Raw genomic sequence first — 142,906 nt, forward strand, 5'->3', positions numbered from 1 at the left:
ACACTATCCCAATTCCAAGTTCCCTATATATGTTCCAACAAGTACAATACATAAAGGGGCTTCGCAGAAAGTTACTGAAAGCATGTACAAGTCCCAAATTACAGAATTGTGTGATAAGAACACCTGCAGAGTGGGACGAATTCTTCCTCAATTTCACGAGTCCAAACAGACCACTCCATTTGTATAGCTGTAATGGGATGAACTGTATGTGCCCTCCTAATTGTTTCCGGACTAGCTTCAGATAATCCAATGTATTTTATCTTCCCCTCTTCCACCAACTTCTTTAGTTCCCCAATCTGACGTTGACAAATTAAAAGTATTGTCATAGTTAAATTTAAAATTGAATTTGTAAGGCAAATTAATAAGGGAGTCTTTCCAATAAGGCTATATTGTGCATGGGACTCGCGTGTGATTAGCCCACGACCGGTCTCGTCCTGTTCTTTGAACTCGAGACGAGATCGGGACGAGTCATGTGTTTTTTAAATTTTTAGGACGAGACGGACACGATCTTGTCATCCTTTTGAATAAAAACATATAATTTTCAGTCTTTCATCGCCAAATCAAAAATAATGAATTTTTAACCAAAAAAATGCTTATGATGTTCAAAAGTATTACAAATCACCGTCATTACACAAATGGTTTAAACTCCGAAGTTTTAAATTTGGATGAAGGCTTGAAGGTGGCCGCATTAACATTTTCATAAAAAAAGTTAGATAAAATTTACTGGGATAATCTACTCACATATATCAAAAAATTAAATTGTCGATATCTGAATATGATGTCCAAAACTGGGTGAAAAACCAAAAATCCTTAATCTATCTCATTAGAAAGACTTCTTCACAAAATAATAATAATGAAACACATCAAAATTGCAGTTAAAAAGTCCTTACAGTGTCTTCTATTGGGATTGATGTGTCCACACGATGCTGATAGTAAAGATCAATATAGTCAACATCAAGGCGCTTCAAGCTAGCCTCACAACAGGCCCGAACATACTCGGGAGTTCCATTAATTATCCTAGTATGATCAGGCTCAATTCTTACGATGCCGAACTTTGTAGCCAACTGGATTTTATCTCTAGGCAACTGCTTCAATGCCTGAAATTCAAGATTCAAAGTTTAAGACAACATCAAACACTATATCTTTTTATGAAATGAATGATATGTAATGAGGCTACCTTTCCAACTAAAATTTCATTGGTATGAGGTCCATAGAGATCTGCTGTATCAAAGAATGTTATTCCATTATCAAATGCGTGCTTGATGATTGAGTTTGCAAACTCCTCACTGACTAGAGATTCGTTATATGTCCCAGTAAGACGTCTACACCCGAATCCTAGCTTGGAGACCTGCATGCAATAGGTTATTGACATATGAAATCATTATGCTAATGTAAACTTTTTACTCACCGTCTCACCTAATAAATTACTATGAAAAACACCAAATTTCTTATAATTCATTCACTATGGACAATCAAAATCAAGAATTGCAAATAAATTTCACCTCAAATCCCTGGCTTCCCAGTTGTACTTTCGGAATTTGGACTCCCTCATACTCAGCCATTACTTTTTCTTCTGATTCTTTCCTGTCTCTCTATGCCAATTGTAATGGGTGAAAATCACATATTGACATTACTAGTATTTATAGAACAAAGATAAACACCTAGATAGCTAGTAAATAACAAATCATTGAGTTATCAGTTAGCATGTATAATATTGTTGGGAAGTAAATCATGAGAATCGCTTAACATTAATAACGGTATCTATAGATATCTATATCCTTTAAATTAATTATGTGTAATTAGGAAGACAATTGCCTAGTACTGTCTAGTTGGTTTAATTAGGAAGTAAATAAATCAAGAAAAAATCGCGTACAATTTATCTTTTCAAGAATTCATAATTTCTATAGATAAGTTACCTAGTTTAGTATTCTATACTAGATAACTATAAATTTTTCAGTGGAAAGAAAATGAAGAAAAACATTGTCTTAATTCCTTACTTCAGTTTTTTTTTTTAACAGAAAAGGAAAATTACAACAAACCGCCACGAGGACGGCCAACATGGGAACTGTCTAGAAGAAAGGCCAACGCAGCCTGCTGAGGGATGCCATTCCAGAAGCAGGGCTCATCAAGAGTGAGCCCATAGTCAGCAATTGAGTCAGCAAGAAAATTTGATTTCCTGAAAATGTGGTCAATGGAGCAATGATCAAAGGAGGAGAGGAGATTCCTGATGTCTCGGACTAGAGAAGAGATGAGCCATGGAGAAGAGCAGACTCCTTTTACTGCATTTATCAAAGAGGTAGAGTCTCCTTCCACCAGGAGACGGGATATTGATAAATTATTGGCTGAATAAGACCGTCACGAAGAGCCATGGCTTCAGAGAGCAAAGGGGAGTCAGTTTGTATTCGTTTAGCACTAGAGAAGATTGGCTGGTCACTTGAGTTTTGAATAACAAAGCCAATTGCAGCTGGATGGGAGGCAACAACCCCGTCAAATTTTAACTTTAACCAATCTGGGGCAGGAGGGATCCACTTGATAAGCCCCTGATGGATGCAAGCAGATCGGGGAGGCTTCTTAGTAGCATTTCTGTAAGAAAAGCTAATGGAGGCGGCAGCAATAGCAATAGATTGAGGGGAAGTTGGAGAATCTCAGAAGATAGTGTTGTTTCGGGTCTTCCAGAGCTGCCAACAAGCCATAAATCCACCGTCAGCAACCACAGGAGGACAATTCTTCAAATTTTCTAAAAACCAGTCATGAAGATTATTAAAGTTACAAAGTCTAGGGACATGAGGGATAAGGTCCCAAATAGCATTAGTAAACTGAAAATTAGCAAAGAGGGCATGAAGAATTTATAGAGGTCATAAATCGAGATAAATAATGTCTAGTTGTCAATCTCTCCCTAATGAAAAGCCAAGCAAAAACTTTGGCGTTAGGGGGCATATTAAGCTTCCACATTTTCTTTAAAAGATCATCTCTAGAATGATTTGGCAAATTGTATTGTAACATAGTGGCAGAATTCACAGAAAAGGAGCCATTCGGAGAAGGGCCCCAAACAAATTCATCATTATAGTTATTAAGAGGGATATTAATAGATAAAATTTCGTCAATAATATCTTTGTCTAACACTTGAGACAGCTTATCAATATTCCACGACCCTTTAGAAATGAAATCAGCTACAGTAATATTTAAATCGATGGAGTTTCTAGCAGAAGAGAGAATAACATCTATCAAAGGGTAGTCAAAAACCCAATGGTAGGTCCAAAAATTGATATTACGACTTCCAACAATCCATCTGATGCCATTAGTGAGGATATTCCTTGAGTCAAGAATACCTCTCCAAGCAAGAGATTGAGAGGGATTTTCTTTATCTCAAATAACCTAGTTCTTCTAAGATATTTCCTACTAACTATTTCCACCCACTAGTTAGAGTGGTTGGTAAGAACTTTCCAGCCTAATTTAGCAAGGGCTGCATTATTAAAGAATTCAACAGGTCTAATTCCTAACTCTCTAGCATTAATGGGGAGACAAACCTGGTCCCAAGCTACTGGAGGGGACTTAGCACTCTTTCCCCAAAGAAACATCCGCATACTCTTTTCAAGTGCATTCACTGTTTTCTTAGGGCATTTTAAATAAGACAAAATATGATTTGGAATGGCAAAAGCATTAGATCTAAGTAAAGTAATTTTGCCATCTCTCGAAAGGGAGGCACTCTTCCAACTTCTCAATCTCTTGTTCACCTTTATGATCAGTTCTTTAGTGTTCATAGGATCATGCCAGAAAATAACATTATCAATTCCAAGATATTTACCAATAGAGGATCTATGTTGAATTCCCAAAATATTAGAAATAGAAACTTTATGACTAGCATTAGTTCTATTTGAAAAATAAATTGAAGACTTATCTTTATTCAGTTGTTGGCCAGATGCAACAGCAAAACCTTCCAAAATTCTATTAATATCTCAAGCTGCATTAGTAGCCCTAGCAAAGATTAAGCAGTCATCTGCAAAAACTAAGTTAGAAACTCTAAAACCCTTAGGGGAAGACATAATTCCAATATGATTTTTTGGTGTAGCAGCAGCCTTATTAAGAGATCTAATCAGAGATTTCATACACAAGATAAAAATATAAGGAGAGATAGGGTCACCTTATCTAAGACCCCTTGAGAGTTTAAAAATATCCTTCTGGTTTCTCATTAATCAGAATAGAGAAAGAGACTGTGTTAATACAATTCATTATTAGCTCTACCCAACTCGAGTCGAAACCAAATTGCAACAAGGTAGTTCTAATATAGGTCCAATTTAAAAAATTATAGGCCTTTTCAAGGTCTAATTTGATACCCATAGAACCAATATTGGCCTTAGATCTGTTAAAGTTATTAAAAAGTTCATAGGTAATAAGAATATTGTCTGCAATGGATCTCCCTGGAGAAAAAGCTCGTTGATTCATAGAGATGCATTTCTGAAGAAGAGGTTTTAATTTGAAAACTAGAATTTTTGAAATTATTTTTATAAACATCATTGCAAAGAGAGATAGGTCTATAATGGCTTATATAGACAGGGTTATCTATTTTAGGAACTAAGACGATGTTAATTTTATTTATAAGATCAAGATTTTGGACCTTATGAGCAAAGAAATCAAATATGATGGGATAAATACTTTCTTTTATCTTATCCCAGTTCTTCTGGAAGAATAAGGCATTAAAACCGTCCGGAACGTGAGCTTTCAAGCTACCAATAGAATGGATAGCATCATCTATTTCCTTAGTGGAAACTGGGGTTATAAGAGCATCATTGTCTTCTCTAGAGATGCACATGTCAATAATATTACAAAACATTAGAGAGGAATTAGAGGGAAGCGAGGAAGAGGCAATGAATATTTTCTTAAAGTTGTTCAAAAACACATTCACAAGTTCTTAATGATCATTAGTCCACTAGTTAAGGTCATTTCTTATTCCAATAATTCTATTACGTTCTTTTCTTATTGTTGCTTGGATATGGAAAAAATTTGTATTCTTATCTCCTAAACTTAACCAATTTTCTTTTGCTATTTGTGCCCAGAATAACTCATCCTCCTGAAAGAAACGGTTAAGGGCAGAAGAGCACTCATTTGTTTTCTCTTTGAGGAACAAAGAATCAGGATGATCCATCCACTGTTGTTGGTAAAACTCCATATCACCTTTTAACTTATTTCCTATTAAAAGAAAGTTTCCATAAGTTTTTTACTCCAATCAGAGAACAAAAGCAAAGGCATTACTGATAGCAACATAATTTTTAATAGGGTTTGCATCTAATACTTTAGACCAATTATTTTCTGCCAAAGTGGGAAAATCGGAGTGATTCATCCAAATTGCTTCCATTCTAAAGATTTTCCTTTTCATACTCAAAGAAGGAAGAGTAGTGAGAACAATAAGGCCATGGTCTGATCCTGTAATAGGCAAATTTTCAAGAGTAACATTAGGAAACAGATTAAACCAAGAAGCATTGGCCACAACTCTATCCAATCTCTCAAAAATAAGACTATTGTCTTTATGTTTATTAGACCAAGTAAAAGGTATACCATGATCTTGAAAGGTTTGAACATTGATGCTATTCAAAAAAGAAATGAAATTCTGCATATAAATTGAAGTCGGGTTATTACCACCAGTCTTTTCAATAGCACAAGTAACATTATTAAAATCTCCCATTAGAATCTACTAGTCACTAGAGGGTTTCAAATCAGTGAGTTCTTTCCAAAGGTCAGATTAAAGTCTTTTTTTAGGGTAAGCACAAACAAAAGTGCAAAAGAACCAATAATCAGTTTTTGTGAGATCTTTGATCTTGCAGTGAATAAATCTATCATGCTTATGAATAATATTAATGTCAGAAGTAGGAGAATTCCAGCAAAGAAGCAAACCACCCGATTGACCACAAGAGTTAACATACTCAAATTTATTGAAAAATAAAGACAATTTGGACACAATATTATTTGATTCCAGATTTAAGTTTGGAATTCTAGTGTCCATAGTACAAAACACATCTAACCTAAGTGACACACTAAGATGATGCACTTGGGTTAGAAAACCAAGCCAGGAACTACCCTGGCTATTCCAGCTAGTGATTCTCATCAGAGTTCATGTTGGATGCATTATCATCAACCATGTTCATTTTGTTATCCTCAGAGACATCCATTTGCTTCATAATAGAGCGAGGCATTTTCTTGGGAGCAATCAAGTGAGCTGGGATATCAAAGCCAGAAGTTGGGTTAATAACTCTAAAGCCCGCATCAGATCCCAGTATTTCCACCATATCAGACACAGAGGTATCAGCAGCATCTAAGAATTGGTCAACATCCTGAGAGCTCTCAGACTCTTCCATAATATCTTTGCCACACCCATTCATAGCATGTGTCTTCACATTCTTACCATGAGCAGCATTGCCCTGATTAGTAGCTGCATCCATAAAAGATTTCCCAGGAATAACACGAGCATTATTTGGGAAGTAACCATGCTTAGCAATAAAATTTCCTTTGCCCTTCCCATTTCGAGCTGGGGAGGACCACTCTCTATTAACATTGTTCTGGTTGCCTCCTCCATTTGATCCCACATGCCTAGGGGTATAGAGAGGTTGTGGAAATATTAAAGCAAACTGGTCCTGAAATAAGGCCTTGACACAATCGAACTTAGCCATAGAAGGAGGGAAGAGATGTTGCTCATTATCAAACCTCTCCACAACAAAATAGTTATTATTTAGAACTCTTAAAGGGTATATATGTTTCTCAATTCTAGTAATATGTTGGCCACAGCTAAAACACACTTCATAAAACACTTTATAGTAAACTAGAAAAGGCATAGGGTTACCATTCAAAGAGTTGATGAGGATGGTTCTTTTCAGGGGAAACTTAAGATCAAGCTCCAGAAGCATTCGAGCAAACAAAGTCATTTTTCTTTTTAGAGTAATTTCATCAGCTCTAATAAACACACCAACTGAGTTACCTAGTTTCATCAAAGCCTCCTCTTACCAATGGTGCATAGGCAAATTAGGGATCCTAATCCAACCTATGATTTTCTCAACACGAGCTGTGGCAGGGTCAAAGTTAGGAACTCGGAAAAGCGTACTATTAATGAACCACGGTCTCTTATACAACACTAATGACAGATCATCTTCCAATTCAAAAAAAGGATCCAGTGATTGATAAGTCAACTCACTTGGTAAGAACCGTTAAGATCATCCAACATTTCACTACATCTGCTAATCACCACATCATCTGGAACAAACTTGACGAAATTTTTTCCAACATGACAATGTTTTTCAAAATGAGCATAAAACTCAGGGCGAGGAGGAGAAAGCTCCACAGAAACTGGAGCATTATCAAAGTGTAAAGTGTCCTCCCCAAAGTTAATTAGGAAAGAGCCTCCCCAATAGTGTATCGGGGAAACAAAGTATAAGGAACAAAAGGGAACCTCCTAGAAGAGGAGGCTTGAACTTGAGCCTGGGGATTAGGACTAAAAGCCATGAGATCGAAGAAGGGCTTAGTATGAGTATAACTGAATAGGGAAGAGCTCAGGAAGAACAAAGTGACAACTCTAGTATAAATAGTAGAGCTGACCCTCAAAGAGCACTCCCAATTAATTGGATAATTACTCCACCATAGAGACGTGGGCAAGAGGTCGAGGCTATAATCAGGCGCATACATCCAAGATGACCAATTGAAGGCCATTAGATGCAGAATACGCAACGATTGAATGGTTTCTATGTAAAATAAAAATTAAAATCTCAATTCCAGTAACCCCTCCCAATCGAAGGATTGGTTAGAATTGTAATCGGTACTAGGTAGCAATCAATGCAACACACTATCTGAATTAAATAGTACTGGAGAAGATAAGAACTTATCTATAGAACTCCACGTCTGTAACGACCCCAAAATTTCGAGCATAAAACTCAAAATTTCAAAGTCGTTAAACACCAAACAATCTCAACGAATCGAAATCATTTAAAATCCCACAGCGGATCATCTCTGAGTTCAAAATATAACTCAGTCAAACCGATTATTACAAACCAAATTATAATTCAACATTATAACAAATGGAAATGTATAATCCTCACAACAACCTCACAAGATAGTCACACAAAATCCTCGCTCCAGCTGGAAATAAATAACTTCAAGTTCTCTGAGCAGTCCGTCAATTCCCGCTAATCCACACATGCGGAGTTATCCACTACACCATCGAATTGGTGCACCTGGATTGTAAACACAAACCCGGTAAGCTTTACAGCTCGTATGAGTAAAATAAAAACATAACTTGCATATCAAGATATACGGAAATCCACAACTCAACAAATATAAATGCACCCATGAGTAAATGGATGGCCCATCTGGTTGTCCCGAAAATATGAAAATGAAAGTACTCATGAGCAATTGGGTAACCCCTCTGTTTACCCAAATGCATTTATAATACGGGTACTAATGAGCGCTGGTACACCTCTGTTACCCCTCACGTAGTACACCGCCGGCATTGGGCAACCTCCTCGCTACCCAACGCCCGACATTGGATAACCTCCTCGCTACCCAACGTTCGACTTCAGGCAACCTCCTTGCTACCCTAAGTCCGACTTCAGGCAACTTCCTCGCTACCCGAAGTCCGACATCGGGCAACCTCCTCGCTACCCGATGTCCGGCAGACAGACTAGAGCTCTAACTGTATCGTAACTTTCGCCCGGCCAAAGGCTAGGTTCCGACATGCCACACACGTCCGAAGACTGGTCCGAAGACATAAACACGTACAATAATCTACTCATTATTGTACAAATTTCATCACACACTCAATATATAATTCTCATCACCACTGTCATCATAATTCACAACCGAAATCCTAACAGTATATAATATAGCAAACTACATATATATATATATATATGTACATATTTACCATTTATACAATATATATATATATAATCCACTTTATTATATACATGTCATATTTCATAAACACGTCCAAAGACAAAACGTTTTAACAATTCTCCACGTCAAAACCACGTACAATAATCTACTCATTATTGTACCAATCGCATCAATATGCTCAACATATAATCCTCATCACCACCGTGATCATTTTCACAAATGAAATCCTAACAGTATATAATATAGCAAACTATATATATATATATATGTACGTATTTACCATTTATACAATACATATATAATCCATTATATCATATACATGTCATATTTCATAAACACGTCCGAAGAAAAAACGTTTTAACAATTCTCAACGTCAAAACCACGTACAATAATCTACTCATTATTGTACCAATCGCATCAATATGCTCAATTCGTAAATAAGTGAGATTTTACTCACCTTCTTTCCTGCGTGCAACTTCCACGACCCTGAAAGTAATTTCTTCACTCCTTTCGTCAGTCACCTAATAGCACGATAAATGCTTAGAAAATGATACTTAAAATATCAGGTGACGATTTCAGCACAGCTAAATGTTGTTCATAAAACATTGTTCACGGAATACTGTTCATGTTTACTAATCACTGTTTTACTAAACCACTGTTCACAGTTACTATTTTTGCCAAAACACTGTTCACAGTTACTATTTTTACCATGCCACTGTCCACATTTACAGTTACAGATCACTATTCACAGTTACTATTACAGATCACTATTCACAGTTACTATTTATGCGGCGTTACTGTTCACCGACCGCCACCAATCATCACCAAATTTCACCACCGCAACCTAAACAACATTTCCAACAACTTCCTAGTTGACACCACGGTCTAAATCCGAGCCTAAACAGTCCAAACAACGAAGAACATAAATTCGGCACTATTCACAAACCCTAGAAATTGAAATTTTGATTCGGGTACTTACACTTCGTTTTGGCTCGATTCCTTTTGTGGGAATGTGGCTGGGACTGAGACAAGCAAAACCCCCCAAGAATCTCGAGCTATGGTGGTCGGAGGAGGTGGCGCCGCCACAGCAGTAACTTCCGGCGGTTGCTGCACCGTGTGTGGTTGTCGCCAGAGTGCATGGCGTAGCCCAAAAGATGGAGATCGTCGAGCCCGTCAGTTTGATAGGTGACACGACAAGAGGCGACGTCGGATGGTGGAGAAATCGGCCGGAGAAGATTTTTGGGTCGGGTGAACAGTACCCGAGCTGATTTTTGGAAAAAAACTGATTTTCTGATTTTTAATCTCCTCTCCTTCCTTTTATACTATTTTCAAAATCGGAAACGAACTTCAAACGTTAATAACTTTCGCGTCCGATGTCCGATTCGAACGCGTGACGTGTCCACGAACTCGTATCGATGAGCTCTACGACTTTCGTGAAGGAAGTTTTCACAACCGAGCGACGGAATAAAAGTCGATCTATACGTTGCGGTAACGTTACGTTTTCTAATTAAACGATCCGAGAACGTTTCCGTTTTCATTTCGAAATGTCGCAAACCTCCAATTGTCGTCTTGAATTAATTTCACAAGTTTAACACTTTAAAAATACTCGACATTTAGTTTCTAAAAATTCGGGTTATTACATTCTACCCCCCTTAAAGGAATTTCGTCCCGAAATTCATACACCATACTCAACAACAACTAAGGGTACCCAGCCCTCAACATGGTGACTCCACAATTCCTTCCCCAATAATTTTCCTCTCTATGATGCCTCCACGAGGCGATCACAGCTCACTTTTCTTCTATTATGGTGTTATATAGCTTCACTGTATCTGTAAAGAATTCTAACAATGAGCATGATAGCACCCATCCAGGAAAAACCACGACTCGAACATCCCTAATCAAATGCAAAAACAAGATGTTCTGCAACACAAGACCTTTAAGGCATAAGGCGAATTTAGAACGAACTTCACTATCCAACCAAATTCCAATAGGTCATAACTGCATTTACATATATAACACACATTGAGTGCATATGTACAACCTTAGCGTAGGCACATAGCATACCATATGTACCTGAACCTGCTAGATGACCTTGCTCCCGCAGAGTCCAGCGTACCCTCGATGTCAACTTCTCTTCTTGTCCATTCTCACCACCCCACTATAGGTGCGCCCTTCAACTAGATGGTCACACGGCGCCATCTAATAGTCTTCTCTTAAGGGCAGAATAAGTTCAAATGTACATATTGCACGGTAGGACATTAGGAGACATGCTAGACATCGTCGTCTTGAATGTCACCAACTTGTTCAACGAATCTTACAAGTGACTTCTCTTCTCTGACAGATCTCACTACGCTATTAAGAATGAGATTTCGACGTTGAGTGGTCTACCACATCGACACTATATAATCTCTCTTTACATTGTGTCGCTTTCAAGTCTTAGAAACCAACATTTCCAAGTCTCTCTGACCATTAGAGTTTTCAAACACCACATACCTCAACTTCTTCCAAAAGACAATCTGTCACATGTTCTAACATTAATAGCCAGATGTAAGCCACCCAAGTGAGCATGCTTGTAATGGAACCCGACCATCGATAGTGGAACCCAACATCTAACATAAGTCAAATCAATGATTAACACATGCCTACTACTTACATCACACATAGTGGTTTTCAAATAAACGTGCTTTATCACGACAATACCCTCATTACTTCACCACAAATCATCGTTAGAATAACGAACCTTCCATTCCTTCCAATCAACAAAATAATCCCCTTTCATGATCATCTTATTATAACCATAAAAAGTTGTAGTGCATGATACCCACTCAAGTACCATATTTGTATCGGCAACACGATAAAGGAATCTTAACTCATTGAGTTCACAACCACCACAGAACACCACCTTGGATTAAGAATTACTCTCAAACAATTCACCAGAGAATCGACTAATATACGCACAAGGCAGTAGAGAACCTCTACCGCCACCACAAGAGTGACGCATCACGCATCCCATCATACTCACCAAAACTTACCGTCGAAAATTAATTACAGTTTCCTGCTTCCATGAATGGTATGCCACAATTTGGGGTTCAGACAAAGAAGGTATTTATCTCCCAACGGTGGAACATGAAAATTAGATGAACTTTACAGCGCAAAATCCAACACGACCACAATTGAGATATACTTTACCCCCTAGTTCATACATGCCTCAAATGCATGACATACGGTCCCACACAAATGCCCCAGTGCATCATCTAAAATATTGGTTCCTCCCACCGTTGTAGTACTAATAAGTTTAGTAATTACTTCAACATAACCCGATATTAGGTCCACCATCTCCTCAAAACTAACCCAAAATGATCGCTATACCACCACTCTAAACAATTGTTTCTTTACTTTCATTAAGAACCCTCATGGCTAACGCATTCGGCCAAAATAACTTCTCTACAAGTAGTAATATAATTGATTACTCTTTATCGTAAGATTTATCCCTTGTTGAACACTTCAGTCAACTTCGCCTTATCCAACAATAAACAATCTGATGCATAGAGGGAAAAGAACCTCTAAGTCTCCAACACTAACGCCACTTGCACTTGAAAAGAAAATTTAGTCCTCAACTATTTCTTTACCAGTTAGAAGGTACTTGTCACGACCAATTCGTTAAAACACCACTAAGCTAAGGTCATCTCATACCTTACCTTCAATAGAGTTACTTCATCGCCATTGCGTCTCATTTGGACCTGTGGCATTGTGAAGTTCCCATCCCCAACACCAAAATAATTAAATCCTGAAAGACCAGCGTTCTCATTTAAATGCTCATCTAGCAAATAATTAATTCATATCGCCACATTGAGATTTCTCCATCACCTTATATTTCTTGCTCAGCCAAGAACAATGCGTAACATCAATTGTCTATAGCCGAACCAAAACAAGTTTTGAATGTCACGTCGACAAAAACTGAATCTCAATTCAATAATTGTATTACCACTTTATGGACGTATCATACGCCCTACCACTCTGTTACCAATAGCGTTAGAGATGCTAGTCACGAAAATTTTCGTTAACCACCTCCAACCTATGGTCTACACATCTCTTACCTGAACATAATATCTCAACCTTGTTAGGCTTCAACTTAGATTAGTTGCATAACTAAAATCTAGTCCTTAACATTTAAACACTGAACATCCCTCAATATAGGGTCAACGCTCTCGATCAAGACTCCTTGATGGTTCTCTGCCCTGATAGGAAACTATATACTCAAACTTGTTAGCATTCCAGTATCTGGATCGCATGTCAAACTCAGAGAGTATTGTAGCCTCTCTAAGCTGATCGCACCAGTCATTAAGTCTTTGAATTTATTTGTCCCATCCATACGGCGTCTTCGTTATAGGGGCTATAACACAGTATCTCCTGAAACGTCTCACTTTACTCTGATATCACACCGATGTCTATGATAGCTACTTCAGATCCACATAGTCAACATATGCCATGGCTCAAGCTCTCATGGCATTATCCGCCTCGAGTCAAAGATACGAAACTCTGGTTTCTTGGGTCTACGAATGAACCCACCATGTCAAAACAATCAATCACCGTGTACTACGTACTCAACCAATCAATTCCTATGATCACATCATAGGTGTGATCCGGAATCATGATCAAATAAGCAGAGAACTCTCCACTTCCAATCACAATAGGACAAACCTTTCATTGTCTCTAATTCGAGGAACACTCCAAAAGCGAAGTGACACATAAAGAGTTTCTCATAGATGTAGGAGTCAATCCTACCATCTCTTCTACCGAACTATCACTAATAAGTGTCGATATCATCTTCTTCTCTTTCTCAGGGTACTCAATCATCTCAAAGTAGATTATGATGCCCTCGATCCAGTGGTCAACTACCATATGATCCAGGCCTCTATGAAATAAGACGTTGACAGACGATTAAAGTCCTTGATCAACTTAACACACCACTATCGTCGTCTCTAACGACAGCAGCAAGGTCAACCTGTTCTGCCCGTGGAGCAGCCTCCTCGTAAAGGTTCTCCACATTGCGGACTCGGCCTGCAATCCTACCTTAGCCGCGACCTCTCGTCCGTCCTCGGCCCTGTTCACGGCCCTTTTTCCAAATTCATCACCATTCAACAATTAACACTCAGTCATACACGTGAAGTCTCGAATTCGACAAAATAGATCCAACAAATATCAATCATGAAATTTCAGAAGAAGGTGAATCATCGGAGTATCATCACAATACTCTCTACAGGACCAAACCACAAGGTATGGCTCCTAACACTCTCGCGTACCGACGACATATCAATACCGAGGAGCATGTGATGGGTGCCCGCCTGCAGTCGGATCATCGCTCCCGGATGATATTGATAATCGCCAAATACACACTTAGGCTCGGATACCAACTGTAACGACCCCAAAATTTCGAGCATAAAACTCAAAATTTCAAAGTCGTTAAACACCAAACAATCTCAACGAATCGAAATCATTTAAAATGCCACAGCGGATCATCTCTGAGTTCAAAATATAACTCAGTCAAACTGATTATTACAAACCAAATTATAATTCAACATTATAACAAATGGAAATGTATAATCCTCACAACAACCTCACAAGATAGTCACACAAAATCCTCGCTCCAGCTGGAAATAAATAACTTCAAGTTCTCTGAGCAGTCCGTCAATTCCCGCTAATCCACACCTGCGGAGTTATCCACTACACCATCGAATTGGTGCACCGGAATTGTAAACACAAACCCGGTAAGCTTTACAGCTCGTATGAGTAAAATAAAAACATAACTCGCATATCAAGATATACGGAAATCCACAACTCAACAAATATAAATGCACCCATGAGTAAATGGACGGCCCATCTGGTTGTCCCGAAAATATGAAAATGAAAGTACTCATGAGCAATTGGGTAACCCCTCTGTTTACCCAAATGCATTTATAATACGGATACTAATGAGCGCTGGTACACCTCTGTTACCCCTCACGTAGTACACCGCCGGCATTGGGCAACCTCCTCGCTACCCAACGCCCGACATTGGATAACCTCCTCGCTAGGCATTGAGCTCTAACTGTATCGTAACTTTCGTCCGGCCAAAGGCTAGGTTCCGACATGCCACACACGTCCGAAGACTGGTCCGAAGACATAAACACGTACAATAATCTACTCATTATTGTACAAATTTCATCACACACTCAATATATAATTCTCATCACCACTGTCATCATAATTCACAACCGAAATCCTAACAGTATATTATATAGCAAACTACATATATATATGTACATATTTACCATTTATACAATATATATATATATAATCCACTTTATTATATACATGTCATATTTCATAAACACGTTCGAAGACAAAACGTTTTAACAATTCTCCACGTCAAAACCACGTACAATAATCTACTCATTATTGTACCAATCGCATCAATATGCTCAACATATAATCCTCATCACCACCGTGATCATTTTCACAAATGAAATCCTAACAGTATATAATATAGCAAACTATATATATATATATATATGTACTTATTTACCATTTATACAATACATATATAATCCATTATATCATATACATGTCATATTTCATAAACACGTCCGAAGACAAAACATTTTAACAATTCTCAACGTCAAAACCACGTACAATAATCTACTCATTATTGTACCAATCGCATCAATATGCTCAATTCGTAAATAAGTGAGATTTTACTCACCTTCTTTCCTGCGTGCAACTTCCACGACCCTGAAAGTAATTTCTTCACTCCTTTCGTCAGTCACCTAATAGCACGATAAATGCTTAGAAAATGATACTTAAAATATCAGGTGACGATTTCAGCACAGCTAAATGTTGTTCATAAAACATTATTCACGGAACACTGTTCATGTTTACTAATCACTGTTTTACTAAACCATTGTTCACAGTTACTGTTTTGCCAAAACACTGTTCACGGTTACTGTTTTACCATGCACTGTTCATATTTACTGTTACAGATCACCATTCACAGTTACTATTACGGATCACTATTCACCGTTACTATTCATGCGGCGTTACTGTTCACCGACCGCCACCAATCATCACCAAATTTCACCACCACAACCTAAACAACATTTCCAACAACTTCCTAGTTGACACCAAGGTCTAAATCTGAGCCTAAACAGTCCAAACAACGAAGAACATAAATTCGGTACTATTCACAAACCCTAGAAATTGAAATTTTGATTCGGGTACTTACACTTCGTTTTGGCTCGATTCCTTTTGTGGGAATGTGGCTGGGACTGAGACAAGCAAAACCCCCCAAGAATCTCGAGCTATGGTGGCCGGAGGAGGCGGCGCCGCCACAGCAGTAACTTCTGGCGGTTGCTGCACCGTGTGTGGTTGTCGCCAAAGTGCAAGGCGTAGCCCAAAAGATGGAGATCGTCGAGCCCGTCAGTTTGATAGGTGGCACGACACGAGGCGACGTCGGATGGTGGAGAAATCGGCCGGAGAAGATTTTTGGGTCGGGTGAACAGTACCCGAGCTGATTTTTGGAAAAAAACTGATTTTCTGATTTTTAATCTCCTCTCCTTCTTTTTATACTATTTTCAAAATCGGAAACGAACTTCAAACGTTAATAACTTTCACGTCCGATTCGAACGCGTGACGTGTCCACGAACTCGTATCGATGAGCTCTACGACTTTTGTGAAGGAAGTTTTCGCAACCGAGCGACAGAATAAAAGTCGATCTATACGTTGCGGTAACGTTACGTTTTCTAATTAAACGATCCGAGAACGTTTCCGTTTTCATTTCGAAATGTCGCAAACCTCCAATTGTCGTCTTGAATTAATTTCACAAGTTTAACACTTTGAAAATACTCGACATTTAGTTTCTAAAAATTCGGATTATTACAACGTCTATTGCAAAATCCCAGAGCAGAAGCAGCGAGGCGCCTTTGCAGAAGAACAATCATCTCCATCCAACGATACCACAATCGGTAATGGTTGGATTTTTTCTTGAAAAACTGAACAAAAATACCATAGCTAATAGGATTTTCATGATGTGAGCCGCTAACAGCTCAAATTTTCCAGATTTCCCAATATTGGGACTCACACAAAAAAGACAGTAGGTTTTCCTCTACTCTCCTTAGGTGTTCACTTTTCGCTAACCCAGGCCATGTAGTCCTCCACAAGAGAACCCAAGCAACTCAAAGGACAATTTTGGAGCTAGAGAAGGGATCAATTAGGATGGTAGCAAGAAAACTCGGCACAAACCCTAGCACCCCTCGAAGAGAGGCGCGTGGAGCGCGTTTTTCAAACCCCATCTACTCTTAGGAAAAGCTAATCTAAGACTCCAACGTGCCATGCAGTTGGCACTGTTCGCTCGGTGGAACTCCTGACTTCAGTTCTTCTTAAAATATGTGTTAATTTTGTGCATAAGTCTCTTCTTACCCTTTATTACTTTCCAAATCAAATTATTATATTTTTTAATATTTCATTATTTTATTAAGGGAGTTTCTATTTATACCTCTTAAAATGACACTTAGACCTCTATACTCAACTTACCTCCAATTCACTTTTACAAATAGCTAAAATGCTATTTACACCTCAATTTTCCATAAATTCAATATTTTGTTTTTTTAAGACTTTCATACCTCAAAATTCAACCGTTAAATCTTTTTAATTTTTGAATTTCAGGATTATAAAACCAAATCAACGAAACAACTATAACAATACACATATAAATTTATAGAGAAAATGAATTATAGCATTTTTATCAAACTTTAAAGATAGTGGGAATTGAGTTAGATTATGCAAGTATGATTATTGATTTTAGAGCAAAATGATCAGTTGGTCGTTGCTCATAGTTTGTCAGAGTAATTTTAATGGTTGGTTAGCATTAATTAGATGATATTTGAAAGAGCATATGTCTATGGATTTAATGAGTTTATGGCTAGAATGACGAATATAACTCAGAAAATATGATGAAAATTAATAGAGATATCAAAATGGCTTACAAATGAGAATTTCAGGTACTAAATTGTATGTTTTCACATCAGATACCGAATTGTCCAAGTAGTCATACATCAGGTACCGTTGGAGGAATTTACTCATATTTCTTCTCTTCTGGTTTGAGGAAGAGGCTACGTCGTGGTAACGAATTTGGACTGGTGGCAAATTGGGTCTTCGTCATATCGCATTAGCATCTAGGAATCTAATCAGCGATGGTGCTGTGATGCGAGATTCTTCTACAGAGGAACGGTGTGCTGGATTGGATCCTACCATTTTGTTGTTCCTTATAGTCGTTTAGGAGTGACTGTTAATATTTTTAATTAGCTATAACAAAGACAACGTGTTGATGTTAGAGGCTCGACGACTGCTATGGGACAACAGCAGCCGGGGTGGTGCGATGATTGGATTGCTAGCTTGTGTATTGGGCCGACAAGTTTTGGTATTATCTTCTACTGGTTTGTTGGTCTGCACATAGATTGTTAGGATACAACCTATTTTACTGCTTTACCACAAGGTTCAAAATATTGGTATCGGTAGATATATCATTTTTTTTAAATGGAGATATTAGATATATCGGGGATATTTGAAAAAATATATATCGTTCATGTTTCAAATTTATTTATTATTGAATCACATACAAACATATACAATTATTAACTTTATCTAGTACCAAAAAGACTCTAGGTGCTTGAAAAGACACACGTTGGTCAATAAAACTACAATACTCTGCCCAAGACATACGAGCCATATAGTACGAATTGTAATGGTTAACATAATAGTCATATATCTCTTTTGAGTTGTCGACAGTTGTTTCGAGAAAAAGGATAGTAAGGATGAATCTAACTCAATGATTGACAATATACTTCTCTAAACTGACCATACTGCTCTAAAATATAATAACCAGATTGATAGTTGACTTCTTGTGATTCGTTTCACATCCCACTGTGCTCTATGCCCAAACTGATAGAATCAAAACTTAAGTTAATTGAAGTAACATTAGATGGAATACTTTGATCATCAATGACTCATTTTGTCCTCCTCCCGCACCTATTATGTTGTTGTGCACCATGACCACTTGCTTTAGATCCATGATCCTCATCTTAGGTAGCATGATCAAAATTACTTTCACAAGTAAACTGCTCAAATCCTCCACCTACATAAGATTGTCCATATTCAAACCTTATATCTCCACCACCTTGTCGACTTCCACCACCACCACCACCATCATCTGAACTATCTGGAGTTGCTATGTCGCCCCACACACTAGCATTATCAGAATCATCACTCGGGGCTCCAACTTCATCAAATACTACATGTTTTACATCAATTCTAAAATCAGTTGCCTTTTCTACGACATGTGGAGGAGGGTTCCATTTTCATCATCGAGGTCAATGAGAGCATTTGTCATTGATATGGGTTGACTCTTAAGAGTTAAGACTTGAACCTTCACTCCTAATCCAGATATCGTTTATGAAAAAATTATAAAGTAGCCAATTGAGGGACTACTTTTCTACTCTTATTTTCGATATCCCTCGAGGCTTGATGTGATTAATTAATCAAAAACTTTTCTCCGAGAGTCCGAGATATCCTCAAGTTGAAATAATTTTTTTTACTGAAATTTTCAGATATTTCTCCAAAATATCAAAGATATATATGATATATCGTAAATATCTGAGATATTTTATGTTATCGGAGAAATATTTCAGATATGGGAAAAAATAAAATATTTACCCCTAAGATATATCTTTTTTTGAAAAAGGGAAATATCAGAAGATATATCGAAAATATTGGAGGATATATCGGAAATATCGGGGAGATTTTGAACCTTGTTTTATCATGATCATATATATTGGTCCCTCAAGATATTTCCTAGTCATAGTGGTGTCGGTAGACACACTTGTGAGGACCAGCTGATAGCTCTATATGATCTGTATCCATTTCCATTTTGAAGTATCAATGAACTTCAGTATTTTCATTTTCTCTACATTTCTACCTATTTTTATTTCTCTGCACTGTTTACTTTCAAGCTTCAATTCTTGAATTTTCATTTTGATCCAAACATAGATAGTGGGTCTTTTCATGCCTTGTCAAGGGATTTGGGCACAATTCTTGGGCTCTACCTTAGTTGTTGTTTTAATTAAGTTTTATGTTTATCTATGTTGTTTAATTTTGTTTTGCTTTATGCGAATAATAAATCACTATCTTAGTTGTGCATGACTAGTTGCGTTTTGTGCCTGTATGTGCACTATTAGTGTCTTGTCTGCTTTAGGTAAGCAACAAGTTCTTTGTTTTGTCAAATGGTTGTTGTCGTCTAGTAACAGGGTGAACCTAAGTGTCATTCGGTGTTACATTCCGGGACCATTTGTTTTGTTAAATGGTTGTTTTATGTCCGCTTTTGGCACTCTCTTCTCTGGCCCTCACGGTTTTGTTTTTGGGAGCTAACGAGCAACTTCCCAATAGGTCACCCATCTTGAGATTGCTCTAGGCTCAACTTGCTTAACTTCAGATTTCTCATCCCCTCTGAAACCAGTGAGTCCCCAAAAAACCTCGTATTGGGCATGTACATATAAGACACATCACCCCATCTCCATTGGCCGATGTGGGATATTACAATCCACCCCATATGAGTTCGACGTCCTCGTCTGCACACTCGTACCATACGACAGAGTGGCTCTCATACCAAATTGTCACATTCCGGGACCTACTCCGCCGTAACATGATATTGTCTGCTCCTCTCTGGCCCTCACAGTTTTGTTTCTCAGAGCTCACGAGCAACTTCCCAGTTAGTCACCCATCATGAGATTGCTATAGGCTAAACTTGCTTAACTTCGGAGTTCACATCCCCTCCGAAGTCAGTGAGCCCCCAAAAGGCCTCGTGTTAGATGGAGGTTGACATGTACATATAAGCATATCACCCACTCTCTGTTGGCCAATGTGGGATATATTACATTGGATTTACGTTCAAAAGCAACATAGTGAGAAATTTGTGTTATTGGCAATGAGACTTCTCATATTTATAAAGAGAGACTCATGTGACCAAATGATAATCATATTATCGTTTCTATGTTCCGGGAGAATTACTATTCTACCCTTGTGTGTCTTAGCCTAATACGTTTCCTGTTAGGAGATAGATTAGCATCTCCGTAATAGATTAGGACTCCGAATCCTACGGGATTGTGGTTTTGTAATGCCTATATATAGGCCCCCATATCATTCAATAATACACAATTATTTCATCCTGAAATAGGTTATCACGCACTTTGCCCTAAAACCCTGAACTTTTAGAGCCCTAGAATTTTTTTTTCTCTTCTCCTCCGCCGGCCGCCGTCGTCTCCGGCCTCCAGCATCTCCTCGCCGGCGCACCTCCTACTCGCCGCCACTGCAACCCCCCTGCACGCGACCCCTGCAGCCCCCGCATCCTGCCCTGTAGCCACTGCGACCCCCCTCTTGCCCTGCAGCCTCTGCACGCACGCAGCCCTGCCCACAGCCCTGCACGCAGCCCCTGCTCGCAGCCCCCCCCCTGCAGCCCCGCACGCAGCCCTGCCCGCAGCCCTCCCCACAGCTCCTGCCGCCAGCCCCTGCACGCAGGAATGCAACCCCGCAGCTCTGCAGGGTCTCCTCCGCATTCGCTCTACAAAAACATATTTTTGCCCCGCAAGTCCCCGCATCAAAGCATTCAAAATTGCTCATCGCGCATATTCACGCAAGAAACGCGAAATTCACAAGCAAGGACTTCGCTCAAGAGAAGCTACTCCCGTATACTACAAACCTTCAAAGGTAAATTTTCATAAATGTTCCCGTTTTTGAACGTATAGATATATTATATCGGGCGCTATTAGCCTTCTTCTTTTCTTAATTCCGGCCTTTCTTCTAACGCCGATGAGACTATAGAGGGATGGGTTTCCCCTCTTGGTCGATGTTTTCTGTGACGGTCTTAGGGGAGTCACGCTATTATTTAAAGGAAAGAAATCGATTTCGTGTGGTTGTCTGAATACACCGCTGTTTTGGGTGCGATCATGAGTATCGCCGATATGCATCGATTATTTTGTGACCATATACATCACAACCCTTCTAATTCCGGTTACATACTTGAATAGTTTTGATTATTCGAAACTTATACAACCCTCGTTTCTTATGGATGCGTTGCCATCGCGACTGTTATTTGAATGTTTGAGTTTTCTTAAACTTATGTCTATAAACGATAATCCCAAGGTCTACGTACTCATTTATTTGAGTTGAAATTCATTACTTTGAAGCAATACTATTTGCTGACAAAAGATCCCAAAAAAAATAATGAATTCTATGGGACACAGTTCAAGTGATTTAATGAACGTCTATGACGTTGTATTATCAGAATTGACCTTGATGCATACTCCACATCCAAGAAACGCATGCCATTTTTGGCACCTGTATTTATTTTTTGAGAGAATTTTGGAGATGGAAACGTAACATTCTTCCATTCTCAAGTAAGCAAACATTTTTTAGCCTCAGGCTAAGGCTCCGCCCGATTTGATATGCAAGATTTTGTTGCTACAGACTTTTGATTAGTCAATCTATTTTAACTATGTCTTCTACTTACTATTTTTCAAGTATGACGTTGGCATTACCATGTTTCTTGCTCGACTTTAGTTTAAGTCGTCTATTGGAATTGGAAGTTTGGTTGTGTTGTATTAAATATTGGCATATTCTATAAAATTTCTCGTATTTCTTGTTTACAAGATGGACTCGTGAGAATTTTATTTGCCTTGGCTTAGCATGCATGGTCAACGTTTGCAATTCACGTGGTTTTTAAATTGGCCGCTTTTGGGTTACATGGGACCCCAATAGCAATACATTGTGATTTTGGACCTTAAAATTTGGAAAACGGAACTCGGAACGTCAAAATTGACGTCTTTTTGCCCAGTTACTGTTCCGGCATTTCTTGATTCTTGATTGCAAGAACTCATACCCATATGTGTTCATATGAAAGCTAATTCTTGATTCTCTATTCCGTCTAAGTAAAGATGATGAAGAGATTCAATGAGCTATAGATTCATATATGTAAGTGTTGTTGGGACACTATTGCTTTCATTATGACGTGATTAACTCTGCGCCTATGTATTGTCGTTGGACTTGCATTGCTCCCTTGACATGGGTTTAGTTCTACACTTAGTGAACCAACACAAATCATATCCACACCAACGCCGCCAGCAGCTCCAACAATATCAACGTACGCCTTGGTGTAGCAGTCGACACTGGTAGCGTAGAGGATGCGTACGGTTCAGTCTCAGACCAAAATCAGTCCTTCATTGGTCAATTCCCCCATTCTTTTTGCGAAAGACACATTGAATGTGACAAATCAGAATCTGTCCAGTTTCGTAGGTCAACTTCAACGAGACCTACAAGACAGCTCGCTTGATGAAATATGGTGAACTTGGTACCGTTGGAAAGGTCTATGTGTCTACTTTCCAGGGACAACCAACAATTTATTCATAGCTATCATAGTGAGTGAGTTATGGCCGTTTTAGCAAAGTAGGACGGTTCTGTCCGGAAATTTGTAAGTCAGTCAACTTCGATAGAGTACTGTGAACTGCTCCGATCAGATTAGATTGTGAACTTTATGTCATTGGAAAGCCACAGGTTTCTACTTTCCAGAACATTTTACGGTTCGCTGATACCTATTTTGACGAAGAAGTTATGACCGTTTAAGTGAGTGAAGGTCATTCTATCTGAGAATCTGATTTTCATTGCAAACTCTTGTTTTGAGTTATTATGCAATCTTGTTTCCTAAGATCTAAGTTTGGCTAAGTATAGTATGTATGATATAAGGATGTGTGGCTAGATTAATGATTAATCTTTGGCCCAAGAGTACGTTTGAGAAGCATGTAATGAACGTTGTATACGTTGTTCTTTGTACTCCATGATTGTGGCACTAATCAGAGGGAGTTGTTTTGTAGACTTCAGGGGGAGTCTACCTCACATGATGCTATCAAATGTAGATGGTGCGTTGTGCTCTTTTTCCCTTCGATGAAGCTTTTGTTATTAACCAAGAGGTTTTTATTTTGCTTGACAAGGTTTTTACCATGGCAATGATGTGTGCACCATGCAACCTAGGCATGCGACACAAGGGGGAGTGTTCCGGGAGAATTACTATTCTACTTTGTGTGTGTCTTAGCCTAATAGGTTTCCTGTTAGGAGATAAATTAGCATCTCCGTAATAGATTAGGACTCCGAATCCTCCATATCATTTAATAAGAAACATTCTAATATTTTTTAAAAAAAATATTCGTATAGACCAAGGGGTTGGTTTAGTTTTGGGCATGCTTCGTTTGCTTTGCTCTTCTTCTTCGGACACATTCATGCTATTTTTTGGGACCTAAATCAGAAATGTGACCGATAGTTGAGGAAGCTACAAAAATCAAAATCGATAAAAGAATAGAATACAGAAAACAATGAGCAGAGTGTTCCTCTGTAAATCGCTCCTCCTAACCCCCTCTCTCTTCTCCTCTCCCCTCACATCCTTCAAGCCCACCTTCCCCTCTCCTCCTCCTCCTTCTTCTTCTAGGCCCCACCGCATGGCCACCGAAGCTTCGTCTTCGCCGTCGTCCAACACTACCGGTGACCCAACCTCTTCCTCTCCTCCTTCCGCCTCCTCCGCCATTGATTTCCTCTCCCTCTGTCACCGCCTCAAGGTAATCAATTCCACACTTCGTCCTTGAAGCTTTTGAATCTCAATGGGTTTCTGATTGTGGTTGTGATTGTGGTTTGAAGACGACGAAGAGAGCTGGATGGGTTAAGAGAGATGTGAAGGATCCAGAGTCTATAGCTGACCATATGTACCGCATGGGCTTGATGGCGCTCATTGCTTCAGATATTCCTGGTCTCAATCGTGACAAGTTGAGTTTTGTCGTTCACTTCGATTTTTGTGCTGATGCTGCTCCTAGTGTGTTCTAAGTTTTCGGTTTTACAATGTTTCAGGTGCATAAAGATAGCCATTGTTCATGACATTGCTGAAGGTGAAACAAAATTAAATTATCAACATTGTTGTTTTCTGAGTTCAAATGAGGAAGTGAACATACATTGTATATGAAAATGAGCTTTCGTTTTGTACTATGGGCGTGTTATACAAAGTGGGCATTAGAACTCTAAGATTTTAGTTTTTGATGGATGAAATCCTAGTTGTCCACTTACTTGTGCTTATTGGGTAATAGGAAATTATATTCAAATATTAAGTGGTTGTCTTTTTCTTGAAAATTAAGTGAATTTAATTTGTTGATTGTTGAGTTATAAGTTGTGGTTATGTGTGATGTCTTGGGTAGCCATTGTTGGGGATATAACACCATCAGATGGGGTGCCGAAGGAAGAGAAGAATCGACGGGAGCAAGAGGCAATTGACCACATGTGCAAATTACTTGGTGGAGGCTCGATAGGTATTAAACTAGTACCTCCGAGATTATAACAGCTGCAACTATTATACCTGAAAGTGTGAACTGTTTCTCATATTTTAGTTCTTTATGTTTCAAATTTCAGCTAAGGAACTAGGTGAACTGTGGTTGGAATATGAGAGGAACTCCTCCCCTGAAGCTAAAATTGTCAAGGACTTTGACAAGGTATGTTGTCTGTACATATCTCTTGCTATATGGTGAAAATTATGTATAGGCAGCCGACTGATGAACTTTGTATACGTCATGTTGGAAGACACATATGTTGAATAAGCTACATACTTCTAAATTTCAACTGTGTTCATCGACCAGTTTGGGATTGCCTCCGTTCTTTTTTATAATATGATAGAAATACACGAGAGAACTTTCATACTTAAGTTCAATATTAAAATTAAGTAAGAGTCGTCATTTATGAGTCGTATAGACAAATTCTGTAAGGTAGCACATAACTTGACTAAGAAGAGACTTTAGTTTAATAGAAGCTGACTAAGAAGTTGCAAGAACGTAACTTCATGGCAGTAGTAACTCGGTTGACTTAGTACTCAATTGTTTGTACACTAGCTTATTTTTGTACCTGTTTCTTTCATGCAGGTGGAAATGATACTTCAAGCCTTGGAATATGAGAATGGTGAGGCTATTCTCTGTTGGGTTATCATTTTTGTATTACAGTTATATCACGCTGTTACATTATCAAAATCAATATTAAGTATTTACTATTATTACATATATTTTGTTGGCCATCAACTATAATTACAAATTCAAAGAATATAAGGTTGCACCTATCGTGTGTAAGAGTGGCTAAATGATCTTTCTATTCATTAATTTCAGATCAAGGAAAGGACTTGGAAGAGTTTTTCGAGTCAACTGCTGGTATATACCATTTTCGTTTTTTATATTTTATCTGCATCCATATCCCCAGTATTCTTTTACTCTTTTAATCTTTTGAATACTGATATAGATTTGCCTCTATAATTACTCCATTAGCTGGCAGATTCATTTGTACGTTCATTGATAATTCATGCCCCCAGTCCCCAAATGAGAATGAAGTCTTGGGAGCGGCAGTCTTTTCTTGTTGTCGCATTTACCCATGTGTATTGCTGTGAGTTACACTACAAGACACTCATATACGTTTTCCAAATTTAATCTCTTTTTTGCAGGGAAGTTCCAGACTGATGTAGGCAAAGCTTGGGCAGCAGAGATAGCATCCAGAAGGAAAAAACAAGACTAAATTCTACGTAAGTTTTACTTAGGGTTTAACATTTTAACCCCACTAAAGCCTTAACAATGTCAAGGTGAAATAGCACACAGGGCTACAACACCAATTCTGAGCAAGAACATCATCATTCATTGATAGCTTGTAGTTCAACATTATCTCAAATACAAAATGTCTTATTTTAATTGATCTTAATCATTTTATTGTGCCAGTTTGTTATTGATTTTGGTTGACGTTGTATGTAGCAGTCGAGAGAAGGAAGATAGATTTTAGGAAGCTTAAGCCTGCTTCTTACTGGTAACATTCTCCATTAGTATACGGTGTGCCCAAGGATCTCAAGGTGCTGTATAAGCATAGCAAATATATAAAAGGTGCTAGAATTTGTTTTAATTTCTCCATATCTTGCTGTATTTAAAAAGAAACGAAGAGATCTCCATGGAAACTTTAATCTCCAATGGTAGTTAGAATAGACTTATACGACAATAGTAAGCAACCGGAAACAAGAAGAAAGAGTTCCAATGAGAACAACCTGAATTGGCATAAAAACGGCCTGCAAATGCACAATGGTCAAATCAGAAACCGAGAGATGGTCAAATCAGCATTACTGTTGTAGATCCACTTCAGTGTATTCAACATATAGAAGATAGATGATCAATGCATTTAAGTCCAAAATAAGCATGTAACAAATCATAGCTTGCACAGAACCATAAAAGATACAGGATTTAGTGGAACTTCGTAATCATCAGAAACTATAGAACTTGATCTTCAGAACGGATTCTATATGCATTTCCGGATGTTTTTTACTTTTTATTTTTGAAAGAAAAGGTGAAATATTTCCTGATGTTTGGAGGCTTACAACAAATTTAAAATAAAGAAAAGTAATGAATATGTGCGCAGCAGAATGTTCAAGACTCCAAATTGATGGTCTCATTAAACCTGCGGCGGTCATGTGACGTTTTCAAATCCTCCAATCATTGGTTTCAAAATCATCCCAGTATATTGGTCATATTCATCTTTTCACTAAGGATATCAAAGAGAATGGATCATATTCATTTCCTAACAAACAAACAAAAGAACTTGTATCAGTAAGACTGATCAGAATAAGATGTAAAGCCCTTACAACTCGTATCAGTCTATTCTAACTACCATTTGAGATAAAAGTTTCCTCAAGCACACAGATCTTCCAGTAGTGTCTCCATCACATTTGGGGGATGCAGGTTTTCTTTGCCAACACATCATGCCAACTGAAATAATGTCATAAGCATATCAGGTAATTTAGTAGATAAACGAGCAAAAGCAGGTCAAGATTCAAATTGTGCTCGATGAAAACTTCCAAGTCTTGATTTTTACCAAGTTACAACCAGGAAAAGGAACAAATGGTAGTTATGCATATTGCAAGAATTTGCAGTCAAAAGCACCCGGCCATGCGATAGGATGAGATGCACCAACAAGACTACAAGATGGGAAAAGAACAGAAAAAATGCATAAACCTAAAGAAGACCAGAACAGAAACAGAGATAATCAGGAAACCTAATAGGGTAGAGATACGGGATTAAAAAATGTTGTGACATGCTTAAAACAAGGATATTTTGTTAAGTTACAAAACTTCATCAAGCAATCAACCCCTTTCCTAAGAAGATGGAATAAAAAACTACTTTTCACCGCTTTACAAATTGCTGTCAGGATCAGCAAATGCATAAGGATAGTAGATATCTTTTTATTAGAAAACAGGTGGTAGATAGCGTAATACGGTTTCTGCAAACAATGGCAAATATAGCCGAAAATGGTAACTTAAAAGTCATACATCACATAATCTAGAACTGGAATTCTCTTCTATATCTTTCTTATTCTTTTCTCTCTTAAACCACAGATCTTAAAATTTCATAAAACAAGATGCATGTTCATTGTTTTATTTCCCTCAAAGACTGTTGGAGAGCAACAATATACTGTTTAGGAAAACAGATTTTACAGGTACTTTTTTGTTCTTAAGAAGAAGAGCTTCAGGATTCCTTTAAGAGAGGAAAACACAGTTTGTCCTATGCATATCACCTCATAAAACCAACACAAGATAGGGTATCTATAACATAGTCAATCACAAAATTATTAAGCAGGCAAATATATTTCCACGCTGAATATCTAGAACATAAAGCAAACCTATCAGAATGTTGTTGCAGAAGTCAAGACGACTTTCTCTACACACAAGTCTTCTTGTCTGGTGAAGATCTTCCCCTGCTTCTGGAGCGATTAGATCCTTCTCTAGAGTTCTCACCAAAATTATGCCTAACATCAGCTTGTGTTCTCCTAGAAGTTGCAGATGGGACTCTGTTTCCTCTCCTACCAGGGTATTCTCCACCTGACCTCCCTCTCTCAGCATTATCGGATCCCCAATCTCTTCTTTGACTCGAACCTCCTCTTCCAGCACTTAAGGAAGGTCTTGTAACATCAAAATTAGACTTGCTAGCTCTTCTTCCTCTAGTATTAGCATCGTTCATTACAATGCTTGTCATCCTATCTTCTTCTTCCTCATCATCGTCTTCATCCTCCTCCTCATCCTCTCCACCATCAACCTCATCATGCTCGACTTCACCCTCAGACGAATCACGCAACTCCCCTCCCAGCTCTTCCACATTTTCATCGTCATCGTCCTCATCTACATCCTCCCCTTTAACATCCTCATCTCCCTTCGTCCTCTTCCTCTTCTTCTCCTTCGAACTAACCCCTTTATCATCTTCTTTCACAGCATTCATCAGATGAATGTACTCGCTTCTTATATCCATCAGCGGATGATTCTCGATAATGGCACCCCTCTTATACCCCTCTCTCAACACAACAGTATGAGTCCTGTTCTTGCTCGAAACATACAATATCCCCGGATGGTTAAGCAACGCCCTCTTAAACCTTGATCGTATCCCCAAATACTCCCCAAGAGCCAATACATTCTCCTTATCAGTCTTCTTCGGCACCAAAATATGCAGCAGCTCATGCAGAACCGCAACTGCCCACTTATCCGATTCGTCACTCTGCGACGAAAGATGAGCTGCATTCTCATAAGGAGACACATACGGCAGCTTCTGCCACTCATCAATCCACTTCTTCATCTTCTTATCCATCTCAAACCCTCTCGAAAACTGCACCGGAAACGCAGCCGGCACTGCCCCTTTGGCTTTGGCTTTCTTCTCCATGACAGAAGTGGCCAGCTCATCACTCCAGCACACCATCTCCAGCTCCGGCTTCCCGGTCACAACTTTAAAATAATCCGGAAACTCCGGCACGATTGACTCCACATAATTCTCGGGTAGGCCCAGATCCCATTTGAAAAGGTCGACGACGTTGAGAGGGAGTCTGTTGCTCCTGACCAGCATTAACAGCTTGAAGAGGCGGTCGGCGGCTTGGTGGGAGTAGGAGTGGGTCTGGTACATGAGCTGTTCTCTGGCGTCGATGTCGAGGAGCTGCGGAGTGAGGCGGAGGTGGGGGTGGACGGAGGAGAGGCCGGCGGGGAGGAACTCTTGGAAGATGGAGGGGAATTGGCGAACGAAGTCGACGGGGCGGGTGGGGATTTGGAGGGAGTGGCGGGATTTGGTGAGGAGGGAAATGGGGAGGGATTTGGAGGGCTCTGATTTGATCAGGTTCTTGATGTTCATGATTGGCCGGAGGTTTTTCTCCCGCTCCACTACGTGGTCGAGGCCGCGGTCGCGGACCCGGTTTGTGGTGGTGGTGGTGTCGGTGAAGAAGGTTCGGTGGGTGATGTGGCGGCGGTGGGCGGAGCGGAGGGTCAAGTGGAAAGGAGGCATTGGTTCTGTGCGCTCTTTGTTTTTGGCAGAGGTCTGTTGAGGGTTTTTAGTAGGGTTTTAGCCTCCTGAGCCATGACTACTGACTTGACTTGGTTTATTTATTGGTCCTTTTTTCACTTTTTTTTTTCTCATTTTCTTTTTGGGCAGTAAGTTCAGGACATCAAGAATTTGGCCGCTTCTTTTTACGACATTGAGTTCACACGTGTTTTGACAAAGTAAATTTTATCCTACAAACAAAAAAAGTTGTTACGGGTGAATTATTATTTTATTATTCTGTGTGTCTTAGTTTTAATAGGTTTTCTGTTAGAGGCAACCACTAGAAAAAATAAATCATAACCCTGAAATCTCAGTCTCCGAAAGCCTTTTCTTTTTAGAATTGCCAGAAAAATTCAAAGCAATTCCCGACAATTTGTTGTCGGCAACAACAGCAAAATAGGGACGAAGCTGCTATGGGCACCCAGATCTCTTTTTTAGGCACCCATCCTCTTCCTCCGACCTGCAATGGTCACCCCAGACGGCACCGCCCCTTCTCCAAAGCTGCACTACTGCCCTCGCACGCCGGCGTCGTGCCTTGCCCACGTAGCGGCAAAGTTGACGAAGGACAACAACGGCGGCCCAAGCCTCAAAGCCATGATTACTCCACGTCGGCGAACCTGCAAGATCTGCTTCGATTGGTTATTGGCGGCATCGCCGACCATGAAAGGTGCGTCAGGACCTCTCGATGACGGCGCCATGATTCCCAGATAACGACGACCCTTGTCGAGCGCAGCACGTCGGCTGCAGTTTTGGGCCACAATCTCCCGACCCGTTTTCCATGGGTCCAACCCGGCTTGATTTAGGATTTTACTTCTCGGTAAATAGGTAAAAAGGGGTATGGTAATTTTTGCTCTCGGTAAAAAAAAGTTTTCTTTTACCTCACTGTTATTTCAATAATTCTTATGATTTTACTGTGTATTTATGTGATGAATTTAAACTAACCATATGTTTTCATTTTGGTGAAATTTATCACATGACGATACAACATCGAATTACGAGACTTACTTCGCGATGTATATTCGTGCATTCCAGTATGATCGTGGAATTAAAATACGTTGTTTATTTGGCAAACAATCAAGACAATACTGCTTCTAGTCACAAAATGTGACTGATTGGACAAAGATTGAAGCCAATTCTACATTCGAGAAGATATCGAAAGGACATCAGCTAGCAACTTTTCTAGCATAACGATAAATTTGGTCTTTTTAGGAAACCAACAAGTATGTTTTTCTTAAATTTGCTGTTTTTGTATATATATATATATATATATATATATATATTATCGGGCGCTTTTAGCTTTTTTCATATCTCTTTTCCGTCATTTCTTATAACGCCGATGAGACCAAAGAGGGATATGATTCCCCCTCTTTGTCGACGTTTTTTCGTGTGACGGTCTTAGGGGAGTCACGTTATTATTTAAAGGGAAGAAATCGATTTCGTGTGGTCGCTTGAGTGCACCGCTGTTTTGGGTGCGATCATGAGAATCGCCGATCTGCATCGATTATTTTGTCACCATATACATCACAATCTTTCTAATTTTTGTTGCATACTTGAATAGTTCAAGTATTCGAAACCTATACAACCCTCGTTTCTTATGGATGCGTCGTCATCGCGACTGTTATTTGAATGTTTGAGTTTTCTTAAACTCATGTCTACAAACGATAATCCCAAGGTCTACATACTCATTTATTTGAGTTAAAATCCAATACTCTGAAGCAGTAATATTTACTGACAAAGATCCTAAAAATAACAAATTTTATGGGACACACTTAAAGTGACTCAATAAAACGTTTATGACGTTGTATTACCAGAGTTGATCTTGATGCATGCTCCACATACAAGAAACACATGCAATTTTTGGCACCCGTATCTATTTATTGAGGAAACTTTAGAGATGGAAACGTAACATTCTTTCATTCTCAACTTAGCAAATTTTTTAGCCTTAGGCTAAGGCTCCGCCCGATCCGATGTGCAAGATTTTGTTGCTACGCACTTTTGATAAGTCAATCTATTTTGACTATATTTTCTGCCTACTATTTTTTCAAGTATGACGTTGGCATTGCCATATTTCTTACTTGACTTTAGCTTAAGTCGTCTATTAGAATTGGAAGTTTGGTTGTGTTGTATTAAATATTGGCATATTCAATAAAATTTCTCGTATTCCTTATTTACAAGATGATCTCGTGAGAATTTTAATTGTCTTAAACCTCGCATGAATGGTCAACGTTTGCAACTCACGTGGTTTTTAAATTGGCCGCTTTTGGGTTACATGAGACCCCAATAGTACTACATTGTGAATTTAGACCTTAAATTTTGAAAAAAGGACATCGGAATGTCAAAATTGACGTCGTTTTTCCCGGTTACTATTTTGGCGTATCCGGAACGTTTTCCGGCATTTTGGCCGCATTCCGGCCACTTGCCGGCGTTTCCAGCGCCACCACCTGGTTCATGCTGGCATCCCCTGTTAGACCTGCAGCTCCGGCCTCCTGACCGGCCAACCTCCGGCCGCCGCCGGCCTGTTTTCCAGCAATCAGCATCGCGGTTTCCGGCGAGTTTTCTGACGATTTTTTCGTCGTTTCTCGTTATTTTTTCCGCATATTTCCGCAGTTTTTGTTGCCATGTTTTCCTAGAATAAATTTCATCCAGTTTTGAGTTATTTTAACATGGTTTTCCGGTTAATTTTCCGGTTTTTCTCCAAATCATTTCATAGCTCAAACGATTTTTTATTATTATTGGTGACTAGGGCTCGTCAACGGGCCGGGCTCGGCCCGGCCCGGCCCATGAGTGACGGGCCCGGGCCGGGCCGGCCCGGGCCTTAATAAATTTAAATAAGTGGCGGGCCGGGCCGGGCCGGGTATTTTCAAAAATACGAAGATCCAAGCCCGCCCACCTAAGGCGGGCCTTGCGGGCTTTTGCGGGCCGGGTCGGGTCGGGCCTTGCGGGCTTTTACGGGCCGGGCCTTACGGGCTTGTATTAGAAAAATAATATAATACTCTAATTTAAGGGTTTGAAACAATAAAAGAATTGTTAGAAAACATTCTAAAACAAAAGTCACAAATAAATTCTGGTTTTGAAATATTGTCGATCGACACCAATAGATGTGATTGATATATATATTTAGGGACCGTGTAAAAATTTCATCCAATTCGGACCTCGTTTAACCGTCGGAATTTTCGGTCAACAAAAAAAAGTGGCGTTTTCACATAATAAAATCTCATTGACCGGGGCTTTGTCAAATAGATTTCTTCAGTTCGACCACGCACGATAGGTAACAAAAATTAGGTGATTTCAAATATGTAAACAAATTTCCACATTCACATCTTGGTAATTGGTCCTCCCTTAGGGCATATTAGTGTTGTTTTTGGTTTACCGGAAATTCCGACGGTTAAACGAGGTCCGAATTGCATGAAATTTTAAAATGGTCATTAAATATATATATTGATCACATCGGATGGTGTCGATCTATTCCGAGAAGTTTCCTTCATATAGTCGCTTCATAATGTGATAGTTTTATTATAAACCTAATATAAGGTTATAATACATTAGTGGACACTTCGGCGATCGACAACTCAAATTCAAAATATGGTCGATCGACACCAATAGATGTGACTGGTATATATATTTAGGGACCGTGTAAAAATTTCATCCAATTCGGACCTCGTTTAACCGTCGGAATTTTCGGTCAACAAAAAAAAGTGGCGTTTTCACATAATAAAATCTCATTGACCGGGGCTTTGTCAAATAGATTTCTTCAGTTCGACCACGCACGATAGGTAACAAAAATTAGGTGATTTCAAATATGTAAACAAATTTCCACATTCACATCTTGGTAATTGGTCCTCCCTTAGGGCATATTAGTGTTGTTTTTGGTTTACCGGAAATTCCGACGGTTAAACGAGGTCCGAATTGCATGAAATTTTAAAATGATCATTAAATATATATATTGATCACATCGGATGGTGTCGATCGATTCCGAGAAGTTTCCTTCATATAGTCGCTTCATAATGTGATAGTTTTATTATAAACCTAATATAAGGTTATAATACATTAGTGGACACTTCGGCGATCGACAACTCAAATTCAAAATATGGTCGATCGACACCAATAGATGTGACTGGTATATATATTTAGGGACCGTGTAAAAATTTCATCCAATTCGGACCTCGTTTAACCGTCGGAATTTTCGGTCAACAAAAAAAAGTGGCGTTTTCACATAATAAAATCTCATTGACCGGGGCTTTGTCAAATAGATTTCTTCAGTTCGACCACGCACGATAGGTAACAAAAATTAGGTGATTTCAAATATGTAAACAAATTTCCACATTCACATCTTGGTAATTGGTCCTCCCTTAGGGCATGTTAGTGTTGTTTTTGGTTTACCGGAAATTCCGACGGTTAAACGAGGTCCGAATTGCATGAAATTTTAAAATGATCATTAAATATATATATTGATCACATCGGATGGTGTCGATCGATTCCGAGAAGTTTCCTTCATATAGTCGCTTCATAATGTGATAATTTTATTATAAACCTAATATAAGGTTATAATACATTAGTGGACACTTCGGCGATCGACAACTCAAATTCAAAATATGGTCGATCGACACCAGTAGATGTGATCGGTATATATATTTAGGGACCCCGTAAAAATTTCATCCGTTTTGGACATGGTTTGACCGTTCGTATCAACGGTCAACTAAAAAAGAGGCGTTTTGACATATTTAAACCTCATTGACTGAGGCTTTGCCAAATAGATTTCTCCAGTTCGACCGCGCACGATAGGTAACAAAAATTAGGTGATTTCATATATGCAAACGGCTTTCAGCATTCACATATTTGTAATAAGTCCTCCCTTAGGGCATAATAGTGGTGTTTTCGATTTACCAAAAATTCCGACGGTCAAACGAAGTCCGAATTGGATGAAATTTTTACAGGGTCACTAAATATATATACCAATCACATCGGCTGGTGTTGATCGATCCCGACAAGTTTCTTTCATAGAGTTGCTTCATAATGCGTTAGTTTTAATATAAACCTAATATAAAGGGTATGATACATTAGTTGACGCTTCGACGATCAATAACTCTAGTTCGAAATAAGGTCGATTGACACCAGTAGATGTGATCGGTATATATATTTAGGGAACCCGTAAAAATTTCGTCCGTTTTGGATATTGTTTGACCGTCCGTACCTACGGTTAACAAAGAAAAAGGCGTTTTGACATATTAAAATCTTCTTTGACCGGGGCTTTGCCAAATTGGTTTCCTTGGTGCGACCACACATAATCGGTGACAAAAATTAGGTGATTTCAGATATGCAAACGACTTTTTGTGTTCGTATTTTGGTAATGGGTCTTCCCTTATGACATATTAGTGTTGTTTTCGGTTTACCGGAAATTCCGACGGTCAAACAAGTTCCGAATTGGATGAAATTTTTACAGGGTCACTAAATATATATACTGATCATATCTACTGGTGTCGATCGATCCCAAGAAGTTTCTTTAATATAGTTGCTTCATAATGCAATAGTTTTATTTTAAACCTAATAAAATATGTATGTATAATATTTTATTATTTGGCGGGCTTTTACGGGCCGGGCCTTGCGGGCTTTTGGCGGGCCGGGTCTCACGGGCCTTGCGGGCTTTTGGCGGGCCGGGCCGGGTTTCACACCTCTAATTTAAGCCCGGCCCTCTACCCACGGAAGCGGGTTTTGGCGGGCTTTCTCGCGGGCCGGGCCGGGTAAAAGCCCGTCGGGCTTGCGGGCCTCCGCGGGCTTTTCGGGTCCGCGGGCTAAATGATGAGGCCTATTGGTGACCACCCGCACCAATTGGATGGTTTTTACCACCCTAATTGTTTGGAATTCAACTGCTCCAATACCATGTTTTTCTAACTTTTAAGTTGAAGAATGTAGTTCTATTGCCATGTGATACAGTTGATGGGATTGCACTTTATTTCAATCTCACCTCTTACAATATTCTACGGTGTATTGTCTAAAGAAGTTCACCACGTCGTTGAATCTCTTAATTTTATTTTGAGCATATCCTGCCATGAAATCGAATGTCTTGCTAATTGCATAACCACCCAAAATGTTCTACGGTGCATGTAGTTATTTTACGGATCTCGCGGAGATTGTGTTCTATATCTTCGGGCGTTGCTAAGTTTTAAAAAGCCATACATGTCAATGATACATTTTCATCTTGATATTTGTGTAGAGAATATAGAGAAATAAATCTGTCTGATTAGTGTACGACTTTAGTGTAAGAGTAAAATTAAACAAACAAAGTTATCAATCATTTGATCTTATAGGCAAGGAACAAAATCTCCCCGATATTTCCGATATATCCTCCGATATCTCATTTAAAAAAAAAACGATATATCTTAGGGTTAAATATCTTATTTTTTCCCGTATCTGCGATATTTCTCCGATAACATAAAATATCTGCGATATTTCTCCGATATTTACGATATATTTGATATATCTTCAATATTTTAGAGAAATATTTAAAAATTTTCACTTAAAAAAATTTAACTGAATTTGAGGATGTCTCGGGCTCTCCTTGACCTGAAGTTTTTGATTAATTAATCACCTCGAGCCTCGAGGGATATAAAAAATAAAACTAGAAGAGTAGTCCTTCAATCGGCTAATTTTTAATTTTTCGTAAAAGATATCGAGATGAGCAGAGAAAGTTCAAGTCTTAACTCTTAAAAGTCAAGACATATCAGTGACTAGTGCTCTCCTTGACCGTGAGAGAATCCAAATCAAAGGGTCACAACGTAGTCTGACACTCATGAATGTCATAAGAGAATATCTAGAATTTTAGTAACAAGTGTTCTCCTCGAGGAATATAGAAAGAGTAGTAATCTTTATCTCCTTGATGTCCTCTCAAATGATATCTATATAAGGAGTGTTCTCCTCGAGCACTGTTGGGAAAAGTAAAGAAAACATGAGCCACATTTTAGTCTTTGTCTCCTAGAAGTTCCCTCATACCTTCATAGAGTGCTAGCAACCCGTGAACCCATCATGAAATGATGATAATACTGAAATTTGACAAACGGCTTCCTTTTCTGCTTGTGAAAGAAAGTGGAGTACTTTTGCTCTTATTCATACAAAGCAAAGGAACCGTCTTGCATATCAGAAGTTGGAAAAACTCGTATACTACTACTATAACATGAAGTTACGACTGCGTGATAAACGAGCAAAAGATAATGTGATCAATGAAAACAACGATATCGATTTACTTCATGTTGTTAGTGAACCACTTCATAATGACATTGATCTTTTTCATGATTGGATTATGCATGCACACCTCGATGATGAAAATGACAACCCTCCTCCACATGTCGTAGAAAAGGCAACTGATTTTGGAATTGATGTAAAAAAGGTATTATCTGATGAAGTTGGAGATCCGAGAGATGATTCTGATAATGCTAGTGTGTGGGGCGGTGTAGCAACTCCAGATAGTTCAGATAATGATGATGATGGTAGTGGTGGTGGTGGTGGTAATGGTGATGGTAGTGGTGGAAGTCGACAAGGTGGTGGAGATTAAGGTTTGAATATGGATAATTTTGTGTAGGTGGAGAATTTGAGCAGTTTACTTGTGAAAGTAATTTTGATTTTTCTACCCAAGATGAGAATCATGGATCTAGAACAGGCGGTCATGGTGCGCAACAACAAAATAGGTGCAGGAGGAGGATAAGAGGAGTCATTGATGATTAAAATATTTCATCTGATGTTAGTTGAGTTGCCTTAAGTTTTGATTATATCAATTTAGGCACATAACACAGTGGGATGTCAAACGAATCACATGAAGTCAACTATCAACCTGTTCATCCTATTTACAATTATGGTCAGTTTGGAGACGTTTATGATCAATTATCGAGTTGGGTTCATCTTTATTATCCATTTCTCAGAGAAACTATTAGTAGCTCAAAAGAGATATATGACTATCATGTTAATCATTACAATTCGTACTCTATGGCTCGTATGTCTTGGGCAAAGTATTGTAGTTTTGTTGACCAACGTGCATCTTTTCAAACACCTAGAGTCTCTTTTGAGTAATAGATAAAATTAATAATTGTATTTATTTGTATGTAATTCAATAATAAATAAATAATTTTGGAAGAGGAACAATATTTTTTTTCTAATATCCCCGATATATCTGATATCTCCCTTTTAAAAAAATGATATATTCTCCGATACCGATATTTTGATCATTGCTTACCGATACATTAGTTCGATTCAATTACTTTGCAACCAAATCACTTCACTCTTTCGGGGTAAACAGTAATGAATATGAAAAAGTTAGCGGAAAGTGTGACCAAAAGGTCCAAAATGAAAAGTTTGGACAAATTTATAGCATAGTGGATTTTAGTTCCCAACAAGTTGAGGTGTGAATGTTCAAATGGTGGTGCTTCATTGGAAGAATTTTCTCTTCATTTTCTCATAGACGCTAACTAATCTGCTTACCCTACTCTTATTACTACTACTCCGCTGCCCAATTCCAATCCCAAGCTGAAACCCCCTTCCCTTCTCTCATGGCCTCCTTTCGTAGGCTTCTTCCCCTCTGCTCCTCCATTAACGTACCTCTCTCTCTCTCTCTCTCTCTCTCTCTCTGTGTTTCTATATATACATCTCTATGTGAAAGCTCCTTCTAATCCTCTATTTTCTTTGTTGCAGAGTACGAGCTTTTCATCATCTGGACTTCTTCAAGGTTCACTCCTCCTCTTTCTCTCATTGCTAAAATCTATACACACACTCACACATGTATATAAACAAGGAATGATATATCAAGAAAATGAGTTAGTTGTGTTACTGTTAATGCGCGTATGATTTTGACCTGTCTACTGTAAATGTGGTTCTGTGTTGATCATTACGAATGAATCGAGCTGTTGTTTTGTACTTCAATTTTAGGTTTTCGGAGTTATGGAGCAATTGCCACACCAGATAAAACGTTGTTGAAATTGGAAGATGAACACACCAGAGGTGATGCTCATTCTGCGTTTCCTGATGATGAGATTGCAAAGATTCGGCGGGAGTTCGATGCTGCAAAGCAGAGTTTCCTCAATATTCCGCAGGCACTTAAAGAAATGCCCAAGATGAATCCCGAAGGTTTGCCAGTCCATCATTTTCTGTTTCACATTTTGAGCTTGATTAGTCGTGTTGATTGTGTTGTTGATTAGTGTCGTGGCGGTGACATTAGGGATATATGTCAATAAGAACCTGAGATTGGACAGTATTCAAGTTTATGGATTTGACTATGACTACACGCTGGCACATTACTCGTCAGAGTTACAGAACTTGATATATGATCTTGCTATGGAGCATATGGTCAACGAGGTTAGATTAAAATGCATTGAAGTAATACTGATAGACTTTGAGGCGCTGATGTGTTAGTCCTATTTAACTAGATATGTTTGTTTGTCGTTGTCTTAGTTCCACTATCCCGAGGTTTGCATGGAATTCAAGTACGATCCAACTTTTCCCATTAGAGGACTAAGCTATGACAAGTCTAGAGGGTGTCTCTTAAAGCTGGACTTCTTTGGGTCACTTGAACCAGATGGATGCTACTATGGTCGGCGAAAGGTACTTCACAATTAATTATTCTTCGTGATTACTGCACGCTTTCCAGAACTGGTAGTTTCTATAGAGATATTTTCACTATTATTTTACCAGGCTTCTAGGATAACTTTAAGCTAGGTATTTGATGGGATAACAGGAAAGGAAGATAGAAAATTTTGAGGAAAGTAACAAGTGTTTTGCAGTTAATCAGAAAATTAAGGCTCAATGGATCCACATCATTGTAATGATTATTCTGTCTCATGGAAAGAGGGATACAACTGAGAAATGATTAATTCTTTCATTATGCAACTGAAAAAATATCTTTGCCCCCTCTGTTGGTGCTGCCATAGATGTTTTGATATGTTTGGTGGTGGTTGCTCTAGAGTAGCTTCCTTATAGTTGTTTTAGTCTTTTAGTGTAGAAAAAAAAAACTGAAAAATTAGAAGGTCTAGTCATGAGTTTGTAACTTGTCCATGTAAAAGATAAATGTCTATTTGTTCATAAAGACTGCTTAAGAAAGTAAGATGGCTGTGGCTGCAGAATATGTATTATACATATTCTGCTCTGCCAAAAGAACCAAAAAAAAAAAAAAACTTGCAGCCGCGCAGCCACATCAATAGGAGTGCAGGTACAGCACAACTTTGGACCACATGCTTTAACAACTTTTCAATTTGAAAAATGTAAATTTGTACAGGCTCGGTTTTGTGGTGACTGAAAGTTGACAATTTTTGTTGCATTTCTTTGTCAATCAAACTTTTTTAGTAAGATTCTGATGCACTATATTGGTTCTTACCATCTTTCCTCTTTTTCCTTTTTGAAACCACATGCAGCTTAGTAGGACGGAGATAGATGAGATGTATGGCACAAGGCGCATTGGTCGTGATCAAGCAGCTAGTCTTGTTGGGTTAATGGATTTCTTCTGCTTTAGCGAGGTTAGCATTTCTATTCAATTTCCACATTTATCCAACAAGGACCCACCGGGTAGGGGACGGGGAAGTAGAGAGGGTGGAGGGGTTGGGGATGATGTGATGTCTATAAGGAGATGGTGATTTCAGCATTTCTGCATTAGAACATACACGTTAGATGGCAACTTTTAGCAAGGATCTTTTTGCAATCTTTTTGTGGGCAGGTTTAGTTTTATATTCTATTTCATTATAGATTTGTAAATGTGAAACACAGATTAGACCAGAAAGCTTGTACTGCAATCATAGTAGAGTAGCTGTTCTGGGAGTAGATACAGAATCCTAAACCTTTCCAAAAATCTGAAAAGTGATCCCGAATGCAGATTAAAGTGTCTAAGAATAAAATATTATGGTATTTTTCTCTATGCAATCTAAGAATAAAAATATTATGGTATTTCTCTATCTTACCAGAAACTGCGTTCTAATGTACCAAATGCTCCCTCCCACCAGTTAATCTTCATAATTCGTTTTGTACCATCCACACAATGCCCCTCATATTAAGTCAATAACAGCCTGCTTCTCCATCAAACCCCTCCAAGTACAAAATATCTTTTCCTGTAAGAAAAATTGGATTAGTTACATAGGAAGATCATGCGAAAATGGTAAAAGATGGGTGAAAGAAGAAGGGGTCTGGACTTCCATTTTCCTTGAACAAAAGCTGCACACATAACTCAGTGCCACATGTAATATCAATAGTCTCCTATGTTATAGGAATGAGTTTGCTTTGTTTTAACTCAATTTTTTTTTGTCTCGATTGTACTTCATAGGCATGCCTCATTGCAGACATCGTACAATATTTTGTGGATGCCAGGCTGGAATTTGATGCTTGCTACATCTATCAAGATGTAAATCGTGCCATTCAGCATGTTCACCGTACTGGCCTTGTTCATAGAGGAATTCTTTCTGATCCCCATAAATATCTTGTTAAAAATGTAAGTCATATAGCAAGATGATATGTTTCAATCATGCTGATGGTAAAGCATATTTTATTAAGGGAACCTTAGCATCTAATTTAATTGTCTACTTTGAGCTTATTATTTTTCTTGGTGGTAATATCATCTCGTCATCTCGGTCAATATAGGGTCAGGTGTTACACTTCCTGAAGATGCTCAGAGAAAAAGGGAAAAAACTATTCCTGATGACTAACTCTCCATATTACTTTGTGGATGGAGGGATGCGGTTTTTGTTGGAGGTAAAATCAATAACTGGATACTCTACCCTTACCATTATAGTGCTATTATGTTGTGATGAATCATTATGTTCTGACTTCTGAATATGCAGTCTTTCTATGATAGATGAGTTGTATAGTTTTGATAGTGTATACAGGTGGAAATCGATGCTATTGATTGTGTTTGAGTAATCTCATTCTGTCTAATATAAAGTACTTCATCCTGCTTGTTCATTAATCTACTCCTTTGAGTTGACTAATCCAAGCTGTTTATAATCTTCGTTGCTTAGGGATGATTTGCTTTTATTGGATTGCATTATCTTCTAATTTAGGAGTTTACCTGACTGCATGTGTTTTTGTTTGTATTTGGGGGAGGGGACGGAGTTGTAATTTAGAATTGTTCAGTTAAAGGTTTGGATTCTTGGGGTTTGGGCTATTGGGTATCATGTTTTACCAATACACTGTGGGATCAACATGCACCTGTAGAATGCCAAGTTTTACAGAACGTAACAGGTCTCTATACAAGTTTCCAAGCCAATATTTGATCGCAACTCATGCAAGCTAATCGTCAAATCCATCTGATGTCACTGTCTATAAAACTATAGTTATCCATCTTTTTGACTCAAAACTGAAAACTGACATAGCTGCAGTACCCAGTGGTATATGGTTGGTTAAAAAATTGCTATCCGTCAGGTTGGAATATGAACTAGATCTTATTGTTGGCTTGGTAACACTGGAACTCATTTAAAGTTTAGAAGGTGTAGAAAACTTGTTAATTTTAATATATTGTGCTAGAACTGAATTTGAGGTTCGGTTTGTCTGTTATACACGTGAGTATTATTGTGTCTCTGCGTAACATAATTTCCTATATATTCGTTTGGCATTAATTGTGGATTAATTGATAAAGTATGGTGAGTTTTTGTCAGGATTCATTGGGGTGTAATGGCTCTTGGAGGGAACTTTTTGATGTTGTGATAGCCAAAGCCAATAAGCCAGATTTTTACACATCTGAGCATCCATTTCGGTGTGTATCTTGAACTTTATTTTCGGTTTCTTAAATAGTCACATGTGATATAGACATCAGATTAGGTGCTCTGCTTTTTATTTTTAATTTTCTTCTTTTTCTTTTTCTTTTGGAAAGGGAAGTTTTATTTACTTATAAAATAAAAAATTGTGGTTGTGCTCTAGCTTTCTTCCTAGGTTTTTTAACAATAAACATTGTAGTTGCATTGGGCTTCACATGAACACTGATGGGATACTGAATCCACATACACACTATTTCTTAAAAAAAATAAGAATTGAGGTTATGTTTTCAACTTTTGGAGTGAGGGTTTGACCAGTATTTTAAACACCTAACCCATAGAGGTGGAAGAGAATTGCCTCATGGGCTCAGTCTGTTTTGCAAACAGCACGTTAGGCTTCTCCAGCGAAGCATACTGAGAACTTCCTCATGGGCTCAGTCTGTTTTGCAAAAGGCATGATACTATTCTCCAGGGAAGCATACTCTTCTCATTGGGGTGGTGCAAAGCTGACCCAACTGTATGCATAGAGGACATTGAGATCTGGCCCTTCTTTTTCCTTTTTATTATATATATGTGTGTGTGTGCGCGCGCGTATATATATGTTAAAACAATGAAGCGACAGAGTTAAGTATGTTTTCGAAAGAGTTATATCATATGTTGGTTTTCTTCCGCAGCTGAAAAATGCTGAAGTCTTTCACTTTAACAAATAACGCCAAACTCATAGTCACTCCCATTTGCACTCTGACCCAAGCGAGCTTACACATCAAGACTTCATGGCTATGAGGCACATGGTGAGACAAAAGTGCCTTGATATCAAAAACTTTTGTTTTTGACTCTTTCTTCCTTGTATAGAAGTTGAGTGTCAGACAGTGAATTAATGTACCAATTATCTTATTTAACTAAAAAAAGGTAAATACTTACCAGTAGTTTCCTCACGTCTCTTGTTTTGTATACTTGGGTATCCTCATTTGCTTCAGTAATTTTTTTCTTTTCTGTAGTAACAGCTAAGATTGTAGCTTTATGGTGTTTTAATGCCAGGGTCAGGTGTTACACTTCATAGGCATGCCTCATTGCAGACATCGTACAATATTTTGTGGATGCCAGGCTGGAATTTGATGCTTGCTACATCTATCAAGATGTAAATCGTGCCATTCAGCATGTTCACCGTACTGGCCTTGTTCATAGAGGAATTCTTTCTGATCCCCATAAATATCTTGTTAAAAATGTAAGTCATATAGCAAGATGATATGTTTCAATCATGCTGATGGTAAAGCATATTTTATTAAGGGAACCTTAGCATCTAATTTAATTGTCTACTTTGAGCTTATTATTTTTCTTGGTGGTAATATCATCTCGTCATCTCGGTCAATATAGGGTCAGGTGTTACACTTCCTGAAGATGCTCAGAGAAAAAGGGAAAAAACTATTCCTGATGACTAACTCTCCATATTACTTTGTGGATGGAGGGATGCGGTTTTTGTTGGAGGTAAAATCAATAACTGGATACTCTACCCTTACCATTATAGTGCTATTATGTTGTGATGAATCATTATGTTCTGACTTCTGAATATGCAGTCTTTCTATGATAGATGAGTTGTATAGTTTTGATAGTGTATACAGGTGGAAATCGATGCTATTGATTGTGTTTGAGTAATCTCATTCTGTCTAATATAAAGTACTTCATCCTGCTTGTTCATTAATCTACTCCTTTGAGTTGACTAATCCAAGCTGTTTATAATCTTCGTTGCTTAGGGATGATTTGCTTTTATTGGATTGCATTATCTTCTAATTTAGGAGTTTACCTGACTGCATGTGTTTTTGTTTGTATTTGGGGGAGGGGACGGAGTTGTAATTTAGAATTGTTCAGTTAAAGGTTTGGATTCTTGGGGTTTGGGCTATTGGGTATCATGTTTTACCAATACACTGTGGGATCAACATGCACCTGTAGAATGCCAAGTTTTACAGAACGTAACAGGTCTCTATACAAGTTTCCAAGCCAATATTTGATCGCAACTCATGCAAGCTAATCGTCAAATCCATCTGATGTCACTGTCTATAAAACTATAGTTATCCATCTTTTTGACTCAAAACTGAAAACTGACATAGCTGCAGTACCCAGTGGTATATGGTTGGTTAAAAAATTGCTATCCGTCAGGTTGGAATATGAACTAGATCTTATTGTTGGCTTGGTAACACTGGAACTCATTTAAAGTTTAGAAGGTGTAGAAAACTTGTTAATTTTAATATATTGTGCTAGAACTGAATTTGAGGTTCGGTTTGTCTGTTATACACGTGAGTATTATTGTGTCTCTGCGTAACATAATTTCCTATATATTCGTTTGGCATTAATTGTGGATTAATTGATAAAGTATGGTGAGTTTTTGTCAGGATTCATTGGGGTGTAATGGCTCTTGGAGGGAACTTTTTGATGTTGTGATAGCCAAAGCCAATAAGCCAGATTTTTACACATCTGAGCATCCATTTCGGTGTGTATCTTGAACTTTATTTTCGGTTTCTTAAATAGTCACATGTGATATAGACATCAGATTAGGTGCTCTGCTTTTTATTTTTAATTTTCTTCTTTTTCTTTTTCTTTTGGAAAGGGAAGTTTTATTTACTTATAAAATAAAAAATTGTGGTTGTGCTCTAGCTTTCTTCCTAGGTTTTTTAACAATAAACATTGTAGTTGCATTGGGCTTCACATGAACACTGATGGGATACTGAATCCACATACACACTATTTCTTAAAAAAAATAAGAATTGAGGTTATGTTTTCAACTTTTGGAGTGAGGGTTTGACCAGTATTTTAAACACCTAACCCATAGAGGTGGAAGAGAATTGCCTCATGGGCTCAGTCTGTTTTGCAAACAGCACGTTAGGCTTCTCCAGCGAAGCATACTGAGAACTTCCTCATGGGCTCAGTCTGTTTTGCAAAAGGCATGATACTATTCTCCAGGGAAGCATACTCTTCTCATTGGGGTGGTGCAAAGCTGACCCAACTGTATGCATAGAGGACATTGAGATCTGGCCCTTCTTTTTCCTTTTTATTATATATATGTGTGTGTGTGCGCGCGCGTATATATATGTTAAAACAATGAAGCGACAGAGTTAAGTATGTTTTCGAAAGAGTTATATCATATGTTGGTTTTCTTCCGCAGCTGAAAAATGCTGAAGTCTTTCACTTTAACAAATAACGCCAAACTCATAGTCACTCCCATTTGCACTCTGACCCAAGCGAGCTTACACATCAAGACTTCATGGCTATGAGGCACATGGTGAGACAAAAGTGCCTTGATATCAAAAACTTTTGTTTTTGACTCTTTCTTCCTTGTATAGAAGTTGAGTGTCAGACAGTGAATTAATGTACCAATTATCTTATTTAACTAAAAAAAGGTAAATACTTACCAGTAGTTTCCTCACGTCTCTTGTTTTGTATACTTGGGTATCCTCATTTGCTTCAGTAATTTTTTTCTTTTCTGTAGTAACAGCTAAGATTGTAGCATAATGGCCAAATTAATAGCATGGGAGAATTTCTCTTGTCCGATATAGTTAAACATATTAACTTTTTTATGTTTGCCTCTAAAACTTCATTCTTTACAGGCGAAATTTCATATATTCCAAGAATTGCTTGGTAGGTTGCATTCAACGGTGACTAATAGTCAGAGAAGTGAGGCCAAGTTACTGTTAGAGGAACTAAATGAGTGCAGACGTAAGGCAAGCTACATGATGAAGGGAATGTTCAATACATCTTTCGGAGCCACCTTCCTAACAGATAAAGGTCAAGAATCTGCTTTTGCGTATCATATTCATCAATATGCAGATGTGTATACCAGTAAGCCAGAGAATTTTTTGCTCTATCCACCTGAAGCTTGGCTTCATGCACCCTTTGATGTTAAGATTATGCCACATCATGTGAAGGTATGTCTGACTTATATCTTTTGTTATTATCTTAATACGGCTTTAATTTCTCTTATTGAAAAACACTCTTCTCTGAGATTCCTTTGGTAAAATTAAGTAGAGCTACTTATAGAAAAAAAGAAGAAGCTGTTGTTGCTCTTTTGACTTGTACTTATAGTTATGCAACTAAATAGAAAAGATAATATCTCAGGACCCTGTAGTTCTGTATTATTCTGAAGTCATAATGATGTAACAAAATAAGAAGTTACTAAGCAAGTCTAGATATCTGCTTTTATGTAAACTGTAGCAAGTCTGTACATTTTCTTTATCATGCAATGTATAAGTGTAATTTTTGTCCCTTGTTGGGAGATTCTGATGGATTTGTAGCTATGGAAAGTTTGGCTATTTTGTTTTGGAGATTGATAGGTTTTATAGGATCTTTTCACTTCTTTGTAGACCTTTTGCATACATTCACAGTATTCCAGTGATAACATTCTCTTTGCATAATAAATCTTACTGGACTTCTGTGAAACTCATCTCTTTTTCTTCTTTCACAATTACTCATCTTTTTCTTTTCATGATTATACATGTATCAACTTTTTATTTTCACCATAATGTTGTGCATTTGCTCATGTTTCTGTTATTCATATAATATTTCTTTATTTCCCTTTTCATTTCTAAACTTCCTTTTGAAATTTCTATCTTGTTTTGTTCCTGCACTGAAAGTGCATTTAAAAGCTCCAGCTTTGAAGCAGGAAAGAGCATCATCTTGATTACTCTGCTGTAAAACCTTTTTCGTTACCTTACACTTGGCTGATTATTCAAGCTTTTAACTTTCGGGAGGAGAGATTACCGAAAGTGGGCTGGTAGTCTAATTTCAAGATAAAGCTTACTCAAATAACTATAATCGTAGCTTATTTATTTATCTTTAAAACCAAGTCATAGAAGATCTGTCCTTGAATTTCCATATTCACCTATATGCTTATTAAATATATATTAACCTGATTTCATACCAGTTCTTTAAGATTCATGCTCTATTGATATTGGTTTTTGTTGTGTAAAACTCTCACTAGCTGCAGACTTAAGCCATTATTCAGCTGAGCTATTAGAATTCATATAATTTACAGATCCGTCCTTTCTGACAGTTCCGTGACTTCTCTTTTTTCAGGTTTCATCCAGCTTGTTCAAGACTTGATATATACATCGTCTGATGACATGGTCATGAATGGCGTATAATGCAGATGTGTTATGATCATCGTGGCATGATGGGTATACTCTAGTACCATAGTCTGTACACAAGTGCTATATCATTCTTTGGAAGAATATGAACAAGAACTTAATAGGTCACAAGTTCTTCATATTGAAGCCAATATATAAATTCCAGTCCTCTGATCACATAGACTTGAATAAATAGGTCACTGAAAATAAACTAAAAGAAATGAAAAAGAAAATGGAAATGAAAGATATTAGACTGATGGAATATAATTCTGGCGATCAAGGTATGATAATGCCAGATGCCAGATTGATGTACAATGCACTATAAACTTTTTAGTGATTTTAGCAGAATTCCATTGCAGGTGCAAAAATGAACCGACGGAGTGGAAATTTCCGGTAGAGCGCCCGCCCAGCAGGGCTGAACCTATTTTGGCTCAAACGGCAGATTTCTGGTAGAAAGTTCCATAGTTTACCCAATTGGCTTCCAGAAGTCCACATGCGATTTGTTTGGATCATATTTTTGGTTGACCGTGATCTTGTCTACATAACTTGAAGTCTTGAATGACTTTGTTTTCAGATACTGGGTTAAATAAAGGCGTAACTCATTTTGTCATGTATGCTCTGAAAACCCATTCATGTCAATTCAGAAACCATTCGTTAGATCCATCTATTCCATTTAGTCATCCACACGCCGTTGAAAATTACTAAGCAAATTGGAATTGGCTATGCATGCATAAGACGAACTTGGGAAGCAAACCTACCCTTCCTATACTGTTTTGTCAAAGTTTAAATTCCTTGCATTAGAAGCGACAATCTATAATTTTAATTTTATACAGTTGATTAGTGCTAGTCCTTTAATTTGTGCAAGTTCAATGGAAAAACGGATTTTCTTTGGCACAAAAGAAATTACAGAAATTTGGAGCTAATGCATTTCTTGGATGAAAGTCACACTTTGGTTATAAAAATTAAAACAAGAAAGTAATAGAGAAAGAGGCAGAATAGTTCTAGCTACAACATATTATGGTGAGCAGATGGGAACGTGTAACAAACTAGTTCACCAAATTCTTTCACCAAATTATATCCCACCTTCATTATTTATAGGCATATATATACATCATGAAAGAAATAACTTGAAAAGGAAACTCGAAATGAAGTACGAAAAACCCACAGTTTGTGTTCTTGATGCTTCAACCTACGTTGGCTTCTGGATTCTCAAAGGATTACTTGCTCGAGGCTTCATAGTTCACGCTGCTACCCAGAAAAATGGTAAGCATTTGAACTATTCTCAAATGTCCAGTATGACTGAATTTGATCGATACTTATGTTATATATACAAGTTAGTTTGGGATTTCTCAATCTAAACTTTCGGCTTCCGCCATTTGATCCATGCAGGTGAAATAGAGATTCAGAAGAGAATTAAGGAAATGGAGAAAGAAGAAGAGAGATTGGCAGTTTTCTCTGTTGATGTTTTGGATTATCATAGCATTCTTTTGGCTTTGAAAGGTTGCTCTGCTGTGTTCTGTTGTCTAGACAGTCCCGAAGGATATGGTGTACGTATTCTTCATTTTTTGTTTACATATTTCCTCCAACTTTCTGTCCTATGTGTACGTTCACGGTGATCATAATTCTCAAATTTTCTGACCCTGGTAGGAAACAATGGTGAACTTGGAGGTGAGAGGAGCAATCAATATAATTGAAGGATGTGCGCAGACAGAGAGCGTGGAGAAGATTGTGTTCACTTCTTCACTGGCTGCAGCAGTATGGAGAGAGGACATTTCTTCTGAGAAGGCTGTGGATGAAAAGTCATGGAGTAATCCTGAATTTTGCAGGAAATTGAAGGTTTCATATTCTATGCTTTATCTTACGAATTTTGACCCCTTTTTTTTCTTTCCCGAAGTTGTTTTTAAATGGGAAGAGCTAGGTACTTTTGTTAAGTCGAGTTAGCTTACAAACCTATTACAAAAGAAAAACGAGTGATCATGAAGGTGTATGAGGGATAAGTGCATCTCAATCATATCAAACACGGAACTCTGTACTTAATTTTTAGCTGTCAGATTCACTTGTCTGTCTCATTGTTCTGAAAATCTGTCCCCTAATCAACCTTCATTAGCTTAGCTAATATTGTATTTTCTTATTTGTAGTTATGGTATGCGCTAGCAAAGACGCTATCGGAACAAGCTGCTTGGGCTCTGTCAATGGACCGGACTCTTAACATGGTGTCTATAAATTCAGGACTAGTCCTTGGGCCCGATGTCGCACAACAAAATCCTCGGCCGACTATGTCATACCTTAACGGTTAGTACTGTATACTATGGAAATAATATTGTTGCATAATAATCTGTATGTTATTCTATCAGCAATCAACCATAGATAACCATAAGATCCTTGAACGTCATTTATTATCTTCAAGTTGCAAATTTTCATTGTTGCTTGCAGGAGCAGCTCAAATGTATGAAAATGGTCTACTAGCATTTGTTGACGTGGACTTTCTTGCAAATATTCATATTCGAGCTTTGGAGGACCAGTCTTCTTGCGGGAGATATTTCTGTTACAGTCATGTAGTGAAAACTGAGGATGAAGCTGTTAAGCTTGCACAAAGCTTAAGTCCTTTGCTATCTCTACCACCAAGGTTTGCATAAGAACTCTAGACTTTTTTTATTAGATATGATGAATCCTGGCCTACTCGATCAATAACAGTCATTAATTTAATCTGATCGAAGAACCCACACTAGACATTTTCAATCTCAAAATTATTAGATAATTAAATTGTTCAAGAAATTGATACTAGCTGAAACACCAATTTATCAAAGTTCAGTTAAAGTTGAGTTACAGTTGAGCCAACTGTTGTAACAATAAAGGCAATACTGAGACGTAGTCCTTTGTCATATACAGGTATCATTACGATGGTAGTGAAGCATATATAGAGCGATTGAGGACCAAGAAATTGAGGAAGCTGGTTGAGGGAGCTGCTTATTAAGACGAGATGTTAACTCTTGAATCTTGATCATAATTGTAATTTTGAGATGTATTTCCCTTAGTTTACCTGTTTCCGAGAAGAGAGAGAGGGTTAACTTTCTATGATATTTGAATATCACATCCAAAATAAAATAGCAAAATATAAAACCCTTATAAATACAATGACAATGTCCCATTTCTCAATGTAGGATTCATATCCCAATAAGAAATTTGCGCACAAAATCCTACACTTTATATAATTGTAATTATGTGAATGTAAAGAGATATAATGGTCATTTTGCTAGATAGAACTATATAAAACCGCAATGAGAGAAGTATAAAGTAATATTTTCTCAAAGGGTGGTGTTATTAACACACCCCTTTTACTATTAACACACCATAACTCACATGACTTTTGTAAAAGATGATGTCATGTTGTATCATTCAATGTTAAAGAGGTGTGTTAATAACAAAAAAAGGTATGTTAATAACATCATCTTTTCTCAAATCCTAAATCGCCTGCACATTCTTGATCTAGTTTATCTTACTCTAGATTACGCTATGTCTTTCTCTTGATTTCATTCTTTCTCCAAAGTGATTTCTTTTTATCTAAATCTAGATCTTGCTTGCTTTTTATAGATCTTGCTCATTTTTTTTATAGATTTTGCTCGCACTCCAGATTTGCGTTAGTCTCTCTCTCTCTCTCTAAATCCTGGTAGCTTCTCTCTCATATTGTCTTTAGCCGTAGTCAGAGACAATAATAACCATTCTCTTTGTGACGACATCAAAATGGAAATGAACAAAGTTAGACTTTACGATCACTAATTTTTTATATTGAATATTAAATAACAAAATTGCGCTTCAGAATCAAATTAAGTTCATTCTAATTATTTCGTTTATCTTTTGTTTGGGTCAAATTAATACTTTTTGTCTTTCAAATTAAAGATGGACAAGGCTCATGGCATCTTAAAAAAATGTATTGACCGTTATTATAATTTTTGTTTTAATCAATGTCTCATGCAGCCCCATCCATCCCGATTAGGCTTTTCACTAACGACTTGTACCCTCCATATTACTTGCAAGCTTCATTGACACCTAATGAATGCACATAGGCCTCATCATTTAGCCCGCGGAGGCTCGCAAGCCTAATGGGGTTTTACCTGGCCCGGTCCGTGAGAAAACCCGTCAAATCCCGCTTCCATGGGTCTCTAGCCAGGCTTAGTTTAGAGGTGTGAAACCCGGCCCGGCCCGTAAAAGCCCGTCAAAAAATAAAATATTGTACATGCATATAATATATTATATATATCAATTATATGTATTTTTTGGTAATAATTATACATATATTTTGTTAATAATACTAGATTTAAAATTTTATATTATATTATAACTTTATACTAGATTTAAAATAAAATTGTAGCATTATCAAACAACTATATGAAGTAAACTTCTCGGGATTAATCGACCCTATTAAAACTTCATCTAATTCGGACCTCGTCTAACCGTCAGAATTTCCGGTAAACCGAAAACAACACTAAAATGCCCTAAGGAATGACTCATTACCAGGATGTGAAAGTCAAAACCCGTTTGTATATATGAAATCATCTAATTTTTGTCACCGATCGTGCATGGTCGCATCGAGGAAACTCATTTGGCAAAACCCAGGTCAATGGGGTTTTAATGTGTCAAAATGTTTTTTTGTTAACCGTAGGTACGGACGGTCAAACTATATCCAAAACAAATGAAATTTTTACGGGGTCCCTAAATATATATACCCATCACATCTGCTGGTGTCGATCGACTGTATTTAGAACCAAAGTTGTCGATCTCCGAAGTGTCCACTAATGTACTATAACCTTTATATTAGGTTTATAATATAACTATCGCATTATGAAGAGACTATATGAAGGAAACTTCTCGAGATCAATTGACATCAGCCGATGTGATCGGTATACATATTTAGTGACCTTGTAAAATTTCATCTAATTCAGACCTCATTTGATGGTCAGAATTTTCGGTAAACCAAAAACATCACTAATATGCGATAAGGGAAGACCTATTACCAAGATGCGAACATCGAAAGCCGTTTTCAAATCTGAAATCACCTATTTTTTGTCACAGATCGGGCGCGATCGGACCGAGGAAACCAATTTGGCAAAGCCCCGGTCAATGAGAGTTTTAATATGTCAAAATGCTTTTTTTTACCGTAGATACAGACGGTCAACCATGTCCAAAACTAACGAAATTTTTATGGGTTCCCCAAATATATATACCGATAACATCTGCTGGTGTCGATCGACCATATTTAGAACTGGAGTTGTCGATCGCCGAAATGTCTACTAATGTATCATAACCTTTATATCACGTTTATAATAAAACCATCGCATTATGAAGCGACTATATGAAGAAAACTTATTGGAATCGATCGACACCATCTAATGTGATCAATATATATATTTAGTGACCATTGTAAAATTTCATCAAATTCGGACCTCATTTGACTGTCGGAATTTACAGTAAACCAAAAACACCACTAATATGCCTTAAGGGATGACTCATTACCAAGATGTGAATGCCGAAAGTTGTTTACATATTTGAAATCACCTAATTTTTTTCACCAATTGTGCGTGGTTGCATCAAGGAAACCCATTTCGTAAAGTCCCAGTCAATGAGGTTTTCTTATGTCAAAACGTTTATTTTTTGGTTCACCGTAGATAAGGACGGTCAAATAATGTTTAAAATGGACGAAATTTTTAGAGGGTCACTAAATATATATATCGATCATATATATCGGTGTCGATCGACAATATTTCGAAACTAGAATTTACTTGTGACTTTTTTTAGAATGTTTTCTAATGATTAATTTATTGTTTCAAACTCTTAAATAAGAGTATTATATTTTTTGGCTTATTATAAAAAAGTCCATTTAAACACCTTAATTTATAAAAAAATTCAAGCAAGTTTTTAAAATTATAAAAAAGTCAGATGGTAAAAAAGCTTAAAGCATTGCCCATATATTTCTATAAATTACAACTTGTGCCATTTTATTTGACCTGACCGGATCAGATCGCTATTCGATCTGGGCCTTCACTATATCTTTCTCGTCGACGACTCGACGCTTCGAGGATTCACCAGCACGCCTCGCTGAGGCGGTTGTCGGAGGAGAAGGCAAGGTTGGAAACACAGTGGTTGTGGCCCTGAAAGGTCTCGCAAGGCCCTCTTGCTGCTTCTGCTAACTAGGTCTCCTCCGCCATGGCTTCTCTGTTATAAATCCGATTCAAGGTTTGAACTTTATACTGGAGTTTGGTTGCTTGTGAGAATTGATTTCAGGGTTTGGAGATTGGGGATTGGAAGAGAGGAGGATAGAGTATGAAATACCATACCTTCAAAGTTTGATCCAGATGAGCAACCCATAATTTGTTTCATGAAAATCCTCTCTGTCATTCCCTCCTCTCTTCCAATCAACAACCCAACCGGGAAAATAAAAGCAAGAGAACTGAGAAGAGTGAGGGAAAAGAAACCGAAAACAATGGCATAATCAACAACAACGGTGCTCACTCTCTCTCTGCACAAAACTAACAGATGGCATCGGCAAAACAGAACCTACACAAAATACCTGCAAAGCCTAGTTTACACCAAAATTCCACCCAACCCGACTCGTTTAACACATAAATTTCTCACACCCGACCCAGTGACATTTTTGAAATTACACATAATTATCTTAGCTACAGTACCTTTCTCCCATCCTTAATGGTTAGTAAATAATTATAGAGTAATGTGCAATTTGCTAAATTCAATTACATGTAAAAATGACTGAAGCAATTTTCTTGTTAGATTTGGTTAAAAAGGTCGGGGCTAATAGAGGAAAAAGATTGCATGCCATATTTTATTCATTAATGTCTTACTTGCACAATAGTTTTTAATTGAAATCTTTCATTTGTATGGACACTTTGTTTGTTCTTTTCAAAGTGAGCATTAGGATTATTTGGTTATTGTAAATGATGCGAAAAAAATTGAACGATCGAGTATCAAATATATTAAAATGTAAGAGGTTAACATGAACATGGAACACCCAACTGGTAGGCACGAAGTTAGAACCATGCGAAACAACAAAGCCTAGCGAACTAAACCCTAACTGTCACAATACTGACAACCATGGTATGAATTCACAAAAGTAACCAAATGCCCTGAATGCAAGACTACAGTCACTTATTAGGAAAAAACCGGAATCACCCTACGCAAATGAGGTCTCCCCAGGTTTAAACGAAAAACCAACCTAAAAAAATCTAAATCTTGAAACCAACAATCCCAAGACCCAAACACTTCAAACCCTGGCCCAAGAATAGAAACCCTAGATCCGCACCTAGAGAATTGGGCACCAACTTATCAGAGCCGCCGATGACTTACTCCACCAACAGAAGTCAACCTTTACTACCGTCGTCGGGTGCTGATAGTGCCCCACTACCATCAGGGCAACCAACCTTGACACCCAAATCCGCTCTCTGATGAAGGTCACGAGCACCACCGGATTGGAGAGCCCGACCCCCTATAACGACACATAATATCTTGAAAGGAGATAGGAAAATTAGAGATGCCAAAAGATCGCCGAAGCATACTTCACCTAAACCGCCACCGCCAAGAGCCCTGAACCCACCGCCAAGAGCCATGAACCCACCGCCACCAAAGAGACAGAGGAGGGTGAGAAGGAAGGAGATGTAGTGTTGAGCCAAACCAACCCAAGGAGGAAAAAAGGTTGGCCATGACCCATCCGATGCCTGAATGCAACCACCGTTGCTTCACAAAATTCACCACCACCATCCCAAAACCCGCCACCAGCAACACCAAGGTTGAAGGCTAGGGTAGAGACAACAGAGAGGAGGAGAGCCATATTATATTATTTTAGAGTATAAATAAAGTTATTGTATAAATTTGTATCACAATATCGATGCGAAACAAATGTTACTGAATTGATTATGTACTTTTAATTAGAATAACTAGTTTTACCCACATGCTCTGCATGTGTAAACAAATTCTAAAAAAAAAATAGAAATATAGAAAAACATAGGAGTTGGTTATTGCATATTCCATTGATTTGATTTGTGAATAAAGTTTTTTAATCATTCATGGACTTTCTCGTCAAAAAATTCAGTTTTGGGTAGCATGTCTTGTTTGGGTTATACAAGTATAGATATACAAAATAAATATTAAAAATATACGTTTTATTTCTTTTCTTCGATTGTTTAGAAACGATACTATCAATGACAATACCTTAATTGTATATGAAATGCACTTTGCCCTCAATTGTATATGAAATGCACTTTGCCCAATCAGCCTTGAGAAGCAGAGTTTGCAAGGTATGCATCACAAGTTTCCTCTACTATCCTGCAAAGCATAATCAGAGTGATTGGTACGGCGTGATACCACCTTGGCACTACCATCGGGCCCGGGGTGTGACACTGATTGTGTTATTAATGACCACATCAGTGATAATAAAGTTTGAGCAAATTGGTATACAGTTGTATATATGGTAGACAATTACTTATCTACTCCAAGGTAATAATAAAGTGAAACTCCAATACTAACATAAAATTCTAATATATATATTCTATGCATAAGTATCTTTTGGCTTAAGGAAAAGATTACCTCAAGAACCAATGTTGTCACCATAACAATACAAACATTGCCATCAACATTGACTCTATGTCGCCTAACTTTCTCAGTGTGAATACTGAAATTGGATGTTATGAATCCACATATGCCTACAATAATACTAACTACATTTGGAAACAAAATTATGATTAAGAAACTTAGAAGCCTAATAAAGTTCATTGGTAGAAGCATTAATCTAACAACAAACTAGGAAAAAGAGAAGATTAATACGTTTGCTACATCTTGAATCGAACATGGATTTTATCTAAATATCTTCTCGAAGCATTTAGGCCATGGTTGGAGTTTAACAAAGAAAACTATTGCGCACTAAGGAAGCCAGACTCTAACTCAGAAGATGTGTTCTCCTAGACCACATATTATGATTGTCAATTGCTATAGTCAAACTAAAATAGAAATTCATCAAACCTTACATCCAATAGTCTATTATTTCTCTAATTAACATTATAAAGACAATAGCGAAGCCCAAGCTATGATTAACATCAGTGCTAAGCAATTCAGACTTAAAACAAAACCATGAAAGAATTGATGATAGTACAACCCATAAAGGAATGAAGCTAGATGAATATACTCCAGACAATCTAGGCAATTGTTTAAGTTTAGGGAGTAAATTAAGACAATCCCTTGGTAAATTAACTTATACCATGTTTTCTCATTAATCCAACCCAATACATACATAAATTAACCACAATGGTGATTGATTCTCTTTCCAAGCAAAGGAGGCAAGGAGTAATCCCACTCGTTGATGTTGAAGACACAGATTTAGAAGACTGAGAGCGAGTATGCGTTGGATTGATACCAATGAACAGAGGACTGAGAGCGAGTGAGTCGGATACTCGAGGCGAAGTAAGCGAGAGAGGACAAAGAGGGAATGAGAGCCACGAGTAGAGATTGCAACTTGAGAGAGCTGAGAGAGAGATAGAGTTGACTTTATCCTCTTGTTATATATATATATATGGGCATGTTGAGAGCGAATGTCCGCATATGGTTAAACTACGGATGGACACGTGTCACATATATAGTTCCATGTAGGTCCCACCGTATAGTTTAAAGAGGAAGGAGAGAGAGGTAGACGATGGGACCCACATGAAATAGAGTTTAATTGTAGGCTTGACACATAATCATCCTCACTTTAGTCATATTGCGGACGTTCACTCTCGATCGGTCTCATGCGTGTGTGTGTACAAATCAACATCGCATTATTTATTTTCGGTTTGGTTCAAACCTCAAACTGAAGATCGAATTGAACCAATTCAGTTTTCTCGATTTTTTTTTCCATTTGATATTTTTTTCAGTTCAGTTTTTTTTTAGTTTCGGCTCTGTTATTTTGGCTCAGTTCTCGGTCTTTTTGGTTCAGAAGTGCCACCCCTTATATAAAAGATCCAAATACTAGCTAGTATTCTATTTTATTTCAACGTTGAGCTAGGTGCTGAAATTGTTGATAATATTTTCACCCTCTATATATGTTGTTACATTATTCTATGGGAATATCAAATTCATAGATTATATTATGTGTTTTTGATGGTCTTTTTCTCCTTCTTCTTTTTTTAAATTTTGTTCTTGGGTTTGCATTGTAAACCCTTTGAGCTAGAATGTTTTTCTTTCTCGTTGTAGTTTTAATTCAATTTCATTCATTTTGTTTAGGATTAAATACTTGTAACACCCTATACTTTTTGTGTAAAAACAGTTTTGTCCTTCTACTTTCAAATTTAATCTGTATATCTTTTAATTCTTATTTTTAACAGTTTTGTCCTTCTACTTTCAAATTAAATCTGTATATCCTTTAACTCTTATTTTTAACAGTTTTGTCCTTCTTTTTTTAACAGTTTAGTCAATTCCGTTAGTTGACCATCAAAAATTTCGTTAAGCCGTTAAAATGCCTGGAATACCCCAAATTCAAATCATATTTTTTATTTCTTTTCTTATGTCTTTTTTATTTTCTCTTTTGGTTTTTCTTGTTTTTAAATTTAATTCATCATATGTGCTATCCAATATATATAATTATAATCAACACAAATTATCAAATTAATTGTAAACAAGACGATAATTAATGACAATTGCTTAACATCAAGTTGGAAATAAATAATTTGAAACTATTTTTACATCAAAGTATGGATATGTAGTAGAAGTCTTTTTTGTCTTAGCATTGTAGAAAATAATCAATATATGTTTGTAGAGCATCATAATATAAAAGAACTTTCTAACTGGATTTGAGTACTGGCACTCACATGTCATTTTAGACATTATCCAATTGATTATAAGATGTTTATAATTAATTTGATAATTTTTGTTGATTACAATTATATATATTTGATAGGACATATGATTAATGAAATTTAAAAACAAGAAAAACAAAAAGAAAGACCAAAATAGAAAATAAAAAATGCATAAGAAAAAAATATATGATTTGAATTGGGGGTATTCTAGACATTTTAACGACTTAACGGAATTTTTTAACGGTGAACTAACGGAATGGACAAAACTGTTAAAAAATAAGAGTTAAAGGATATACATATTAAATTTGAAAGTAGAAGGAAAAAACTGTTTTTACACCTAAAGTATAGGGTGTCACAAGTATTTAATCCTTTTGTTTATGATTAAGTCTTGAAATAATTATGTGGGATAATGGTTGTGCAAGGAAAGGCTATACGACTCAAGTCAATTTCTTCTAAGGATCCTAATTCCAAGAATAGTATTCGAACCTACAGAAAAAATTATAGTAGGAGTGAGCATCGTCCTCGCTTGCCTAGTAGGGACCAGCCTGCCCATGAAGTTTGAAAATTAGGTTGGATTGTAAAATAATTTTATAAAACGTTGAGGGTAACTTATTGTGATCACTTGGAAATCCATTTCTGAAAACAATGCAAGTTTAGGAAACAAAACATACTAAAACATTGGAGCTTCAAGTTTGGATAGAATATTCGTTGAGATCTATGACCGAGTATAGCGACTAGAAAGGGATAGAGCCACTTCTTAAGTCGAGACCAACTACGCTTATTATTAATATAATAATAAAAGAGCGAGAGTGTCAATTTAAGACAATACCCTAAAGTGATAAAAGCCACTCTAACAATTTCCGCAATGCAGGAGAACAGTGGGGCATTGCCCCTTCAGAGGTTTACGGTTATCGACACCGAGGATATTCTGGTAACCCAGGTTCCCATTCACTCTCAGGTCTAGACATCACTATCATTTTCACAACGACTTCTAAATCTTCCTAATTCAGCACTCGATGCTACTCTAGGCTTCTCAACATCTCCACAATACAACAACAACTTCAAATTTTACAATCACGGAAAGGAAGGAACGTGTTTACTACCTCAGAGAATCCAAGAGTGAAGTCCATGACCACAATATTCCTTATCGTTGATTATGGGCTGCTGCAACTTCAAAAATTCCGATAACTAGGTTTAAGTGATGATCGATGGTTATGTTTCTAAACACGATAGTGGTAATGCATGCTTAAATCTCACTGAAATAGTGACATGAGGTAGAGAAAGAGATCATGCGGCGCTGGTTTTGATGTTGTTCGGTGGTGAAAGAGATGAAGTGTCGAAATGAAGAGAAGAGGAAGATGAGCTGGCAAGTTTTTAAGTTAAAGGCCTTAGTGTCATGTCCCGTTTTCGAGAGTGTCTATCATGGGAGTCGCTGGTTATATGAGCTTCATGAATATGTGGGATTGCTCCAAGATCAGAAGTGTGGGAGATATATGGTTGCCCCTTTAGGGGTTCAGGCAGGCCGACCCGGTTAAGTTTGGGGAGATTGTCGCTAGTCGGAGACTTAACGTCAAATAAGGGAGTAGGCTTCCCTACACACTGGTCGGGGTCTAGAACCGATCCCCTGATGAGCCCAAGGTAGGGCGAAACTAGTGTATTGCCCCGTTGGATAAGGCTGGCTCCATGGGGATGGAGCGCCGCATGGACAAGTGTGGCAGCCGAATGGCTAGGGTCCAAGACAAATGGTATCAAAGCCGTCCCGGCATCGCTGTCGTTGTGTCACCAAGCGCTCACATGTGTCGTCGTGTCCCCATGATGCAGGGTGCTCCGCAGGGGAGTCGAGTAGGCAGGGTGCCTCCAGGGGGAGGACCGGACGAGGGTCCATGGCAAAGTCCAAGATGAGAGATCCGGCACGAAGCTTTGTTGGGTGATCTTTGGGAACTCCTTTCGTATCTCAGGCCTCGTGGGCGTACAAGGGTTACACGTACCACAGTGAGGATGTCGTGTACGAGGACGTACACATTGTTGGTGGAGGAGGATGTCACGTCCCGTTTTCGAGAGTGTTTATCGTAGGCCTGGAAGTTGGGTTTGGTAGCTAGTTAGAGAGCCGGGTTTAGGCTTTTTTAAGCCTTGACAAACAACCTAAGTCTAATATTATAATTCAATCGAATTGCCAAAATTCGACAATGATAAAGCGATGACCAAGTAACTTCACGTAAAAAAATTTAATACAAAATTTTTAAAACAAGAAAAATATTTCGTAAAGTCACAAAAAATAAAATTAAGTGTCGGGAAAACTTGTGGCGACGTGTAGTTTAATAACAACGTATTAAAGTACGTACTTTGATATTTTAAATAAGATATCACTTAATCAGTCTTAATGTGTCGGTAATCGGGATTATAAATCTCGGGTATTACATACAACATATCTCAAAAGCATGTAGAAATGCTTCTTATTAAGTTATCCTCGCCTTATATTGGCAATCTCATTATCAAAATATGTAAATCTTTTGGATATTGATTTATGGGGTTTATTATGATGAGATTTGAATTGGTTGCACATATCATTTTATAGTCAGTCCACAAATTTACCCATAAAAGAGCAGGCAAGATATATGGAAAAAATGAATTTACAATTAGAAAAATATCTCTGTTATATGAATTTATTCAAGGTGGCACTGCGATATTTATATATATTCCTTGAGAAGTTATAGAGGAAGGGTATACACCTCTGTTGTTGGTAGGCAGCTAGGACAAACATCAAATTTATGTCGACTTGGGTGTTCATTTTGGAAGATATATGAGATTGGGAGGGTTGATATTCTCTCTTTCATATCATAACTTCAGAAGAGACTAATTCGATGATTAACTAGCAGCACCAGCAAAATAGAAAAATTGCATGCAACTTTACATTTAATTCTTTAGTGCATGGCTCGAAAAGTAGTGGGTGGTTCCACTGCAATGTCTAGAAGTGAACACCATTCCTGTCACGATCTTCTAAATGAGGCCATTGTCTGAATTTTGAGGTGGAGTACTGATCTGGTCAGAAAAAGGATTCCCAGAAGAGGTTAATGAGTTTGGCTGATTTTCCAAAGGACTAGGTGGATTTTGAAGAGGACTTGGTGGATTTTGGAGAGGACTCGGTAAATTTTGGAAAAGACTTGATGGATTGTATCCAGGACTTGGAAGATTTTGGTGCAAACTTGGTGGATTTTGGCCAGGACTTGGTGGACTTTGGAAAGGATTTGGTAAATTATGGAATGGACTAGGTGGATTATGGGAAGGACTTGGCAGATTCTGGTACAAGGTTAGTTTATTCTGGCCATGACTTGGTATATTTGGGACAGTGCTGGATAAATGTAGTTGTTGCATTTTTTGTTGTTGTATCAGCATAAAATATTGTTGCTGTTGCGCCATAAGTCCCATTTGTAAGTTTGTTGGAGTTGTTGCGTTGCTGGAAGCATGATAAGAGTCTTGGAATTGGTATGAAGAAGAAGCAACATCCTCAAAAGGATTAGAGGGTGCCATTGCGGCTGGGGAGCAAAACATATTGTTCTGATTTGGTGTACTTGCCATATCATACAGACTATCCAGTGTCGATCTATCAAGCTTACCAGCTTGTATCTGTTTAAGAATCATAGAGTTAATAATTAACTAAAAAGAGAGTGATATGTTTTCCTCAATCCTACACCATTATTGCTTGAAATATATAAATTTCTCAGTGTTTCGGATAGGTAATCAGGTATTACCGCATTAAGAATGTTGGTAAAAAAAAATCAAAAGTGTTGTTAGATGAGGAGGATGACTCACCAACTTAGTTTGTGTAGTAGAAGTTGAAGGTGTTTGTTGAGCTGATGCTCCATTAGAAGTTGGTGGGTTGAAAAGTTCAATCTCCCAACTAGAGTTTGAGGTTGTTGAATCAAGACCATCTGTTCTCGGATCTGGTGGATTTTCTATGAGACAATGTAAAAGGAATTAATAATGTATCCAACATATATGCAACAAAAACTTACATACATAATGCAAATATAGGTATATTAAATTAAAATTACCTGACGGAACGATCGCTAATGCCATGGAATTGTTTTCATCAGATTCTGATATTACTGGAATAACTTCATCAAAGCTCTGGTAGAATTAATCACACAAGAGCAGCTAAGTAAAAAATAAAAAAGATGGTCCATGTATAACCAAACATGGTAGCTCAATAACGTTTACCAGCAGGTCAACGATTTGTCTTGCTGCAGCAGCCTCACTCTGGTCATCCCTTGGATGTTCAGATGCTGATTTGTCTTCTACATTATCATCAGGGTCAACTAACAAGTCACCTTCTATCACAACAGTCTCCTTAGGAGCATCAGTTTGATCCTCAGGCTATTCACAAGTCAACCTTTCTTAGTTACAAGACCAGCAATGCATTGAAATTTTAATTCACGGAGGAAATCAAAAGCACACTTTTAGTAAAGCTGGAATTGTTCAGGATTCTTATAAGCATTCTTGAAATCAAATTCTTTCAAGACAAGTATGATTAAGATTTCTAATTTTTCTTACAACAAAAAATGATCACGAAATAAGGAGTTGAAGGCATCTTACTAGAGGAAGTTGAAGCATTACGATACCGGAAGTCTCCTTCACATAATCTTCCATAGTGGTCAAGAAAGATTGAGGGGGCTGCAGTTGTAAATGATAATTCGAGACTATAAGTTGAAGGGGATTTGCATTTAATATAAACAAAGTTCTGAATTCAGAGTAAACATTCCAACCTGTTGAATTTTAAATATTTTCATTCCCCGTCCAAAATTAAGGCTCCTGCAGGTCTCAAAGAACTCAGATAACCTCTCTGCCTAGAGCATCATACAAATTCGATATAAGATTTCTGTAGCTACCAATTTTAAAACTTAAATACCACTGTGGAGAACACAAGGTATACCTGATTTCCTGACTTCTTATATAATTCAAGTGCTCTAACTGCATCATCGCGTTGCATCTCAAAGAACTACCAGAAAAAGAAAGTGAGTCCTATAATGATGTTTCAAGGAAAGACTAGGAAGATAAATTCTCCCAAAACTTTACAAAAATAACTAAGACCTACCTTGTCAACTAAATTGACAATACCGTCAGTAATTGCCGCATACAACTTAGCACTTTCACCTGCAACCTGATGGAGGAACACCATAATAAATATCGAATGGATAGACACCAGATTAGACCTGCTTATAATTGATGTTGTGAGTTTGTACCATAGAAATAGCATACTGAATCAGGCCATTACATATAGTCCCCACATCTGGCTGCAAATTAAGATACCTTGTTTCAGTAATAGCCTTTATATACATACAAAATTCCACACGAGTACCATATACATGTGTCATGTGTGTGTGCGCGCATGTTATATATATTTCCATTGAGGGATCCTTAATTTGAGTATCTTATAGGGATAGGTCATTTGATCAGTTTTTCAATTACATTCTCCACTGTTCAATTTGTATGGTCTAATGTGTAGACCACTTATGTGAAATTTTAGTCAAAATGATGATGGTTAAGGTATCAAACTTGATAAAAGCAATAAACTCACCAAATCTAAATTTTGCAGAAATAATTTACACATTAGACCTTAAAAATTAAATTGTAGAGATGTCGAAATATAATTGAAAAGTTGATTAATGACTTATCCCTACAAATACCAAAAAAATGATCCTTTAATGACATATAGGCCGGTTATAGAGCGGACGTCCACAGTGTACTAAAAGTGTGAACGTCAGTGATTCCGGCGACTGGTGACGCATAACGAAGACGCCAATAGTGTCGGCCATGCTTCCCCCCCCCCCCGCCCGGCACCCCTGTCTGTGTCGGCTGGAGCTCCAGCACCGGCCAACAGCGAGCGGAATATGTAAATTTCTGGAAATTTCAAATTTGTGGAAAATTTCTAGAAATTTGCATATTCCTACCACTATAGGATGGCGTTGGAGCTCTGATTGGCACAGACAGAAGCGCTAGGAAGGAGGGAGCACAGCTAGCACTATCAGCGCCATCGTTACGTGTCGCCTATCGCCGGAACGGGTGAATCCGCACCGTGCGGACGTCCGCTCCTAATCCTTTATATATATCATTAAAATTTGTGCAATAACCCCTTCCTTTAATGGAGGATAGACTGAAAAGAAAGGAAGAACGGAAACCTTTTAAAAGTTAACAAAGAAATGAAGACTGGACTAGTCACCTGGCAATCAAGAAGGCGAGAAAGAAGTTGTTGCAAGGCAGGTAATTGCCTTAGTAAGTCTGGGGTTTCAAGTCCCTTTGTTCTCTGTAGAGGTTGTATTGAACATGTCAGATCCTTGATTCTAAAAGCCATCTTATAATACTGGTATCACAATATTAAACTGTGAAAAACAGCTCTAGAGAACTGTACATACTAATAAAATGGTATACTTTTTTTCCTTGAAGCTCAGGAAAAGCAAATCAACTGGTCAGTGGAGTAGTTTGCTCCTTGAATGATATCAAACCAACTGTATATACAATTATACATGCAAAGAGCTTGCACATAAATTCCAATTTAAACTACATACCGAGTGATCTTTTTGAACATCATACTTCAGGACACGAAAACACTCCAGGCGTTCTTCGAGATATGATGCATATAAACGAACCCAGGTAGAATAACCCCATGCTTCAGGCAAAAGTATCTTCAGTCATTTATTACATCAACTTGAAACCAAATGAGAAAAAATAACAGAACGAATAGTACCACTTGGACTTGTTTCATCCCACGAATGAGATATGTTCAGAATATGACCTTTGCTCCAGCTATACTTAATTAGCGCGTCACAGAATGTATCATCAACTTCCCTCAGAGCACGGTGTATGACAATTACAGTTTTCAGTGCTACCTAGGCATACACTGGAAGGTCAAACTTCGTGTGTATGTACTAAAGGAATAAGGGTAAAGACACTTATAAACAAGAATCATATGGAGTTTGAAGTAGAAATATAAGAACAAAGTATATATTAGATTATAGTTCTTTCAATTCCCTATCAGATTGAACAACTTTTGAAACGTACAACAATATAGAAGTTCATAGGTAGATGAACAAATGCTTAGTGCACATGATTAGTTAAAAGGCTGGAGCAAAGTGACCAGTAGGAGCATATACCTTCCAACTATGAGCCTTAGAAAGGCGCTTGGCAAGAGCATGTATGCAATAAGCAACTTCAGCACGAGGTCTTGAGGCTGGAATTGCATGTAGTATAGCTGGAAAAACATGGCAACGTAGTAATGCATCACAAAAAGGGGACAACATTGTTATTATTTTGGAACTTTTCAAGTATATACTGTATCAGAACAATTGAACACTCTTCCCTATCAGGTAGAATTTCAATGCTTCAATATGCAATCATATGCCATCAGATGAAAATCATAGATAAGAACAGTCTATCTATGAAAAAGCTATAGAAGTCTTTCACTCACTAATAACATGTTTCTCTTTTGGTAAACCATCACCATGCTTTGTGGCCTTGGCAATGGCAATATCTAATACCTGCAAATTATAGGACCTAAGTTAAGATATATGAACATAAATCGATATGATAAACTGTGATGCTGAAACACTCCGAAACTACCTTAAAATCACCATTGGCTTTTGCCAGTCCAACTGTTTTCAACGCTTTTCTCAAGCTTTGCTGACTGCCTGCACCTGCTGCCATTCTATAATCACAAAGAAACTATACCGAGACAACCGACGAAAAGCACACCCTAAATGACAATTCAACATCAATTCAATCAATTGCATAATTGACCGTATATTAAGCAATTCTATAGAACAATATCAAGCTAAAAGATGGTAAACAATGTTATTGGGAAAAATCATTGCATACAACGGCTGTATATATACATATATAGACCAGCACATAAACAATTACAGGTCAAGTTTTTTGGGTGGCAATACCAGAGCATGCATGTAATAATTTCTAAACCAATCTTCATCTAAAATACAATAGCAATGATCATTCTGGAACACTACGCATATGGAACCCTAAACAATTTGGGTAATGTGATGAGAAAATATACCAGAGGGCTTGATCGCCTGTTGGAGACAGGCAATGATGATGGAGAGCGCAGGAGAACTGAACGAGGGGACGCGTTACCTTCCACCCTTCCGGCTTTGCGGGCATGAAACGGATACTTGTGTCATATATACACTAAAAACACATTTTGAGGTTGGCTTTTTTTTTTTCTTTTCTTTCTTTTGCATTCACCTCACGGTTAAAATATATTTCAATTTGAAGATGGAGACGAACATTTTACCTCAATTTGAGTGGTTGGTTCGGATTTATTTCTGTAATAGACTAAATTGAGCAGTGCCCTGTCTCTAATATTACTCGAGGTGGCTACGATGTGTTATGCATTGTTGGCATAGATTGGTATAACTATAACTGTGGCCATATGGTCCGTTCTTATGATATCGTCATATCGGATAACTGATCCGAGGTCACAAGAATTGAATTCTAATATAGTATACTGTTTCAAACTTTATTTAGGATTTAATTAAAAAATCATATTTAAGTAATTTTATCAAATACTATTTTGAGTTTCTTTCTAAAACCCTACATCCTACACTCTAATACCCTAAACACTAAAACCATATACCTTAAACCCTAAATTCTAAACTCTAAACCCAAAATTCTAGTTCAAAATTATCAATACCCATGAAGGTCATTTCACAACTAATAAAAATATGTAAAATTATAATTTTGGTATAATAAATTCATGTGTCAAAATATAACAGGTGAGGAAGACCACGAGACATTGTCACGTGGTTCTCCGGGAGCACTGAAATTTTTTTTCTGAACTGTGTCCATTTCAAATCTAAAGAATGTGATGAAAAGTACCACCAACAAATTTAGTTTGGTCGATTTGTGAACACAACCTCAACAAATCAGTGTGCCAAGAGGACGGTCGGCATTTCAAACAAGAACTACATGAGGTACTATTTTAGGTCACATTGCACTACTTGAGATACCATTTAAAGTAGAAAAAAAAATTGTAGATACCATAAAATATCTTTAGCAATAGCTCAGGAACCATTAGCATTTTGAAGTGCCCCAAGGAAGTTCAATGCTGCCAATTTCATGTTCAGTCAAGTGCCCATTATTGAGGAGACTGAACTCCAGCCAACTGAGGACGGTATTTTTTTTCATTTAGCTACGTTCCCCTACAATTTTTTTTTCTTAAGTCGACAAATTTTCCTTAGAAGTTACTCTTATACCAAAGTCTAATACCTAAAATCATATTGTTCAAGGGCCTGCCTGATGTATGGGAAATCATATGACAATTTAATTAAATAGGAAGTTGTGGAACTCAGCTTCTAGAACAATGTGTTGCAATGGCGCATTTACCTATGAAAGATTGGGTTTATTGAACAAAAAGGTAACAGCTGAAGTGAATCAAATTAGGAAAGCCTCACTAAAAATGGCAAAAAGCTTACAATGATCAATGATTTTCTTTTCTTATTGATATAAGCACAGTTACTACAACAATGGTTAACTGTACTAGGAAGAATTCTTATCTTTATATCTGCATTATGCTTGCAAGGTTTTATCCAGATTCACATCTTCATGGGAGTTGTTCTCTTCCAGTGCTGCAGCATGATGCTCCAAGTACTCTTTGCTATTCATCTCTGTTAATCTGCATTCATAGGCCAATTATGTGTCTGACAACAAGAATATTCAATGGAAAGAAAAGAAGACGATGACAGAATAGCATAGCTCGAGACACTTATTACCCCATTAGCTTTGAAAAAGTTATGTACATGTAAATGCCAATACTAGTCTTTAACTGCTTCAAGTGTCCGTTCTTTTATTTCCATTTGTCTTGTAGTTTTATTTTTAGTTATTATACACAATTCAATTCATAGATGTCATGGAAACCATTCAAGATGCTGAAAACATTCAGCATCCTTAAATAAATGAGAATGAAGATTGACTGCATAGAACAAATAAGAAAGTACTCCGGTGAGCATTGCAATCACCAACTATTTAGCTTGGATTATGAATGAAAGCATGCTGCACATCGTGTGATTGATTAGGGTTGTGAACGGTTTTGCAAAAGATGACAAATGCCGACTAACAGATGTGATAAATATGGCAAACCTATACATCTTTATCATGTCACTCAGTAAAATTTTGGTGACCAAAGATTCCGGCAATTCCATGCCAGATTATCTTCCAGATTGTTCAACCCTAATCCAGAGAACTGTGTTTAATACTTGTAATGAGAATATAGCGCAATTGAAGAGACTAATTAACCATCAAATTATAAGAGTGCCATTTACTTAAAAGGACATGTTAATTTCTCACGACAGGCTAATTGACACAGCTCTGAACTCATTGTCAGCACAGAAACGTACCTACTAATGGTGCGGTCTTTAGCAAATCCCAGTTCATTATCTACACACAGCTCCGAATCATCATTTTTCCTTGATCTTGAAGAGGTTCTAGGAGCCACTTGTTGGATTGTCACTATTCTTTCAAAAAGTTCAAACGGAGTCCCCTCAGCTGTGCACATCAGTCTGCCCTTGTTTTCGTACATCACCTGTGACCATAACAGTTGTCAGTATTGTTTTCACTTAGGTGAATAACTGAATAAATCATAATATGCATCGACTGTCATAAAATATGCATCTATTGCATTGAAATATGCATGTATTGAAGTGAAGAGGGAGAAGAAAGGGAACGCATTCCAAATGCCAAATAAAAAACAAGAGCCACAGACCAATGCTTAGACTTTTTTGCTGCTAAATTTCACATCAAGTAACAATCAGACGCATAGGGGGAAGTGAATGGTAGAAAGGACCAAATCAGGGGAAATCAATTTGATACTCAAATAAGGGAATAAGTGATTTGTCTGCCTTTACAATCTGACAATTACATAATGTTACCAATCAATTTTAATTTTCTCCTTCCCCAACTAAAATTAGAATGTACTGGTTATTTTTATTTGAAACATAATAAACAAGTGAATATGACAACTTATGTTAGAAACTTAGAAGAGTATCTTGCAGAGGGCGGGACCAAAGATAGAATGAGCCTTTTATCTATATACTTTGATTCCAGAATTACAAGGACGAAAACTAAACGGTAACAAAAATAATAAAACAAGCTATGATTGAAGTGGACATACATCAACTAAAGTAACAAACCGATATGCTGCTGTCCTATTGTGGGGTCCGAAGATAGGAACTCCGTCCAAGGCCAGGGTATGGTACTTTTCTGTGAAAAGAAATTAAGAACCTTCATGACATGATGTACCAAAACTGATTTGCTAGGGTGTCGGCATCAGACCCAAGATAAAACTCAGTAGTGAGCAGCTGCTATCAAGTTGGAGTTTTCAAACGCACAATATAGAAATGTCTTCAACTACGCTAGATTTTACTTACTGCACAATCCAAAATAATCTGCAGCTCCCATAGGTCTGTCACAAAGGTCCTCAAAAGGAAAATATGCGATTCCCTTAGCACCTAGTGGGACCTGAAAATGTTGAAACATATAAGGTCAGTCGAAAAAAGAATGTGACTATAACAAGTTTTAAACATGCGACGCCAAAAGTAAAAGAATGTGACTATAACAAAAGAATAACATACATGTAGTTTTCTTCCCATCACTACTTCTGCCTCCTCAGGATGAGCTTCATGATCCCCAATCAAGTTTTGAAACTTTTCCTTAAGAAAGCCTGATAAATCTTTACCAACAAAGTAAAATCCTTGCTCAGCCTGTAGTTCAGGTTCACACATAAAAATACAGATTTATAAAAATCCCATCACCAGGTCACTGAGATATGATTTTGTAGAGGCCACAAAGCTCACTGCAGTTAAATCTTACCGACGTCAACTTTCGGTAGTCTACTGCTGAACCAATTTCATGAACTACACATCTTTCCTACAACCAAGAAAAAACATTACTGGTTATGCATTAAAACCCAATTAGCAGACAAGCAGGGGACAGATAAATTAGTTTATATACATGAGTACTGGAGCCGGATAGTCCTCAGGTTGTGAAAATTAGACACGGAACCTCTTTGAAAATGGATCGCACCTAAATTGACCAAGAGTATTTACCTTACTTTAAGCCAAATATAGCCAAAATACTATATTGATGGTAATGTAGTAACCAATAGAGATTACATCTACATTCAGACCTTTAACGAAGCAATGAAGGGTAGAAACAAATCCCTCTGCAATCCACGTTCATACAGGTTATCCGGAGCACGATTGGAGGTGGCAACAAGAATCTATACTTTCCCAAAACCCACAATAACAAATTAGTATGGTTTTCAGTCAGATGCACAAAATTATCTTTTGAATATATGTCTGAATAAACAATTTAGCAAATGAAGATAAAGTACTTACAACGCCATTAATGAACAGGTGTTTAAACAAACGATTTAGAATTAACGCATCAGCAACATCATTCACCTGCCAATCCAAAAGGAAATCAATACACAAATATTTAAGTAGCTAGAAACTATTATGAGCAGAGATGAAAACAGTAGTCCTCTAACCATGAATTCATCAAGACATAACAAGATTGCCTCATCAGATATCTCTCCTGCAACAACTTCAAGAGGGTCTTCTACACCCTGGTGCTTCTGAGAAGTCAAAGTAAACTCACGTTAACCTTACTCTGGCGTTCGTAGAGCAAACACTTCCACAAACAAGAATGTAGAATGAGTTCTATCCCAATATGAGCATAAACTGATTGCCGACCCCAACCATCAGAGCAATAGGGTCGGGACCATCCATCCAGGATATGACACACAGAATGTTAATTCAGCATTGACAATGGAATAAGAAAGCAGGATATGCATACTTTTTTATATATTTGTTCTGGTTAAGAAATTCAACTTTTACCAAACACACGGTTTAAGTTTCGGATTGAAAATATTTCTCTCTGCAATTAATAAAAATGAAATAATGGAAGTAAACTTATAGACAGTTGCTTTCTTACTCGTAAGCAGCTGTGGACATTCAACATAAAATCATGAAAATGTATCCTCTTTTTCCTCCAACTGCATTTTCTGAGAAGTAAAAACCAGAGTTTTAGAACAAAACAAATAACGGAAACATTAAAATTTAGATATACAGCAAATATTCTTTGTATCTATAGTATATCAAATTTGAAATAACCAAATAACTGTTCTCAAGAATCACGAATTACAGCATGGTCCAGAAGTGAAAAGAAAATTCTAAAAAACAAAAAGTACAAAAGCAAACATGCATTGGTGACTAACAGTTGATCGAAAAACAAGTCCATCAACATGGTTTTTCCAGTTCCCACTCCTCCATAAAGATAAAGACCTTTGACAGGGGAGGCGTTTGAAGACTGTGGGATGAGACGAGACCACAACCATCGACTCCTGCATACAGAAAAAAGGATAATCTATAGTTAACTACTCCTAGTTGGAATGACCTAGAACTATAAGAAGTAAGAAAGAAAGCCAGCAAGCAAATGAACAGCTGCATCACTATTAGATTTGAAAATTGAAAATTGATCAAAAGTGAAGCTAAAACTTCAAAGGTTACCTGGCAGATTTCCTTGAAGTGGCATATCTGTCCAACTGGCAGACATCAGCCGACACAACAAGTTGATCATATAGCCTTTGCAGTTCTCTTAAGGTACCTACCTGCAAAAACTAGTCAGGATAATTGACAAAAAAAAATGGTGTAATTCATTCAGCAGGTCCATTCTCTAGACTCCATATTTAACACATGATTAGATTGGCAAAATTTTATCATAGAAAAATTAAAAAATAAGTGCAGTGTCAGTCAAGTAACAAACAGTAAATGACACAAACAGGGCAGTTAATCACAACATGTTCCTCAACTTTTTCTTGAAGTAAATCAACAAGAATGCACCCAATCCATCGATTTTCTATACCTGGCAGGCATCACCATCAACAAGTTCACCTGCAGCAATCCGTCGCTCGTACTCAACAAGCGGCCCTCTGTGTGCATCTGCCATTCAACCAAAACCAACAACATCAACAAAAGTATTTTTGGTGCGTACTCCAGAAAACATAAGACGGCCAAGAAACAGAAAAATACCTCCATTAGCAACCTGAACAGCATCGGAAGACAGAGCTCTTGACCCGAAAACTGAGGGATGCAGAAATCTATCGAATTTGGCATTGTTAAGGAGCTCATGCGCCAACCCTGAATGGCTGTTTATCAAAAGCTTTCGCCTTCTCACAAAACCAGAGGAGTAACTACATGTCTGCCGCCGCAAAACTGATCGAAGTTGATGAACAGAACGAGCAATTGCTCTCATCTTCAATCCAGAACTCCAATGCAAATCTCAAATCAGCTCAACAACTACAACTACAAGACATAGAGTAGAGACAACTCTGATTCATTCAAAGGTATATTCTTGATTACAAAACAACGAAAGATTGGTGCTTCATAATATTGTCAAACCCATCAAACATGACAATAACTATAAACATCAAAGTCTCAAAGATTAAAACGAACTTACACTAACATAAGTTCACCCAGATCAGATTAAAAGCAAAACATTATCTGAATGTATAAAACAACGAAATCCCAGAACTTTTAAATTGATGAGCTCCTCAAAGATAGAGCTCCCTGAAAACGGGAGATGCAAATATGGAAACTCTCTGCTTTGGAAAATATAAATAATTAAATGGATTAGAGAAGACCACCCACCAGGGTGTATATAGTTATCAAAAACCTTTATCTCGCTAACACAAAATCAGAGAGGGGGAGTTTGGAGTCTAAACCTTAGAAAACACAGCTCTGGTTGCGATGGTGTGTTTGCTTTGGCATCTGTGCAGTTTGTTTGACTTGTTGTGAAAGCCTATTTTGGGTATAAATCTGAGTCATCAAGACGTCATTATCACTATCTTTTGGGTTCAAGCTCCAAGATCATGTTGCCAAAGACACTATTCTCAGTTGGGTTTTTGTAGAAAGATGACGATAGGATAGGGCATGTTGACCCACCAAAAAAAGACCCATGACGTCGGAATGGGGCGATATTCCCTCAAAATATAAAATAGCCGGAGGTTATTATTGTCATTCTATGGTTTATTCTTTGTTTGGTGTCGACCGACCAATCGGAAGTTTACAATGGTAAACTAAATCAAGAATCACGCTGAATAAGAATTACTCTCCATACTTACTCAAATCATGGTTTATCTCGTTCTAATTAGTTATGTTAGTCTACCAATTATAAATACATGCTATGCATGTGTAAGAATATTTTGTTAAAAAAATATTTTAAAAAAATGAAAATGAGCGGTAATTTATTAGCTAATGGCAGTCTAGTAGAGTGGTAATAGGTGATTATTTTCATAGAAAGTGAATGAAACTTAAATTTTTTTTATTATTATTTATACTTTTACTCTTGAATTATTAAAAGAAATTTTATATTAACTTATAGTGTGAGTGTGTTAATATACTTTCACGGACATTTTAGTTAAAAAAGTATGTTTAAATTATTAATAGTAAGGATATATAATATATACCAAATTACCAATAACTACAATTTTAAGTTCAAATTTCCCACTAGCAGGCCGGGTATCTCTCTTTCCCTTGCGCAAGGTCCGTTAAATTTTTCTGTTAGTAGGCTTGATCCTATTAAATATAATTTTAATAAAATACACTTTGAACTCACGCACAAAGAATAAAATATCCCCGATATTTCTGATATATCCTCCGATATCTCCTTTTTTTTTAAACGATATATCTTAGGGGTAAATATCTTATTTTTTCCCGTATCTGCGATATTTCTCCGATAACATAAAATATCTCCAATATTTCTCCGATATTTACGATATATCTTCGATATTTTAGAGAAATATTTGAAAATTTTCACTTAAAAAATTTAACTCAATTTGAGGATGTCTCAGACTCTCCTTGACTTGGATTTTTTGATTAATTAATCACCTCGAGCCTCGATGGATATAAAAAATAAGACTAGAAGAGTAGTCCTTCAATCGGCTAATTTTCAATTTTTCGTAAAAGATATCGAGAAGATGAGTGAAAGTTTAAGTCTTAACTCTTAAAAGTCAAGCCATATCAGTGACCAGTACTCTCATTAACCTTGAGAGAATCCAAAATAAAGGGTCACAACATAGTCACACACTCTCATGACGATCATAAGAGAATATCCAAAATTTTAGTAACAAATGTTCTCCTTGAGAAATATAGAAAGAGTAGTAATATTTATCTCCTTGACGTCCTCTCAAATGATATCTAGATAAGAAGTGTTCGCCTTGAGCACTATTGAGAAAAGTAAGAAATCATGAGTCACATTGTAGTCTTTGTCTCCTAGAAGTTCTCTCATACCTTCATAGATTGCTAGCAACCTGTGAACCCATCATGGAATGATGATAATACTGAAATTTGACATGCGTATTTTAGCACAAACGACTTCCTCTTCTGCTTGTGAAAGAAAATGGAGTGCTTTTTCTCTTATTCATACAAAAAAAGGAACCGTCGTGCATATCAGAAGTTGGAAAAACTCGTATACTACTACTATAACACGAAGTTACGACCACTTAATAAACGAGCAAAGGATAATGTGATCAATGAAAACAACTATATCGATCTACTTCATGTTGCTATGAACCACTTCAGAATGACATTGATCCTCTTCATGATTGGATTATGCATGCACACCTCGATGATGAAAATGGCAACCCTTCTCCACATGTCGTAGAAAAGACAACTGATTTTGGAATTGATGTAAACAAGGTACTATCTGATGAAGTTGGAGACCCGGGAGATGATTCTGATAATGCTAGTGTGTGGGGCGGTGTAGCAACTCCAGATAGTTCATATAGTGATGATGATGGTGGTGGTAATGGTGATGGTAGTGGTGGTAATGGTGATGGTAGTGGTGGAAGTCGACAAGGTGGTGGAGATACAAGGTTTGAATATGGACAATTTTATGTAGGTGGATAATTTGAGTAGTTTACTTGTGAAAGTAATTTTGATCATGCTACCCAAGATGAGAATCATGGATCTAGAGCAAGCGGTCATGGTGCGCAACAGAAAAATAGGTGCAGGAGGAGGACAAGAGGAGCCATTGATGATCAAAATATTTCATCTGATGTTAGTTCAGTTGCCTTAAGTTTTGATTCTATCAGTTAGCACAGTGGGATGTCAAACGAATCACATGAAGTCAACTATCAATCTGGTCATCCTATTTACAATTATGGTCAGTTTAGAGACGTTTATGATCAATTATCGAGTTGAGTTCATCCTTACTATCACATTCTCGGAGAAACTATTAGTAGCTCAAAAGAGATATATGATTATCATGTTAACCATTACAATTCGTACTATATGGCTCGTATGTCTTGGGCAAAGTATTGTAGTTTTGTTGACTAGCGTGCATCTTTTTAAGCACTTAGAGCTTCTTTCTAGTACTAGATAAAATTAATATTTGTATTTGTTTGTATGTAATTCAATAATAAATAAATAAATAATTTCGGAAGAGGAACGATATTTTTTTTTCCAATATCCCCGATATATCTCTGATATATCCGATATCTCCTTTTTTTTTAAAAAACGATATATCCCCCGATACTGATATTTTGAACGTTGCTCACGCAAACTAAACCTAGCTTGAATTGTTGCATTTTGTGCTTTTGAATTTGAGGGAGCTATGGTTTGATTTCATTGGAGTATTCTCAATGTCATCCTTTGACTTCCTCACACTCATATGTAGAATTATAATATGCAAGTGCACTAGTTGAATGTTATTGCACTTAAATAACATTACGAGAGATGCTTCTGGTTTCAAATTTGTTGGTACTATAAAATCCTAGTGGATTCCATCAAAAATTTGTTGGTGTTCCGGGATGATTATTATTCTACATTTGTGTGTGTTTTAGCCTTATTTGGTTTCCTATTAGAGATAGATTTGCATCTCTGTAATAGATTAGGACTCTAAATTCTACGGGATTGTGGTTATGTAATGTCTATATATAGGCCTTATTATCAATCAATAAAGTGTTATGTTTTGTTCCATTAAGTTGTCATTATTCTCGTTTCGTTCATCCTCGAACACGTTATCATGCACTTTGTTCTACAGTGTCTGAGCGTTGAGGCCACCACCACTAGAAATTTAGAATCCTAGTCCTAAAAACCCTATGCTCCAGCAACCTCATTCTTCTTGTCATTGCCGGAATTTTGAGCGTTTCCGAAAACTAGTTGTTGAAAATAAAAATACAGCAATCAAAACTACTATGGGCACCCATAATATTTTTTTCTGGGCACCCCATCTTCTCCATCGACTTGCATCGGTCATCCCACGCCGGCGACCTGTTGCCATGCCGCTCCAACCTATGCATCGCTGCTCAGAGCGCAACCAACAGCGACGAAGCCTAAAGGAACCCAGAGCGTTGTCGGCGCCTCCATCATCAGACATCTCACTCGGACGACACCCAGTCTCGACGGGACATCTCTACAAACTTGTGTCTGACCAGCATCGCCTACGTTCGTTCGGCATCTTCCCGACCCCTGTGTCGCCCCCGCCTGGCACCGCTGCTCTTGCCCAGTCTGTCCACCCCACCGATGTCCCCAATTCGGTTGACCTGGTTATGCAGATTCAGAACTCGACCCGGTTATCTTAAGCCCGGTTACATACTTGAATAGTTTCGATCATTCGAAACCGATACATCACTCGTTTCTTATGAATGCGTTGCCATTAACTGTTATTCGAATGTTTGAGTTTTCTAAAAGTCATGTCTATAAACGAAAATCTCAAGATCTACGTACTCATTTATTTGAGTTGAAATTCATTACTCTGACGCAACACTATTTGTTGACAAAAGATCCCAAAAATAGCAAATTTTATGGAACACACTTAAAGTGATTCAATAACCGTCTATGACGTTGTATTACCAAAGTTGACCTTGATGCATGCTCCACATCCAAGAAACACATGTCATTTTTGGCACTTGTATCTATTTATTGAGGGAACTTTGGAAATGGAAACGTAACATTCTTCCATTCTCGAGTAAGCAAATTTTTTAGCCTTAGGCTAAGGCTCCGCCCGATCCAATATGCAAGATTTTTGTTTCTACAGAGTTTTGATTAGTCAATCTCTTTTTATTATGTTTTCTGTTTACTATTTTTCAATTATGACATTGGCATTGCCATGTTTCTTACTCGACTTTAGCTTAAGTCGTCTATTGAAATTGGAAGCTTGTTTGTGTTGTATTAAATATTGGCATATTTAATAAATTTTCTCGTATTCCTTGTTTACAAGATGATCTCGTGAGAATTTTATTTACCTTGACTTAGTATGAAGGGTCAACGTTTGCAACTCATGTGGTTTTTAAATTGGCCGTTTTTGGGTTACATAGGACCCTAATAACACTACATTGTGAATTTGGATCTTAAAATTAGGAAAACAGACCTCGGAACATTAAAAATTGACGTTATTTTAGCCTCTTGGCCGTACCCGATTACTGTTATGGCGTTTTGACCCCCTTCCGGCATTTCTGGCGCCACCACCAGATTCATGCCGGCGTCCCCTGTCGGACCTGCAGCTCCGGCCTCCATACGGGCCAGCTCCAGCCATCACCGGCTAGTTTTCCGGCAATGGTGCTGCTGGTTTCCGGCGATTTTTTCGTCGTTTCTCGTCATTTTTCTGGCATATTTCTCGTTGTTTTTGCTGCCACGTTTTCCAAGTCCAAATTTCATCCGGTTTTGAGTTCTTTTGACATGGTTTTTCGGTTAATTTTCCGGTTTTCTCCAAGTTGTTTCATAGCTCAAATGATTTTATTATTATTGGTGACCACCAACACCAATTGAATGGTTTTTACCACCCCAATTTTTTGGTATTCAACTGCTACAATACCTTGTTTTTCCGACTCTTAACTTGAAGAATGTAGTTCTATTGCCATGTGATACATTCGATAGGATTGTAATTTTTGTTTTCAATCCTCTATTGCTTGGAATTATTCTCCATGTCGCTGACTCTCTTAATTTATTTTGATGATATCCCGCGGCGAAGCCGAGTGTCTTGCTGATTGCGTAACCACCCACACTGTTCTACGGAATAGGTAGTTGTTTTACGGATCCCGTGCGGAGATTGTGTTTTATATTTTCGTGTCTTACTAAGTTTTAAAGGTCATACATGCCTATTAGTTTCATCTAAATACTTATGTTGAGAATGAAGAGGAATATCTTTGTCAGAAATTCTACAAATTGGTTGTACGATGATCGGTTCGATTGCTTGAGATCAATATTAACCCTGTAAGCATCGTTAGTAGTATAAAGCAAGAGGGTATCGTTCACAAACCGGGGATCCAACCAGGGTAAAGAAACACAAACATTTAACAACGAATTCATAAGAGTTTAAAAGATTTGTGATATATTTCGGATCAAACATAAAATAAACCTAAACTAATATATACATGTGATCAACCAACCAACATATAAGCAATTACCAAACAAATAACATAAGAACAAAGGTAACGAAATCTACTCTCAATCATGTTCATGCCGTAAGTATCATAGTTCATCTTAAATTCGATCATGCATCAAGTTTCTACTTGGTTCCTAATACATGGATATTATCGAGCTCAACTACTTGTCTTGCTACGAAATCTAACATGTCAATTCATCATGCAATTACGTATCACAAAGAGAAATCAACATGTTTAAAACACCTATCCAATGTCGAACATAAGATCATAATCGGTGGAGGAACAAAGGGGACAAACAATTAATCAACTACTTGCAATCATCATCAAAGTGAAAGGGAACGTCCTTTTTAAGCAATGAACTCATTGGTCTCGCAATCTTGGAAAAGTCCTTGATAAACCTACGATAGAAACCTGCATGTCCAAGAAACGATCGAACATCCCTCACACTTGTGGGGAGGGGTAAGTGACGCACAAGATCTATTTTAGACTTATCAACCTCAATTCCTCTAGATGAAACAATATGGCCTAAGACAATGCCTTGCGTGACCATAAAATGACATTTTTCCCAATTCAAAACCAAGTTAGTTTCTTCACAACATTTGAGCACAAGTTCAACATTTTCTAAACAAGTTTCGAAATCTTCACCATAGACAGAAAAATCATCCATGAAAACTTCAATTTTAGAACTAATATACTCAGAGAAAATGTGATACATGCAACGTTGAAACGTACCTGGGGCGTTGCATAAACCAAAAGGCATGCGACGATAAGCAAACGTACCAAAAGGGCATGTGAACGTAGTCTTCTCTTGATCTTCTTCCGCAACACTTATTTGGTTGTATCCACTATATCCATCAAGGAAACAATAGAAAAAATGACCAGCTAACCTCTCAAGCATTTGATCAATGAATGGCAATGGCATATGGTCCTTCCTTGTTGTCGCATTGAGCTTCCTATAGTCAATACACACTCTATAACCGGTCACTGTCCTTTGAGGCACCAACTCGTTCTCTTTGTTCTTCACCACCGTGATACCTGACTTCTTTGGCACAACTTGAATGGGAGAGATCCACCTACTATCCGAGATGGGGTAGATCACGCCACAATCGTGCAACTTAGTGATTTCATCCTTTACAACTTGCATCATTGGTGGGTGAAGGCGTCTCTGACCTTCCTTGGTTGGTTTGGCACCATCTTCTAGCAATATTCGATGCACATACATGGTAGGGTTGATTCCTTTGATGTCGGCTAGGGTCCATCCTATTGCCGTCTTGTGTCTCTTCAACACTTCAATCAATCTCGCCTCTTGTTCCTCATTGAGTGCAGATGAAATGATCACTGGCAATGTATCCTCATCTCCCAAAAATGCATACTTCAAGTGGTCCGGAAGAACCTTAAGATCAAGCTTCGGAGCTTGCACCACAGAAGGAAGATTCTTGTTAGTAGTTAAGAGAATTGGACTAGGAGAGACAAAGCTTACCTCACGTGCAACCTCAAGAGAGGTCACGTTCTCATGAATGAAGGATGGCACGGCATTGTTAGCTTCTAACTCCGAAATATTAGAACCATCACTTGTAAATCCGGCCCCTTGGGCAATGGTGAGTGCCAACTCGTCATTTGTCAATGTATCTAGATAGTTATCTGTAAGGGAATCAAGAATGTCAACTGAAAAACAATCACTTAACTCCGAAAAGAGGATACCTCATAGCTTCAAAGATGTTGAAGCTAATCACTTCACTATCGAACTCAAAGGTGAGTGATCCACTAAAGACATCAATTTTTGTTCTTGCAGTCCTCATGAAGGAACGGCCCAACAAGATGGGGACCTCCTTGTCATCTACCTCCGTTGGTTCCATGTCTTTGACATAGAAGTCGGCAGGAAAGATCAAGCTCGAAACCTGCACAAGAACATCTTCAACATAGCCCAAAGGGACTTTGTTGAAACAATCAGCCAATCGAATCACAATATTGTCATGTTTCAAATCACCTAGACCTAGGTCCTCATAGATATAATACGGCATTACATTAATAGATGCACCTAAGTCTAGCATTATCTTCTCAAATGTCATGTTTCCGATTGTACAAAGGATAGAAAAACTCCCTGGATCCTTAAGCTTTGGTGGTAGCTTCCTTTGTAGCACAGCAGAAACCGTCTCACTCATTGTAACAACCTCCTTCTCTCGAGTCATCCTCTTATTGGTGCACAATTCTTTCAAAAACTTAACATACCTAGGATTCTGTTGTATGCACTCAATAAGAGGCATGTTCACTTCCACCTTCTTGAAGATGTCGAGCATGGCTTGATCAGAGTCATCCTTCTTTTGTTTTGCAAATCTACTAGGGAAGGGAACACGAGGAAGATCATTAGTTGAAACCAAACCACTAGAGTTAGGATCCTTACCTTTGTCATGCACGGCATGATCTCCTTGTGGTAGAGGCACGGTATCATTTGCCTTAGAGGAGGCAGGGTCCTTCTCTAAGTCTTTAACATTGAAATTCCCGGCCTCTAGTCCTTTAGAAGGCACAGCCTTCTTGTGTTGCTGCAATGGAGCATCCAAGATCCTCCCACTTCTTGTCAGCATGGCCTTCACGTTAGGATTAGGCTCAGTTTGGCTCGGCAACTTTCCTCCTTCATGGATCTTGCCCATGAAATCGATCACTTGTCCCATCTTCTTCTTAAGCTCGGTTATGTCCTTAGAGTGAGCTTGTTGACCTGTAACTAAAGCTTGAGTAGCAGAGTTTAGATTTTGTTACCCTTGAGCAAGAGACTTCAAAAGTTCATCATAATTAGGTGAAGATGCATTATTCGAACCATGAACATTAGAGTTAAAGGGAGCAGAACCTTGAGGTACCTGAGGCCTCACAAACAAACCTGAAGGACGAGGTCCTTGACCTTGAGCATTGGATGGTTGAGCATTGTTGCTCCAACGAAAATTTGGATGATCTCTAAGTCCAGGATTGTATGTGTTCGAGTATGGATCGTACCTAGGCTTTTGTTGCCCCATAAAGTTCAACTCTTCTTCAGTCATTGCACCATTTGGACAATTGTCAGTCGTGTGATCTTTGAAAGAACAAATACCACATGCTTGATTGTTGATGCTCGAACCATTGAATGCCTTGACTAGAACGTCAAGCTTCCTTTCTAAAGTAGACATCGGATTTCTTGCATCAACATCATACACCCCACGGCTCTTTCTTCCTCTCTTCTCCTTGGAACTAAATTGGCGATTGTTGTCAGCCAAGTCATCAATCAAGGTGTAGGCTTCTTGACCGGTCTTGTTCATGAATGTGCAACCACATGCCGAGTCCACCATGCTCTTATTGGTGGTGTCGAGTCCTTCATAGAAGAATTGCACCAAGTCATCCAACGAAATGCCATGGTGAGGGCACTTCCTTTGTAGGCTAATATTAACAAAAGGGACTTTACCTATTCCGTTCGATTTACAACCTACAACAATCATTCACTCAAGCACCAAAACTACAACCTAAGATACATTACTATATGTACAACGAAACAAGATAAGAATATACAAATGTACAATATAAACAATGAATTCGCATTAAAAGTTAGGGATCCATCTCTTATGGATCCCCGGCAACGGCGCCATTTGATGAATGCTCGATTACTCGACATCAATATTTAACCCTGAACACATCATTAGTAGTATAAAGCAAGAGGGTATCGTTCACAAACCGGGGATCCAGCCAGGGCTTAGGATCACAACACTTAACACGAATTCATAAAGATGTAAATGATTTGAGATATAAGTTTCGGATTGAGACATAAAAACAGTAGATAAAACCTAAGCTAATATATACATGTGATCAACCAACCAACACATAAACAATCACCAAAACAATTCATATAGAGAATCGAAACAAGCTCTATGACTTCTTTTTAGAATCATGCCGAGACCATATATTGAATAACTAAGGATGGATCATGCAATTAGGGTTCTAAGCAGTAACCTAAACACATAGACACTTAACACATTCGATCAATACCAAGCAGCCATAATCAAAATCTAACATGTTCATCTTCATCATGTAATTCTAAAGCCATGCACATTGAATTCATCAAGTATGTCACCTACTTAACCAACAACCATGCAATTCGAAAATCACATATAAAAGAATAAACATGTTCTTAGCATAAGTCTTTAATCCAACAACCTAAATATCATGCTATAAGCATAGTCATAACACTTAGAAATCGAAATTGATCATGAATAAAACTCGGCAGAAACCAAACAGAAACTTCATAAAACCAAAATATAATTTTGAATCATTTATATAAATTGAATCAAGTAGCTATTTCATAGACAAAATTGAAACAAGATTACACTACACAAATCGCAAGCTCATCCAAGAACAAGAATAAAACCAAAACCGAATTGAAATAAAGAGTGAATCATGGTTACACTTTATAAATCAAGCAATCCACAAGTGTATAGCCATGAATTCTATGGGATGAAACCTTCTTCACAAGCGTGCTTGAAGGCTATTGATTGGTGGGGAATGATGGAATCGGTTTTAGGATTTCTTGGAAGGGTGAGGGATGAATTCGGCAGAGCTATGGCTTGTGTTTATGTGTAAGGTTGATGATGAAAATATGGGGAGGCCGAGCCTCTATATATAGGAGTCTAGGAAGCCTCTTGCCATCCCATTTAGGAGATAGAAGCCAATTGGGAAACTGAAATCCTCTTTGTTATGGATTTTGATTCATGTACTCTATATCCAACTTGATGTAGGAAACCAAGTCCAATAGGGAGATCACTTCAGGGCTGCACGGCAACATTCTTGGTCCAACTAGGAGTAGCAAGGCCGGCCTCCTCTTCTCCTTCTTCAACTCGAATATGATTTCCTTGTTCAACTAGGAATGCATATCGACATCTCTTCTTCCTTTTCAAATATGATTTGTCTTTCCTGAAAAGAAATCGTCGATTAAGGAATAGGAAAGGATGAAAATAGGAAAGTAGAATCCTAGTCGAGTAAGGAATCCTAGCTCAATAAGGAGTTCTAACACTTAGCACAATTTCATCATCAGTTCATTCAAAATTCGAAATAGCTCTCCTTAGAACATACAAATGACAATTATGAACCTAAAACAACTAAATAAGAAGTAACAAAGCATAAGAATAGGGTATATAAACATTAAGAATGTCACACTTTGTGCTCCTATCATAACTCCATCGGAGCTATCCAGGGGAGCCCGTCGAAGTTGGACTACGAATCTTGACAGAATTTTGATTCTTGCATGGATTGGGCTTTTAAGTGTATCTTCTTCTCTTTTTTCCTTGTGGAACTAGGATTGCTTTCCTTCTCCAACATGCATTTGTATTTCCTAATAATAATAAGTACGTTAGAAACAAAGAAATACGAAAAGGATGAATCCTACTCGAACAAGGAATCATATTTCAACAAGGATTCTTAACACTTGGCACGATTTTATCATCAATTTACTCATAATTGATATAAGCTCTACCTAGACAATTATTCATGAAAAAGAAACTAAAACATACTAAATAAGAGGTAAGAAAGAGTAAGAATAGGGCATAAACGCATTAAGAACGTCACACTTTGTGCTCCTATCATACGCAACCCTGTTGCCTGCCCCGCAGCCCTTGCATTGCCCAACAGCCCCTCCAGCTGCCCCTCAGGCCCGCTTGCACGGTCTCCTGACAAAACATACTTAATTGATGACTCTTATTGTAAACCTTCTCATGAGAAGGCTTCAGTTGAGCATATTCTATTCTTACAAAGTATTTAAGGTGACATTAATGGACCCTATCCAACCGAATGCAGACATTTTTTGGTATTGTTTATGCTATAGGTTAAGAGCATCGACGCTTTGGTCACACGTCACTTTGCTTTCCACAAGGAACGCATTTTCTAAGTTTTTAGCTATGAGCATCATAGTAAGGGTTCACCACCCTTCACATCCTCCCAACTCTATTTGATTGGATACTGTTGGAGAGTTCACCTCCACTACATTTGATGATTTTGTTTTGCATATATACTGGGATCATCGTTGAACATATAATTCCTCATGTTCATTTACAGAACGATCTAACAGAGGCTTGGACTTGGTTATGGGTACTAACCTACCGGTCTTTGCATGGGGATATGTAATGATATTGCATGCAACGACACCTATTCGTTTCAGACCCACAACTTACCAAGCGTTTAGTGTGTACCAGATGGTTACTGGATACGGTCCCAACATTCTTTTCACTAAACGCCTATTTGGTGACGTTGTTTATGTGCCTCCATTTTCGTATCTCAAATGGGTATACATGTGACAATTAATTATTTTGGTTGGTTATGAACCCTGACACTTGTCTGCTATTTCCAATCTATAACCGTGAATCTCTATCTTACGATATTAGTAGACGGTTACTTTGATGAGACATACTTCTCGTCGTTAGGGGGAGATATGGAATGCTCTCATTCCGGTTTTAACGCCAGGAATTGACGTAGTGTAGCACTATGTCTCATTAAGATCTCATACTACTCAAAGTGAGCAAAAGTGTAACACATTATTGACCTCCAGAAAATCAAAGATTCGATGCTCAATGACTTTACTGATATTGCGAAAGTGACAAGATCGCACATAAATGCTGTGATGTGCGAGTAGGGTTGGAACTCCCGCAATATGGGAGAATTTCATATGACCTGGTCCTAGCACCGTTGGCACCATCCCTGACATTGGGAAGGAAGTCGGCGATAGTACCATTATTCTCTGGAATCAAAACCAGAAAGAAGCGAGGTGCGTAAGCACAAGTATTTCACTCACTCATCAAGAGATATTCTCTAAACATGTATATCAACTTAAGTTGTTGTGAGACGTTACAGACTCATTTTGTTGATGTTAAAGAAGAATAGAAATATCTCAAATTGATCATATAAGTGCACGCACATGTTAATGGATTGATCTCCCATGATTGATGATGTATTCGCTTATGCTCTTATTCCGTTGTAAATTATCAACGGTGAGCAACTTGACTGAAGTGGAAAGAATCAATACAGGTTGAACTAGACTTGTTATGCTAGTTATTGTTCTTAAATGTAATGAGAAAGATGAAGTCATGCGATATTTGCAGGACTTATGGCGCAAAGATTGTCTCATTATTCTAGTATTGACTACGATGAGTTATATTCTCTCGTTATGGACATAATTGCTTTCACCTACTTGATCAGTAGTAGTGTCCATGGAAACTGATTTGCAGCATATGATAGTGGTCATAGAATATTTGTAAAGGGATCTTGACACAAATATGAAAATGTCCGAAGGACATTTATTGCTTGATTAAATGCCTCCAGACCACGGAGAGCTTATGTAATCAAATTGTGATGTTCGAGAGAACGTAGTACAATCGGTTACAAAAACTTATACCCATATGTGTTCATATGAAAGCCAATTTTGGACTCTCTATTCCGTCTAAGTAAAGATGATGAAGAGATTCAATAAGTTATGGATTCATATATGTTAGTGTTGTTGGGACACTATTGTTTTCATTATGATGTGATTAACTATGCGCATATGCATCGTCATTGGACTTGCATTGTTCCATTGACATGTGTCTAGTTCTACATTTAGTGAATCAATGCATTCTTCTCACACCAACGCCGCCAGCAGCTCATACACACTAGCGTACGCGTTAGTGTTGATGTTGACACTAGTAGCGTAGAGAATACGTATGATTTAGTCTCGGACCAAAATCAGTCCTTCCTTGGTCCATTCCCCTATTCCTTTGTGAAAAGACACATTGAATGTGACAAATCAAAATCTGTCCAGTTTCGTAAGTCAATTTTAACGAGACATTCAGGACAACTCCCTCAATGAAATATTGTGAATTTGGTACCATTAGAAACCTCTATGTGTCTACTTTCCCAGGACACCAACCATTTGTTCATAGCTCTCGTATTGAGTGAGTTATGGTCGTTTTAGCAAAGTATAATAGTTCTGTCCAGATATTTACATGTCAGTCAACTTTGATAGAGCACTGTGAACTACTCCGATCGAATTAGATTGTGAACTTTATGTCACTAGAAAGCCACGGGTGTCTACGTTCTAGAACAAGTTACGGTTTACTGATACTTATTGCCATGAAGAAGTTATGGCCATTTCAGTGAGTGAAGATCATTCTACCCGAGAATCTGATTTCATTGCAAACTCTTGTTTTGAGTTGTTATGCAATCTTGTTTCCTAAGATCTAAGTTTGGCTAAGTATAACACGTGTGATCTAAGGATGTATGGCTAGATTAATGATTAATCATTAGCTCAAGACTACTTTTGAGAAGCATGTAATGAACATTGTATACGTTGTTGTTTGTACTCCATGATTATGGAACTAATCAGGAGGAGTTGTTTTGTAGACTTCAGAGGGAGTTTGCCGCACATTAGGGCTGGCAATAGGTCGTGTCGGGTTGGGTTCGTGTCGGGTCAAAGTGTCTCGCGTGTTATAAAATGTAAACTCAAACCCAACCCATTTAATAATCGTGTCAAAAATTTAAACCCAAACCCAACCTATTTATTAAACGGATTACCCGTTTCTAACCCATTTAATAAATATATTTGTCATTTTAGATAAGATAACTAACTAAAATAATAATCAAATAAAAAAGTTCATTGTATTACCTAAAATTCTAGTTCAAAATGAGAAAAACTTACTAAACCTTTATATACATATAATATTACCATTTTAAATAGTTTGTGTACGTGTATTTTATATAGAATTTAGTTCGACTCTTTTATTAAACGTGTCATGCGGGTTCATTTCGTGTTAGCAGGTTAACACGTCGTTGACCCGTTTCTTAAATGGGTCATGGTGGGTTGACCCGCCGCTGACCCGCTTTTTAATCGTGCGGGTTCAACCCGCTTTATTTCGTACGGGTTTCGAGTCGTGTTATCAGGTCGTGTCGAAATTGACAGCCCTACCGCACATAATACTATCAAATGTAGACGGTGTGTTGTACTCTTTTTCCCTTCGATCAAGCTTTTGTTTTTACCCAAGAGGTTTTATTTTATTTGACAAAGTTTTTACCAAGACAACGATGTGTGTACTATGCAACCTAGGCATACGACACAAGGGGAAGTGTTCCGGGAGAATTATTATTCTACCATTATGTGTGTCTTAGCCTTATTAGGTTTCCTCTTAGAGATAAATTCGCATCACTGTAATAGATTATGACTCCGAATCCTACGAGATTATAGTTATTTAATGCATATATATATGCATCATTATCAATCAATAAAGTGTAACGTTCTATTCTATTACGTTGTTATTATTCTCGTTTCGTTCCTCTTCGAACAGTTGGTACTATATATAACAATTCCATCTCTATACATCCAAATCTCTCACAAAACATGTAACAATGCATTCTAGATCGATACTATCTATCACCATAAAGTCTTCAAAACAATCATCCATATCCAGAAAAAGTGTTGAACTCTAAGCTTGACTTTCTTGTATATTTTTATTTTCTCAATCCTTGAGTCCTATATTGACAAGCGCCATGTACTCTGCTCGATCCTTTTGTGGACGCTCTTCACCTTAGGCATGTATACTCTACCTGTATACAATTAAAAATTATCAAATGTTAAATTTAGTAAAGCTCAATAGGGCCAGTTTTTTATTTAGTCTCTCTAATTGTAAAGCTTATGACACTCAATCTAGTAAATAAATGAGGTCTTACAGAAACACTATTGCAAACTAAAACTAAATCTACTGAGCCTCAATTGGAAAAATTAATATAATGCTACTGAGGTACATTATCTTATATGCCAATATATGAGTAATTTTTAAAGCTGTTGAGGCTCAATATCGTTAGTAAATGAAATCATACAAGAGCTGCAGCAAAGCTAAAGCTATTGGACCTCAATAACAACACTAAACTATTGAACGTCAGCTAAATTAAACTTTAATCATCAATATATGAGGTGGAAAAAGAAAAATGATGCACCTCTAATGCTACTGAACGTAAATAACAATAGTAAACTACGAATTAAAGATCAGTAACCATGAACACTAACCATCATTAAGGCAAGACAATGGAAACTATGTACCTCTAATGTTAGTGAGTCTCAGATCTCAACCTCCTCGAATCTCTGTCGTGCTTCTAATACAATTAAGCGTCACAAATAAACCTCCATCGCGAATCTAATGATGTTGACCATCACAAATCAACCTCCACCGCCTCCACTACACTTCCAATGCCACTATGCCTCAGATTTACTTCCCCACTCTCCCTCGCACTCCTAATGCTACTGGCCTTCACAAATCAACATTCTTTGCGCTCCACCGAGCTCCAATAGCAGTGAGCATCACAAATCAACCTCCACCAAGCTTCACCGCACTTCAATGCTACTGATCCTCACAAAATTAACCTTCGCCGCCTTCCTTCGCGCTTATAATGTCACAGAGCCTCACAAATTAACCTCCACCGCGTCTCGCTTCGCTTGCTGTGCAACTATGGATCGGGATTTAGGGTTTGTAATGAATCTGAGATTATATAAAGGATTGTATTTCTGTGATTTTTGAATCTTAGGGATAATTAAGCTACAGTTTTGGGATGAGCTAACGGGCCGTAACTGTTGGCTTGGTCCGCATGAGCTAAAAAAAATTTGGTTTTGCTATTGGTAATTATAGGCACCTATTTGTAGTTATAGGTAAAACCCTTATCATCTATAATTCTACCGGATATTTAATATAATGTTTATATATAAGTCTTCATATCAATGAATAAAAAACAATGCTTCTCCATATTCTAATGTATATTACATTATCTTAGAATACGTTATCAGCACGTAGTTCTATCTTGTGCTTGATAGCTAAGAACCATAAACCATGAAAAAATTCCTTCTAAAAACAATATAGTAGGAGAAGACGAAAAAAACTAGAAAATCGAAACTTCAACTGGGCACCGACCCCCATCTTCTCTGATCTTCCTTGATCGGAACCTCTTCCAGTCAAAGCAACCGGACGCACCCTAGTCCCGGCATCTGTGCCCAGACCCCCATTATCAATCTAGATCCGGCAAGACCCAGTGCCGCCCTGCATCTCGTAGCACCGACGACACTTCTTCCCAGCCATATGTTTTCATTTTGGTAAAATTTATCACACGACGATATAAAATCGAATGGCGAGAGCCCCACTCTTTGTTTTTTTTTTGTGGCCAGGTGGTCTACCCGGCTTCCTCTTCATTTGAGCTGAATTTCCAATGATGGTTAAACCAAGTTTTGTAAGAGTAAGATTGGGGTTTTGCTTACCCACTACCAATGCTAGTCGCAGCTTCTTCGAGGAAACAATGGTTTCGCCCTTGTCTCCTCTGATTCGCGACACTGGTTGCCATTAATTGATGCTAGTTGCCTCAATGGTGGTAATGCCTTGCAATTCATGGATATTTGCTTGTCGTCGATGAATAGGTAAATGTTGAAGCAAACTTTGTTTTTGCAGTTAATTTTGGTCAAAATTGATAAGGACACCCATCAGTTTTGCGGGACAGTTACCACTGTTGTAGGAGTCTGATTTTGAATGAAAGATTGCATCTGAATATCCAAGGGGTGCGACAAAACCATTGCAATGCTTGCGTCTTTATAAGGAAGATGCGATCAAGACGTAAAAATACGAAAAATAACTCTCCTCTCTTCCCTCTCTTCTATATTTCTGAGAAAACACAAAGTAAGTTTGCAAGAAGTTCTTGTTGGTGCATAAACAAGAACTTGATAGTTGTATCCTGCAAGATAGACGTCCATCAAGTACACTAGTACGGGCGAATTTCTGTCTTAGGAGATTGCTACTGCAAGCCTCTATCAAACCATACAAGTCATTTTCCAATTCATCCTTCATATACAATTCTAACCTTTCATGTATCAGTGTTTGATTAGTTATAAAAATTTTGAATAAGAAATGTTATTGTTATATAAATTTCAATTTGTTCTAAATTGCTGCAAATTCAATTACTCTACTACTGTATGTATCAAGCAAAAGGATTGATCAGTATCTAATTGATACATTCATTGTAACATTCTAAGACAGCAAGTCATACTATGGATCAATCAATTGCTAGTGCGGTTAAGAACCACATTGAGCAGCCATTTGTGTTCAAGGGAGTGGACTTCAAACGATGACAGCAAAAGATGTTGTTTTACCTTACAACTCTGAATTTGGCACAAGTCATTACTGGAGAGGCTCCAGAAGTGCCAAAAGATGGTGATATCCCTACTGCAACACTTAAGGCTGCTGAGACATGGAACCAAACTGAGTTTCTGTGCAAAAACTACATTCTAAATGCCTTGGATGATGCATTGTATGATGTTTACTCCTCATTCAAGTTAGTGTACCTTATATTAACTCCAAGGTTCAAAGATTATAGCTCCCAACAAACAAAATGAACATGTGGTTCTCCTGGAAAACCAATCGCAAAAGAATTGGGATCCATAGTTAGATCCAAAGTGGAATCTGCAAATTTAAAGAATATGTGTTTATGATATTTTGAACCAGTTACATTTTTACTGAAATATATATAAATTCGTTGGTTGTCTCAATTTGGTGCCTTCATCATAGTTATAGTAGACATCTTAAAGGTTATTTCAAAACTAGAATCATCTGGAAACAAGTTTTGTAGAATTAGTTATGATTTTCAAAAGTCACAGGTATGCTGCATAAAAGTTTCTGAAAAAAATCATATACATCAGTTACATTTTTATTAAAAACTGAACAAGTGTGTTAACAACTCAATTTGGTGTTTTCATGATAGTTCTATTAGACATCCTAAAGGTCATTTCAAAGTTAGAATCTACTAAAACCGATTTTCATAGAGTTATTTATGATTTTCGAAAGTCACAGGTCTGCTGCATAAAAGTTTCTGGGAAAAATCATATACATCAGTTGCATTTTTACTAAAAATTGAATAATTCGGTTAACAACTCAATTTTATGTCTTCATGATAGTTATAATAGACATCCTAAAGGTCATTTCAAAGTTAGAATCTCCTCAAAACAATCTTTATAAAATTATTTATGATTTTTCAAAAGTCACAGGTCTGCTGCATAAAATTTTCTAAGAAAAATCATATACATCAATTTCTTTGATTTCTCTACAACAATTTTCAATTAATAACTCAAGAAAGCTAGCAAATTGATTTGAACTCGGCTCGGGCCTCCGAGAGCCTCCTGTCAATTATTCAATAAGCTATCCAATCTTGTGAGCAGCCTTTTCGTTTATAATTCCACCCCTCTTTCTCAATCAACCCAACAAATGAAAGATTAAACTCTTTTTAATCACCACTGATCCAGATATGAACATCTGTCAATTAAATTCTCAGGAAAAAAAACTTGGAATATAGATCGGCCTTTCTTTATACATGTATGTCATAACTAATTAATGGAGGATGTTTGATCACTATTTCTCTGCAATGATCAATTCTATCAGTAACCCTGAAAAACAATAGCCCTAGAGGGAAATTACAGAGTTGCAGGTGACGTTTCTTCTAATTGTTTGATTTTTCTTACATTCAATGTAACTTCACAAGCACATGGATATGTAGATCTACCAGAGATATGGTGAAAAGGAGATTGGGGTCGTGAAAACCTACTTGAAAAAGAGATTGATACATACCTTTTAAACAAGTGAGAGATTCTAGTGTGATTCACCCCCTCAATTCATCTTCTCACCGCAGATCAACTCATCGGGGAAGCAACTCAGTTCACTTTTTGCCTTCATATTTCATCTTGAGAGAGAGAGAGAGAGATAGAGAGAGAGAGAGAGAAATCAGACCACAAATTATTCATTTCAGCAATGACCCAAAGAAGAAGTTTATCTATGATTCTGATAAGAGAGAAGTGTTTGTGAATTAATGAGTTTTATGGAATTGATTGTGACATACTAGAAACCACCACCCACTATGTTAGTATGCACAAGAAGTGGGCAGTTATGTGGGTGAAGTTATATACATATGAGTTTTTTTATTTCTATGCAGATTTTAGCTTTTATCTTTTTGTCCTTGAATTATATTATCTCATTTTCGAATAACATATAGTCTAAAGGTCTTTATGTATTTTCACACACGTTTTGATTGATAAAGCTAGTTTTCTTTATTATAGTTTAGATTATAGAGAGTTGGACGTGGTTGATCTATTCTTATTGATGCCATATGACAAAATAAAATTCTGAAATATAATCCACATTGTACATATATGTAATTTAAATGTAACGTAGTTTTTAGATTTGGTTTTGGCTTTTGACTACATCGTTTGGATTCGCCGTTAAAATGTTTCCGGTCATCGGCCGTCCGAGTGTCAAATTGGTCTGCTTTAAGAAAAAGAAAAAGAAAAAAAAGCTGTTTTTCAATATAAGAAAACTCTGGCAAGACTTATAAAGTGGCCAGTTTGTTTCGAACACAACACACGAAGCGTGTCATGCTTGCCTGTTTCCCACAAACTCTTTAGTTGAAAAAGACCCACAGTCACTTCCTTCTTAGATTTGACTCAAACTCGATCTCTCGTGCAATTTCCAAACTCGCTACATTTCTGGGTATCGTCTCCATGACTCTCTCTAGGGTTCTTCTCTGAATTCGGTCGCTCCCTTTTGGTTGGTGTTCTTTTTTCTTCTTCTTCCTCTTTTCTACATTGCCTTAATTCGTTACAACCGAGTTTCATTTTTTGTGTTTGAAGAAACTAATCACAAGTGCGATTAATTTATCAGTTCGTATGTTTTGCTTTTGGGTTTTTACTTGTTGGGTTTGCATGATTACTGTCAATGTTTGATATTTTGTTTCAGAAATTTGAGATATCCCATATTAGTTTTTACTTTGATTCTTTGTTTGCATCGTATTCTTTAGGTGTAAAATTAAGTTTGCAAGTTCAAAGAATAGGGTATGGCATCGACAGAGGAGACCAAGTATCGACCATATTCGGTTTCGGAGTACCATTTTGTGGATGAAAAGGCTGAATGTGTTTCATTTCATGTATTGCCCCTTCAATGGAGTGATGGTGAGAGACAGGGCGGCGAGAAAGTAAAGATATTTCTGCATGGAACTGCTGATAATGGATTCCAGATTATATGCAAGCATGTTATTGCTTGGAAGTTTGACATCTCAAGTGAAGAACCTGAGATATTGGTTCTGTCGGAGGGAAATAGTTGGATTAAGCTTGGGAAGCCGAGGAAGAGCTTCGAGGACACTGTTAGGTCTATCTTGATAACAGTGCACTACATTCACTATGTGACGAGGAATCCTGAAAAATCCGTAGAATCTGCGTGGAATCACCTGTCTGAAGTTTTCAGGTAGCTTGCAAAAAACTTGGAAAGATTTTATGCTTGTGTTTTGTAGCGCAGAGTTTGATGCTTAGCTCAATTGTAGGTTTTATGCGGTCAAGCCTTCTCAGAGGGACCTAGTGGATCACATGCCTCTTATCAGTGATTGTGTCAACAGATATTGTGGCTTAGAGGAGTCCAAGGTGTGTCTAACTTCTTTTGTTATCGTTGATACTGTAATTCACAATTAGACAGTGTCTATCAAGTTGTTATCATCATCTACTTTCAGATTATTCATAAAATGTTTATCAACTTTACAATACAGATTATTTTGTCGTCTTTGTTTTGCTCTTGAATGAAAGTTTGCTTATAGTTGTTCCTGCCAATGAGAGACTGGGTTGAAATTCAATGTATTACATCCGTAGTTTACAACTTATACAAGATGCTACTTTCAGTTAGATGAAATTTAGGATGAAAACATGAGCAAAATAAAATTTTACCTTATATTTGCTATCCAGAGCACAGGGTATAGTGCGTATAGTTTGTCAATTAGTTGCTCAGCTATATTGAAAGTGTTACAACTCCCTTAGAGTTTACAAGGGTTGTGGCCTGATATAAGTATGGAAAATTGCTCATCAGGCCAAATCCTATGAATTGTTTTCAGTAGAGTAGTGATTGGCAGATTGCATACTGTATATTGTTGTTTTCTGTTGAAAAGGGTGGGTGCTATATCATTCATTGCAAATTTGCAGTGAACCAATAAGTTGTTGCAAAAACGTATCAAACCTTGTGAAGATAAAAAAAAAATATATATCTCCAAATCTATATGGAAGCTTACTGATTTACTCTTATCATGAACTGAAGAGATTGAGTTTAACTTTGTCAAAACATCTAACTTTTTTTTTTCATACATTTGTGTCATCTGTGTGTTACTTTTTACTAGGCTGTCATGTCCTGTTATCTTATCCTTTGACTATTTATATTGATGTCTATGTATAGTTCTGTTAACTGCAATGAAAACTGAGACAAATTCAAAAGAAAACGAAACAATGAGAACTCATGTTATAACTTGTACACAGTTCTTGGCCAAACTTTTAGAAGAGAAGACAATGAAGAGGAAACTCTCTGATGATGTAAGATTCTCTTGCTTTTCTTTTCATAATTTGTTTTGGTACGCTTTGCCTTTGAAGCATCATTTGTGGGCTTATTTTGTTTCCAACATTTTGGATTTTCAGGATGCAGATGCTAGAAACAAGCTCAAACTTATCATTGATGATAAAAAAGATGATAAGAGTGATGATGCAGACGATAAGGATAATGATAACCTGTTTGGCGAAGTTTGTGCTTTATGTGATGACGGTGGCAAGATCACTTGGTATGTTACTGTGAAAAATTCTTAAAGCTACTCTATATACATATATGATATATTTGTGGTGTGAATATTAGTTATGCTTTGATGGCAGTTGTGAAGGGGGCTGCCTAAGGTCCTTTCACGCAACAGAGGAGGCGGGTGCAGGATCTTTTTGCAAGTCTCTTGGGTTTAAGCAGAATGACATTGCTGTATGCTCTGATTATATGTTGACTTTGTATATCTTTTTTATATTTGATTGTTACTGTCTTGATCATGAGTTAATCACAACAACATTTGACATTGGTAGGGGATGCAAAATTTCTACTGCAAGAACTGTGAACATAAACAGCACCAGTGCTTTATTTGTGGGAAGCTAGGCTCCTCGGATAAGTCCTCAGGTGCTGTTGAGGTATGCGTTTGCCGCAGTAAAATGAACTGCTGTTTTTATGCTGCTGGATGAACTGACAGTCTGCCACTTGGTTATATTTCTTATTTTTTCCAAAGGATGGCAAATTTGTTAAATGTGTTAACAAACACTTCTAGACATGGACTACTTTTAAAGTGAAGGAAATGTTCTTAATATATTTCCTCTTACCAATTAAATGAGCAAATTTTGCCTTTTCTTCTGAGTTTATTTTAGTCTTTTTTTGTGATACGTCTGTATTATCATTGATTTAGTGCATCTCACTCCTGTGTAATGCAAATTTTCTGTACATAGACTACATACTGTAGTCATGTACAATTTCAGGTCTCTGATTGAATTTTACTTGACTGACTTGAGTTTTATCTATCTACGACCAAAACTTATGTTTCTTGGTTGAAAATTTTGACCTTTGCCTCTTTTTTGTCTCCCCACTATCCTGGTCAGTCAGAAATTGTCAGTCCTTTATTTCCTGCCTTTCATATATTATTACTACATGTTTATGAGTATTGTATTTTCAACTTCTTTTAGGTGGTTTCCTGTGTAGCCCAAAACTGTGGTCGATTTTACCACCCATATTGTGTTGCAATATTACTCAGCCTAGAAAATGGAGTTCCTGCTGAAGAACTTGTGAGAAAGATTGCTGGTGGGGAGTCTTTTACTTGTCCAATTCATAAGTGCTTCATTTGTAAACAAGGAGAAATTAAGAAGGATAGGCAGTTACAATTTGCTGTGTGCATGCGTTGTCCAAAGTCATACCACAGGAAATGCCTACCTAGGTACTTTTGAGATGTTTTCTTCTGTTTCTATTCTAATATGCTGTCTTGTCATGATTTGTTTGTCTACATCGTGTTGAGAGTGATCCTTGAACTGCTTGTATCAGGGAGATTGCTTTTGAAAATCAAGGAGAAATGCTAGAAGGGAGATCAATAACAAGAGCTTGGGATGGTCTATTACCAAACCGTATACTCATACATTGCACGTAAGTAATATTTCCTTGGATGTTCTATTTTTATTTATTGTTTGTGGGATGTAACATTTTGAATTGTTTTGCTTTTGATCAGAAATCATGATATAGATATTGAAATAGGAACTGTAGGAAGGGACCACATAAAATTCCCTGATGTCAAACAGAATACGAGCACCTTCAACAAGAAGACTATTTTGGAAGAGAAGTGGAAGCCAATAACAGAATTCCTTGTAGATGGAGACAAAGTTGTGTCTAAGAGAGATAATTCCTTGGAAAATTCACATGGGGGAAAAGTTGGTTTCATAAAAAAACCATTTGTTAAAAACAAGAAGACCAGGGATCTGACGTCAGACCAGAAACCTGTGTCTAAGGAGATCAATTCTTCTTCGGAAGAATCAGTTGGGCAAAGAAGTGATCCTGTACGATCCAAACTAGTGAAGCAGAAGCTTTCTTCAGTTAAAAAGGCGAAGACTATTTTAAATGGGAAAACTATCGTTGAAAAGAAAGAGGGCCCATTGGCATCAACGGTTTCTGTGTCGAAGAGGACAGCTACTTCCTCTGAAGGATTATTCAGAGCAGGGAGTGCTCCTACAGTATCGAAGGAAAAAGAGAATCCATCTTTTTTTGAAGAGAAGTGCAATAAGCCTGTAAAAAAGAAAACTATTGTTGAAGAGAAGAGGACACTGACATCAGAGTCCCTTGTTGATAAAGACCCAGCTGTATCTGGAAAGAATAATCCTTCCTTGAAAGAATTGTATAGGGAAACAAATGCTTCTATAACTTCCAATAAAAAGCAGAAGCCATCACCTATCCAAGAGAAGATTAGTCTTGTAGAAGAGAAGAGGAAACTGACATTAGAGCTCACTGTAGATGGACATGCTCTATCTAAGAAGGAAACTGCTTTGGAAGAATCATTAAGTGTGATTGCTTCAACTTCGGCTGTGAAACTGTTCAGTAACAAAAATATGTCGTTGGGTATCGAAATTTCAAGAATGGTGAAACAAAATAGCTTACTGAAAAAAAAACTCCAAATGGAGTCGGAGAAAATCAAGACCTCACTGTGTGATGAGCTATTTTCTTCAATGGAGTCAGAGCAGGTGAAGCTCGGAAACCTGGATACACCTGATGCTAATACAGCTATTAAGATATGTGGCAATGATGGATATCAGCATCCTAACACCAGAAAGTCCTGTTTGCACTGTGTACCTGCTAATGGTCAAATCCAATCCAACATTCCTGATAATGCCGGCAGAAGGTGCACCATGAGCAAAGATGAGCCTTGTTCAAGATTTACCAGCTGTGGGTCTGGCAATGAGAAGGGGTACAATAGAGAGAACTATGGAAGACCATATTTAATTGGGACGAAACAGAAAACAGAATTTGACATAGCTTGCATTAGAGGGAAGCAGAATCCTGTTTTTTCCAGCAACGATCTAGCGGGTCAAAATTCAATAAGTAATCATAATAGAACGTTGTCGTCTACATTTTACAGCCATATAGGTCCTGTTGTTGTCTCGTTAGCCAATATTAACAGATTGGCTATGTCACCAGATGCAACTAAATTGGTTGATCCAACAGCCCTGGGTTTCGCTCCTGGTCCTCACTTGAACTTTTCACTACAGAATTCAGCTGGTTGGTTTGATGAGTAGTTCCATAGTTTAGTGGACTCTTTGGTGGATTGTACAAGGTCTTTAAAAGGCTACATGTATTGGTTACTCAAATGGCTCTTTACATTTTCATTCTCATCTGCTTTCCAAAAATTTTTTTTTTTTGGCTCCTTGCTTGCTATAAGATTACTAAGGTGGGTGCTATCACTGCTATGCCTTAGTTAGCTTCGTAAACTTGATCATTACTGTCGGGAGTCGGTTCATGCAGTTGAGAGTCAGTGCTCTTGTACGTACCCATGGCCATGGGGCTGGAGAGCCATTGGGAGTTTTAGCTCAAACGGTTTTTGTTTCAACTGAGCAGTGTGGTGGACAGCAGGTTCCTCAGTGATACAGTATCCATTGTCCCTTGACTAAATGCATACACCATAATAGTACTAAGCATGGAGGGAAACAGATAACAATCAGAAAACACCAGGAAAGTGGAATGATCAACCAGGCGACTACATTATTTGAATTAGTGAATAGTGATTAGTCTGTCAATTTACACTTAGCAGTAAAGGGTGACACATTCTATATATGCTATTTTTTGTTGGTATCATTTTGTATATCATATTGTATCAGATGATGATCTTGCACAATAATGGATATATACATGATTTATCACAAGCTGATGGCATCATCTAATATGACATTAAGCAGCTTAAATTCACGCTCCAAACTCCACACGAACACATTTTGATTGTTGATGCTTAAGTTGTATTCCTGGAAGTACCCATTGAACGTGATAATAGAAATGGTGGCCCTGAAAAAGAAAAGTGCAAGCGATAAGAATTTGAGCCAAAAAAATATTCTAAATTGTATTAAGACAGCTTTGGAGCAAAGATTAGACTCAAGTTTAACTTAAACAATCGAGTAGAACTACACCACTACTCCACAAAAGTACATCTTTACTTAAAACTTGGGGAATGGCTTCTGCAATCTATTTTGGTCATTCAGAGCAATGAATGGATCACAATCTAGACAGACAAACATTAGACATGGTACCTCCGATAATCATTCATGGAACCCTAGTTCTATTTATTGATCCAAAAATACCATTCACTACTCTGCACACGCCACATGAATATTGTTTTACCAATTTATTATCATTCAGCACTCAATTAAAGTGATTCCTAAAAACAAAAGAATTTAATTAAAGTGGCCAAGCCAGAAAACCAAAGTTATAGAAAGGGATGGGAGGGGCACAATTCGTAAACACATGACTCGAGTTATAAATTCATGCATAAGAACCAGTAACTAACCGACAGGCCACTATATCTGAAGTCGATGAATCAGCAACCTTCTCAACCTTACGAATTACTGCATAGCTGTAAAATATAACAAAGAAGAATTAAAAATCAAAACAAAGAAAAGAAAGTAGCTGCTTTTATAAAATTCCGGGCAAAAAGAGAACATTGCATGAATAAATAGAGACGTCTGAGTTGCAAAAAACCAGGTATCTCGTGCTTAACAATATCACTGATCAGGATCCATAGTACAAATAGAGATTCATAACCAGAAATCAAGGACTGGATTTTTATAAATTAACATACTTGTCAGACTGGAAAGAAGTTTATAATTCCAAACCAACAACAAAATAGTCATTTGTAAAATGCATTCATATTATTAGTACTCATCACTTTATTTAATAGCAACAAATGTGTTTGGGCTTCTTATTACTCTTGGTACTATTAGAGTGATTCCCTCTGATTCCCAAATCAAGAGTGATTCACCTCTCCTAATTGAATCCTGATTATATGCAATCAACATTAATGTATTTATCTAAGTTTAGGAATGTCAATCATCTCAGTTAGGAATGTCAATCATCTCAGTTAGAAATGTTATTCATTGTAATTATATTTGCAGCACTATATATGTGTATCAAATTGTATTCATTCAGATCAATGGAAATCATTTTCTACATGGTATCAGTAGTTTAGGTGTTTATCGATCCTTCTTCCCTTCTTGTTTCATCCCAAACCTTTCATACTCAATCCTCCAAATCATTCTGATTCTTCCCTTCCTATGGCTCTACTCATGTACCACAATAGTCATACCAGCTCCCTATCACGGCAACAACAATATTTTGTCCCTCCCTCAAGAATTGTGATGCCACAAATGCACAACATAGTCAACCCCTTTGCTTCTCCTCCTTGGGTAGTGTGTCATGAATTTTATGGCCCTCAATGGTGTCCTAATTGTCACTCTAACCATCATGAGTTGTCTCACTGTCCACACCGATATTCCGGCCCAACCACTATCTCACCATTTGCTGGCCTTCACTCTGTTGCCGAGCCTACTTGGTACCCCGACACTGGTGCGACTCATCATATGACAGCCATGCCTGTCAACAATCCTCAATTGTATGGTGGACCTCATGATGTATATATGGGTAACGGAGACTCCATGTCTGTTTCCCACACTGGTAGTCTCCCATTGTCATTGGGCACTTCTAATTTTTTTCTCCAAAATGTCTTTCGTATTCCTTCAATTCGTAAAAATCTTTTGTCTGTCGCTCGTTTCACCAAAGATAATCTTGTTTTCTTTCTTTTTGCCCTCGATTATTATCAAATATATTGCTTACGAACTGGCCGCCTCCTGTTTCAGGGTCCTTGTCAAGATGGTCTTTATCCTCTCAAGTTATCTAGTGTCTCCACTCCTCATGCCCTAGCTTCTGTTCATTCCTCAATATGGCACAATCGTTTGGGTCAGTTATTGGATCCAAAATTTCTCCTGGTTCTTTTTGTACTCAGTGTGCACTTAGCAAGTCTCAGAAATTATCTTTTCCATCTCATACTAACTCTGTTTCCTCTCTTTTTGCTATTATTCATAGTGATGTGTGGCAATCCCCTACTGTCTCTGTAAGTGGATTTAAATATTATGTCCTCTTTACAGATGAATACTCCCGTTATACCTGGCTTTATCCTATGCGTCGGAAGACTAAGTCCTCGCCCATTTTCAGACTTTGGTTGCCATGGTTCGAAATATTTTCAATGGTTCCATCAAATATCTCCAAAATGATAATGGAACTGAATATGTCAATCAAGCCTTTTCTCACTATTGTACTTCCTTAGGCATCCAACAACGATTTTCTTGTCCATATACTCCTGAACAAAATGGTCTTACTGAGAGGAAACATCGTCATATTGCTACAGTGGCCCGTTCCTTACTCCTTACCTCTGGCGTTCCTCAAAATCTTTGGGTTGAGGCTATTTTGACCTCTGTGTACCTCATTAATCTTCTTCCTACTCCTACACTCAACTGGGACACTCCTCACTTTCGTGTGTATGGTCATTCTCCCTCTTATTCCTCTCTTCGCGTTTTTGGTTATTTGTGTTTTCCTCATTTAAGTTGTTCTCCTTCCAATACGTTGTCTAATCGGAGTCTTGAGTGTCTTCCTTGGGTATAGTCTTCACCACAAAGGTTATCGATGTCTAGATCCCAAAACAAATCGAGTTTATGTGTCGCGTCATGTTTTATTTAACGAAACAAGTTTTCCCTACAAAGGGGTGCAAGTACAATTGCCATCATCTTGGGTTGATATTGAATTCACTCCGTTACATAATTCCAGTCCAATTACACCTCCGCAGGCCATCCTGCCGAGCCAAGGCTCATTATCCTCGGGCCCAAGCCAACCTAATCACTCCGCCTCCATTGATGTCATTACCCTACCTCAATCCACCGATCGTGTTGCCACGATCTCTCCAGTCTCACATAATGATGCTCTAGTTCTCCCTGACAGTGTTTCCATTCCGACCCAACCGGCCCAATCTGCACCTTCGCAGACCCGCCGAGCCCAACCTCTCCCCATGACTCAATATCACCATCAAACTCCAACACAGATCCCACGCGCCCAGCTTTTTCAAGTCATTCTACATCTTCACCTTCTTCTTCCGCTCCAGCTCCTCCACCATTGCCCCCCCCCCCCGCCCTGTCATCCTCACCTACAGCCGGCGCCGGTCCACTTCCAATGTTCACGCCGCCGATCCCCATCCTGATCCGGCCCCTGTTCCATCTCCCATTCTGTCTCCATCTGGCGAAACCCATACCGCCAATCTACAATCGGCCCCTCCTCCGCCGGCTCCCGCTCCTCGTCCTCCCCGTGCTCCACCCGCCCCATCTACTCATTCCATGCGTACCAGACTCAAGGACGACATCAACAAGCCAAGAGAACGTCAAGATGGCATTGTAACGTATCCAATCCCTAAAGCTTTGATTACTACAATTGAATCTGTGGAACCTACTTGTTATTCCCAGGCCTCCAAACATGCAAAGTGGCGTGATGCTATGGCTGCTGAAATTAATGCCTTGCTGAAAAATGAAACATGGTCTCTGGTTCCACCCTCAAAATCTCACCATGTGGTCGGCTGTAAATGGGTCTTCAAAATCAAGCGTAATCCTGATGGTTCTGTTGAGCGTTATAAAGCTCGGCTCGTCGCCAAAGGCTTTCACCAGCAGCACGGCATTGACTATGACGAAACCTACAGCCCAGTTATCAAACCCGCCACCATTTGTACAGTCTTATGCCTTGCTGTTTCCCGTCGCTGGCCTCTTCGTCAATTAGACGTCAAAAATGCTTTCTTGCATGGTTTCTTGAATGAAGATGTGTACATGATTCAACCTCCTGGCTTTGTTGATCAATCACGTCCTCACTATGTCTGTCGTCTTCACAAAGCTCTCTATAGCCTCAAACAAGCTCCTCGCGCTTGGTTTCAGCGTATGAGTCTCTTTCTCCTATCCATTGGTTTCCGACAAAGTAAGGCAGATTCCTCTTTGTTCATCTTTCAGCAGGGTGTCCACACCATATTCTTTTTGTTGTATGTGGATGATATTGTAGTTACTGGGAGCAATGATCAACTTTTACAAAGCTTCATTGATGCTTTAGGCCATGGTTTTGATATCAAAGACCTTGGCCCTCTCCATTACTTCCTTGGTTTACAGGTGACAGGTGATTCCAGAAGTCTCCATATTAATCAACTCAAGTATGCTCATGATCTCCTTGTCAAGCATGATATGCTGTATTCTAAACCTGCTGCCACCCCCATGTCTGCCAAATCAATCCTCACTGCAACTGATGGAGACTTCTTAATCCTACCATCTTTCGTGAGATGGTAGGTTCGTTGCAGTACCTCACCATCACTCGCCCTGACATTGCCTTCGTCGTCAACTCCTTGTCTCAGTACATGAGTCAGCCCAGGGCTCCTCATCTTGTAGCAGTGAAACGTATTCTGCGTTATATCAAGGGCACTCTTGATCAAGGCTTGCATTTTAGTCCACAAACTCAGCCGGTATGGCTCACAGCCTATTCTGATGCCGATTGGGCAGGTTGTCAAGATTCTCACCGTTCCACCTCTGGTTATCTGATATTCTTGGGCTCTAATCTCATTTCTTGGTGCTCCAAGAAGCAGCCAACTATTGCCCGCTCCAGTGCCGAGTCAGAATACCGATCCCTTGCTCATGCTAGTTCCGAAACCACATGGTTAGGCTATTTGTTGTATGAACTTGGGGCTAAAGTACACTTTCCTATTCTTCTCTACTGTGACAATCTCAATGCCACATACATGGCTTCCAATCCCGTATTCCATGCTCGAACCAAACACATCGATCTTGATTATCATTTTGTTCGAGAGAAAGTAGCTCTTGGCAGCCACCGTGTGTGCTTCATCCCTTCACAGGACCAACCAGCTGATCTTCTCACCAAGCCTCTCCTCAAGCAAAAACATCTTTTCCATGCTTGCAAACTTATCCGTGCAGGCCCGCAACGTTTGAGGGGAGATATTAGAGTGATTCCCTCTGATTCCCAAATCAAGAGTGATTCACCTCTCCTAATTGAATCCTGATTATATGCAATCAACATTAATGTATTTATCTAAGTTTAGGAATGTCAATCATTCAGTTAGGAATGTCAATCATCTCAGTTAGGAATGTTATTCATTGTAATTATATTTGCAGCACTATATATGTGTATCAAATGTATTCATTCAGATCAATGGAAATCATTTTCTACAGGTACAAAGTCTGCACTACGCACCAAACTTGAAATTCTCACTTATACATCAGAGAACTAATCAAGAATAGAGATTCAATGCAGAAAAGGGGATTTATTTTTTTCCTTTTTTTTTCCTGTTATTGGTTCCCAGACATCCTCCAAATCCATTTTCCTTACCTCAGATTGAACCTAGCGTCTTCTGCCTAACTAAGATACAAAAAAACAATTTTGGGACCCATCCATCTTTGCTAACCCGCCCCTGGTTGGTGTAACTCCAGCTCCTATGAAACTAAGAACAAAAGACACGCCTAATTACTGACCAAGTAGATGATAAATTTTCAAACAAACAGAACTCAACTGGCTTTTTAAAAATTTGAGCTAGAATGAACAGGTAGATGTCATCTGATCAATACTGTATGTCACATGTGGTGTAGTACATTGTCAATAAACCAGTGGACAAAATCTAAATGGCTCACCTTTTAACCCCTGCAGGTGCAACATTATGAAGTACACCATGATGTGCTGGATCTAGTGCATCAGTAACAGAGTCGGGTATAATTGATCCAAGAAAACTTCCCGATCTCTTGCTCCTGCTAAGAAAGAGAGATAACACGACTTTTGCAAATTCTGTGTATGGTTGAGAAATGTACAGAACAAAAAAAACAAAACAAAAGTAAACAAAAGGATCAAAAGCACTACATGGAAGCTCATGAACATAAAAAAAAAATTTAAAGGTTTTGTAGCAGACTAGGGAAACACTGTCACTATGATAACACAATTTACCTTTACAAGAAGTTTGCTTATGTTTATTATTGGCCGACTAAAGATGCAACAAACTAAGTGTACACCATGAAGTATGAATACATTTTCAAGGCATTGATTTTATAAACATATTCTTCTCATATTAGTGATGGTTCTAGCAAGTATTGAGGAACCTGACGAAGTATTGACCCATTAGCATAATTTGGAACTGGCGAGGGACATACGGGCAACATATATCACATTGGCACAATAAACCTGGTCCATAAGTATAAATTTGCAGATTTAATAGGACATATGCACACCATTAACACGATAAGATAGGTAGTAAAGCTGGCATTATGTGCTGTCCCAAAGAGGAATGTCTATATGCAGTGAGAATTCCTCACCTCTGGTTACCAGAAAACGCCAGAGAGAAAGCATGAACAGAACCTGATGAACTTGTGCCCACGAGAATATCTGGCAGTTGTGTAGATGGGGCAAATGATAAGGAGAATATACTTGATTGATATGTCCCTCTCCGAAAGCTATAAGACTGCAAAAAAATGAATTGGTGAGTTGCATTCTTTTGTAGGATATGGGAGTCGGATAGTGGTAGTGCCATCAATTGCTTCATATAACTACATATGGGTAAGGGAAAAGAGATAATGATTAATACAATTGGTTCGTCAGCAAGGGTGCATGATGCACCAATACAACAGCCACTGATTACAAGTGAAGACCTGTGTTTGGTATCCATTGTATATGATAAACTCATATAAGTATCCATGTATGTACCAGTTTCTTTTCTCAAAACCTACTAAACCAGAGCCTAACATTAGACAAGCATCAGACATCCTGACTACAATTGATACAGGAGTTTAAATGACTATTAGAAGCTTCCTCGTCCATTAAGTGGAACCTATGTTTAATGCTATATGACTTATATCATTGGAATCAGGAGGGTGACTAAAAGAAGACATCATGTCAAAGAAACTAGCTTTTCTTCATTCATAAGATAGGACGACCGATATGAGAATATTAACTATTGCCCCAAGCTATGCCATTGACATTTATGTTATGCCTTCAATTTTAATCATCGTATTTAGATAGGTTAGCATTCTTCACCTTTGTTGCTTCAGAGACTAGATGGACTCTGATAATGGTTCCCTGTTCAGATGCTGTTGCTATGTATGTTCCATTGGAAGAAAGTGCAATTGCAGCAAGTGGGGATCTATGAGCATCAATCTGTAATTAAATATAAGAAGATAAATCAAAAGATATTATCAAGAGAGAATTACAGTTTGCTCCATTTGGGATATACTGAATGAATCTATCCTTTGTAACAAATTATAATAATGAAATTGAAAATTGAAAGTTGAACAAGAATAATTCTTAAGCAGCTGTAAAGTATCCTAACTCTCAAGGCTTTGAGCAAGGGAAAAACTTCAAGGGTGGCATGAAGTTTAGGTGAATGCTTTTTTTATTTTAGAATTTCTGAAATCTTTCGTTGTTGTTTGTGTTTGGTAAAAGGCATACTTCCTAGCAAAGAAGTACGATGTCAAGCATAAGAACAAAAAGTCGACATTCACTTTTGAAAGCATATCTAGAAGGGTATGAGTCAAGGTACCTCAACAGAATGAGATAGTATCATATATATTTTATGAACTTTTTGTAATGTACAAGAAGAAAAAGGAACTATTCTATGCCAGAACCTCACAATGTAAATGCAGGTCCATGACACTGTACAACAACACGGATCCTTTGGAGACGCTGGCAGGAAGAGCCAAGAAACAACCATCCAAACTTGGGGAAAAAGAACAAAGCCCTGAGAAGAAGAAATAAACTAGGGTTATTCAAAGAAAGACACCTTCCCGTTCACTGATAAAGAATGTAATGCCACACAGTTTCACCTTTTATATTTGATACGGTGTCAATAGTGTCCAAGATTGCAAGACTATTTATGTCATATACATACGTTTTGTCCTGTAAGATGACAACAAGTCTGCACTTGCCAAGAAAACATGAAATCATCAACGCGGTACACAAGAAACCAAGTCCATTCAATGAAAAATGACAGTTCATTAACATAACAATGCCGACAGCTTTAGGCCAATACAAAGGACATTATGAAAAGAGATTGTTAGCACAAAAAAAGGGTTACCTTTTCCTATTCATACGAACCGCAAGTATGGAGGTCAAAAAATTCAACTCCCGAAGAGCAGCTCCAGTTGTTTTATTGAACAAACAGAGACGACGAGGGGATAAAGATGGCTGTACATTGCAATGAGAATGTCAGATGATAATGCATAAGCAAAACGCACATCACTGATCATTAAAAGAAATCGAAACTAAATAAGAAATACCTCTTCCCCAGCTCCAACAATGGCAAGCAGACTAGAGCTAAACAGCATTTCAACAATAATGAAGGCTCCAACAGCTAACCAAAAAACAAAACGAACAAGAGTGTAAATTCGATTTTTTACACCGCAGTAAAAAGAAAGTGGGTAAATAAAGGAGTTGGATGAGTTACCTCGTTCATATAAGAGTCTGCCCGTGTTGGAATCGAAGACTTTGAAGCCGTGCTTTGTGCCTACGGCAAAGCAACTGCCGGGATTCGAAAGAATTTTGGTTAACGATTTATCACAAGATTGAGGGGAGGATTCTGGAAAGGACAGTTTACCTGGAGTCTTGGTTGAAGGAAGCGCAGAGGATTGGGTAGGAGGAAGAAGAGGACTGATTCGCCATTAGCTGAGGACGTCGGAGCTTCCGACCTCCTCTCCAGTCCAAATTCCACGCTGAAGAGTGTTTTGACAGGAATCAACTTGCGTACGTCGTGTCGTTTCGGTGGGTGTATTGTTCTTTTCTTTTTCTTTTTTCTTTCTTTTTTTAAATAAATAAAAGAAGTGGCCGAGGGAAGTAGATATTCAATTGGTTGCTTCATGTAAACGCCATATCGGATCAGACCAAAAAACCCCATATCGAGGGTTAATTTTCTCAAAGTCTTACAGGACGATACATAGTCCAAAAAAAAATGCTTTGAGGGAGAAAAAATTGGGGTCACAGTTCCTGTCCCGCGGTGTCGGGCGGGGCTTGTTGGCCTTGTGTGGGTTTGTGCCTATGTTGCATGGACACGGACATGGACACGGCGACACGACACGGCGCGACACGGCGACACGGTAAATCTCAAAAACTCATCTTTCGACACGGCTCCGACACGGTAAATAAAAAATATTTATATATAATTTGATATATAAAATAAATTAACAATACTATTATAAAGTTGTAAAATCTATCAATTACATAACAATGTTTAAGAAATAACATCAAATAGTCAAAATGCAAGTGATAAAACTAGCCAATTATATATGAACCTAGTAAATCTTCTCATATTTCCAAAGAGGAGCACTTAAATTTCCCACCTCAGTTGTACTACTAACACTACGTTCGGACGATGGTTCCGTTGATGCTGCACTTGAACTCATCCTATTAAAGTATTCATCAATTCAATCATCACATCTAATTACTTCGACTTGAGCTATCAAACACTAGTACACTACCCAATTGAGCTATCAAACACTACCCATTAAAATCATATCAACAGTTCAACAATCAACACCCATTCAATAATCTAAACTTTTAAAAAAAATTGAATTACCTTACGCAGGCAGAGGCTGGGAGCTTGAGGCTGAGGCTGAGGCTGAGGGAGGCTGAGGCAGGGAGCAGGGAGCATGGGGAGGGAACAGGGGCTGGGGCAGGAGGCAGGAGGTAGGAGGCAGGGGTTGGGGCATGAGGCTGGGGCTGAGGCTAGGGCTAGGGCTGGGGCTGGGGCTGGGGCTGGGGCAGGAGGCAGGAGGCAGGGGCTGGGGCTGGGGCTGGAGGCAGGAGGCAGGGGCTGGGGCTGGGGCTGGAGGCAGGGGCTGGGCAGGGGCTGGGGCTGGAGGTAGGAGGTTGGAGGAGGCAGGGGCTGGGGCTGGAGGTTGAGGCAGAGGGCAGAGGCTGAGGCTGAGGGAGAAAGGAGATGCAAGGGGAAAGCCAGCAAGGAAGGAGAAGGAGAAAACCAGAAGAGAAGCAGAACAGCTGAGAGAGTTTTTTAGGTTTCAACGTGTCGGTCAACGTGTCCAACAGTCAACTTTTTCCGATACGCCACGTGGCGTGTCCGATACGGCAAAAAGGCGTATCGTGTCGTATCGGCGTGTCGAGACGTGTCGGACACAGCGACACGCCTCTGCCTGCCGTATCCGTGCAACATAGGTTTGTGCTATGTCGGGATGACTCGATTGGTTGTCTTGATCGTATCAAGGAGTTTTTGGTGGTGGTTTGCGGGATAAGGAACAATGTGACAGCGGCTTGGATTTGGTATGCTCGGAGTTGGACATCTACCTCGGAGATCTGGTGGCTGCTGGGTGGGGATGGTTTCGTGGTGGTGCAATGTTTCTTTGATCGGGTTTCTTCGATCTGGATCTTGTCTCTTAGATCGGATCTAGATTGGACGCTCAGTGGTGATGGTGTTGTTAAGGGGGATTGTGTGTTGGGAGTGATGGACCGGCCCTGTAGGTTTGACAGTGGTGTGGTGAGTCGGTGACGATGGCTGGCAATGGCGTGTGTCAGGTTTGGCTGACGGCGGCTTTCTTCCTTTTTTCCCACATCGATGTCTCGGCCTAGGCTTTGTTTGGGGCTTGTTATTATTTGTTTTCTGCTTGTTTTTTTATAGTTTAATGTTTGTTATAATAATTCCATGTCGTAGTTTGATAGGGAGAAGTGGGCTTTGTTTTAAATGCTACACTCAGCTTGTTATGTTTACCCTAGTGAGGTTGCGAGTTGCTTGTTTGGTCAAATGGTCGCAGCCTCCTAGTGGTAAGATGAAACTTGGTGTCACTTGGTATATGTTTCCATTGGCAATATAATGGGAAAGCTGATAAACACAGTATCTTATGGCTCTACATGAGCATTATCTTTCCGGTATGTCGCCGAAATTGTAAAGCAAACAGAGTTATCAATGTTACAATCCTTTTCTAAATTGTGTTTGTTAGGATGCATAGGTTATGTCGAGAGATCTGGTATTATTTTAAAGTGTTCTTGCAGTATGAGGTTTAAGCTCAATGCCCCCCCCCCCTCATTGTATTCTGCAGTTTCATTAATGGTTACGTTTTGAGGGCAGCCGTCCATTTCAAAAAAAAAAAACTCCATATCGGAGATGGCCAGAATACGTTGTTGACGTCAATATGGTGTACATGTCATTTCATTTATCTGATACATTTGTAGACACATGAAATTTAATGAAGTAAATTATCTTCGTTAAATAATTAAATCGACCAAGAGCACGACAAAATTGCACACGTGGCCAAAAGTCAACAAAGTTAGTGCGGATCTGAATAAAACTCGTGTCAGCACATCAACGGATGATCGTAATCGAAGCTACGTAATCCCGACGTAAATCGAAAAAATTGAATGTCATTGACGATTCGAAATGGTAATCGGACATTTGATTAAATTAATAAATTCCTTAACGGTTATAATTAAGTCAATTATTTTCTGTTTAATTTAGTTATGATAATAACTAATTTTAAATTAATCGGAAAATACATATTAATTTAATTATACAATTAAAGAAATTTATTGATTTAGTGTCATTAAATATTCTACAAAATAGAAACTTTGACACTATAAATACCCCTTCAACATGAAGACAGGGGACTGGAGAAGAAGAGAGAAAATCACTTGAGCAAGATCACTCTCGACAAATCCCGAAGTCTCTCAAGTCCACGAAGATCATCAAGTCCACGAAGATCATCAAATCCACTAATAATCATCAAGCCACCAAATCGCTCGTTCTTTATCAAATCCAAATTCAAACTCAAGTCCATGAAGAATCGTCAAGCCACCAAATCGCTCATTCTTCATCAAATCTAAATCCAAATCAAACTCAAATTATCAAGATCAAGTGCACGTCACCCTTGAACCAAGTCATATACGGAGATAGAATCAGAGGAGTTCACAAATATTGTAACTCTGCGCTTGATATTCAATAAATCACATTTTATTTGTACACGTGTCTGCATTCTTGCTTATTTTCAGATTATTGTTCTATAATATTATACGCTTCTGATAACGGACAATTTAGTACCTGAAGTTCTCATTTGTAAGCCATTTTGGTACCTCTATCAATTTTGATCATATCTTTAGGGTTATTTTCGTCATTTTAGCCCTAAACTCATAAAATTCACATTTTTCTTCATTTCTTCCTATAATTATGGCCTCCTTGAAGATAATTAAATTGACATATCTACTTCACTTAGTATCTACTTCGCATATATCAAAAATAATTTTTTTTCTTAATATACTTATTGTATCCTAATTATTTTTTGCAAAGGAAATAAATTGCATTTATGCAATTGTAATTTTTTATTAAAATATATTTTTTAAATGACTTATAATTAAAATTAATTTAGATTGATAGCTATATTATGAAAAATTATATACGTAAATCATCACAGATACTAAGTGAATGAGTAATTAAATTTTTAGTGATAATTTAGAGGCAATTTGAAGGTATTATGAAAAAATGAAGTAAAGTAGAGATACGATGACGGAAATAACCATGTATGGTCAAAATTGACATAAGTACCAAAATGGCCTAAATTTGAGAACTTTAGGTACCAAATTGTCCGTTTTCATACATCAAATACTAAATTGTCCAAGTAGCCAAACATCAGGTACCATAGGAGGAATTTACCCAAGAAATAAACTCTGGTTATTCAAAGAAAGACACCTTCCGGTTCACTGATAAAGAATGTAATGCCAATATGCCACCCAGTTTCACCTTTATATTTGATACGGTATCAATAGTGTCCAAGATTGCAAGACTATTTATGTTATACATACGTTTTGTCCTGTAAGATGACAACAAGTCTGCACTTGCCAAGAAAACATGAAATCATCAACGCGGTACAAAAGAAACCAAGTTCATTCAATGACAAATAATGGCATTACATGATTGACAGATGAAAGTTCATTAACATAAAAATGCTGACAGCTTTAGGCCAATACAAAGGATATTATTAAAAGAAATTGTTAGCAAAAACATCACTGCTAGTACAAAAAATGGATTATCTTTTCCTATTCATACGAACCGCAAGTATGGAGGTCAAGAAATTCAACTCTCGAAGAGCAGTTCCAGTTGTTTTATTTAACAAACAGAGACGACGAGGGGATAAAGATGGCTGTTCATGGCAATGAGAATGTCAGATGATGATGTACAAACAAAACACACATCACTGATCACTAAAAGAAATTGAAACTAAATAAGAATCACCTCTTCACCAGCTCCATCAATGGCAAGAAAACTAGAGTTAAACAGCATTTCAACAATAATGAAAGCTCCAACAGCTACCCAGAAAAGGTGTCCGAGGGTAACTCTAATATGAAACACGTGCACATTTGCATCTCTTGGTGCCATAGACAAACAAGGTAGATATGCAAGTCTGCTGCTACTGTCGATCACAAGAATGAATAGCAAGAGGAGAACCATTCAACAGTGAACAATCCAATTCTCATCCTCAAAGCCTTGAGTATTATCAACGCCAAGTTATGGAGTCTCTTCCAAAAAGTATTTTCTTCTATTGTCTATGCATGCACTGTTAATAAAGGCAAGCATGAAATCTGTATGAATGCCATATGGTTTGTAGCTGGAAGGTAGAGGCATAAACAAATCCTGCTCATCCTTCAGGATCAACGCCAGCAAGAGTTCGCAGAAGATTATTGTGATCTGCTGCATGCCAAGTTAGAGTTCAGTAGCAGAATACAAGAGCAAGAGCCTCACAATAGATGTCATCAGCAAAATCAGAACAGCCACACTGAATTATGTACTGAACGAGTCCTCATCTTCATAGTATGATACTTCATCAAACTCGAGTTATATATGTGCTTGGAACACATGCAAAACGGAATATCATGGCCATGACACCTCCTAGTTGCAAATTTTGATAGCTATGCATCATTAGAGTTACCCTCGGTGATATATCTTTGAACACTTTCAATACTTTAGATAATGAGGACAAAACTAAGCAAACAAAACCCACAATTCTTCAACATCGCTCTATTCAGTGATTTGAGTTCCCACTTTTCTGAATTTCCAAAACATGTACTGCATAGAGATCTTAGCTGCTGCATAATAAGCAGAGAATACCCTTGTAAAAATATCCCTATATTCCAAACAGCTTCTACTCTAAAATTTTCTCAACAAACAATAACTGGACACTTAGAAGTCATGATAAAATTATATTGATACAGGAAGACAGAAAAATCTACATCTAAATATCTAGCTTATGGCACATGAAGAAGCTAACTTAAAAAGCTTCTAGCTCAATGTGTGGTATGCAATCATGACAGAGTACGTATTCGATCAAAAGAAAGCTGAATCCAAAAACATCAGTTTTTCCAATTGTTTACTATGTTCCTCATGTTCCACTAAAGAGCTGGCTTCCCTGTTGTGACTACAACAGTTTGATACGCCATCTTAAATTTTTCTTATCCAACTTACAATACGAAATCAACCAAGAAAGATTCAATAAGAAAACAGATCAGAGGCTTTCTATCTTTATTAAGAAAAACTATTTTCCAAATAAGCTTTATTCGAAATCCAAAATTTTAAAGCACATTATACTAAAAGGAACTGCCCCAAACACCACTGGTCCCAACCAAAAAAAAAAACGTTCAAAGTTCTTACTAGGTATCTCTAGACTCCCGGAACTGATTTTAATCCATGCCAATATCACATCTGGATAACTAGTCTAACTACTGCATTTCAAAAGCTAGTACTCACTTCAAAATGGGTTATAATGGAACACAAAAATGCCACCCAAAAAAGTCACTATTCACTCAAAGATGTAACGAGTGTGTATCTGCAGTAAAACGAGACAAACCTCCAAGTCAGAAAGCAACATTGCCATTGGACATGTACAAGTAGTAAGTACACAAGAAGCCTTTTAGCACCATGTTCAATCAGGCAAAGCAGACTCATGTGCACTGCTACAGATTTATCAAGCGAAAAAGAGCCTACCCGTAAGAATTAACATTAGATAAACGATGATGAGAATTGAAAATTGATAATGCGACTCACCGGAGGGACATCAGAGTCCTTATTTTGAACCATTCCAGCGCCGTTTGTTGGCGTTCCCTCTGGACCAGATCGAGTAACAAGTCTTGCGCTTCGTCCAGAAAAGACAGGGGAGCCTGAAGCGGCGGAGACGAGGGTTTTGTCGGTGGAGGCTTCTCCTCCACACCGGCGAAAAAAGCCATATCCAGGTTGATGCACAGCTCGTCTCCGATCAACCAGGCCCGGTACGGCCGTCGGAAATTACCCATTGCCGGAAATTCAGAATGGATGAGAATTCGCCAATTGGGGAATAACGATTGGATGACTGGAGATTGCGTAAGGATCAGATCAGTGGAGAGAAGAGCGATTAGAGAGAGCGATCAGAGAGAGAATATGAGAGACCGGAGGAGATGTCAGATTGTCAGTATACTGTAAATGTGTATATATATATACGCGAGTCATACACGTCTTTTACGCGTAATTAGACAGAAATAAAGATTTAACTCGTTTTTATTTATAAAGGCATTTCCTTTCTAAAAAAAATTATAAAGGCCTTTTCTTTTGGATTTTTTTTAATTAAACAGTGAAACAAAGGCTACAAATAAATCCCCTCAAATAAGATATTATCATGTATACTAGCCTTGCCTGAGAAAATAATTATACATATGCAAGACCTAAGCTTGGGCGGTCTCAATACGACACCGTGCAAGAGGAAGGAAGCGCTAGAGCAGCACGTCGACAATGACCTTCGTGTTGCCTTCAGCCTTCATTTGCTCGCTCTCTTAGCGGGGCAGCTCTGCCTTGCTGGCATACGAAACCCTAGAAAAGAAGGGGATTAGAATTTGGGGAATTAGGGATTGGGCGAGCGTGGTTTTGGATCAGTGTTTAGTGTTGCCATAGCTGCAAGAAGAAGAAGAAGAAGCATTTATAATTTTTGGTATTTTATTGCAATAACATACTATTCTTCCTTATTTCATTATTTTCGCAAATGTAATAAAATGGAATAATGGAACTATGTCCATTTTTACTTCCTACCAACTCAATTCTTCAGGTAGTTTTAAAAAGAATATTCAGGTATTTGATTGATGACTAGTTTGAGGTTTTTGCGTTATTTTTCTGGGCAAATTGAAAATTTTATTTTGGACATCGGGACATGTACTATGGCGGTAGTTTATGGGCAACTTAAAGATTTTCAATAATATTGACTCATGATTTTCAAGAGCATTAAAACTCTAATAATTCTTGCATCCGAGGTTATTGTCATAGCAACTCCAACAACTTTCATATAACGCTCTAAACTACACTTCACCAACTTAAGAACGTTATAGTGTCGCGAGTCTATAAATATAAACCGGAACCTGATTTACAAATGCAATGCATTTTTTGTTAACACTTTTTAGATAAGCACAGTAGAAGTTTTAAATAAATTTTGAGGTGAAAATCTATTTTTTCACATGAATATACATATCCGTCCAAAACTCGATACAACAAATAGATCGAAGTTAATTAGCTTTAGGAAAATAAATATACATAGCAGAAAAAATAGTTCTAAGAAAGTTCTAGAATCAGATATCCAAATATGAAAATTAAAATACAGTTTACCGAATTTGAATAGCACACCCAACTTCATCCATTGTTTTCTTATACCAGCGCACAATACTTGCATCCACACTATTGTTGGGTGTCTCGATTAGGTTTGAAAACAAATATAACATTGAGGTCCCCAATATAAAAATATTTAGAAACCAAATCATAAAAAGAATGACAAACTTTAAACAGTTTGACTCGAGAATCGGTGCATTGATTCTCAATATGACATGTCAAAACCAAATATCACCTGATGGTTAGTCCAATTGACCCACTACATGACCTTACTTCACATCCAATGGTCTAAATATCGGTTATCGGCATCGTATCGGTTTTGTAAAATAAGGATATAACGGAGATATATCGGATTATATCGGATTTATCGTTTTTTGTTAATTTTTAATTTAAATTTAATATATTTATAAACATATACTTCAAAATATTCAAAATATACCAAATAATATTAACTACTAAGTACTAATTGAACAAAAATAGGTGCACAAAAGATAGATTGAGATATTGATTATGCATTCATCCATTATAAATTCTCTCATCATCAGAATCAAAGTCAAAATCATCTTCTCCATTATCTTCATCATCATCTTTTGAGATAAAATTATCTTCATAAATCACATTCTGTCTATTTGCGTTGAAATTCCTCAAAACGACATCGTCTCCTTAAAAAAATCACTAAAAAAAAGTAACAAGAAAAAAAGTCAACGAAAAAAAATTATCGAAAAAAATCATCCAAAAAAAAGTCTCAGAAAAAAAAAGTCCACAAAAAAAAAGTCCACCAAAAAAAGTCCACCGAAAAAAAAGTCAAACGAAAAAAAAATCCACCGATATATCGCATGTTGACCCGATATTTTGAGTTGACCGATATATTAAGGCGATATGGCATTTATCCTATCGGTTTCTAAATATCACCGATATATCGCCGATATATCCCCGATATATCCCGATATTTAGAACACTGTTCACATCCATTTAAAATAGGTAAGCGTAGTGAAAATGTCCACTACCTAACTATACACATGTTTCGAGTCTATCCTTAAGATTTGAACTCGCACCACCAGTGTAACTAAATTCTCTGAAAATTCAGGGGATTGAACCTAAAGAAGTCAATGACACCCCTCGCTCTCCAAAATCTATTTTTCACATGAATATACATATCCGTCCATTTTTCACGGTTCAGTCAATGAAAATGAAAATGAAAATAATCTAAAGGAAACAAAAACAGGAACTAGGTTTCCACTTTTCATATTCGTATTTCACTTTTTAATCCATATTTATTTTTTCGAACCATTTTTCAGAAACTTATTTTAGACCTGCTAAGAGACGAGAGAGAGGCTGTGAAAAGTAGTGTAAGAGGAAAACGATAGCTGAACTGCTTTAACAGCTCAGTTTGGCTGTGGGAAGTTGGAACTTGGAAGTCAGAACAGCAGGTTGATAATCATACGAAGATGGGGCCATCTCTTAGTCAAAACCGTCAAAATTTATTAAGGGAAAATCTCTGTCTCGCACTAGGTAGCATAGACCATCTCATCATTTGTAGTCCGCATTCAATAATCAATACACTTTTTTTTATACCATAATGCAACACAAGACAAATTCAATTACCTAACCATGTTACTAATAATAACAAGACTATAAAGTCATATTTACAATAACCCACCCACAAAGCCTTTTTTTTTTTGTTAATATAACCCACAAAGCTGGAATCACAATGGTTTTAATTTCCCACGCACACCTAGGTTTGTTTCTCTTATAATGAATTCTGGAAAAAGTACCCAACCTTTTTCTTCTTCTATGTTCATCATCGTAGTTCCTACTCTATCTTGGACCAGAGAGTTCCATGGCAAAGGAATCCAAAGAATGCTCACCATCATCCTCATCCATAGAAGTGCCAAACATGCGTTCACTCCCATCATGTTTTGATACATTCCAAGTACGGTGGGGTGTGCCTTTGTTACTGTTGTGGGTATGGAAGAGTTCCATGCTGGATTTATTATGATTATGTGATGCTGCCCACTTCTCCGCTAGTCCATCGCCTTCCAGCATCCTGACCACTTCCGACATCTTGGGCCGGTCAGCTGGTAGGTATTGAGTGCACAGCAGAGCCACTTGCACCGTTTCTCCAACCTCAATCCGATCGTAATTGTTCCCCAGTTCTCTGTCCACCAAGAGCTCCACTTTCTTTTCTTGTTGTACTTTCTTCACCTGAAATCAGCATTGTCTTAGCCTAATCATGCAACCATTACACTTCAACAAAATTTTCTCAGAAAATAATAACTGGGCACTTTAAAAGTAAAGATACTGATACATGAAAATAGTAAACTTTACATCTACAGCTAAACTTTTAACTTAGCTAGGCACAAGAAAAGACGGTGCGCGAAGGAGCTACTTAAATTTCTCTAGCTACTGCAACCATGACCGGGTACAAATGTACTCAGGTACTTCAGTTATATACATGGTAACTAAGGATGCTGGATGCATGCTAGATTGCAAGTACAATCATCACATTTGTTCAGGCCAAAAGGATTAGAAACAGGCCAGAGTTTTTTGAACCAAAGTAAATGAATTGCTACCAGAATAAAAACATATCTATAGCTTCTAATCAGAGAAATACTTACCCATTCAAGCATGGCTCCTTTCTGATTAACTGTTTTACCAAACTCCAGAGCTCTCATCCCAGTTATGAGCTCTATCAAAAGAATGCCGAATCCAAAAACATCAGTTTTTTCAGACGATTGGCCAGTGGAAAGGTATTCTGGTGCAATATGCCCAACAGTCCCACGGACAGCAGTGGTCACATGAGAATCACCATGGTCAAGGAGCTTTGCAAGCCCAAAATCACCAACAATTGCCTCACAGTAGTCATCCAGGAGAACATTTGCAGCCTTCACGTCTCTGTGTATGATCTTTGGATCGCATTGCTCATGTAGATACAGAAGACCTCTTGCAGCTCCAATTGCTATTCTCTTCCTCGTGTTCCAATCTAGAGCTGGCTTTCCTGTTTTGCAATAACAGTATGTAAGACCTTAAATTTTCATACTACTAGTAATTAGAGGAAATCAAGGAAGAAAATTCTGAAACAAAATAGATCGTAGGCTTTCCATCTTTGTTTAAACCAAAGAATATATTTTTTTTGATATCCATAATTTAAGTATATTAATATATTAAGAACACTGCTTTAAACAACACTGGTCCAACCATAAAAACGTCCAATGTTGTTATTAAAAATATCGAGACTCCCCAAACTGATTGTGTTCCATGCCAAAATCACATCTAGGTAACCATTATATTTTAGTATTAGTATATCACTTTAATATGAGTCCACAGGGAGCAACCAATCACCACCCCTACGGAAAAATGCACAGCAAGTGTATCTGCAGTAAATAGGGACAAACCTCTTAGCCTGAAGGCAACACTGCCATTGGACATGTAAGGGTACACCAGTAGTCTCTCATTAGAAGTAGCACAATATCCAATTAACCGGAGCAAATTCCTGTGCACTGCTAGGCTTATCATTTCCAATTCTGTCCTATATTGTGACTCTCCAGCAGTTCCTGTTACATCCTTGAGTCGTTTTACTGCTACCATAGTCCCATCTCCTAGTTTTCCCTTGTACACATTCCCAAAACCTCCAGCACCCAGTATGTTTTTGGAGCTAAAGTGGTCAGTGGCAACTTGAAGCTCTTTGAAAGTGAAGTTTCTGAGGTTGCCTAAGCTCACAAGTCCCTCTTCTTGCATGTCTGCAGTACAGATAATGACACATCAAGTATCGACTAAATATTGTCATTTAGCGTTGATTTATAAAATGGGGTCAAGATGATACTGACCACTGATGTTCAAAACGGTTTGGCTCTTCTGCTTCTGTCTGTACCAGATGATTCCAAGCAATAGGAGCATGAGAAAGGCACAGCTGAAGCTCACCCCAAGTGCAATTGCTACTGTTTTGGACTTGTGTTTTCCTTGTAAGATTAAAAAAATATACAAATCACACCAAATGAAATGCAGAAACATAACGGGTTTAATGAGCGGAAACTGGAAATAATAGTGTAAAGGGTTTACCAGGTGATGGTTTCAATGATAATGGAAGAGGAACAGGGGCTGATCCAGAGCATCCTTCTGTAGAGCTGCTTCCACAAATCAGTGGGTTTCCGACAATACTTACAAAACAACAAAACAGAGAAGACCATAAAGAACAATACAACAATGACCACACAAAGAAAGAAGAAGCAAGGGAGAGAGAAAGGGAGCATACTTGAAAGTTCTGGCTGGAAATTTGGGTATTGGTCCACTGAGATTGTTGTAAGACAAGTCCCTGTATGACCCCATTTTCCATAAAACCATTCATCAGATTTTGAATAAATATGTTCACAACCCAGAAACCCTCAACATGTTGCAACTTGTTTTACTATCAAAACCCGAGACGCCAAATAAGAAATTCAATTAAGAGAAATATTTGAAAAACCATAATACTCACAAGAAAGCAAGACCAGGGATTTTGGCTAAAGACACAGGGAAAGCCCCAAACAAGCTATTGTTGTTCAGCCTCCTGTTCACAATACATGACAAACAACACAGTAATTAAATAACTTTAACCAAAAAAAAAATAAACTTGGTCAAACTTGAATCTTGGTAATTATCATAGAGGACTTAATCAGATATTCAATTAAGTTTCCCCCCTCATTATAAGCACAAGAGGTTTAAGGACTTACAGGTATTGCAGACCATTCAACTGACCCATAGAGTCTGGAACAACACCCGAGAATTGATTATTGGAAAGATCTAAAGTTTGAAGCTTGGGAAGAGCACCGAGCTCTGCTGGGAGTTTACCAGATATGTTATTATTCTGTAGTAACCTTCAAAATTCAAAATAGAAGACTCAGAGATACAGGTTCATAATCAGAAACGGTTCTGAGAATTAGAGCAACACAAGATGAGAAGAACTGGAGCAAGCACCCCAAACGGGTATGTTGATTTTAGTTTCTTACACTTGTCGGAGATTAGTGAGATTCCCTATAGCTGCGGTTAGAGTTCCAGACAGGGACTGGCTTGGAGCTCCTCTGCGAAACCGAAAGATGTCTTAGAACTTAGAATTACGAGTTTTTAGTGAAGACAAAACTGACCCAGAGTAGGTAAGATATGAAGGAAACTACTCACAGGCCTACAACAACATTCTCAGATGAGCAAGTGATCATAGCCCAGCTACATGGGTCTACAGAGTCTCCATCCCAGTTGTTTAAAACCCCATGAGGATCATTCAAACTGCCCTTCAAGCTCATCAAAGCCACCACTGAAACAAACAGCCAAAACCCAAAACAGCAAAACTCAAAAATCTCTTTAAAAAAAAACACAGACCATGAAAATTAGTACTCAAAAAGAAAGGCTATGACAACCCATGTGGGTCTTTTTACCTTCATGGTTGCGAGGCTCATAGGAGAAACAGAGTGAAGCAGAGGAGAGAAAGAAGAGGAGGAAAGCAAAGAGCTTGACAATCATCATGCTATGGGAATAATGGTGGTGGGAAGAAGAGAAGAGAATTCATTCAGAGAAAAAACCCATCACAGAAGATGTAAAAGCTAGCAACAACAACTAAAGCAAAAACGTTGTTCAGAAATTGAGAGGGTAATGGCCAAATGGGCCTCTCTCTTTCTCTCTTTTTCTTTGGTATTCTTTCTGATTTCCAGTCTTCTCTCCCACCACCCACCACCCACCACCCACCACCTCTCTCTCTCTCCCTTTGATTCCTTCTCTCCCACTTTACAAATATATTCAGGGAAACAAGAAAAGCAAACAGAGCAAAGTGTGTTGTGGGTTCATTTGCTTTCCCAATTTGTTTAAATTTTATGGAAAAACAAGAGGGGAAAATTGCGTGGGGGTTTTGTCAGGGGTAAGTTAGTACGGGAGAGTACTGGACTGGACTGGACTGGACTATATCTGACTAGGAGTGAGGAGTACTGGTAACCTGCGCCTGTAGAGACTTAGTGCAAATCTGTATCGTTTTAGCTAGTTCCCGACAAAATGCACGGAGAGAGTGAGGAGAATCAAAACACTAAATATGGAGAGTGGATGGGATTGGTTTGGTCAGAGGCTAGGAGCCTAGGCTGTGCACCCTCACCCTCTCTTATCATGGCGTGATATCTATCTAGGTGGTTAATTTTTTCCAAACTTACTCTTGTATTTTACTATTTTTATCTAAGCTTTGACATTTGGGTGTTGATGTTATTACATGAAATTGGTTTTGTACATATATCGGTTTGTCATGTTAATATAACATTTGTTTCAGGATAAAATAATTATGTATTATAGAATGATATGCGGGCTTATATATAGGCATTATAAAACCATAATCTCGTAGGATTCGAAGTCATACTCTATTACGGAGATGCTAATATATCTCCTAACATGAAACATATTAGGCTAAGACACACACAAGGGTAGAATAGTAATTCTCCCGGAACACTCCCCCTTGCGTCGCATGCCTAGGTTGCATGGTGCACACATCGTTGCCTCGGTAAACACCTTGTCAAGCAAAATAAAAACCTCTTAGGTAAAAACAAAAACTTGATCGAAGGAAAAAATAGCACAACGCACTGTCTACATTTGATAGCATCATGTGAGGTAGACTCCCCCTGAAGTCTATGAAACAACTTCCCCTGATTAGTGTCATAATCATGGAGTACAAAGAACAACGTATACAACGTTCATTACATGTTTCTCAAACGTAATCTTGGGCTAATGATTAATCATTCATCTAGCCACACATCTTTAGATCATTCATGCTATACTTAGTCAAACTTAGATCTTAGGAAACAAAATTGCATAACAACTCAAAACAAGAGTTTGCAATGAAAATCAGATTCTCGGTTAGAATGACATTCACTCACTTAAACGGCCATAACTTCTTCGTCAAAATAGGTATCAGCGAACCGTAAAATGTTCTAGAAAGTAGACACCCGTGGCTTTTCAATGACATAAAGTTCACAACCTAATCCGATCCGAGCAGTTCACCGTGCTCTATCGAAGTTGACAGATTTGCAAATTTCCGGAAATAACTGTCGTACTTTGCTAAAACGGCCATAACTCACTCAATATGATAGCTATGAACAAATGATTAGTGTCCCTGGAAAGTAGACACACAGACCTTTCCAACGCTACCAATTTCACATTCGAGCGAGTTGTCTTATAGGTCTTGTTGAAGTTGACCTACGAAACTGGACAGATTATGATTTGTGTCTTTCGCAAAAAGAATGGGGGAATGAGGGAATGGACCAATGAATGACTGATTTTGGTCCAAAGCGGAACCGTACGTATCCTTTACGCTACCAGTGTCGACTACTACACCAAGGCGTACATTGATGTTGCTGGAGCTGCTGGCGGCGTTGGTGTGGATAGGATTTGTGTTGGTTCACTAAGTGTAGAACTAAACTCATGTCAAGGGAGCAATGCAAATCCAACGACAATGCATAGGCGCAGAGTTAATCACGTCATAATGAAATCAATAGTGTCCCAACAACACTTACATATATGAATTTATACCTCATTGAATCTCTTCATCATTTATACTTAGACGAAATAGAGAATCAAGAATCAGCTTTCATATGAACACATATGGGTATGAGTTCTTGCAATTGATTGTACTACGTTCTCTCGAACGTCGCAATCTGATTACATAAGCTCTCTGTGGTCTGGAAGCATTTAAAGTCCCTCGGGCACTCTTATATCTTCATCAAGATCCTTTACAGATATTCTATGATCACTATCATATGCTGCAAATCAGTTTTCATGGACACTACTACTGATCAAGTAGCAGAAAGCAATTATGTCCATAACGAGAGAATATAACTCATCGTAGTCAATACTAGGATAATGAGACAATCTTTGCGCCATAAGTCCTGCATATATTGCATGACTTCATCTTTCTCATTACGCTTACGAATAATGACCAACATAACAAGTCTAGTTCAGCCTGTATTGATTCTTTCTACTTCGGTCAAGTTGCTCATCGTTGATACGTTACAACGAAATAAGAGTATAAGCGAATACATCATAAATCATGGGAGATTAATCCATTAAACACACGCGCGTGCTGTATACGATCAATTTGTGAGATTTGTATTCTTCTCTAACATCAACAAAAGGAGTCTGTAACGTCCCACATAAAACTTTGTTGATACACATGTTTAGAGAATATCTCTTGATGATTGGCGAAATACTTGTGCCTACGCATCTCGCTTCTTTCTGGTTTTGATTCCAGAGAATAATGGTCTCCCCCTCATCTAGGTAGGAGCCAAGATCGAAGCTATGACCTTTACTAGTCCATCTTTGCGTTTGCCGCCCTTGTTTTGTGGTGCAATACCACGGGCGCCGACAACACCACAGCGTACGATGGTGTCATCGCCGACTTCCTTCCCACTATCAGGGATGGTGCCAACGGTACTAGGACCAGGTCATATGAAATTCTCCCATATTCTTAGAGTTCCAACCTTACCGGCACATCACAGCATTTATGTGCGATCTCGTCACTTTCGCAATATCGGTAAACTCATTGAGCATCGAATCTTTAACTTTCTGGAGGTAGATAATGCGTTACACATTTGCTCACTTTGAGTAGTGCGGGATCTTAATGAGACATAGTGCTACACCACGTCAATTCCTGGCGTTAAAACTGGAATGGGAGCATTCCATATCTCCCCCTAACGACGGGAAGTATGTCTCATCAAAGTGACCGTCTCCTAATATCGTAGGATAGAGATCAACGGTTTGTAGATTGAAAATAGCGGACAAGTGTTAGTGATTCATAAATCATAACCAACCAGAATACTTAATCATTTCAAGTAGACTCATTGAGATAACTACAATAGAGGCACATAAACAACTTTAACCAAATAGGCATTTAATGAAAAGAACGTTGGGATCGTATCGAGTAACCATCTGGTATGCACTAAACGCTTGGCAAGTTGTGGGTCTAAAACGAATAAGTGTCGCTGCATGCAATATCATTACATATCTCCATGCAAAAATCGGTAGGTTAGTACCCATAACCAAGTCCGAGCTCTGCTAGATCATGCAGTGAATGAACATGAGGAATAATATGTTCAACGACGATGCCAGTAGATATGCAAATCGAAATCCTCAAAGTCGTGGAGATGAACTCTCTAACAATATCCAATCAAATAGATTTGAGAGGATGGGAAGGGTGGTGAACCCTTAGTATGATGATCATAGCTAAAACCTTAGCAAATGCAGTATTCCTTGTGGAAAGCAAAGCGACGTATGACCAACGCATCGATGCTCTTAGCCTGTACCATATAAATACCGAAAAATGTCCGCATTCGGTTGGATATGGTTCACTAATGTCACCTTAAATACTTCGTAAGAATAGAATGTTCTCGGTTGAAGCCTTAGAAAATAAGAACTTCCTTGAAATCAAGCAAAAGAAAGAGCTTAGCAAGATGAGCGATGGGCATTAGAGATTCCTATGGAGGCATTAGAAAACACGGGAGGCATCACAAGCTCCTGTGAAGGATGGGATGCCGCCACTGATGGCCTAAATGCCATGGAGTGGCCGAGTGGGGCAGCCTCGGCCTCACCGTGCATGGCACGAATAGGCACGGCCTCACCGTGTGGAGCACGGGTGAGGTGGTCTTCCAATCGCTTCGTGAACATGAAAAATAGATGATCATGTGAATTTTAAAGAACTCGAATCATCATATCTCGTTTCAAATGACAAAAAAAATGATCATGTCAAAACCGAGGAGACAACAAAACCGAACCCATGATTCAAAGAATCTTGAGTTACATAAAGCTACTTCTGCAGGCAAGCAAAGTTATGTGCGCAGGCTAACAAAGCTACTGTCTAAGCTTGAAAAAGCTACTTTCAATGGAATCTGACAGATTTATTCCTCTCCATTCTTAACACAAATATCAAGATGAAAATTCATCATTGGCATGTAGGGCCTTTGAAAACTTAGTAAGGCACGAAGATATAAAATACAATCTCCGCACGAGATCCGTAAAACAACTACATGCGATGTAGGACAGTGTGGGTGGTTACGCAATTAGCAAGACACTCGATTTCACTGAGGGACATCTCAAAATAAAATTAAGAGAGTCAACAACGCGGTGAACTTCTCTAGACAATACACCGTAGGATATTGTAAGAGGGGGGATTGAAACAAATATGTAATCCAATCGAGTGTATCACATGGCAATAGAACTACATTCTTCAACTTAAGAGTTGGAAAAACATGGTATTAGAGCAGTTGAATACCAAACAATGTGGGTGGAAAACCATCCATTTGGTGCAGGTGGTCACCAATAATAATAAAATTGTTTGTGCTATGAAATGACTTGAAGAAAACCGGAAAATTAAGCGGAAAACAATGTCAAAAGAACTCAAAACCGGGTGAAATTAAGACTAGGAAAATGTGGCAGCAAGGACTGCTGAAATATGCCTGCCGGAAAAATGACGAGGAACGACGAAAAAATTGTCAGAAAAACTCGCCGGAAGCTGGCGGCACCGATTGCTGGAAAACCGGCCGGCTGCGGCCGGAAATTGACCGATATGGACGCTGTAACTTCAGGTCCGACAGGGGACGCTGGCAGGAACTAGGTGGCGGTGCCGGAAACGCCGGAAAATGGCCGGAAGGCGGCGAATACGCCGGAAAACGTTCTGGAAACGCCGGAACAGTAACCGAGAAAAACGACGTCAATTTTGATGTTCCGAGGTCCGTTTTCCAAATTTGAAGGTCCAAAATCACAATGTAGTGCTATTGAGGTCTCATGTAACCCAAAAACGGCCAATTTAAAAACCACGTGAGTTGTAAACGTTGACCATGCATGCTAAGACAAGACAAATAAAATTCTTACGAGTCCATCTTGTAAACAAGAAATACGAGAAATTTTATAAAATATGCCAATATTTAATACAACACAACCAAACTTCCAATTCCAATAGACGACTTAAGCTAAAGTCGGGAAGAAACATGGCAATGCCAACGTCATACTTGAAAAATAGTAAGCAGAAAACATAGTGAAAATAGATTGACTAATCAAAAGTCGGTGGCAACAAAATCTTGCATATCGGATCTGGCGGAACCTTAGCCTGAGACTAAAAAAAGTGCTTACTTGAGAATGAAAGAATGTTACGTTTCCATCTACAAGATTCCCTCAAGAAATAGATACAAGTGCCAAAAATGGCATGCGTTTCTTGGATGTGGAGTAAACATAAAGGTCAACTCTGATAATACAACGTCATTGATGTTCATTAAATCATTTTAAGTGTGTCTCATAGAATTCGTTATTTTTTGGGATCTTTTGTCAATAAATAGTATTGCTTCAGAGTAATGAATTTCAACTCAAATAAATGAGTATGTAGACCTAGGTATTATCCTTTATAGACATGAGTTTAAGAAAACTCAAACATTCAAATAACAGTCGCGATGGTGACGCATCCATAAGAAACGAGGGCTGTATAGGTTTCGAATAATCGAAATATTCAAGTATGTAACCGGAATTAGAAGGGTTGTGATGTATATGGTCACAAAATAATCAATGCATATTGGCGATTCTCATGATCGCACCCAAAACAGCAGTGTACTCAGACAACCACACGAAATCGATTTCTTCCCTTTAAATAATAACGTGACCCCCCCCCAGGACCGTCACACGAAAAACGTCGACCAAGAGGGGAATCATATCCCTCTTTGGTCTCATCGGCGTTATAAGAAATGTCGGATAGAAGACATGAAAAAAGCTAATAGTGCCAGATAATTTATATATATGTGTTCAAAAACAGCAATTTTAAGAAAAACATACTTGTTGGTCTGCCAAATAGACCGCATATAATTAAATTGCTCTGCAAATCGATTGTAATGCACGAAGTTGCTTGATGAATTCATTTTCGATCTTCGTCCGATGACATAAAAATCTTGGGAGGATACGATCGAAATCGTATGTAGATGACAAAAGTATCGTCCATCTCGGCATGAATGTTATCACCATAGTAAGACGAGCAATGATTTTACCTATACAAGCACGTGAAATATCGTTTGAAATAAAAACGTGCCAATGAACATTTAAATAATGAAATAGGAAAAAGGAAAAGGAAAATAAAATATAGTATGAAGCCCAAAGGGCTATTGTGCTCGGCAGGCCATATGCCCAAAAGGGTAGAGCATCCACACCCATAAATTGGATTTGCTCAAGCAAATCGATTTTTTCACACACCCATTTACAATTTGCTTGAGCAATTCAATTTTGTCTTGTTGTGAAATAATTAATTTTTTTTACCAGATATATTTACAACCAATAATAATGTGACATGTGTCATTATCGACTCGATATTATCCAAAATTTCCGATAAGATTTTCGACTAATAGATAATTGACATGTGTCATTGCCACGTGTCATTGTCGGTAAAATAATTGGAGCAAATTTCCGATAAGATTTTCGACTAGTAGAGAATTGATACGTGTCACTGTCGGCAAAATAATTGGACCAAATTTCTGATAAGATTTTCGACCAATTTGCTATAAAAACGTCTAATATCACTCATTCTATACTCACACCATTGTGAAGAATCCGAGCATATAACTCATCATTCAATCTAAACACTTAGCAACATTTCCTTGTTCATCACTCTGATGAATCCTTTCAGCTTCCACAATTTTTTCAGGCAGAGACAACATCAACAAGAAGAGGATGACAATATGGAGCAATCATTCGTGAATCAGGTGGTCATGGCGGAAGCACAACACGATGATAAACCAACACAACCAAGCGATTCACGTCGCGGTAAAAAACCGAATAAGCCACGTCAGAGGCTATATAGGGGACGCAATCTAATGGAAGATTACTTCATCGAACGTCCAATTTTCGACGCTCAAGACTTTCGTCGAAGGTACAGGATGAGCAGAGACCGATTCAACATTATCATGACGGACCTCTGCAACCACGACATGTCTTGGCATCAAAGAGAAGACGCCACCAGTTTGCTAGGGCTACTTCCACAACAAAAGATGACCGGGGCTCTACGAATGCTAGCGTACAGGTCAGCCGCAGATCAGTGTACTGAAATTACAATGATGGGTGAATCGATTACCCTGGAATGTATGAAGGAGTTTTGCAGCCAAGTGGTTCATCTCTATGGTCGAAGATACCTCCGCAGTCCAACACCAGAAGACCTCACGCGACTACTAGCTAAAGGCGAACGCCGAGGTTTTCCAGGTATGATTGGAAGCATCGACTACATGCATTGGGAGTGGAAGAACTGCCCAACCGCCTATCAAGGGGCATACTCGGGCTAAAATGGTCGCCCAACGGTTATCCTAGAAGCAGTGGCCTCGTATGATACGTGGATATGGCACAGTTTTTTTGGGTGTCCTGGAGCTTAAAATGACATTAATGTGCTACACCTATCTAATGTGTTCTCAGAGATCCTTGCCGGAAGAGGCTCAACTGTCGTCTACAAAGTCCACGGACACAGGTACACCACAACTTATTATCTAGCTGACGGAATATATCCAAGGTACTCTACATTTGTCAAAAAAATTTCCAATCCCCAAACGCCGCAAGATAAGCTCTTCGCAAAGAAACAAGAGGCATACCAGAAAGATGTGGAGAGGGCATTTGGCATCTTGCAATCTCGATGGGCAATTATACGTCATAGTTGTACATTGCACCACCAATCGGTAATGACTACCATCATGTTAGCTTGCATTATATTGCATAACATGATTGTTGAGGAAGAGTATGTGGATGATGAGGATAATGATGAGGAAGAAGAAGAAGACTTGCAAAACCAATCGAGGGCTTTCCGGGTTTATGATGGGCCGGTGAATGCACAAGGGAATCGAGTTCTTTTTTAGCCAATAAGTAGAGATGAAGCTAATATACAACGGTTTCATGACCGTGTTGCCGATCTCGAATCCGCTTACATCCATCGAGAGCTCCAGAAAGACTTGGTGAAACACATTTAGAGAGTGGAAACCGGTGAAATACTTTAAATATGTTTTATTGTGTTTTTTCATGATGTTTGTGTTTAATTATTAAGCTTGTGTTTAATTTTAGTATGTGTTTTAATTTAATGTGTATTTCAATTTTAACTTAATAAATAAATTGCATTTTATTTCTCGAAAAATTTAAATTACATAAAATGACGAACCAAGCCCATATTTATTATTAGTACAATACTATAACTATTATGGAAAAAGCACGCGACTTGGGTGATAACAATCTGAATATGTTTCATCGGTAGGTTGATCTTGACTAGCTTCTCCTTCATTAAGGATTGCTAGTTTCCTCTTGGTAAAATACATTTTCGAGATTGGGGTCATAGCCTCCAAATCCATTGTCATGATCCTTGTGTCATTCTCTTGTTTCTTCAATCGTAAATCTTCTTCCGCCCTTGCTTTTTTCCGCTTTTGAATGTCTATGTACTCTGCATAATAATTAAGCTCACTTTCATTATGGGCTAGCCTCTTGGTATGCCATGATGCTTGGTCACTTGCAATGGTATGCAAAACCTCCACCCGTTGCTCAATAGGAGTCTTACCCTGTTTCTTTTGGCGCCTAGCTTCCTTTGCCACCTTGGTTCCCATTGGTCTAGGTGGACTCGATGGAGCTGCCCTGTTGCTTTAAAGTGTGTAAACTTTTCTTCTTGGCATTATAGTAACATGATTGAGCTTGTCGTTCCTGATGTAAAAAACTTATATTAGGTACTTATTTAATTACATAATTTAAATAAATTAGATAAAACAAATAATGTAACAAATTAGATATATTAAAACAAATAGTGTAAACAATGCTACATATTTAAACAAATTAAATAAAACAAATAATGTAAACAAAATTAGATATATTAAAATAATTAAATATGTAAACAATGCTACATATTTAAACAAATTAGATATAAATTACATAATTTAATTCATATAATCAAATAAAAATTATAATATATGATAAAACAATGTACTTACTTCGTCCATTAGCGAAGTGCCACTAGCTATACGTTGTCGTGATGCCGCCAAACATTCGCCCCATTTTTGCAAGAGTAGCTTGAACTTGTTATAGTGAGAAGCGAGCGCGATTCGGGTCCTCGGCTCCTTCGGAGGTTTCTCACCCGGTGCTAGCACCCAATTTTGCATATAATCGCCATGAATTGTCTCCCACAATTTGTCCCTCTTTTGTTTGTTACCGTCATATTCATCAATGCTATGACGGACAAAAGAAATGCACATTTGTAAATCTTCGGAAGGAAGCCAATGTGTGTCCATTGTTTTGGAAAAAAATGCTAAACAAAATGAGAGAGGAGATGGAGGAAGATGTGAAATTTGTTATGCACAAATTGGTGTGAGTTCATAACAAATTGAAATAGTATTTATAGGCAATTTTTTGGGAGAATTTTGAAATTTTGGGTTTTTTTTACAATTGTTTGGGTTTATTTCCGTTATGATCAAATAGTAGCCGTTGCCAATTAATTCTAGCCGTTGGATCGAAATTTCTGATTCAAAATGGAAGGCCAAGATCTATTGGACCGTTGGCCAATCGGTGAGACACGTGTCAGCCATTCATTGGCTCGCTAAATTTTTTTTTTTACTGGCTCGTAAAAAAAATTCGCTCGTGCCTGACGTCACCCAAGGGCGGTGGGCTCCGTCAGGCGGACGAGCAAACGCTTGAGCAAACTTTGCTCGAGCGACCGGACGAGCACCATGATTTGGTTGATTGGGCGAGCAGCTTGCCTCCTCCTGCTCGCCGGTGCGAGCTTCATCTTCTCCTGCTCGAGCTCCTCCGGCCGGTCCCTCCTCCTGCTCGAGCACACCCGTGCGGAAGTTCGCCGGTGCGGATGCTTGTAGAGAAGACGAGAGTAGCTTCTCTTGAGCGAATAATTTACTTGTGCAGTTCGCATTTCTTGCGTAGATATTCGGGATGAGCAATTTTGAATCCTTTGATATGGGGTCTTGCGGGGCAAAAAGATTTTTTGCGGAGCGAATGCGGAAGAGACCCTGCGAGGCTGCATGGCTATGAAGGCTGTGTGCAGGGGCTGCAGGGTAGGATCTGTGTGCGGGGCTGCGTGCAGGGCTGCAAGCGGGGCTGCGTGCAGGGCTGCATGCGGGGCTGCAGATACAGGGGTAGCGGGGCTGCATGCCTGCGTGCAGCGCTGTGTGCGGGCCTGCATATGCGGGGACTACAAGCAGGAGATCCCGAGGCGGCGGCGGTAGCGAGCAGGAGCGGCGGGCAGGGGCTGCGCCGATGAATAATGCCGACGGGAAGATGCCGGAGGCCGTAGACGACGGCGGCCGGCGGTAGAGAAGAGAAAAAAATTCTAGGGCTCTAAAAGTTCAGGGTTTTAAGGCAAAGTGCGTGATAACGTGTTTGAGGATGGAAATAATTGTGTATTATTGAATGATATGAGGGCCTATATATAGGCATTACAAAACCACAATCCTGTAGGATTCAGAGTCATAATCTATTACGGAGATGCTAATCTATCTCCTAACATGAAACCTATTAAGCTAAGACACACAAGGGTAAAATAGTAATTCTCCCGGAACAACATTCAAATTTTTTATTGATTTATTAAATTAGATATACCTTGAGAAAACCAGAGAATTCACAATATGTCAATATATATGATTTATGTAAAAGTAAAACGGAATTGGTTTACTCGTATTGTTACGAAACTCATTTATATAGGTGAAATATTACATGAAAATGTATCAATCAGTTTAATAACAATAAACGATAATTTAACCGTTACATATTTTAGATCTGTAATTAACTAAAAACAAAATTGCTAAAACACACCCAAATTTGGCTTAAATTGTCAATTTGCACCCCGAACTTGCATTTGAGTTTATTTACCTCCTAAATTTCCTAAAAATTGCCGATTTGCACCCTATCTGTTAAATTTTTATTGTTTCTATCTAATTTTGCGTCACAAGTCATGCACATGATAAGTAATATAGTCATTTTCTATTTATATTTTTCTTAAAAATAAATAAAAATATTCTTTAAGGATGATTATTTTTTTAAACAAATTATTTTTTTACAAATTTTTTCTACATACTTAACCGTATTTCGAATTATATATTCAACATACTCATTCAATCAAATAGTGTGTTGTGTATATATATTTTTATATGTACACATTTATTTTTAATTTTCTATGTATTTATTTATATTTTTTTAATATCTTTTAACATACCATATCACGTAAAATAATAAATATGAAAATTAATAACATGTTTCGAACAAAAATAAAAAAAACATAGTATAAAGTGTTGTTGTTAAGTAATTTTATTAATTTATTTCATGTGTGGGTCTACACTTCTCCTAAAGTCTACTCCTAATTAATTTAATAATTGTCACTATCAGTTACTTTGACGAAAACACGCTAATAAGGTAATAATATTTTTCCTTTAACACTCCCTATTGTGCCAAGTTAAAGACATAGTAGTGTGTGAACTGTTGCATCATCAAAAACTTTGTCAAATAATAAAACCCTAATGAGACAAAATGAATTTTGGTCGAATGGAAAAAGAATACAACACACTAATGACATGTGTGGGTCTACACTCCTCCTAAAGTCTACCCCTCCCCTGATTCTTACTTTAATCAAGGGACTTCGGAAAGCTTTCGCATCTTTATTTTTTACATGTTTTTTAAACGTAACTTTAGGCAATGACTTGGTAAATATATCTGCAACATTCTCCTCAGATTTAATTTGGTTCACTTGAATCTTGAGGAGAGCTTGTTGTTGCTGATTATAGAAAAACTTTGGAGATATATGTTTTGTATTGTCACCCTTGAAATAACCTAGCTTCATATGTTCGATGCAACTGGCATTATCTTCATAAATGCACGTAAACTCTTCAATGGTAGAACTTAAACCACTAGTTCCTCGAATATGAGTAATGATGGACCTTAGCCATACGTACTCACGAACCGCCTCATGTAGAGCAATAATCTCTGAGTGGTTCAAAGAGGTAACCACAAATGTGTGCTTGTTTGATCTCCAAGGTATCGTCATTTTTCCAATAGTGAATACATAACTAGTTTGGGAACGGCCTTTTATGTGGGTTATAAATGTACCCAACATCAGTAAAACCAACCAAAACATTATTTGGTGTTTCAGAGTAGGAGATAACAATTTTTTCATTGACATTTTCTTTAGGAACTACAATTCCATTTGCGGATTCTCATGTCTTACAGTAAGGAAAGAATAAACTCAAGTCAATGGTTCCCTTTAAGTATCAAAATATGTTCTTGACACCACTCCAATGACGATGTGTTGGCGCTGAGCTAAATCTAGCTAAAAAGTTCACTGAGAATGCAATATCTGGTCGAGTACATTGGGCCAAGTACAATAATGCGATTATTACACTTAGGTAGGGAGTTTCAGCTCTTAGTACCTCTTCGTCATCTTCCTATGGGGAAACAAATCTTTCTTTACATCCAAACTTCGACTGATCATGGGAGTGCTAACAGGATGCACTTTGTCCATATTAAATCGCATGAGCATCTTTTGGACGTATGCAGACTGGTGGATTAAAATCTCATAAGCTCAGTGCTCTTGTTCAAGTCCTAGACAAAACCAAGTTTTCCCAAGATCTTTCATCTCAAATTTGGATTTCACATAGCTCGTGGTTTCTTTTTTATTTCGTCAAAAGTACCTATTATGTTCATGTCATCAACATATACAACTACAATAGCAAATCCGGAACTTGTTTTCTTTATAAATACGTATGGGCACAATTCATTATTCTTATATCATTTCCTAGTCAAGTAGTCACTTAAACGGGTATACCACATCCGCCCGGATTATTTTAGTCTGTAAAGTGAGTGTTTCAACCTAATTGCAAACGCACTCCGTGGTTTAGAGTCACTTGACTTGGAAATGGAAGGTCATCAGACACTTTTATATATATCTCTGAATCTATGTCCCCATAGAGATATGATGTAACCACATCCATAAACTGTATGTCCAGTCCTTCAGATACTACCAAACTAACTAGGTAGTGGAACGTTATGACGTCCATTATGGGAGAGTATGTCTCCTCATAATGCGGTATGGGTAGTTGCACAATCCGCTAAGCACTGTATTTCTCTTCGATTCATTCCTACAATTAAATTTAATGTGATCATTTAAAAAATATGCCTCATATTCATTAGAGTATGTTGATGTAAGTCGAACGATATACTTGTCATTTGAATATTCTTCTTTTATTGCATAGATGTGTTGCTTTACATTAGTAATAGTGCTATTTTTCGAACCATGTATAATAAATTACACTTGAACAAAATCTATACTTTAGAATAAATTTTAAAATTTATTAATAAATCAATGATAATCAAAATAAGTCTCATACATAGAAAACCAATTGAACAAACCATTATTGAAAAATAAACTTTAAGACCAATCCAATAGTCTAATTAAAATAAGGCATTACGCCTTCACAATCAACTTGGAAATAAATGAGATAGATTAATCAAAATCTAGAGTATCGCTTGACTTGGCAGTGTCCATCTTGCCATTACAGTCCGAAATTGTGAGGTTGACATCAGGTTCAGGACCTTCTTCCTCCATTTAGTGAGCCTCTTGCTCTCTAGACTCCCTATATACCTCTTGTAATTGGTTGCTACTCTGTTGCTTGCTCTGCAGTTCTTATACCAATGAGAAATGTCTCCACACCATAGTAAGGTTCATTGCCAACTCTTTCCTTTTTTCTTGGGGGGTTTTTCAGTGCCTTTTGGACTTTGCGACCACTAGGTCCAATGTCACCATGGCCACTAGGACCTGCACCACCATCTCTGCGCCATACATTGGAAGGACCTCCACGGCCCATACCTCGGCTTCCAAATCTCTTTTCCATGTGGTGTATTGCCCCCACGTGTGTAAGGGTTAGCATGTCCAGTCTCATTTGCTTTAGGGTTCTTTCCATCCTTCACCTTGTCATAGTTAGCCTCAGGAATTTTCTTTGTCCTAACAGATCTGGCATTATTGTTCAGATGAACTTGACCATGATGCTCAGATACTTGCAACCAGTGTTCTAAATATCGGGATATATCGGGGATATATCGGTGATATATCGGTGATATTTAGAAACCGATAGGATAAATGTCATATCGCCTTAATATATCGGTCAACTCAAAATATCGGATCAACATGCGATATATCGGGGATATATCGGTGGATTTTTGTTTCTTTTGACTTTTTTTTCGGTGGACTTTTTTTTGGTTGACTTTTTTTTCTGTGGACTTTTTTTCGGTGATTTTTTTTTAAGGAGACGATGTCATTTTGAGGAATTTCAACGCAAATAGTCAGAAGGTGATTTATGAAGATTATTTTATCTCAGAAGATGAGGATGAAGATAATGGAGAATATGAGTTTGACTTTGATTCTAATGATGAGAGAGTTTAAAATGCATGAATGCATAATCAATATCTCAATTTATCTTTTGTGCACCTATTTTTGTTCAATTAGTACTTAGTAGTTAATATTATTTGGTATATTTGAATATTTTGAAGTATATGTTTATAAATATATTAAATTTAAATTAAAAATTAACAAAAACGATAAATCCGATATAATCCGATATATCTCGATATATCCCCGTTATATCCTTATTTTACAAAACCGATACGATGCCGATAACCGATATTTAGACCATTGCTTGCAACATGGTGATCAATTTATGGAATGTCGTGATTTTTTGTTGTCATACTCCAACATATACTGGTTCGCTAGTATAAGTGTTGAAGTAGGGAAAGTGGATAGAGTTTCTGGATCATATCATCTTTTGTGAGTTCCTTGCCATAGAAATTGAGACGTGTTTTCAAGTGCAGCATACCCTTGTTGAAGTCATTAACCCTTTTGTAGTCAAGTAAGCGGATTTAATTCCACTAGACAGATAATTCTGGGAGGCAAAGTGTCATGAATGTTCCTAAAATGGCCCTTTAGGGCATCCCACAGTTCTTTGGGTGTTTTCAACTGAAGATACTCCCATACCAAGCTTTGATCGATATGCCGCCTCAAGAACATTAGGGCATTGGCTTTGGTTTTCCGACGGTTCATCTTTTTTGTCAGTGGGAGGGTAAATGGTGGTTGTGTAGTCATTTCCCACAAACGTGGTTTCAACATCAGAAACGCAACGATGGTACTCAATTCCTTTTGAGTCTAAAATGGCAAATTTGGGTCGAGTATGATCAATCATCTACAAAAATAAGAGTAAATGTGTATTAATTTCCAAAAGTGTGAATTGGATTTCAAGACCAAATTTCATGGTGGTCACATATTTTCTTTCGATGCTTTTGTGAAATTACTTTATCACATAATTGATTTTCGAAATTTCATAAAACTCATGAATTTTCGTGATCATGACGAACACATAGTATATAAGTCATGGTAAAATAATATATTAACGGCTTAATTTAACCAACATAACATACATAATAATAATTCTTAAGCACGTCAAAAATTATAACATGTAACAAATATGTCACATAAAACGTAAAATAATATTGGTCAATTTAGAATAAACTATCTATGTAACATGTATTCATATCTAACAGAACAAATAGCAATACATACAGGGTAGGCATGCATAGTTATCAGATTTAGGTTAAATAATTAACACACACACAATAACAAAACTTTCATGATTACCATTTGACGTGCCAGAACAGTAACAGTAAACGGTTACTATAAATTACTAAGAAGTAAAAAAATTGAAAACTAACCTTATTTTAGCAAAAATTGTAAATATGCCCTTTTTTCAATTTTAGGCTTGGGGTTGCGTGTCTGGGTCTAGGCTCGCTGGATCTGCTACTGCAAAAACAAGCCGCAATTTCTCTCGCCAATTGATATGAGCACTTTATGTGAAGTTCTTAATATGTTTTTACCTCCATTTGTACTTTGATTAGCCCTTATTGTTATGATACCGAGTCATTGAGTCATAATAGGAGTCTTGGACGGTATTTGATGTGTTTTTGTGCTTAAACGAGTTAAAAACGAAGAATTGGTCTATAGTCATAGTTTGAGTAGGAACCTTTATAGGACTAGAAAATCTAGTTGGATTAGGAGTCTTCATCTTTCTACGTTTTGGTCGTATTGGCAATATTTTGAGTCATTCTTGTATTAGGAATCCTTGTTAGACTATGAAATGTATCATTTGGGAGAGTCCTACTTGAACTGAAACTCTTTTTATGAAACTTTCCTAGATGAACTTTCATATTCTAGTAACTTACTTGTTCTAGTAAGTTTCCTTTTTTGCAAAATAGAAACTTTCCTAATCTAGCTGAGCTCACGTACATGTGTCTTTTTAAGACAATAATTGTCTAAATTAGGACAGGTTTATTAAATGAATTCTCCTACTTATTAGTTTCTTTTCTTATATTCAGATTTGGGTTTAAGAGATAATTCAAGAGGAAAATGAGTCCTAGCCGTGCAAAGAAAGAAGAAGAGAACAAACAGAAAATTAAGGAGCCGTGGGTTTCACACGAAGGAGAATTAAAGAGTCCTTGCCGTAGATATGATTAAATGAAGAGGGAAAGAAGGAGATAAAAAGATGAGATAATGAAGGAGTCTTTGAAGGAGCCGTGAGGAAGCCATGCAACAATAATCAAGGAGTCAAGCTGAAACAAATATGAGAAGAGATAAGATGTAGCCAAGGGTTTTAATTTAAAGGAAGGATAATTGTGAAGCCATGCATGCAGCCGTGAGGAGAATGCAAAGATTTAGAGAAAATGAAGGAGCCGTGCAGCTTGAATGAAAGGAGACAAGGGATAAGTCAAAACAGAAATTAAGAGAGAATAAAAGAAGAGATAGGTCGTGAGAGAAAGAAGGGGGGATCTCGAAGATCAGTCCATGCAAATCCAAGAGTGTCATGGCAAGAGAAAATCAATGATAATTAAAAGCTAGAAAGGATAATTGTGAAGAAGCCATGCATGCAAGTCCCTTGAAGATTAAAGAACCGTGAGCAATTCAAAGATGAAGGAAGAGATAATCCATGCAGCCAATTAAGGAGTGAAGCTTTGCATTATCCATACAGCTGAGGAAACAACGTGAAGAGATAAGAGAGTCAGAAGAGATGCCGTGACTCTTCAACCCAAGCCCATAACCGTGTAACCTATCACCTTCACTCTTCTATAAATAGTCACGGCATAGCATTCATTCACCATCACCTTTGATTCACAAAGTTAAGCCGAACTTCTGCCAAAATACATCCAGAAAATTCAAGCCATAAGCTTCATTCATCATCACCAAACTGTGCTACCCTTCCTCCTCCTTCATATGGAATTCATCCTTGCCGAATCTTTCAAGGTTTCTAATGTGTGATTCATCCATGGCTTGTAATTTTTCTTTTGGTTTTCTAAATATTTCGAATTCATTGTATGAGTTATTGGATGTTGTTTTCGGTTTTATATATGAAGAACATATTTTCAGACTTATTTGGTTTTATGGTTTGATTGTATGAACTTAAGAATGTGTATGTATGTTGTGCTTGATGAATAGGGGCAGTAGGTTTTTGATTTATTTTTAGGTTTTATTTTGATTGATTCCTTGAACTTGTACATCTAAATCAATGCTTGAGGAAGCCACGGCCATGGTTCTCCTAAGGTTGCGATTTCACTCACCAAAGTAATCTTTAATTGAGTTATGCGCATCGTGTTTCAATTAATGGTACTTGTATAGGACTGTGATAGTTCTAGGAATTTGCATGCTTAATCAAGATGAGTGACGCCATGTTTGCTTTCATGTCTACAATTCGACTTAATGTGTTTATGTGCTTCTTTGTGTTTAACTAGTACGCTTCGTTATGTTGAACTCTTTTTAACATATGTTTAGGATTGAACGCTTCGTTGATTCTAAATAATTAAGAAGTTTTAACAATGAGATGAACCGCTTTGGGCTCTAATTAGAATTGAAATTGAAATGGACTAGGAATAACTCGAAATTATTTGCTGCCTATTATTTGTTTTGTGCGTGTGTTACATGAGTAGAATTCGTGTTTTGGTTATGTGATGAGTGGTAGATCAATTGTATATCAGTAATTTAGGATTTATTTTAAGTAGTAGTTTTAGAATCCAAATCAAATCCCTCAATAACATGATAAGTTTTGAGTACCATTCGATTCACCGGACTGAACGATCTCTGCTTATTCTATACTAACGATAATGTTTTTCAGGGTTTAGTATAGATGTTTTAACCAACAGTCTATCACCTATCTAAATTGTCGATGCCGCTATCTATCTCGCCGATCGTGGAAAGAGAAACCGGGTGCAGATCGGGTCAGGTTTGCAGGTGGAAACCTCAACGTTGGCGTTAGGCTGCGTCGTCGGAGATCGGAGGATCGTGAGTAGAAAATGAATCGGGCCGATTTTGGTTGCAGGCCTCACCGGTCTGAATCAACGTCGACGTGTGGGTCGTCGAGTTTTGGGCACAAGTGTCGGCGTGGCGTGTTCACACCGGTAGAGAATAGCACCGACAGAGAAACACGTGGGTTCCGGTTTGGAATCAACCGGAACTGGGCAGTGCTATTGCTAGCGAGGCTAGCGGCGGTCGGGAAAAAAAAACTAGGGTTTTATGTTTGATTTTTTTTTTGGCTAAAAACTTAGAATAGAGCTAAAATACTGATAACGTGTAAAAGTAAAATGGAATTAATCTACTCGAATTATTACAAAGCCCTTTTATATAGAGGAAATATTACATGGAAATGTATTAATCAGTTTAATGACAATAAACGCTAATTGATCCATTACATAATTTAGATCCGTGATTAACTAAATATCAAAGTTGATTGCATAATTACATCTGTCAGTTACTTTGACGAAAACACACTAATAAGGTAATAATGTTTTTCCTTTAACAATTTAGACATATTAGAAAACCTTAGGAAACATAGTAATTCTCTCAAATTTTATAAGGGTGCGGCTATTGTCACCTCACTATTTATTTTGTTTACCCTTTTTACTTATTTCACCCCATATTTTAAATTTAACATTAAATTTGATAATTTCACCCAGTTCTTTTTCCAAACTGTCCTTATATGAAATATTGAATTAAAAAAATTAGAGACATTCTTTCGATTAATTTACACCAATATAAAAATAATAATAAAGTTTCCGAATATAATATTAATCTGATTAATATATTATTTCCTTAATTATATATTCCTTTTGAATTTTTTCTACAAAAAATCAATGTTTTATCTAATATAAATGCCAAAAAAATCATAGATTAACAATTTTGAGTTGTGGAATTTGTTTAGTAGATTATCAACTTTGAGAACGAAAAAAAAATTGATTCTGGTGTTAGAATTTTTATTTGTAATGTTCACAATGTATTGTAAATATGTTATTAATTTAACAGTATGATTTATGATTTGAATAATGAATTACATATGATTATTAAAAAAAATGAAACATTTTCAATCAAAAAGAGAGAAATATTTTCAAATTCGGGTGGAAAAAATTAATATTTCATGAAAAATTATATATTTGTTGTTTATATGTAATTAATTGGTTATGTATTTAAAAACATTTGTGTATTTAATAATCATTTTACACTTTAATAATATAATTTTTAATAATTAATATTTTTATAAAAGTAGCAATAGCCGCGCCCTTTATAATAGTTTTTAGGATGTCTTGTTTTCGTGTTTTACTTTATCATTCTTTTTAGTGATTGTTGGGTCACCAAAAAGTTACTTAAGTTAGCTGATTGATAAAGCTAAAAGTGTATTTGTTAGATGATAATTTTAAGAGAAGTACGTATGGGATTAGCTGGTTATAATCTTTATTAATAACTCGAATGATTTAGTTGAGACAGTTATAGGTGATTTGTTAGTTTTAATCTCCATATGTGCATCGTTTTCGCAAAAAATGAGCTACACCAATTGCGGTTTTCTATATAATTTAAGATGGGGTATATACTTTTTTTTTAAAACCTCGACAATATTGTCATTTCTTAGAACACAAGAAAAAGAGAATGATACAATGACCTAGTTCACTCTCTCAAATCCTTGGCATGAATTGAAACTAAGCAAAAGAACCAAATCAAGGAAAATCTTAACTAAAGAACTAAGTGCACCCTACCCTAGTATGAAACCTAAAAAACAAATGTCAGCATAACCAAAAATAAAATGTTTGCATGACTAGCTCACTTATTTGATGACCGTTAGGATCACCTTACGCATATGGGGTATCCTTAGGGTCGATGCTAACTAAGGCCGCCCTGAGACATCTAAGGCCCAAAGCCCATTGCCCATTAGACATCCTTATCTTCACACCAGGCCCAAAGCCTAAATTTGCCGAACCTACGGCACCACTAGGCCCCAACGCCAACCAAGGGTTGCAACGGGCAACCTTGGTCACACTGCTG

At 37.8% G+C, this 142,906-nt stretch overlaps 11 protein-coding genes across 35 annotated transcripts in view; 4 read left to right on the forward strand and 7 right to left on the reverse strand.

Annotated features, from left to right (window-relative positions):
- The window catches only part of LOC126792133 (probable aldo-keto reductase 1), a 2,261-nt gene extending 699 nt beyond the window's left edge, over nt 1–1,562 (reverse strand). Inside the window, exons 1-5 of the mRNA XM_050518618.1 lie at nt 1,503–1,562; nt 1,178–1,348; nt 891–1,097; nt 124–296; nt 1–23 (exon numbers count right to left, since the gene is read on the reverse strand). The exon at nt 1–23 is cut by the window's left edge and continues 62 nt beyond it. Of these exons, the coding sequence (XP_050374575.1) occupies nt 1–23; nt 124–296; nt 891–1,097; nt 1,178–1,348; nt 1,503–1,562 (634 nt within the window). The remainder of the gene's footprint in view (nt 24–123; nt 297–890; nt 1,098–1,177; nt 1,349–1,502) is intronic.
- Nucleotides 1,563–24,275: 22,713 nt separating this feature from the next.
- On the forward strand, nt 24,276–26,820 carry LOC126791029 (uncharacterized). 4 transcript variants are annotated; one of them, XM_050517421.1, is made up of 9 exons: nt 24,276–24,560; nt 24,640–24,764; nt 24,847–24,884; nt 25,188–25,298; nt 25,399–25,478; nt 25,902–25,938; nt 26,139–26,180; nt 26,468–26,545; nt 26,772–26,820. In XM_050517421.1, exons 1-8 carry the CDS (start codon nt 24,321–24,323, stop codon nt 26,536–26,538), a joined length of 744 nt encoding a protein of 247 aa, XP_050373378.1. In that variant the 5' UTR covers nt 24,276–24,320; the 3' UTR covers nt 26,539–26,545; nt 26,772–26,820. The 4 variants fall into 4 exon arrangements, with proteins under 4 accessions (XP_050373378.1, XP_050373379.1, XP_050373377.1 ...); XM_050517422.1 differs by having other exon boundaries at nt 26,769–26,787; XM_050517420.1 differs by lacking the exon at nt 26,772–26,820 and adding an exon at nt 26,736–26,754.
- Nucleotides 26,821–27,234: 414 nt separating this feature from the next.
- On the reverse strand, nt 27,235–30,368 carry LOC126791028 (protein WHAT'S THIS FACTOR 9, mitochondrial). 4 transcript variants are annotated; one of them, XR_007671782.1, is made up of 3 exons: nt 28,678–30,368; nt 27,874–27,976; nt 27,240–27,767 (listed from the first exon to the last, which is right to left on the reverse strand). XR_007671782.1 is itself a non-coding variant. In XM_050517418.1 (2 exons), the coding sequence occupies exon 1, from the start codon at nt 30,312–30,314 to the stop codon at nt 28,716–28,718; it is 1,599 nt and encodes a 532-aa protein (XP_050373375.1). In that variant the 5' UTR covers nt 30,315–30,368; the 3' UTR covers nt 27,241–27,767; nt 28,678–28,715. The 4 variants fall into 4 exon arrangements, 1 of the variants encoding a protein (XP_050373375.1); XR_007671780.1 differs by lacking the exon at nt 27,874–27,976 and having other exon boundaries at nt 27,243–27,579; nt 27,670–27,767; XR_007671781.1 differs by having other exon boundaries at nt 27,235–27,767; nt 27,874–30,368.
- Nucleotides 30,369–38,804: 8,436 nt separating this feature from the next.
- LOC126792134 (uncharacterized) lies at nt 38,805–48,464 on the forward strand. The gene is made up of 16 exons (XM_050518619.1): nt 38,805–38,929; nt 39,027–39,060; nt 39,261–39,458; nt 39,550–39,686; nt 39,783–39,932; nt 40,739–40,840; nt 41,638–41,802; nt 41,952–42,062; nt 42,965–43,062; nt 43,829–43,851; nt 44,137–44,285; nt 44,435–44,545; nt 45,448–45,545; nt 46,268–46,334; nt 46,660–46,977; nt 48,125–48,464. Exons 1-16 carry the CDS (start codon nt 38,885–38,887, stop codon nt 48,149–48,151), a joined length of 1,833 nt encoding a protein of 610 aa, XP_050374576.1. The 5' UTR covers nt 38,805–38,884; the 3' UTR covers nt 48,152–48,464.
- An 825-nt stretch (nt 48,465–49,289) lies between these two features.
- Nucleotides 49,290–51,342, forward strand: LOC126790983 (cinnamoyl-CoA reductase-like SNL6). The gene is made up of 6 exons (XM_050517371.1): nt 49,290–49,437; nt 49,564–49,721; nt 49,822–50,010; nt 50,313–50,466; nt 50,608–50,800; nt 51,064–51,342. Exons 1-6 carry the CDS (start codon nt 49,320–49,322, stop codon nt 51,146–51,148), a joined length of 897 nt encoding a protein of 298 aa, XP_050373328.1. The 5' UTR covers nt 49,290–49,319; the 3' UTR covers nt 51,149–51,342.
- A 10,528-nt stretch (nt 51,343–61,870) lies between these two features.
- On the reverse strand, nt 61,871–67,168 carry LOC126791076 (putative clathrin assembly protein At5g35200). Of its 3 annotated transcripts, XM_050517478.1 has the most exons (16): nt 67,069–67,168; nt 66,621–66,753; nt 66,469–66,538; nt 66,155–66,252; nt 65,749–65,890; nt 65,570–65,670; nt 65,224–65,307; nt 64,247–64,297; nt 64,099–64,164; nt 63,937–64,002; nt 63,770–63,850; nt 63,600–63,677; nt 63,225–63,380; nt 63,059–63,134; nt 62,817–62,959; nt 61,871–62,630 (listed from the first exon to the last, which is right to left on the reverse strand). In XM_050517478.1, the coding sequence occupies exons 2-16, from the start codon at nt 66,702–66,704 to the stop codon at nt 62,004–62,006; spliced, it is 1,923 nt and encodes a 640-aa protein (XP_050373435.1). In that variant the 5' UTR covers nt 66,705–66,753; nt 67,069–67,168; the 3' UTR covers nt 61,871–62,003. The 3 variants fall into 3 exon arrangements, with proteins under 3 accessions (XP_050373435.1, XP_050373437.1, XP_050373436.1); XM_050517480.1 differs by lacking the exon at nt 64,247–64,297; XM_050517479.1 differs by having other exon boundaries at nt 66,621–67,154.
- Nucleotides 67,169–68,429: 1,261 nt separating this feature from the next.
- On the reverse strand, nt 68,430–73,840 carry LOC126790290 (uncharacterized). 2 transcript variants are annotated; one of them, XM_050516478.1, is made up of 15 exons: nt 73,792–73,840; nt 73,100–73,372; nt 72,933–73,009; nt 72,578–72,678; nt 72,286–72,411; nt 72,003–72,072; nt 71,557–71,643; nt 71,405–71,470; nt 71,194–71,286; nt 70,878–70,934; nt 70,640–70,768; nt 70,436–70,526; nt 70,180–70,268; nt 69,407–69,591; nt 68,430–68,685 (listed from the first exon to the last, which is right to left on the reverse strand). In XM_050516478.1, exons 2-15 carry the CDS (start codon nt 73,320–73,322, stop codon nt 68,580–68,582), a joined length of 1,500 nt encoding a protein of 499 aa, XP_050372435.1. In that variant the 5' UTR covers nt 73,323–73,372; nt 73,792–73,840; the 3' UTR covers nt 68,430–68,579. The 2 variants fall into 2 exon arrangements, with proteins under 2 accessions (XP_050372435.1, XP_050372434.1); XM_050516477.1 differs by lacking the exon at nt 73,792–73,840 and adding an exon at nt 73,571–73,744.
- A 20,019-nt stretch (nt 73,841–93,859) lies between these two features.
- On the forward strand, nt 93,860–99,481 carry LOC126792847 (uncharacterized). 2 transcript variants are annotated; one of them, XM_050519325.1, is made up of 10 exons: nt 93,860–94,049; nt 94,300–94,742; nt 94,819–94,915; nt 95,792–95,845; nt 95,948–96,087; nt 96,176–96,272; nt 96,371–96,472; nt 97,016–97,263; nt 97,368–97,466; nt 97,549–99,481. In XM_050519325.1, the coding sequence occupies exons 2-10, from the start codon at nt 94,336–94,338 to the stop codon at nt 99,101–99,103; spliced, it is 2,799 nt and encodes a 932-aa protein (XP_050375282.1). In that variant the 5' UTR covers nt 93,860–94,049; nt 94,300–94,335; the 3' UTR covers nt 99,104–99,481. The 2 variants fall into 2 exon arrangements, with proteins under 2 accessions (XP_050375282.1, XP_050375283.1); XM_050519326.1 differs by lacking the exon at nt 93,860–94,049 and having other exon boundaries at nt 94,068–94,742.
- Nucleotides 99,482–99,608: 127 nt separating this feature from the next.
- On the reverse strand, nt 99,609–115,330 carry LOC126792848 (autophagy-related protein 18b). Of its 15 annotated transcripts, none has more exons than XM_050519336.1 (11): nt 114,949–115,330; nt 114,652–114,730; nt 113,143–113,990; nt 107,992–108,101; nt 107,741–107,832; nt 107,543–107,655; nt 106,956–107,075; nt 106,238–106,383; nt 105,566–105,682; nt 100,363–100,428; nt 99,609–99,863 (listed from the first exon to the last, which is right to left on the reverse strand). In XM_050519336.1, exons 3-11 carry the CDS (start codon nt 113,356–113,358, stop codon nt 99,722–99,724), a joined length of 1,122 nt encoding a protein of 373 aa, XP_050375293.1. In that variant the 5' UTR covers nt 113,359–113,990; nt 114,652–114,730; nt 114,949–115,330; the 3' UTR covers nt 99,609–99,721. The 15 variants fall into 15 exon arrangements, 13 of the variants coding, with proteins under 13 accessions (XP_050375293.1, XP_050375291.1, XP_050375290.1 ...); XM_050519334.1 differs by lacking the exon at nt 114,652–114,730 and adding an exon at nt 114,752–114,854 and having other exon boundaries at nt 113,143–113,993; XM_050519333.1 differs by lacking the exon at nt 114,652–114,730 and adding an exon at nt 114,752–114,857.
- A 2,748-nt stretch (nt 115,331–118,078) lies between these two features.
- Nucleotides 118,079–122,224, reverse strand: LOC126792805 (probable LRR receptor-like serine/threonine-protein kinase At2g23950). Its single transcript, XM_050519286.1, has 11 exons — nt 121,935–122,224; nt 121,681–121,813; nt 121,512–121,583; nt 121,236–121,379; nt 121,001–121,072; nt 120,779–120,838; nt 120,586–120,683; nt 120,354–120,485; nt 119,922–120,266; nt 119,145–119,524; nt 118,079–118,731 (listed from the first exon to the last, which is right to left on the reverse strand). The coding sequence occupies exons 1-11, from the start codon at nt 122,020–122,022 to the stop codon at nt 118,345–118,347; spliced, it is 1,911 nt and encodes a 636-aa protein (XP_050375243.1). The 5' UTR covers nt 122,023–122,224; the 3' UTR covers nt 118,079–118,344.
- Nucleotides 122,225–133,864: 11,640 nt separating this feature from the next.
- Nucleotides 133,865–134,554, reverse strand: LOC126792135 (uncharacterized). The gene is made up of 2 exons (XM_050518621.1): nt 134,180–134,554; nt 133,865–133,870 (listed from the first exon to the last, which is right to left on the reverse strand). The coding sequence occupies exons 1-2, from the start codon at nt 134,552–134,554 to the stop codon at nt 133,865–133,867; spliced, it is 381 nt and encodes a 126-aa protein (XP_050374578.1).
- Between the last annotated feature and the right edge of the window lie 8,352 nt (nt 134,555–142,906).

This window comes from Argentina anserina, chromosome 4, assembly GCF_933775445.1.
Source record: "Argentina anserina chromosome 4, drPotAnse1.1, whole genome shotgun sequence".
Classification (NCBI taxonomy): Eukaryota; Viridiplantae; Streptophyta; class Magnoliopsida; order Rosales; family Rosaceae; genus Argentina; species Argentina anserina.

What these genes read in the sequence shown, in the direction of transcription:
- LOC126790983 (XM_050517371.1), top strand. Translation starts at nt 49,320, where the DNA reads ATGAAGTACGAAAAACCCACAGTTTGTGTTCTTGATGCTTCAACCTAC. An exon ending in AATTTTGCAGGAAATTGAAG is followed by an intron (nt 50,011 to 50,312) that starts GTTTCATATTCT and finishes TCTTATTTGTAG; the next exon opens with TTATGGTATGCGCTAGCAAA. An exon ending in TTGCTATCTCTACCACCAAG is followed by an intron (nt 50,801 to 51,063) that starts GTTTGCATAAGA and finishes TGTCATATACAG; the next exon opens with GTATCATTACGATGGTAGTG.
- LOC126791028 (XM_050517418.1), bottom strand. Translation starts at nt 30,314, where the DNA reads ATGCCTCCTTTCCACTTGACCCTCCGCTCCGCCCACCGCCGCCACATC.
- LOC126792134 (XM_050518619.1), top strand. Translation starts at nt 38,885, where the DNA reads ATGGCCTCCTTTCGTAGGCTTCTTCCCCTCTGCTCCTCCATTAAC. An exon ending in CCCTCTGCTCCTCCATTAAC is followed by an intron (nt 38,930 to 39,026) that starts GTACCTCTCTCT and finishes TCTTTGTTGCAG; the next exon opens with AGTACGAGCTTTTCATCATC. An exon ending in ATAAATATCTTGTTAAAAAT is followed by an intron (nt 44,286 to 44,434) that starts GTAAGTCATATA and finishes CGGTCAATATAG; the next exon opens with GGTCAGGTGTTACACTTCCT.
- LOC126792805 (XM_050519286.1), bottom strand. Translation starts at nt 122,022, where the DNA reads ATGATGATTGTCAAGCTCTTTGCTTTCCTCCTCTTCTTTCTCTCCTCT. An exon ending in TGAGCCTCGCAACCATGAAG is followed by an intron (nt 121,814 to 121,934) that starts GTAAAAAGACCC and finishes TGTTTGTTTCAG; the next exon opens with TGGTGGCTTTGATGAGCTTG. An exon ending in ATCATTGAAACCATCACCTG is followed by an intron (nt 120,486 to 120,585) that starts GTAAACCCTTTA and finishes TAATCTTACAAG; the next exon opens with GAAAACACAAGTCCAAAACA.
- LOC126791076 (XM_050517478.1), bottom strand. Translation starts at nt 66,704, where the DNA reads ATGGCAGCAGGTGCAGGCAGTCAGCAAAGCTTGAGAAAAGCGTTGAAA. An exon ending in TTGTCAATTTAGTTGACAAG is followed by an intron (nt 64,003 to 64,098) that starts GTAGGTCTTAGT and finishes TTTTTCTGGTAG; the next exon opens with TTCTTTGAGATGCAACGCGA. An exon ending in AAATATTTAAAATTCAACAG is followed by an intron (nt 63,678 to 63,769) that starts GTTGGAATGTTT and finishes TTACAACTGCAG; the next exon opens with CCCCCTCAATCTTTCTTGAC.
- LOC126792847 (XM_050519325.1), top strand. Translation starts at nt 94,336, where the DNA reads ATGGCATCGACAGAGGAGACCAAGTATCGACCATATTCGGTTTCGGAG. An exon ending in AGAGGAAACTCTCTGATGAT is followed by an intron (nt 95,846 to 95,947) that starts GTAAGATTCTCT and finishes TTGGATTTTCAG; the next exon opens with GATGCAGATGCTAGAAACAA. An exon ending in CGTATACTCATACATTGCAC is followed by an intron (nt 97,467 to 97,548) that starts GTAAGTAATATT and finishes GCTTTTGATCAG; the next exon opens with AAATCATGATATAGATATTG.
- LOC126790290 (XM_050516478.1), bottom strand. Translation starts at nt 73,322, where the DNA reads ATGAGAGCAATTGCTCGTTCTGTTCATCAACTTCGATCAGTTTTGCGG. An exon ending in GACTTGTTTTTCGATCAACT is followed by an intron (nt 72,073 to 72,285) that starts GTTAGTCACCAA and finishes TTTACTTCTCAG; the next exon opens with AAAATGCAGTTGGAGGAAAA. An exon ending in AAAGACCGCACCATTAGTAG is followed by an intron (nt 68,686 to 69,406) that starts GTACGTTTCTGT and finishes CTATGAATGCAG; the next exon opens with ATTAACAGAGATGAATAGCA.
- LOC126791029 (XM_050517421.1), top strand. Translation starts at nt 24,321, where the DNA reads ATGAGCAGAGTGTTCCTCTGTAAATCGCTCCTCCTAACCCCCTCTCTC. An exon ending in CCCTCTGTCACCGCCTCAAG is followed by an intron (nt 24,561 to 24,639) that starts GTAATCAATTCC and finishes TGTGGTTTGAAG; the next exon opens with ACGACGAAGAGAGCTGGATG. An exon ending in GTTTTTCGAGTCAACTGCTG is followed by an intron (nt 26,181 to 26,467) that starts GTATATACCATT and finishes TCTTTTTTGCAG; the next exon opens with GGAAGTTCCAGACTGATGTA.
- LOC126792135 (XM_050518621.1), bottom strand. Translation starts at nt 134,554, where the DNA reads ATGACGATACCTTGGAGATCAAACAAGCACACATTTGTGGTTACCTCT.
- LOC126792848 (XM_050519335.1), bottom strand. Translation starts at nt 113,358, where the DNA reads ATGGTTCTCCTCTTGCTATTCATTCTTGTGATCGACAGTAGCAGCAGA. An exon ending in TAGTCTCTGAAGCAACAAAG is followed by an intron (nt 106,384 to 106,955) that starts GTGAAGAATGCT and finishes ATTTTTTTGCAG; the next exon opens with TCTTATAGCTTTCGGAGAGG. An exon ending in TCAGATATAGTGGCCTGTCG is followed by an intron (nt 99,864 to 100,362) that starts GTTAGTTACTGG and finishes TTTCTTTTTCAG; the next exon opens with GGCCACCATTTCTATTATCA.